General features: G+C 50.2%; 1 protein-coding gene across 36 annotated transcripts; it reads left to right on the forward strand.

The window, feature by feature from the left end:
- The first annotated feature begins 2,238 nt into the window (after nucleotides 1-2,238).
- On the forward strand, nucleotides 2,239-106,741 carry SCRIB (scribble planar cell polarity protein). Of its 36 annotated transcripts, XM_057411159.1 has the most exons (46): nucleotides 2,239-2,528; nucleotides 16,582-16,699; nucleotides 16,921-16,999; nucleotides 18,520-18,609; nucleotides 19,377-19,433; nucleotides 22,671-22,734; nucleotides 23,914-23,988; nucleotides 24,077-24,221; nucleotides 24,747-24,865; nucleotides 25,790-25,989; nucleotides 26,759-26,925; nucleotides 27,501-27,625; nucleotides 28,803-28,928; nucleotides 29,994-30,221; nucleotides 31,027-31,344; nucleotides 33,227-33,289; nucleotides 47,460-47,549; nucleotides 48,150-48,227; nucleotides 51,266-51,580; nucleotides 52,009-52,089; nucleotides 57,805-58,068; nucleotides 58,744-58,854; nucleotides 59,374-59,550; nucleotides 59,981-60,097; nucleotides 64,467-64,655; nucleotides 65,347-65,466; nucleotides 65,650-65,706; nucleotides 70,099-70,155; nucleotides 70,871-70,954; nucleotides 74,787-75,161; nucleotides 77,594-77,662; nucleotides 82,411-82,461; nucleotides 82,995-83,036; nucleotides 83,888-84,013; nucleotides 85,598-85,705; nucleotides 90,148-90,195; nucleotides 90,361-90,526; nucleotides 92,035-92,203; nucleotides 93,742-93,831; nucleotides 94,141-94,329; nucleotides 98,901-99,065; nucleotides 99,726-99,865; nucleotides 100,258-100,295; nucleotides 101,132-101,206; nucleotides 103,025-103,076; nucleotides 105,991-106,741. In XM_057411159.1, exons 1-46 carry the CDS (start codon nucleotides 2,367-2,369, stop codon nucleotides 106,149-106,151), a joined length of 5,940 nt encoding a protein of 1,979 aa, XP_057267142.1. In that variant the 5' UTR covers nucleotides 2,239-2,366; the 3' UTR covers nucleotides 106,152-106,741. The 36 variants fall into 36 exon arrangements, with proteins under 36 accessions (XP_057267142.1, XP_057267105.1, XP_057267106.1 ...); XM_057411122.1 differs by lacking the exon at nucleotides 74,787-75,161; XM_057411123.1 differs by lacking the exon at nucleotides 74,787-75,161 and having other exon boundaries at nucleotides 85,601-85,705.
- Nucleotides 106,742-118,930: the final 12,189 nt, after the last annotated feature.

Consider the following 118,930-nt stretch of genomic DNA (forward strand, 5'->3'; position numbering starts at 1 on the left):
CTTTCAGACAGGGTGACCAGGTAATGGTGTCCTTGAGTTTCTTCATCTCTTCCTGTTGACGGAATCACAGCATCAGCTGTGTTGGAAAAGACCTTTAAGCTCATCCAGTCCAGCCATTGCCCAGCACTGCCAAGGCCATCACTAACCTGAAGTGCCAAGGCGGCACTGAGGGCCTCGGCTATGTGGGTTTTGAGTTCTCTCCAAGCCAGGGCCTTTCAGACTCACTTTGGATCCACCACATGGCAGAGGAAGTTCCCAGCTGCGGGCTTTGCACCCGGCCCTTCAGGAGCTCTGCCCTTGGTGGGGCAATGATGTGGGAAATGTTACAGAAGTTACCTCAGCACCTGGACACCACAGAGCTCCGTCCTGGAAGTGTCCCAGGCCAGGCTGGAGAGGGCTTGCAGCAAGCTGCTCTAGTGGAAGGTGTCCCTGCCCGCGGGTCTCTTCCCACCATTCCATGAGCAGGCACTGAGCCGCAGCCGCCAGTGCCAGTGTGTGTGTATCCGTTATCCAGGAGCCCCCCTGCAGCTCTCCCGGTCTGTGCCACTGCGTGATTCTGCTCAGGAGCTGCCTCCCGCGGGAGCTGCAGGGGTTTCGGCACCGTCAGCTCCGCTCCCGAGGCTGCTCCAGCTGCTTTCCTGCCTCAGTGGCTCCCGGTGTCCTGTCCCAGTGTCCCTGTATCCCAGTGTTCCTGCTGTCGTAATGTCTTGGTGTCCCTGTATCCCACTGTCTTGCTGTTCCTGTGCCCCTGAATCCTGGTATCCCTGCATCCTGCTGTCTTGCTGTCCCCATGTCCCTGTATCCTGGTGTCCCCATGTTCCTCTGTCCCGGTGTCCCTGTATCCTGCTGTCCCCATGTCCCTGTATCCTGGTGTCCTGCTCTCCCTCTATCCCGCTGTCCCCGTGTCCCTCTATCCCGCTGTCCCTGTATCCCTGTATCCCGCTGTCCCTCTATCCCACTCTCCCTCTATCCCGCTGTCCCCGTGTCCCTGTATCCCGCTGTGCCTCTATCCCGCTGTGCCTCTATCCCGCTGTCCCTGTATCCCTGTATCCCGCTGTTCCTGTATCCTGCTGTGCCTCTATCCCGCTCTCCCTGTATCCCTGTATCCCGCTGTGCCTCTATCCCGCTGTCCCCGCTCTCCCTGTATCCCGCTGTGCCTCTATCCCGCTGTCCCTGTATCCCGCTGTTCCCTGTATCCCTGTATCCCGCTGTCCCTGTATCCCTGTATCCCTCTGTCCCTGTATCCCGCTGTCCCTGTATCCCTCTATCCCGCTGTCCCTGTATCCCTCTATCCCGCTGTCCCTGTATCCCGCTGTGCCTCTATCCCGCTGTCCCTGTATCCCTCTATCCCGCTGTCCCTGTATCTCTGTATCCCGCTGTCCCTGTATCCCGCTGTCCCTGTATCCCTGTATCCCGCTGTCCCTGTATCCCTCTATCCCGCTGTCCCTGTATCCCTCTATCCCGCTGTCGCTGTATCCCGCTGTCCCTGTATCCCTCTATCCCGCTGTCCCTGTACCCCTCTATCCCGCTCTCCCTGTATCCCTGTATCCCGCTGTTCCCTGTATCCGTGTATCCCGCTGTCCCTGTATCCCGCTGTGCCTCTATCCCGCTCTCCCTGTATCCCGCTGTCCCTGTATCCCTGTATCCCGCTGTCCCTGTATCCCTGTATCCCGCTGTCCCTGTATCCCTCTATCCCGCTGTCCCTGTATCCCTCTATCCCGCTGTCCCTGTATCTCTGTATCCCGCTGTCCCTGTATCCCGCTGTTCCCTGTACCCTGTATCCCGCTGTCCCTGTATCCCTCTATCCCTGTATCCCTCTATCCCGCTGTCCCTGTATCTCTGTATCCCGCTGTCCCTGTATCCCGCTGTTCCCTGTACCCTGTATCCCGCTGTCCCTGTATCCCTGTATCCCGCTGTCCCTGTATCCCTCTATCCCGCTGTCCCTGTATCTCTGTATCCCGCTGTCCCTGTATCCCGCTGTCCCTGTATCCCTCTATCCCGCTGTCCCTGTATCCCTCTATCCCGCTGTCCCTGTATCCCTCTATCCCGCTGTCCCTGTATCCCTCTATCCCGCTGTCCCTGTATCTCTGTATCCCGCTGTCCCTGTATCCCGCTGTTCCCTGTACCCTGTATCCCGCTGTAGCTGTATCCCGCTGTCGCTGTATCCCGCTGTTCCCGGTGCTCCGGCGCGGGGCAGGCCGGGAGCGGACTCGTTTTCCCAGCGACGCTCGCGGGGGGCGGTGCGGCTGCCGGAGCCGACCTGGGCCGGGCGGGAGCGGCGGGGCCGGATCGCGGCCGGAGCCAGGGCCGAGGCGCGGCCGGAGGCCCCCGCGCGCTCCCGGTTGGCCGGGCCCGCTCCCGGCGCAATGCTGCGCTGCATGCCGCCGCTCTGGCGCTGCAACCGGCACGTGGAGGCGCTGGACCGGCGGCACTGCTCGCTGCAGGCCGTGCCGGAGGAGATCTACCGGTACAGCCGCTCGCTGGAGGAGCTGCTGCTGGACGCCAACCAGCTCCGGGAGCTGCCCAAGGTGAGGCGCGGACCGGGCCCGGTGCAGGCCGCGGGGAGGGCCCGGCGTGGCCCGAGGCCGCCGCTGCCGCCTTCCTCCGGCCCGGGAGCGGCCTCCCCCGCCTCGTTCCTCCGTGGCCTCGGCGGGGAGCGCGGCTCCGCCCGGCCGGACCCAGTGCCGAGTCCCGGAGCCGAGCTCCGGAGCCGTTGCGGTTTGGAGCGAGGGGGGTTCCTTGTCCTGCCCGCGGTGTGTGAGCCGGACCCGTGCGGAGCAGGGCGAAGCTGGAGCCTCAGTGCCCGGCGTTAATCTGTAAAATACAAAGGAGTCTGAGTAAGTTTATTGGTGGTGATAGAAACGCCTTGTACTTGTGTGGAGCAGCACCTGTGGCTTCGTGCAGAGCTAGAGGATGGATCGGGCTGCAAAGGAGCTTAAAGCTTCTCCAGCTCCAACCCCTGCCACGGGCAGGGACCCCTTCCCCTGGAGCAGGGTGATCTGAGCCCCTGTGTCCAACCTGGCCTTGAACACTGCCAGGGATGGGGCAGCCACAGGTTCTCTGGGCACCCTGTGCCAGCGCCTCAGCACCCTCCCAGGGAAGAGCTTCTGCCTCAGAGCTCATTTCAATCTCCCCTTTGGCAGGTTAAAACCATTCCCCTTGGCCTGTCCCTACATCCCTTGTCCAAAGCCCCTCTCCAGGTTTCTGGTAACCCCTTTAGCCACTGGGAGCTGCTCTGAGGTCTTCCTGGAGCCTTCTACAGTTCCATTCAGCCACAGAGCTCTGCACTGGTGACACTGGTAATGCTTTTGGAGGCTTTAAGGCGTTGCTGGGCTGTGGGATGTTCTGGAGGAAGTTTACACATCCCTGTGGAAACTACTGGTTTATGAAGTTAGTGAAGTACAACTTGTGCCAGGGAGAGAACGTGACTGTAGTGCTGCCTGCATGTGTTTGGATCGCTGCTCCTCAGTGAACATGGACCAAGTCACCTCTGCAGTGAAAAACTTGAGAAACAGTTGATTATTTTGTGTTTTGAAGCTGCCTGTTGAGTTATTGACACGTCAGGAATTGTGCCGTGAAATCTGGGAACAGCCACCCGAAACCTTGGCTGAGGTTCAGGCCAAAGTTCTGTTTGGTCCAACCAGGCAGTTTGTGCATCTCTGCCTCAGTGGAGTCTCTCCTGCAGGAACAGCAGATTCCTGCTCTCTCATGTTTTGGGTTCCCTCTTCCCTGTGGATTGCTGCGAGCTGCTGCTGGTGGGGTTCAGTTGTGAGGGTGCGGAGGTGCTCGTGTGCTCCTTCATCAGCTCTGTTCCATCGCGTCACTCGGGGTCTCACTATACTTTAGTTCCCAAGCTATGGAAGGCGTGTTACAGCCGGTTGGGATTTAGGAATGAGGCTCTTTTCTGCAGAGGAGGCTCGAGGTGACACATCTGAACCTGCTGATCCTGGTGCTGTGGTTACACTGGACCTGTTGGGTTGGGTCTTGGGTGGCTTTTGAAGAGCATCTTTTGGATCACATTTTATTTACCTGTGATCAGATCCATATAATCCTGTGAAAGAAAACCCCACCTGAAAACCTGCCCTCAGCACCATGTCTCCTTCCTGCCCTCACCCAGAGCCTGTGCTTGGGAGAGTTCAGCTGGGGAGCAGCAGAGCTGCTGTGAGGGTCTGTCCCGGGCTCCTCCCTGCTTTTTGGGTTCCCCCAAATGTTCAGGGTTTTCTGGCAAAGAATAGTTAGAAAACCCTGAGAGAAGCATCCCTCACATGTCTCCCAAATGTCCTCTTTCAGCCTCGAAGGAGGTGTAAGGAGGCCAGAGGAGATACCGGGTATGGGGAGCAGGAAGCAACATGCAACAGCTTCTGCGCCAGGAAAAGGAACATGTAGGGGATGTCTCCAGTCATGGAACCTATGGTGCAGGGTGGGGTTCTCCATGGGGTGACGGGGCTGGAGCATCACAAGTGGCCTGGAGGGAGAGGACAGGGAGCGACTGGCCACGGTTCTCCTTGCTTTGGAGGGAGTCAAGTGACGCTACAAAGGGCTCAGTTCAGGACAAACGAAATAATTTTCCATGCGGATGGCGTTGCGCTGAAGGGAGGAGGTACCTGCCAGGAGGAGCGAGGGGTGCTCAGATCTGTCATGAGCTCAGACGGCACCAGTTCACGGGGGAGGAAGCAACCAAGAATGAGCATCTACAGAAGGACCGCTTTGTGCTGCCTGTCCCAGGAGGAGTTGGAGGGAGTGTGGGTTTGGACTCGCTGTGCTCACACTGTTCCTCACCCAGCACTGTCTGTAGCTGCTGTGGGTGGCTCCAGCCGTGGTGGTGTCAGCCCTACCCAAAACTCTCGCAAGCAAGGGGAACATCAGACCCGTGTGGCTGGGAGCAGCCTTTCCCGTTTCTAGCCCCTTGCAGGTTTCTTCCAGCTGGTGCCATGCATGATCTGGGGCTGTTGCAGAATTACAGTGTGCTGGGATGAGGATGCAGGGTTAGACCTACCTGAGGTGTGACCCAGCATGTGTCTTAATGTGCTGCTAGAAGATACTTGAGCAGTGAAGAGGTCTGCTCTGTAGTCCCAGGCACACACGTTGTGTGCAGGATGTTACTGCTGGGGTCGTGTGGGAAGGGACAGATCATGGAATCATGGAATAGTTTGTGTTGGAAAGGAGCTTAAAGCTCGTCCAGCTCCAACCCCTGCCATGGGCAGAGACACCTTCCGCTAGAGCAGGGTACTTCAAGCCCCTGTGTCCAACCTGGCCTTGAGCCACAGGACTGCCAGGGATGGGGCAGCCACAGCTTCCCTGGGCACCCTGTGCCAGCGCCTCAGCACCCTCCCAGGGAAGAGCTTCTGCCTAAGAGCGCATCTCAGTCTCCCCCAGATACTCAATGTAGGAGTAAGAATCTGCACATTACACAAGGTGGAGATGGGATGAGAGCTGCAGGTGAATTCACCAGCTCTTCCACCAGGGAAGGAGAAGACAGCAGCCTCGATTTGGGCACATATCTTCTCTGAAGGAGGGCAATGGGATGGGGAGATGCTTCCCACTTGAGGAGCACTTCATGGAAATGTGTCTGTTGTGTGAGAAGGGACTGGGAGAGGATCTGTGTGTCCCACGAGGGGAGGTTGGGAAGTGTGCTGGATTCCCAGGACAGGGCTGTGTGTGCCCATCCCTCTGGAGAGCAGTTCCAGGGACTGCTGAGATGTGCAGGAGGGGCTGGGAGAGGAGTTCAGCGTGTGGAGATCACTTCAAAAATGTGAATGAGAGTTATGGCCTTTGGTAGCAAGTTTGACCGGAGCAAGTTCGGGTTTAAGGGCTGCAGCAGGGTTGTTGGGGAAGGCTTCCATGTGGAGGGGAGTTTTGGAGAGGTGTTTTTAGAGTCACAGAATCACAGAATGGTCATTCCTGTTCTATGTCAGCAGAGAACTTCCTTTGGGAAGGGCTGGGTTTACCTGACCCAGCCCATGACCCGGCTGCCTCTCCTGACCTACTCCTGTTTGTCCTCATTCCACTTGTCCCAGAGTCCAGAGCCATTGGAAATCTCTTTCCTTTTCCCATGGCACCATTTCCTTCCATACCAGAACTTCCATGTCCCCTTCCTTCTCTTTGATCTTGGTCAGATGGGCCTGATGCCTCCTGGCATTTCTGGAGGACACCAACAGGCCTCTCATTCCCAAATTGTGGAAGTGAACACTTGTTATCCTGCTGTGCCTAATGCTCTGCCTTCTCTTGCTTGTGTTCTATTTGTCCTGGGTGGAATCTTGTCTGCTCTAATGGAAAATGATAAATTCCATTGGATCAGTTCTCTGAGTTCCTCACGAGGGTGTATGAATTCTGGAGATCCCGAGCTCTCTTCTGGGTCCTGCTCTACCTGCCTTGCATCGAGTGATCTGTGGAGGGCCTGGAGCTCCCGCAGCGGGATAAGGAGCAGGTCCTTCAGCTGAGAATACAGCCTGGTAAACCAGGACATCAGAGCTACGAACCCACCTGACTCATTCCCTCCACTCTACTAGCACTTCAGAGGTGCAGGTCTCACCAGAAAGGAATGAACACAGCCTGGAATTCTGCAGGGAATTCGGAGGTGGCAGATGGAGCCAGTCACAGACCAGGAGCTGCTCAACAGGCATCCATCCAGAGGCTCTTGGTGTGCTCTGAGTGCTCAGGTTAGGACTAGGGGAAGGCAACGGGGAGAGGTTGGAAGAGACCTGGGTGTGGAGTAGAGCTTGTAGGACCTGGTGGAGTAGGAGAGGGAGGAGCTGGAAATCATGAACAAGCTCCCCATTACCCAGCATGTGTCTGCAGCAGAACCTTCTGTGCACTGGGCTGCATCCCCACAGTGTGAGCAGCAGCTCAGGGAGGGGATTCTGCCCCTCTGATGCAGGAAGGGAAGACCTGAGAGCAGCTTCAGTGCCTAAAAGGACTACAGTAAACCTGGAGAGGGGCTTGGGACAAGGGATGTACGGACAGGCCAAGGAGAAAGGCTTTAGCCTGCCTGAGGGGAGACTGAGCTGAGCTCTTAGGCAGAAGCTCTTCCCTGGGAGGGTGCTGAGGCGCTGGTACAGGGTGCCCAGAGAAGCTGTGGCTGCCCCATCCCTGGCAGTGTTCAAGGCCAGGTTGGACACAGGGGCTTGGAGCACCCTGCTCCAGTGGAAGGGGTCCCTGCCGTGGCAGGGGTTGGAGCTGGATGAAGCTCTAAGGTCCCTTCCAACTCAAACCAGTCTGGGATTCCATGATTCTGTCAAGTTGACTTGAAGAAGGAAGGAGACCTCTTCTGTGTCAAAGCCAGCTCCTCGGGTTCCACCTTTTCCCCTCTCTGCAGTAGGTGGCTTGGGCACACAGTCTGGGAGTGGGGATGGTGCTGAAGGGGCAAAACCTGGGGGTGTCTAATGCAGTTTCTGCTTTGCTTTTCTGTTCTAAAGCTCCCATGACAAGTTGGACACTCCAGAGACCCTGTTTTCCTACTGCCTAGCAAGCTGTTGTTACCTTGTCCTGGAAGTTATGGGAGATGGACACCAGGGAGAGGAGGCCTGTGGGTCGAGTGCAGGTTCTTTCCTGTTCTGGCTCGCTGCTATTTGCATCTTGGCGAGGCCATTTCTAGCTGGCCGGAGCAGTCGGAGTCTCAGCCCAGGTCTCAGGCCAGGTTTCAGTGATCCCTTGGTGGCCCTGGGCTCAAGCACTGTGTCCTCCATCTGGAGTTGGATCCAGAGGAGGGTGAAGCCCCAGTGCCGTGTTTGTCACTTTCCCAGGACAAGGTGGGGCCTTGTAAAGCTCATTAACAGCAGCTTTGAATTTCCTGGCATCTGGGGCCTGCACAGAGGACCTTGGGCTTTATTTACTGCCAGGCAGGAGTCAGGCTGCTCCTTTCATCTCTCTATGCTGACAGCCCTTCCTGGAGTGAGCCAGGAGTCACCAGTGCCAGGCTTGTGCTCCCCAAGCTCCCATGTGCAATGGGCACCTTCTGCTGTGCTGCATGTGAACTCTGTCAGAGCTGCATCTGTTTAACAAAACCAGTCCAGAAACTGGTTCCACTTGATTGTTGTGAGACCTCTGCTCAGAGCTGGCATCTCTCCTCATTCCTTCCGGGACTTCAGGAGCCGTCCCACTTCATCTGCGTGTGTTGGGTTTGTGTCTCCCGGGGCAGGGTCTCCTGGACATGCTGCCGCCCAGAAGCTGAGATTAGTGGAGGCCGTTTCACCCTCATCCTTTGCTTTCTGTGCTCTCACTGTCTGATGAACCCTGGGCGGTGAGCAGGCGGGTTGAGGGGTTGTGCTGGAGTGGTAGCAGCTGAGTATAGGCTCAGTTGTGGAAAGAAGAGCACATGCAACTCTTGGTCATTCAATGCTTGGACATGCATAGAACCCCAGGCTGGTTTGTATTGGAAGGGACCTTAGAGCTCATCCAGTTTCAACCCCCTGCTGTGGCAGGGATGCCTTCCACTGGAGCAGGTTGCTCCAAGCCCCTGTGTCCAACCTGGCCTTGAACACTGCCAGGGATGGGGCAGCCACAGCTTCTCTGGGCACCCTGTGCCAGCGCCTCAGCACCCTCACAGGGAAGAGCTTGTGCCTAAGAGCTCAGCTCAGTGTCCTCTGATCCAGACAAGGGAGCAGGAAGGAGGAGCATGGAAGTGATTTCATGCTCAGGTCCACAAGTAAAAATTAACAGTTAATATTCGCTTCCGTGTGAGCTCCAAGGTGTGCAGGCAGTTTTGCTCGGACACCGGGTGGACATGCTGCTCTGTGTGGGTCTCAGAAGACGCTCAGGTCTCGGAGCAGGCTCAAGTGAGTGTGCCAGGGAGGTAAAAGGCATTCTGGGCTGCAGAGAAGTTCAGCAGGGCAAAGAGTTCAGGAGGGTTTAGGGGACTCTGGCCGGCATGGTGCTGCCTCTCGCCACATCTTCCGCTGACCTGGCCTTGGTCCGTGCCGGGAGGTCACCAGCGGAGGCCCCGCTCAGTCTTTCCCCCGAGTTCAGCTGACTCGGATCCTGTAAACCTCCCGACGTCTCTGTCCTCCTGTGGTTAATAACATCTTCCATGTCTCTGGGGGCGTTGGCTGCTTGGAATGTTTGTATCTTTGGGATTCCTCCTGATCCTTGGTGACAGTTCTTGGTGCAGGTTCACCTTCCCTTGCCCACCTTCCAGAACGCTGTCGCTAAAGCATAATTGCGGTATCACTGTGGCCATACAGACTCTTTGCTCATCCCCTGATCTGCTCATGCCTCTAAGATCTTTTCTTATTCCCTTTGTCTGTTGCCTGAACATCTGCCAGAAATTACTGAGGTAGTGTTCATTGATGGTTCGAGGTGAAGGCAGGACCAGGGTAACGTTGTCAGGTCTCCTCTGACCTGTTCTGTCCCCGAACATTCCTGGGCTTCACAACCTTGTTTCACCATCTCCCTGATAGAGGTGGGCTGGGGCAGGGAGCGGTGGTGGGAGTGTGGTGGGACTGGGCAGAGGCAGGAGGCACCTGCAGAGCTGCTGCATGGAGAAGTTCTCTGTGGATCCTGACTCCTTGCTTCCCATCTCTAGTTCAGGGTGTTTAATGGTGTGTGTCTGAACTGTTCCTTGTGAAGCTGCTTTGGCTCCTTCCTCTTCTTCCTGCTCTTCAGGTATTGTAAGGCTGTTGTAAGGCTGTTAAATGCCTGTTGGTGCTCCACATCTGCCACAGGGAGTGCCGATGTGTCAGTGGCCCTCAGTGCCCTCTGGAGAGCTTCCATCCCACCACACAGGGCTGAGCTGGAGCTTTCTTGTGCTGTGGTTACTCTGTTGGGTTCTGTACTTGTAGCTGCTGCTTTTGTGTTCCATGTGCAGTCGGAGACCCTGACCTGCTCCATCACTAGTCCCCCCGAACCCTTGGCAGCAGAGGGGTGTTCACTGCGGTGTCCTGATCCAATTCTGGCTGGAGATGCCCTCTCTGGGGCCCTGCTTTGGTTTGTCATTTCACTGGGAGCAGAGATTCCCCTGCTTCTGCCCATCCTGCTGTCTGCAGGGGAACAGTTGCTGCCTCCGCCCCGGAGGGGGCTGCATTCCTTAGTCCCTGCCTAAAGGCCTGGGAAGGAGCAGCTGGAGAGCTTTTGGCTTGGAGACAACTTGCTTTGTCGTAGCTGGAATGCGTTCCTGATGCTTAAGTGCTTTTAGATGTTGGAAGCACATTCCTCAGGGCCTGATCCATGGGGTTAAATAGTCGGAAATCCGGGCAGTGCATGAGGGAGGGCTGCGTCCCACAGGAGCAGCCCGTGTGCCTGTCATGGAATCATGGGATAGTTGGGTTTGGAAGGGACCTTAAAGCTCTTCCAGTTCCAACTCCCTCCCACGGGCAGGGACCCCTTCCACTGGAGCAGGGTGCTCCAAGCGCCTGTGTCCAACCTGGCCCTGAGCACTGCCAGGGATGGGGCAGCCACAGCTTCTCTGGGCACCCTGTGCCAGTGTCTCATCTCGCTCGTTGTACAAAGTTTCCTCCTCACGTCCAGCCTGAATCTCCCCTTTTTTAGTTTAACCCCATCAACCCTTGTCCTGTCCTTGCCTCCCTTGTCCAAACCTCTCCAGGTTTCCTGAGGCCCCTTTAGGCACTGGAGCTGCCCTAAGGTCTCCCCTTCAGGAGCCTTCTCTTCTCCAGGCTGAATCAGCCCAGCTCTCTCATCCTGGCTCCAGAGCAGAGCTGCTGCAGCCCTCTCAGCAGCTCTGTGGCCTCCTGTGTACCCTCTCCAACAGGTCCATGTCTTTCCTGTACTGAGAACTCCAGAGCTGGAATTGGAGCTCTAGGTGGGATCTCGCCAGTGTTGGGTCAGTCTCCTTCAGCTTCAAGCTCAGTGTGCGTGTGGCACGTTCAGTGGGCTCAGCACCATCCTCACCCATGGGTGGGCAGGGGAGGAGCATCCCCATCTCATATGGTGGGGGGAGGTCACAGGGCTTACAGACCCACCCCTGGATCCCTGTGGAATGATGTGCAGGGCTGGCTGCACACTGAGCATTGCGCTGCTCCAGGGCACCGGCTGCTTCTCTCTGGGATGCCCTGGAGCTGAGCCTTGCAGCTTGTTGTGTGTTGGTGGCCAGGAAGGGCTGAAGCACTTGGGTACCTGTGGCAAGTGCTGCGAGGTGTGGAGAGTGGAATGCCTTTGTCATTGGGGTCAGATCTTTGGGAAGGTTCCTTCTTTGGGATAGCACATGGTCTGTGTCCACTGTACCCACTGCCCGGGATCTGGTCCAGCATGCCAACAGCGGGTGAAGCACTGCACCCCAAGCACTATGCAGAGTTCTCTCCCCCTTTCTCCTCTACTTTACCCTTCATCTTGCCCTACCGTACTCAGGTGGGTCAGAGCCACCTCTGGGTACCTGGCACAAGGCTCTGAGGGACCAGAGGTGTGGGGATCTACCTGGATAATGGTGGTGGGACCTTCGCCATGGCCCCTGGGTTGCCCCATGGGGCTGAGGTGCTGGAGCTCCAAACTGATACTCTCATTTCCCACCTTAGTGGTCACTTTTCTGACCTCTGCTACCATTAATTCTGTTATCCACACTAGATTTCAGATGGAATGATGATTCCTCTAGGATCTCACTGTTCTGGGAGCGTACGGTGCTTGTGTTGTTTCATAGAACCCCAGACTAGTTTGTGTTGGAAGGGACCTTAAAGCTGCTCCAGCTCCAAACCCTGCCACCGGCAGGGACCCCTTCCACTGGAGCAGGGTGCTCCAAGCCCCTGTGTCCAGCCTGGCTGGAGAAGCTTTGAGGTCTCTTTCAACCCAAACCAGTCTGTGATGTGGAGGATGAGGCCAAGGCTCATTCCTAAACCAGGTGGGTTTTCCTGAGTTCATTCTGCTTGCCCGTGGAAGAGCTCAGCACTGACTAAAGCTGAAGCTGTGGCTTAACCTGGCCTGTAAACTAAGCACAGGCAAAACACTTCCCATGTGCTGAGCTCGGTGGGATCAGGGACTTTGTGCTTTTGTGTCTCAGTGGATGAGAGGCTCTGCAGAGCAGGGTGTTAGGCATCCCTGTGTTAGCAGTGAGAAACGTGTCCTGCCCTCATGGGCTCAGGGCTGTACACGGGTGTTTCGGTTCCTCAGCAGAAGCTGAAGCTCCCAAACCCAGCCTGAGCTTGTGCTACCTGTGTTTCCTGTTCTCACAAACTGGCTAAACTCGTTGCTGGTTCTGTGGATGACCTCAGATGGAACCACACTGTCTGGAAATATTCCTTGGGTAGGACTCGCCCACCACTGGGCATGGATGTGTTTGGTTAGATTGGCTCTGCTTGGCTGGTTGAAACATCTCAATGTGAAGCTGCCATCTCTTTCCCTTTGCAGTGGTGATAGTTCTGAATGTCTTTGCAGTGATTCTGCTCTATTGTATCTGATTTTTCTCTTTTACAAAGGTGGCTCCAAAGGCCATATTCTGATCAAGAGTTTCATTAATAATTGCCCTGGGTTCAAGCCTTTCCCACTTCTGCCCATATTGTCCTATTTCAGTGCTGAAGTAGATCTTCTACAGTTGCTGAAGCCTCACTCGTAGGTAAGACAGAAGTCAAGTCTTTACAGTTCCCTTGGGGTTCTTTTGGCCTTGCTGCAAGGGGGTGTTTACTCCAGCAAGGGGTAGAACCAAGAGCTCCGAGGAATCCACTGGCTTATGGGGAGTTTCTTGGGAAGCCAGCCCGCTCACAGCAGATACCTGTGTGACTTTCAGGGGCTGCTGTGGTTAAACTGGGAAACGTTTGTCACAGGTGGGGCTCTCCCAAAGGTTCCATGGTTCATGTCCCTTCTTTGGCATGGTTCTGCACTTTAGTGTTTGTCTGGCACCAGCAAAAACTGACATTTGAGAGGTTTCATTTGGTTATGTTGTGAGTGTGACTTCATGTCGGGTGTGATGAGGACCGGCTGAGGGAGCTGGGGGGTTCAGTCTGGGGAAGAGAAGGCTCAGGGGGGACCTGATGGCTCCCTCCAAGTGCCTGCCAGGAGGATGGAGCCAGGAGGGGCTGGGCTCTGCTCCCAAGGAACAAGGGATGGGACAAGAGGAACCAGCCTCAAGCTGCACCAGGGCAGGTTTAGATGGAGCTGAGGAGCAATTCCTGCCCCAGAGGGTGCTCAGGCATTGGAAGAGGCTGCCTGGGGCAGGGCTGGGGTCACCATCCCTGCAAGTGTTCACACCCTGTGGAGACGAGGCCTCAGTGCCATGGGGCAGGGGGGGGGAAGTGGTGGGACTGGATGATCTCGAAGGGCTTTTCCAACTGTTGCCAGGATTTGATGATTCTTAGCTCTTTTCACTGTGAGGTTCATTAATTGTTGAACCCAGGGGCCCAGAGTGTTTGGATCCTCCAGCACTGGAGGGTTTCAAAGACTTCACAAAGGCTTGAGCATCTGGCTCTGAATTCCCACCCAAACCATTCCATGATTGCATGGCGCAAAGTAAATGGGATGGGGAGAATTGTGGGATTGTCACGAGTCTCATGCTGAGGTGTGGTGTGACCCCGCTCTCAGGCTGTGTGGAGGTTCTGGTGTGTGGAGGTTCTTGGTGTGACCCTGCTCTCAGGCTGTGTGGAGGTTCTGGTGTGTGGAGGTTCTTGGTGTGACCCCGCTCACAGGCTGTGTGGAGGTTCTGGTGTGTGGAGGTTCTTGGTGTGACCCCGCTCACAGGCTCCGTGGAGGTTCTGGTGTGTGGAGGTTCTTGGTGTGACTCCGCTCACAGGCTCCGTGGAGGTTCTGGTGTGAGGAGGTTCTTGGTGTGACCCCGCTCTCAGGCTGTGTGGAGGTTCTGGTGTGTGGAGGTTCTTGGTGTGACCCCGCTCACAGGCTGTGTGGAGGTTCTTGGTGTGACCCCGCTCACAGGCTGTGTGGAGGTTCTGGTGTGTGGAGGTTCTTGGTGTGACCCCGCTCACAGGCTGTGTGGAGGTTCTGGTGTGTGGAGGTTCTTGGTGTGACCCCGCTCACAGGCTGTGTGGAGGTTCTGGTGTGTGGAGGTTCTTGGTGTGACCCCGCTCTCAGGCTGTGTGGAGGTTCTGGTGTGTGGAGGTTCTTGGTGTGACCCCGCTCACAGGCTGTGTGGAGGTTCTGGTGTGTGGAGGTTCGTGGTGTGACCCCGCTCACAGGCTGTGTGGAGGTTCTGGTGTGTGGAGGTTCTTGGTGTGACCCCGCTCACAGGCTGTGTGGAGGTTCTGGTGTGTGGAGGTTCTTGGGTGACCCCGCTCTCTGGTGTGTGTGTGTGGCTCACAGGCTGTGTGGAGGTTCTGGTGTGTGGAGGTTCTTGGTGTGACCCCGCTCTCAGGCTGTGTGGAGGTTCTGGTGTGTGGAGGTTCTTGGTGTGACCCCGCTCTCAGGCTGTGTGGAGGTTCTGGTGTGTGGAGGTTCTTGGTGTGACCCCGCTCTCAGGCTGTGTGGAGGTTCTGGTTATCTGCAGCGAGGTTGTTACGAGTAAAAGGCCTTATGTGTAAAAAGCTTTGAGTAAAAGCTCTGAGTAAAAAGACTGTTCCCATGAGCACGGCAGTTCCTTCAGTTGCATCAGACAACATGGGTACAGCTGGGCCAAGGAGCTCTCTTGTGGTGACCTTGGTGGTCCAGCTGTGGAAGTGCAACCCAAGCGCAGGCAGAGCTGAATCATGGTCACAGTCGCCTCTAAACCTCTGCTGTGTCAGGAAGTGCTCCCCGTGTTTGTTGCAGTGAACATGCAGCGTGCTCCTGGCCTGGTTCGTTGTGCTCTCTTTCTCAATGCCCCCATACCCTGAGCCTGCCTCAGCTGTGCACGAGTGCCCACACTGGGGCTGTGGATGCTCCCGCTGTTATTCCCCAGCAGCTCACACAATGTCGTGCCTGGAATTTCCTTGTGTTCTAAAATTAGGAGAAGGCTCAAGGAAACAATAGTGGGTCCGGGCTCTGAACCTCCTGCCCTGGCGTGAACCTTTGTTGTCAGTTGGACTTTCACCTACTTCCTTTCTTGGTGAACTGATTTGTGTAGATAAATGGGGTAGAATTCTGCTGTGCAGCGGCAGGAGGAGCGGTTTTCTTCTGGTCTTACTTCTAATGGTCTGTATCGCTTCAGGACATGAGGAGCATGAATTTCATGTCACTGCTGTTCATCCCCGAGCACTTCTCCCTTTTCCCTTTGGGAAGGATGTGGAATACTGGCACCTCTGTGCAGCAAAGGCCCTGAAGGCGCAGCAGCACTTCCCGAGTGAGGCTGCTCCATGAGAGCCAGCAGTGATTCTGATCTCAGGCACAAGCTCTTCCCTGTGAGGGTGCTGAGGCGCTGGCACAGGGTGCCCAGAGAAGCTGTGGCTGCCCCATCCCTGGCAGTGCTCAAGGCCAGGTTGGACACGGGGGCTTGGAGCACCTTGCTCTAGTGGAAGGGGTCCCTGTCTGTGGCAGGGGTTGGAGCTGGAGGAGCTTTAAGGTCCCTTCCAACACAAACCATTCCATGATTTATTCTATGATTCATGGTTGGTGTACATCACTTTTTCATTCCTTATCCCTCCCTTGTCTGGTCTGCAGTATTGTTCTTTGCAATGTTATGAGTGACAGTTGTGGGTGTCCCATCACCCAAACCTGAACAAATCTCAATACCCCCAACTCTGGGAAGGTCTGTTTCCTCCTGTACATCCTATAGAGATGGATTACTGGAGAGGCTGCTGAGAACAACGGTTCAGACCTCACATTCTTGTTTGATCCTTCTTGGTGTGGTCTGTGTGAGCAGCCCAGGGCAGTTCTGGAGTCTCCATCCCTGGAAGTGTTCTCACACCATGTAGACAAGGCCCTCAGTGCCATGGGTTAGTGGTGGCCTTGGCAGTGCGGCGTGATCTTGAAGGTTTTATGATTCTATGATTGATGACCGTTTCCAGCTCCTGTAGTTGGCTTCTGAGACCCAGGAGGTGTGAAGACGTTGGCTGTTGTTAGAATGGGAGACCTCTAGAGGTCGCTTCCCATTAACTTTCCCATGACTGGGGGAGTAGGAATTTCTTCTGTAATTCTTTGTCACTTGTGACCTGCAGATTTCCTGCTCCTTCCCTTTTCCAGTACAAGTGGGACAAACACTTTCCCTGTTGGTGCAGGCACCTATCACTGATGGGTGAGCAACCTGGTCAGGTGGAAGGTGTCCCTGCTCATTGCAGGGGCATTGAACCCTTCAACCCAAACCATTCTATGATGTCCTGACAAGAAGTCCTGCACCAAGATGTGTGTGGCAGCAGGGTCAGGACCTCAGTCTGGAAGTCACCTCATATGTCTCCTCTTGACCAGGCTCATAAGCTCTGTGGTGTCTGCTGGCAAGCCTGCTGCACAGTGACTTCCTCTTGGTGCTAGTATTTAACTGCCTAAGATGAAGGGTTGTCTTAGAAAACGAGGAACATCCACTTTGATCCAACAAGGGAGAGAAGAGCAGTGTGATGATAGAGATAGTAAATGAATCATCAAGCTAAACCCATGAAATGCCGTTCTGCTTCACTTGTCTCCTGGAGACCTCATGGGGGTGCTCATCTGTGCAGCCACTGTGCTCTGAGGACCTCCCCAGGACAGAAGCTCTTGTCTGCAGGGGGAGATGCTCAGGTTTGCCTTGAGGTGAGCAGACAGGTTCCCCCAGAGCTGCTGCTGACCCCTTTGTTTTCTCTCCTGTCACAGCCTTTCTTCAGGCTCCTGAACCTGCGCAAGCTGGGTCTGAGTGACAATGAGATCCAGAGGCTTCCCCCCGAGGTGGCCAACTTCATGCAGCTGGTGGAACTGGACATCTCACGCAATGGTAAGGTCAAAGCTGAATGGGGAGGGGTGCCCCACAGCCATGCCTTGGGCACCCACCTTTGGAGTACCCTCCACAGTCCCACAGAGTGATCTCTTGGAGTCCTGAGCTATAGAATATGGGTGTCCTGCTGTATCTCAGGCTGTCACCAGGACCTGGTGTCCCATTTTCCACATGTTGGCCTCTTCTCAAGCCTCATTTTTTCTTTCACGTGTTTCTTCCAGACATTCCAGAAATTCCTGAAAGCATCAAATTCTGCAAGTCCTTGGAAATCGCAGACTTCAGCGGGAATCCTCTCTCCAGGTAGGAAGGCAGATGCAACCCTTTATGAAGCAGAGAATGAGAGCTGAAGCTCCTCATTCTCCTGAGCTTTCTCTGGTCTTCATCTTGTCATTGTCCTCGCATGAAGTCAGGACCTTGGGTCACATACAGTTTGGCTGCCAGGACCTGCAGGTGCCTGTTCACTTGGCATAGGGAAGAGCTGGTGTGTCCTCCTCTACTGCGGGGCCTGTGGCTTGGATTGAGGAGCCTCTAGTCTAGCTGTTGCCACTGGTGTGAAGGCTTTTGTCCTCCTGCAGTGTGTTAGTCAATCCTCAGCCCTTCACCCTGGTGCACACACCAGAACAGATGTGGACTTGTATTGCTCTGCTCTCCATCAGTCCCTTTTGCTCTGTGTGTTACTTATATCCAGGAGCTGTCCTTTGAGCTCTGTGGTCCTTCCCCTGATCCCTCAGTGCCCAGAGCTGTGTCCAGAAACTGAGCTCTCTGCCCAGCATCTTTGTGTTCTTTCTCTTATTCCATGTTTTGGGAATTCAGGTGTGGCTCCTCTGCCTTGGTGAGCCATGCCCCAGGCACTGGTGTCTCCATGCATTGTCTGCAGGGTCTGACTCCAGATGTCTGCTGCCAAAGCTGCTCTTCACACAGGACTTCCCTCCTGTGGTGCCCGGCACTGCCAGAATGGAACACGCTTTTCCACTGGTGGGAATCATAGAATCCCTGATTGGTTTATGTTGGAAGAGACCTTACGCTCATCCAGCTCCAGCCCCTGTCACAGGCAGGGACCCCTTCCACTAGAGCAGCGTGCTCCAAGCCCCTGTGTCCAACCTGGCCTTGAACACTGCCAGGGATGGGGCAGCCACAGCTTCTCTGGGCACCCTCACAGGGAAGAGCTTCTGCCTAATATCAAACCAGAACCTCCCCTGTTTCAGTTTGAACCCATCACCCCTTGTCCTGTCACTGCAGTCCCTGATGAAGAGTCCCTCTCCAGCATCCCTGTAGCCCCTTCAGACACTAGAAGCTGCTCTGAGTTCTCCACACAGCTTCTCTTCTCCAGGCTGAATAGCCCCAGCTTTGTACCATGGGAAGGACCAGCACTTCTGCACTGGAAATTCTCTATTAGAGTCTTTTTGTGGCACAGAGCTGCAGGATGTGTGTCCTGAGCTGTGGAACCGGCGAGCTCTGGGAACTGCCTGTGAACAGAAAAAGGGTTTCTCCTTTTCTGTGTTAATCTCTCCTTTTGGTAGCTCCAGGCCAGGTTGGACAGGGCTTGGAGCAACCTGCTCTAGTGGAGGGTGTCCCTGCCTGTGGCAGGGGTTGGAACTGGATAAACTTTGAGGTCTCTTCCAGCCCAAACCATTCTATGATTCTATGGAAATGAGGTGTGTTTTGGATCAGGAGCCAGGGTCAGAGTTGGTTCCTGCTCTTCTCCTTTCCACATGTTGGTACCAACTGGGATAAGACTGGCTTTGGAGGGATTTAAGTGAGGGATTGAAGGCTTGTGTTGTGCCCAGCTAATGGTGTGTTGTCCTCTCATGCTTTCACAGGCTTCCAGAGGGCTTCACGCAGCTTCGCAGCCTGGGCCACTTGGCCTTGAATGATGTGTCCCTGCAGAGCCTCCCCAATGACATTGGGAAGTGAGTATTCCCCTGTCCTCCTAACAGGGAGGAGGGCTGGGGTGGGGGTGTCATCGGGGTGACACACACATAGGGGTGACACTCCAGTAGTGTCACTGCTCTTGGGATGATGACATCAGCAGGACTTGGAGGGCAAGAGCCTACCACCGCAGTTAGAGGTTGCCACCCTGCCACACGTGCTGTGTGAGCTCCTCTGAGCATGCCTTTTGCTCCAAGACAACCTTCTTTAGAAGGTTTTGCCCTGGTCTCAGCTGCTGCTGCTCTGCTGTGGTGCATGGCACAGGCAGGAATGCACCCAGGCTTCCCAAGCTCCTGTCTCCCCTTGTTTTATGGATTTGCCCCTTTGCAAACAGGAATGGTCTGTCCAGTGATGCTGAAATGATTTATGCTGCTCACAAATGGCCAAGGCAAAGCCCATGTGGGGTTGTCTGTGAGGTGCAGTCCCTTTCCATGGGATCTGGCTCCTACACATGAAGGGGTTTACCTTTGTGGGCACAGTCCTGTGTGACACCACGTTTCCTTGTCCTGAGTCTGGGCAGTGTTGTGTCCCCATGGTGTTGCAGTAAACTGTCACCTTCATCAGAAGCCATTTAAGATCCTCCTTGGTTTTTGGTTTCCCCTGCCAGCCCCATCCATGTCTACACACTCATGTACATGAATATGTGCAGGCCAGGAGGGGTGCTCCCAAGGGAAGGGATATGAGCATCTCCATGTATCCCTGAAGCCTGTTCAGGGAATCTGGCTTCTCATTCCCTTTTCTCTTGCAGTTTGGCAAACCTGGTGACTCTGGAGCTGCGTGAGAACCTGCTAAAGACTCTCCCCACGTGAGTGTCTGTTTGGTGGCTTCAGGAGTCTGCTGCCTGATCCTTCTTACTGATTTCTCAGGGATTTGCTGGCTCCAGGACTTTGCCTGGGAGGGCTCAAGGCTTTGCATAAATCAGCTGCATCTTTTGGACTGGTGTAAACTGGGGAGAGGAGGGGGAGATGGCGCAGGGCTTAGAGCAGGGCAGGATGTTCAGAGTCTGTACTCAGCTCTGTGTCAGGATTGATTTGGAATAGAGGTGGTTCCACAAGAAAGCTGCTGGCAAGGGTGAGAACCATTTTTCCTAGAGAGGTGGAGCAGATGATGAATTCTTTTGGAAAAAGAGAGCATGACGTGGGCACAGGAGGACCTCTGTGCGCAGTGAAGTTCATTTGAAGAGCAGCAGAATGTGGCTGAAGATAGATCTTTCCAGCGTCTCTGTTTTCCTGGTTATCCCATCTGACTGTTCTGGGTGTGCAGAGTGTGGAAATGGTTGGGATAACAGGCTTCCTGCACCAGGCAAAAGCTAAGGCAGCAAGGGAGAAGAGGTAAGTGGTGTTGAATATTCCTGAGAGTTAGGGACAGAGGTGGATTCCTGGAGAGGGTCTGGTTGGTAGCACTGATGCCATCAGGTGGACAGGGTGTGGAGAACTAAAGATTCTGTATGTTCATTCATCTTGTTTGGAGCCCATGAGAGCTGTTTGTTGAGTTTTCTACCTACCTTAGCTCTGTCAGCTTGTTTCTGCCTTCTTATCCATCCAACTGATGACTCCCCAAGTCTTCTGGGAAGATATGCTGAAAGGGATCTACCTGGCTTCTGTCTGAGCCAGCAGTGTGGGTTTGGGCACACATGGGTTACATCTGCTTGAGGAGTTCTGTATCAGCTTTGACCCGGAGGAGAAGATGCTTCCAGAAAGGAGCTGAAAGAGCCTGCACTGGGCAGCTCCCAGACACCACAGCTGGTGGTTACTCCATGGAGAGGCTTAGTTCAAATTAACAGTGTCATCTTGCCTCTGATGCCAAAGTCACTGGATCTTCTCTGCACGGAAGTTGTCAGCATTTACACCCTGTCACAGACCAGCTGAGACGGCCCCTCATGGAATATAGCCACAGGGAGGACATGAGAGCCAAAGCTCCTTTTGGCAGATGAAACAAGCAGGAGAAGCTTGGGTCCTGGTGCTAGGACCCACTGCTGTCTGCTGCACGTATTTTTTGTGTTCCAACAGGCACCACCACTGTGATACTGTCTATATGAGGAGGTGCAATAGCTACATCCAAAGTTGGGCTTTCAGACGGCAGTGAAGAAGGTCCCAAGGACTTTCCACCATCTAAGAACCAGCAGGAATCCAGAGTTTGAGAATTCAGTCTGTGAGCAGCTCCATAAGGTTTCTGGGGAGCATTCTCATGCCCAGTGCTCCCTTGTGAATGCCCTCAGCAAGATGCTAGCAGCATGACAGGAGTTTTTCTCTGAGATAAGTCCAGGCATGACACTCCCCCTGCAGTGCAGTTCCAGCTTCTTCTCATCTTTCCCCAGTTCCCCTTCTGGGTGATTTTTGAAAGTAGAAGGAAGATCTTGAAGGTCAAGGCAATTTTCATCAGATTTGTCAATCAAATACAAGACTGAAATCAGTGGCCAAAGAGATCTCAATGGTGCTCTCAGATCTACCCAGGGCTGAAGCTCTTGTGCTTAGTCTGGGTGCAAATTGTGCCCAAGAATGGCTTTGAGCAAGTCCAGGTGATGTCTTACAGAGATGGTGATACTTTCAGTTTTCAGGGTTGCTGAGCTAGGAGGGAGATGGGCTTTAGTACTGTGAATGTGTGAGTGCAGATGCACCTTTTGGTTGTTTTTGTTGTTGAGCTCCTTAAAAGATTCAGCTTGCAATGACCTTTATGGGTCAAAACTTGATTTAATTGGTGGATCTTCTGCTCTCAGTTGAGTTTTCACACAGTTCCTCTCGTCCAGCTGATCAGCACTCCTCCATGTCCCATGCAGAGCATGCGATGTGTTCCCATGAGACAGTGGAGGGGGATCTCAGCTGAGGCATGTTGCAAGACCTTGTACATTGACATGGATTCCACAGCTCACTTGTCCCTCTTTTTGAGAACTCAAACTGGGAAGGGACCATCAAAGCTGCTTCACCCTTCAGAGAAGTCAAAAGAGCAGACGGACAGTCATGATGGGAGACTGCTGCACTGCTTTTGGTGATGCTTTTGAGAAGCCTTTGCTTGAGTTAATACAATAGCTAAAAATCCACCAGTTCTAAAGTAAGAACTTGCTTTTCCTGCATAACCCAAATGTTTTCACACTTGGCCAGGCAGGACAGATCTCTTCCTGCTTTCTCACAGTGTGGAGATACGCAGCTCAATTCCAGAGGAATACAGAGATTTCTGCATTAGGAGAGTTCCTTCTGAAGAGAATAAAGAGCTGCAGACCCTCCCTGATGGGTCAGAGCTGAGGTGGCAGCTCTGCCCTGGTGTGAAAGGAGAGACAGACCCCCCTTTTTGGGACATGACAGTTGGTGGGTAGTTCTGAGAGCTGAGGTCGGGTGAACCTGGGCCATGTCAGAAGTGAATCCTGGCTTTGTGGGGCTGCTGATTGCAGCTCTTCGTATCACCGGGTCATAATGTGTTTGGATGCTCAGGGCACATGCAGGACCACCAGTGCTGATGGGCTTTGGCTCCTCTGCAGGCTTCTCACAGCATCTTGCCTAGTGAGCTGCTTCTCTGCACATCCTGACCTCTTCTGAGACATCACCGTAGACATCATCATCATGTCAGCCTTGTGTTTCCCTTCAGCAGCATCAGCATCCCACTGGGGGAAACTGAGCCTGTTGGATTTGTCGTTCCTGCTTCTCCCTGCAGCTGTGCTCCCCTGCCTCCCCAAATACTGTCATCTGCTGATTCCTGTTACCTGTTAGTCGGTGCCCAGGACCCCACCCTTGCTACAGAAAGAGGCAGCAGGGTTAAGGTCTCTTGTCATCTGTCATGGATTTGCACAGAGTATTTTGTGGTGGGAAGGGGAGAAGGTTAATTGGTGACAGAAACTGATGGTATTGGGACTGCTGGTGCTGCTCAGCGCAGTGCATGGTCTGGCTTGGGAAGGGTGCAGCTCCCCTGAACTGCATGGCTCAGAGGGACAAGCTCAGGATTGTCCCTGGTTTAGGAGTTATTGCGCTTGATGTAATGTGTGAGATGTGTATCCCAGATGCTAACCATTCGTTCCTTCTCTCCTCCTCTCTCTGCTCCCTGTGTCTTGCAGGTCTCTCTCCTTCCTTGTCAAGTTAGAACAGTTGGATCTTGGTGGCAATGACCTGGAAGTACTGGTAGGTAAGGGATGGTGGGGAGGGAATGTGGATGGTTGGCTGGGGCAGAACCCTGCACTGCAAGTGGGTTTTCATCTGCAGTGCAAAGAAACAGACCCACAGTGTGTTTGGAATGATCCTGATCTTCCCACTGTGGCCTTGTCATCGTTCTCAGCATAATATTCTCTTTACATTGGCCCTTGTGCCTGTTTTCATGCACAGCTCTCTCTGCTCTTCCCAAATACTTTTGCTCTGGGATGTCAGTCCTCGCTGTGTAGCTGCCAAAGGCTCTTCTCTTTCCAGTGGGAATCCCTGGTTCTTCCCTGCTCTTCAGTGTTGTGCTGTCCCCAGCTGTTTCTCACCTCTACTTGGCCAACTTTGCACCTTTCTCCTCTTTGATTTGGTTTCCCTGCTGCACAGTGCAGGACCACTCGTAGTGTTCCTGGCTGCAGCGAGTGAGGGTGCGTGTCCTCTAGGCTGGGCTCTCCATGGAGGGCTCTGAGCCCCAGTGTGCTGAGAGCCAGTGCCCAGCCTCGACATGCAGCTTGTCTTGACATCCAGGGGCAGCCAGTGGTGTTTAATTCTACAGCCATGGATTAAGCTGTCACTGGATCCTGCTCTTAACCGTCTGGAATGCTTTCTGGCAGAAACCCATCTAATTGGGAGGTAAAGGAGCTTGTGCAGCCTGCTTGGGAGAGCAGTTGTCTGACACTTGAACCAAGCTCCAGTGGTGCCTTGACTCCAAACCCAAATGCTCATCAATGTGTGGTGTTTGTGGAGTGATGCTGTGAGCATACATCCACATTGATGATGGTGCTGCTGGGTCATGTGGAGTTGGCCAGTGTCACCCAAATGTTTGTTTTCATGCCTGAGAGGAGGAAGAGGAGAAAGATTCATCTGCTCACTAAGACCAGAACTTCCAAACCCTGTTTAGTCTTGCCTGCTACCAGACAGTCCCTGCTGTTGCTTCCTTGTTTCCTCTTGGAACCTCCTTCAACCAGGATGCTGTCCCAGGCACACGTGCTGCTGTGTTGTGGCACACCAACATGTTGGCTCCATAGACCATCTGGGAAATGGTTCTAGGAGGTGTGAGCGCAGGAACAGTTGGCTTTCCAGAGGTGTGGGGTGGTTTGGTGCATCCCAGAGCAGCTTCTCCCCTATGGAAAGGACTCATGCCATCTCTGTCCTGCTCTCTTACAGCCAGATACCCTGGGAGCTCTACCCAACCTGCGTGAGCTCTGGCTGGACCGAAACCAGCTCTCAGCCCTGCCTCCAGTGAGTACCAGTTCAGGCCCTTGAACCTCCTCTCTGCTCCCTTCTCCAGTTGCCCCCTCGAGCCTTGGTGTCTCCTTTCTGCCGGCAGGAGCTGGGCAATCTCCGCCGCTTGGTCTGTCTGGATGTGTCAGAGAACAAGCTGGAGCAGTTGCCCAATGAGGTCAGTGGGCTGGTTGCCCTGACAGACTTGCTCCTGTCCCAGAACCTGCTGGAATGTATTCCAGATGGGATCGGTGAGTACTGCAGGATGGGAGCAGCGCAGGACTTCACTGCCCAGCACGGGGGCTTCAGGCAAGAGTGTGTGTAACATGGTGTTAGGGTGTGATGGACACAGTCACAATAGATGGGTGCAGAAGCAGTAAGTGAGACACTGGCACAGGGTGCCCAGAGCAGCTGTGGCTGCCCCATCCCTCGTAGTGTCCAAGGCTGGGTTGGACGGGCTTGGAGCAACGTGCTGTAGTGAAAGGTGTCCCTGCCCATGATGGGGGGGTTGGGACTAGGTGATCTTAAGGTCCCTTCCAACCTAAACCATTCCATGGTTCTGTGATGTGCTGAGCGGAACTCTACAGGATGAGTTCAGGTTCTTGATCTGAAACCATACGTAGGTGAACCTGTGAACAAGCCTGGTGGGGAGGAGAGATTGTGCCTGTGTTGTTAGGTTGGGTAACCCCAGATGTGAGGCATTTTGGCCACATGGACATAGAACAGCATCCTTGTGTCTGTGGCGTAGTTCACACCCAGCTTGTTGCCCTGGCCAGGTCAGCTGAAGCAGCTCTCCATCCTCAAGGTGGACCAGAATCGGCTGACAGAGGTGACAGAGTCAATTGGGGACTGTGAAAACTTGTCAGAACTCATCTTGACAGAGAACATGCTGACTGTAAGTACCCCAGCAGCACCCTGCATCCCCTGGGCTGCTCAGGGTAGCCACATGCCAGGGATCTTCCATCTTCTGAGCTGAATTCCTGAGATGCTCCAGCTTCTCTGCTGCAGAGCTCCACCAGGCTCACAGGCCCTGAGAAGATCCTGGTGGAAACGACTTTCTCCCACTGTTTTCCTGAAAACCTCTCCAGGATAGCTGGGCTGCTGCTCTAGGATGAGCAGTCCTGAGGCCCGTCTGATCTGATGAAGCAGGACTACATCCAAAGCTGCATTTGGCAGTGGAATAGTGCAATTTAAAATGGTCTTGCCCCAAAATGCTCATGGGCTGACAGTTAAAACGCAAGTGCAGGGAATGGGCAGATGAACATCCTTTTAGTGGAAGGTGTCCCTGCCCATGGCAGGGGTTGAAATTGGATGATCTTAAGGTCCTTTAGAATCCTTTTGAGTCCTTTCCTACCCAAATGATTCATGACTCATTCTATGATTCTAATAGGAGAAAAGTCCTGACCAGTGGAGTTCTGGGTGTGCTGTGTGAGGTGAGGAGTTGGCGTTTCACAGTCTGAGAACCTGAGGGAGAATTTGCCCCACACTGTAGTGAGAACTTGTATTGAAAATGTGTTTGTTAGGACAGGAGGCAGCTTTTTTCCTCAGGTAGAGGGTTCTATGCCTTTCTGACAGTGCTGAGGCACTGCACAGGGTGCCCAGAGAAGCTGTGGCTGCCCCATCCCTGGCAGTGTTCAAGGCCAGGTTGGACACAGGGGCTTGGAGCCACCTGCTCTAGTGGAAGGGGTCCCTGCCTGTGGCAGGGGTTGGAGCTGGAGGAGCTTTAAGGTCCCTTCCAGCCCACATTCCATGAGTAATTCTGTGATACCTTTATTCTGATGCTCCTCCCTTTTGCAACCACCAATCCTCTCCTCCCCAGGCCCTACCGAAGTCCCTGGGCAAGCTGGCCAAGCTGACAAACCTGAATGTGGACCGGAACCGGCTGATGTCCCTTCCATCTGAGATTGGAGGTTGTGCCAACCTGAACGTGCTGTCCTTACGGGACAACCGCCTCGCCCTCCTGCCCCCAGAGCTTGCCAACACCACCGAGCTTCACGTCCTGGACGTGGCTGGGAACAGGTCAGCAGCAGGAAGGGTGCAGCAGGCTTGCGGGCATCTTCCTAAGGAGGCCGCTGTGAAGGAGCAGCGTGGGCTGGGCCCTGGTGTGTTTTGGGATCTGCTGCCCTCAGGATCTGTGGTTTGGAGAAGCCCAGCCTGGCTGTTGGATCTTGGAAAGAGGGCATCTGACTCTGAAGCTTTGCATCTTAAGCCCTTCTCCACCTTACTTGAACACAGGGCAGGACTGATGCAGAAGTGTGGAGACATTTTGCCACATGTGAAATAAAGAACAGGGGAAATCCCTGGTCCAGTGTGTTGCTTCCTGCAGATACTGCAGTTTCATGTCATCAAGTCCTCAGGTGATTGATGCCAAAGCCTGTTCATGATGCACACCACCAAGGAGTGCAGATACCTGTGATCTGTTCTGCAGGATGCTCAGGTTTTAGCTGTGGTTCTGTTAGCTGAGGCTGGCGATGTTTGTAGCAGAGCTTCTGTGTGGAACACTGTGTCCAGGTCCCTGAGACCATTATTTTTATTGTCTTCAAACCCCTCTCCAAAGTTCAGTTTTCACTCTGTTGATGGGAGTTGTCCTCTGTTAAACACTGCTGAGGGTGGGCTGCTGGACCCAGTTTCTGGCTGTGACAGAGCCAATGCAGCACGAGCTGCTTTGGTGTCTGTAACAGTGAGGGACCTTGCAGTGGCCTGGCTCCTGCAGTGCAGATGGGGCAGCCTGGAGCTAAGCTGAAGTTCAGCTGAAGTTTAACCAGCAAGTTCCTCCTTCCTGTTGCAGGCTGCAGAACCTCCCGTTTGCGCTGACAAATCTCAACCTGAAAGCCCTGTGGTTGGCAGAGAACCAGTCCCAGCCCATGCTGAAATTCCAGACGGAGGATGATGAGAAGACAGGAGAAAAGGTCCTCACATGTTACCTGCTTCCCCAGCAGCCCTCTCCCAGCCTAGGTAAGAGAGCACGTCATGAAGGGTGTCTGCAGGTTTGTGTACTTGGGCGGTGCTGTAGGGAGGAGGCCACGAACTGTCCTCTCTGTGCTCCATTCCTGTGATACCTCTAGCAGACTTAAGCTCCTGAGTGGCTGGTGGCCACTTTCCAAGGCAGAGGTAGTTAAGTGAGAAATTGCTTCTCTGCCGGGTGATAAAGAAGCTGCAGCCTCAGCTTAAAGTCTTCTGCTTTGATCTATTGACCAAGTACTTGCTTTTCTGTAAGGTTTGCTTGCTGTTGTGATGATATTCTTGTGTCAATACTTCTGGTTCATGCCTTAATCCTACCTGTTTCCTTAGTTCTTGGGTAAGGAGCGCTAGAGCTGAACCATCTGGGTCCTTCTGTAGAGGCCGCTGTAGATCTGGTGGGAGATGTGCAGGAGGTGGCGAGATCTGGAGGCTACATCCTTTTTCCTCAAGGCCTCTGTGCTTTGATGCACGGGTTGATATAACAGGATGGGTTGAGGACTGTCATTCACCCAAGCTCCCAGCCCTGCTCATTCAGAAGGTAGCTCCCACTGTGTTATCTTTCTCCCCAGAGAATCTTTTGCAGAATAGTGTGGACGAGAGCTGGACGGACACGAACTTAAACAGAGTCAGTGTGATTCAGTTCCTGGATGAACCCAAAGGAGATGATGAAGAGGAGTCAGGAGCTGAGAGAAGGGTAAGAAGAGTTTCTGGAGGCTTGTTTGCTCCCTGTGGAAGCACAGGCACAAGCTAAAGAAGTGCCTGAGAAGTGGAGGCATTGTGGTGTCTGTGTTTCACTCTTCAGAGATGTGCTGTAGTTTTGCAGGGCAAAGCGCATTTGGTACCCTGAGGAGTTATGCGGGTATAAAAGACAATTCCCTGAGAGCCACTTTGGTGCTGTCCCATGGGAGCTGAGCTGTGACTCTGACCCTACCCATGGAGCATTTGGGTAGTCCAGAGATCCTGAGAGTCAGAGCACTGTCAGGACTGGATTTTACTTGACCTGCTCATGGGGAAAAGATGCCCAGCCAAACTTGAGCCAGGTGATCCAAGTGTGGAGCTGGATGCCAGCCCGTGCTGTGGGATATCCCATCACTAAAGTAGTTAAAACTGTGGACAGCCTCAAAAACCGAGGCAGATCTTTTTGCAGTAATTGCAGATGTAAAGGACAGGGTGAAAGTTCCAGTTTCCAGCAAGAGCTCTCCTGGGTTCAGTTTCCTGCAGGATTTTTTCTCCTTTTCATCTTGCAGAGAGAGATTCTTGTTGAGTTCTTGTTGAGTTCTCTCTTGCAGAGAGAGATTCTCTTGTTGAGAGATTCTAATAAATGACATTTGAATCCGTCCTTGCAGCATCTGGCCTTGAGCTGGTGTTGGGAGGGTTTGTGAGTGGCTTTGATTGGTTTATTAATTTTAGAATACCATTTTTCTGGACTCTCAGCTGGGATGGAACCAGCATCACAAATTCCAGAGCAGGAGAATCATAGACTCATTATTGGAGAGGACCTTAAAGCTCCTCCAGTTCCAACCTCTGCCATGGGCAGGGACACCTTCCACTTGAGCAGGTTGCTCCAAGCCCCTGTGTCCAACCTGGCCTTGAACACTGCCAGAGATGGGGCAGCCACAGCTTCTCTGGGCACCCTGTGCCAGCACCTCAGCACCCTCACAGGGAAGAGCCTCTGCTTAATGTTGTAACACCCAAGAGCAAGCTCCGAGCACTGTTCCCTGCCTCCATGCCTTTCCTCTCCCCGGCTGTAGCAGTGGAGAGCCCGAATCAGATCCTGCGGTGTGACATTCAGGTCCTGTCCATCTAAGGTGTGGTTTGACGTGGCTCAGCCCTGAGCCCTCTCTGAGCCTCCATGGTGCTTCCCTTGGCAGGGCCTGCAGCGCCGAGCAACCCCTCACCCCAGTGAGCTGAAGGTCATGAAGAAGGTGATGGAGGTGCGGCGCAGCGAGGTGTGTGCTGCCAGGCCCGATGCCAACAGGAATTCCCCCAGCTCCGAGGTGAGGCCTGTTCCCTGACTGGAGAGCATGGAGTGGGCTGGGAGCATGCGTGAGCTGGGCTGAAAGAACCTACCTTGGGTAGGTGAGCATGGCTTTCCTGGAGCCCAGGGGTTGGGAATCTGCCTTGTGTCAGCTGGGGTCACTGGGACAGAGCAAGAGATGAAACCAGAGAGCAGCATGAGGGGAGCTGTGAGCATTGCTGCCTCTTCTGTCATAGCCCAGGGAGAGTGTCGTGGTTTAAACCCAGTCAGGTAACTCAGTCACTCACTCCCCCCCTTCTTTCCCTCCCCCTACTCCCGGAGGGACGGAGAGGAGAATCAAAAAAGAATGCAACTCCCACAGGTTGAGATAAGAACAGTTTAGTAACTAAGGTATAACACAAATCACTACTGCTACCACCAATGATAATAATGATAAAGGAAATAACAAGGGAAGAGAATAGAACACCTCAGCACCAGCCGACAGATAACTTGCCGCCCTCAGCCCGACCAAGCTCTGACCGATACCTCCTTCAACCCTGCAGTCTCCCAGCCCTTCCGGCTAACTCCCAGTTACATCCTGGGCATGACGTGCTGTGGTATGGAATACCTCTTTGGTCAGTTTGGGTCAGGTGTCCTGTCTCTGCTTCCTCCTGGCTTCCCCTCCTCCCTGGCAGAGCATGAGGCTCACAAAGTCCTTGGCCAAACCAAAACATCCTTGTTATCAGCTCTGTTCCCGAGCTGAAAGCCAAAACACAGCACTGCACCAGCTACCAAGAAGGAGAAAAATGACTGCTACTGCTGAACCCAGGACAGAGAGGAAAAGATTATCCCAGTAAAGAATGGTGGGAACGGGGTGCGTGGAGGGGGCATCTTGCTGCTCAGGTGCGATACTGAGAACAAATGCCTACACTGATGGTGGGACAGGGGTGGACCTGGGTGAGGTGCTTGGCAGGGAAAGCAGTGGGCAGCCTGAAGGAGAAGCTGGTTCTGTTGGTGCTGGATCATTCCCCACCTTGCGCCAGCCACATGACAGTGCTCCATCTGCTGCTTTGGTTTTCATCTTGACCTTTACAACTCTTCCCAGGAGAAGAGGCTGAGTGCCCTGTCAAACCGCAGCGAGGATTCCCACCTTTCCAACAGCACCGCCTCTGCTGACTGCAGGGGAGAGGAGTTGGGAGAGGACAGGGAAAGGAGCTGGCCAAATGGGCAGGATGTGAGGGACCTGGAGAGGGAGAAGAAGCCCAGGGCTGAAGAGGAGCGTAAGGAAGCTGCTGACCAAGAGGAGGAAGATGTGGAAGTGGAATACAATGAGGTAGGAGCCTAGGAATTCCAGCAGGTTCATGGTAAAAAATGGAAAGACTTGAAGCCTCTCAGGGGGACCTTATCATTCTCTGCCTGACAGGAGGATGGAGCCAGGAAGGGGGCTGGGCTCTGCTCCCAAGGAACAAGGGATGGGACAAGAGGAACCGGCCTCAAGCTGCACCTGGGGAGGTTTAGATGGAGCTGAGGAACAATTCCTTCCCCAAAGAGTGCTCAGGCATTGGAACAGGCTGCCCAGGGTAGTGCTGGAGTCACCATCCCTGCAAGTGTTCACACACTGGGAAGACAAGGCCCTCGGTGCCATGGGTTAGTGGTGGCCTTGGCAATGCTGGGCAATGGTTGGACTTGATCTTGAAGGTCTTTTCCAACTTGGTTGATTCCATGATTCAGTGATTCTATGAAAGTTTCAGATAAAGTGGTGCATGGATGTACAGGTCTAGGCATTACTGAAGGCAAATAGTGGCTATGAAAACCAAGTGCAGGTAGATCCAGGCAGCCTTTGGGAGCTAAGTCTATGGGAAAGTAGGAGGGACAGTGTGGCAGCCAGACAGGGAATATGGGAAAATCAGGGGTTTGGGTTTGAGTGCCCTCAGTCCCTGGAGCTGACAGAAGATGTGTCTGGGTGAAGGAGACAGGAAAAAGGAGACTATGGGGAAATGCCATTCTGTGTGTCCTGCAGGACAGGAGCAGCAGTGCTGGCTTCTCTGTGTTGGTGAGGGGGACAGCAGGTTCCGCTCTGCCGCCAGGTATGTCCATTGCTTGAGGTTCACAACCTTTCTGGGACTTTGCCATTGTAGCCCACTGTACACTTTGCTGAGGACACACTGATACGGAGTGAGGATGAGGATGAAGATGAAGAGCGACCATTCCCAGTGGAGAAACAGAGGCTCATCCGCAAGGACACACCCCATTATAAGAAACACTTTAAGATCACTAAATTGCCCAAGCCAGAGGCAGTGGTGGCACTGCTCCAGGGGCTGAGCACTGATGGAGTCCCCAAAGAGGAAGAGGAGTTGGGAGGCTGCAATAACAACACGGAGCCCAAGGATCCAGGGGAAGTCTGGGATGAGGATGACAGGAAGAACGGAGTTTTATCTGCTCAGCCACCGGTGAAGGTAAGGCCTTGTGGGGAGGGGCTAGCTCAGAGGGGTGCCAGACCTTCCTTCTATTTTGAACTACCAACCAGGTTGATGTGGTACCATTGAAAACATTGTCAGGAGGCTCCAGCCCTTCAGGGCACACATGCAGAGAGATCGGGGGCTCAGTGGTTGTCCAAGAGCTGTGCCATGTTGCTCCTGCCTGACTCCTTGCACTGTACCCAAATTCTTGCACCCTTCCAATTATCTGTGGTGTGTTCTGTGCTGCAAGATCAGTTCCTATGTCCCATCCCTGACAGGTCCTTTCATTCCTTTCAGTCTCCTCCTCACTTGCTGGTTGTTGTACCTCATCTGCAGCAGGATGAGCTTTATTCCTGGTGGGTCTAATCTCAAGCTGATGTTGAGGCTGCTTACACTTGTGCTGAGAGGAGCAGGTTGGGAGGGCAGACAGGGGAGAGCTGGCTCCAGATGCAGCCTGATGAAGGGTGTGCTGGGTTATGGGGAACTTGTGCTCTGGAGTTTTGATATTACCGTGGACCACTGTGGGCCTCTCTGGTTATGCTGAGGGCTGATGAGATGGGAAGCCCTTGGTTCTACTCAGCTGAATCACCACATTTGGTCAAGGGGACACAGAGATTCTTACCTGAGGAGGATCCTCACAGTGGAACAGGAATATTCTGCTGAGGGACCCTGCATGAGGTTAGAGCAGTGCTGACTGAAGGCGGGGTGATGGTTCTGGGGGGTGTGTTTGGCAGGCAGGGATTAGATGTGGCTGAATCTCCATCAGTCTGACACCAGCAAATCTCATGGGTGAGATGTGGGTCTCTGAACTGGTGAAAGGGTCTGGAGTGGAATCTGTTACTCTGTTATTGCGTGCTGCAGGCTCTGGGGTCCTTTCCACCCCACGCTGGAGTTCAGGTTGCTCAGGGGAAGGTTCTTGCGCTCACGTTTGCTTTGGAGCCTTTCTCTCAGTTGCCCTGTTGTATCCGAGCTGATACAGCTCATGCCGTGCTCCCTGGGGATGAGGCTTTAGTCTCCTTACTGGCTGTGAAGTTCTTCAGAAAAAAAGGAGTTGCTGCTGCTTGTAAGACTGTGTGAGGCCATCCCAAGCCCCTCCATTCCAGACCTGCCATGCTTTGAAATGCCCTCACCCAAAAAGCTTCTTCCAGTCAGGGCCTCCAAGCTGCGGATGCGCTGACTGACCCGCTGGCAAAGCCTGCACCGAGTTCTTTGTTATCAGCCAAGCCTTCTGCCTGGAAAGCACAGTTCTCCTCGTGGGGCTGGGTCGCTGCCTGCTCCATAAAGGATTTATTAGCCTGCCTCTTGAGCCATCCTCCGGGAGTGGGAATGTGGGGAGCAGTGTCCCTGTGCAATGGAGTTTGAAGAGGTGCTGCGTGCATGGAAGGAGGAAGTAGGACAGGGTGCGCAGGAGGCTGAATCCTTAAACCAGAGGGTGTTTTGCAAAGACAATGGCTTTTCCAGAGAAGTTCCAAGGTTTGTGCGTTTGGGGGCACTGGCAGGATGCACTGTTCCACCAGCGAGGCTCTTGCCTTTGCAGGAGGGACCGCGCAGTTTCATTTGGGATTGCTTCATTCCTGTGCAGCAGCTGGATGGCACCAGAGGGCCCTCTGTGCTTTCTCCCATGGTTAATCCTTCCTCTTTCACTGAATGACTTGGTCCTCATGGGTTAAGATCAGCTTGTGAGGTGGTGGCCACAGCCTCAGAGGGTGGCACCCTGTGAGCCCGGCAGCCCCCACTGACACTTGCTGGGACAGGAGCGGTGTGAGTGGGGTGCTCTGGTGCTGCGTGGTGTGTCTGTTGGGTGGTGGTGGTCATGGTGGAGGGTTTGGTTTATGCTCCACTAATCCGCATGCCTCTTTGCTGGTTCCTATCCTAACAGGGGGTGTCGTTTGATCAAGCCAATAATCTGCTGATTGAACCTGCTCGCATTGAGGAGGAAGAGGTCTGTACCACTCCCACTGTTCTCTCTGCCAGAAATCACCCCGTCTGCTTGATTTGCTTCCCAGGCTCACCCGTTGTTGTAGGGGGACTCTGATCTCTCTGGGTCAAGTGGCTTCTGGACCTGGCTGATCACAAACACACAATGATTGTTTCCTCCCCTGCTTTCACCTCCTTTCCCTACTTTTCCATACCTGAGGTGAGAATGGCTGCTGCAGATCAGGAGTGAGAGGGAAGACATGTAAAAACAAACCCAAAGGGGCCAAGGTGGAAGGTTCAGTCCCTACTTGCTGTGCACTGAGGAGAGAAAGGTGGAAGAGAATAAACATACTTCTGGGAGTGGTGGGTAACCCTGAAGCTGAGAGGCCTCAGGAGTCTGCCAAGTGCTCTGTGTGTTCTTTTGGGAGAGGGAGGAGGATCTGACTCAGGACACTGCCATTGGCTGGAGCTAAGGATATGTGCACCTCATGTGGAGTTCCCTGTTGAATCCCCTCCAGTCCTCACATGCAGCACTTTGGGATGTCAGAAAGGGGCAGGTGGCACTGAAGGTCCATAAAGCTCCTGGCACATGGTGATCTGTGCCAGCATCAGGTTCTATGTCTCAGTTCATCCTGACTGTGATCAACTCCCTGAGGTTGTTTCCAAGTGGGTTTGCCTGGTCGTTTGGGCCAGGCTTTCTGCAGGCAGCATTCCAAGGAGCTCTGGTGGCACCAGACCCATATCTTACTTGAGTGCTGGCTGGTTGTCTGTGAACCTGGCTCTTGGCTACTCCCTTAGGTGTAAGATGGAGACTTTCAGTTTTGGAGCAAGGCTTTCCAGGAGGGAGATGAGAAATCCCCTCTCCTCCAGGTGAACACGGGCTGGCTGAAATGTGCTCCAGTGTCAGTGTGTCCTGAGGATTTGTCCATCTTGGCTCTCGATCACTTGAAAACATATTAATACTTGTAGTGTTTCTCTTGTGTGTTGCTGTCCTGTCACTCAGAGGTAACACTGAGTGTAGGCAGGTGCTTCCTGATCCCACATCTGGAAAAATCAACACTCTTGGTCCTTCTTCCCAGCTGTCAGATGTCATGTTCCAGTTGCAGTTTTCTTGCTTCTCGAGGCGCTGGGTCCAGCAAACCTCAGTCTTGTACCAGGAAACAGCCTCCCTGGCCCTGCCTTGCTCCTACCTGTGCGCTGACTGCATCTGATGGAAGTGCTGGAACTTTTCTGGGTGGCTGTGAGAGGCCCCATGGTTGCTCTGCGGTCCCTCCAGTGCAGTCTCCTTTGTGCAGGTCTGTTCCCTCACTGTAAGGAGCAGCTCCCAGGGACAGGCATGGCAGAGACCCCCTACATGGGAGGTGGTGGCTGAAGTCACCCCAGAGCTCAGCTCAGTGCATGGGTCCAGTCAGGGACAATTTATCAGCAAAGCAGAAGAGGAACGTGGAGCTGCTGGAGTGAGGCCAGAGGAGGCCATGGAGCTGCTGCAGGGGCTGGAGCAGCTCTGCTCTGGAGCCAGGCTGGGAGAGCTGGGCTGGGTCAGTCTGGAGAAGAGAAGGCTCCTGAAGGGGAGAGCTGAGAGCAGCTCCGGTGCCTGAAGGGGCTGCAGGGAACCTGGAGAGGGCCTTGGGACAAGGGCCTGTAGGGACAGGCCAAGGGGAATGGCTTTAACCTGCCCGAGGGGAGACTGAGCTGAGCTCTTAGGCAGAAGCTCTTCCCTGTGAGGGTGCTGAGGCGCTGGCACAGGGTGCCCAGAGAAGCTGTGGCTGCCCCATCCCTGGCAGTGCTCAGGGCCAGGTTGGACACGGGGGCTTGGAGCACCCTGCTCTAGTGGAAGGGGTCCCTGCCCGTGGCAGGGGTAAGAGCTGGATGAGTTTTAAGATCCCTCCCAACCCAAACCAGTCTGGGATTCTCTGATTTTAGTGGGATCATGGTGGGATCTTCCAGGACTACTGCTCATGTGGAAGATAAATTCTCCAGAGCTATCAGTGAAAGCAAACTGTGGGACTCGGGCCAAGGGTGCACTGTGCGGTTGGGACACCTCAGTCACAGGCAGAGAGGTTCCCTTGTTGTCTTCCTTGGCATGTTGGTTGTGAAAGGCACGTCCCTGTCAGTGAATGGATGGAGGACAACAGTTGAAATATTCAGGGCCTTAAAGACTATTCGGCATCTGAGTAGAGAATTAGCTTGGGAAGTGACTGATCCCAGAAACAGCATCTCCCTGCTGCTTCTGGAGATGAGTTCATGGCCTTGAGAAGAAATCAACAGGCTCATGAAACTGAGCAAGACCAATGCAGAGTGGAGACCCTGGTATCCCTTGAGCAGCAGTTTAGGTTCATGATGCTGCTGTCACATTCCTTGTGTTAACAGGAAATTCTTTCCTGTTAGGGTGGTGAGGCACTGGAATGGGTTGCCCAGGGAGGTTGTGAACGCTCCATCTCTGGCAGTGTTCAAGACCAGGTTGGACAAGGCCTTGGGTGATATGATTTAGCGTGAGGTGTCCCTGCCCATGGCAGGGGGGCTGGAACTAGATGATCTTAAGGTCCTTTCCAACCCTAACTATTCTATGATTCTATGTAATTTTATACAGCTCTTAGAGAGAAGGAACTACTGGTGGTGTGTTCTCTAAGCCTAAACCATCATCCTGAGCCAAAGACTATGAATGTTACCAGAGTAGAGCTGGAGACATCTGCCCAACTTGTGTCAGCACCTCAGCATCAGGGTATAGGGAGCCTGGTGCTGTGGATGCAGCTGGTGCTTCCAGAGCTCTGGTAGCTGCTGGTGCCAGTGAGGCTCGACCACAGTGGAAGAAATGATTTTGTTAAAGCACACGATGCTTTACATGCTGCAGATATCTCATAGAAGGTACCTGGAGTCCACTGCTGACTGGCCCCAGGGGTTCGTCAGTCTCCATCTGTGCTGCAGAAAAGGCTGTGTCTAGGCTGTAGGGAGGCTGTTGGAGGAGGGGAGAAGCTGCTCTCTGAAGGCACGAGGCTGCACCTCAAGTCTCCTGTTTTCAGACAAGTTTTGAAGAAATAGTCCAGAACGAGCTGCTCTGCGGCTGGAAGATGAGAATGGAAAGAGCATCCCGAGTTCTGTTTGAGGGATGAATGCTCCTTTGTCTGCAGCAATGGCTCATGTGTTTGCCCAGGTTAACCTGCAGAGCAGCTGAAAACAGGAGTCTTGAAGGGCTCTGCCCTGGCAAAGCTTGTGCTCACCAAGGAGCTTTGTAGGATTTTCTTGTCCTGTGATTCTTTCTCCCAGGAGCACAAGGCTGTCCAGAATGGACATGCTGCTGCTTTTCCTGCCTAGGAGAAAGCCAGGCTGGCCATAGATGTTCCAAGTCCCTTCTCCTCCTTGCAAGGGGCTCAGCTTTGGAAGGTTGGGGCTGCCCTGCCATCATGAGCAGTCCTGTCATAGCAGTGATGCTGGAGCAATGTGGTTGTGTTGTGTACTGGGTGAGAGCACGAGCTCTTCAGGACATTGTCAGGGTCAGAAGTCTTAGGAAGTGACCTGTAGGTTTTAAGCCCTGGAAAGGTCAATAAACCTCTCTCAAGCTCACGTCGCCTGTATCTGCTCAGCTGGCTTAACTGAAATATACCTCCTAGCAGAGCAGAGTCCTTGCAAGGTCAAGGAAGGGTAAAACACTCTCCTTGCTCTCATTTACTTTCTTAAATGAATGAAATTCCCATTGAGCAAGGAAAACTCAGCCTTATTTTCTGTTTGAATTTGTCTGGCTTTTAACTTATGGCTGTAGGAATGGGTTTGTGCCCTTTTCCTACTGGCTTGAAGGGCCCTAGTATTATTCTTTCTGATGTTGTGATCCTCCAACTTTGGAGGTGGGGATTGTAATCTCTTCTTGCAGATGTCCAACTTCACATTCATGGCTGTTAAGGCACAATTTGAATACGATTCACCTGCAACATGAGAGAGCTACTTGTATGGTTGCTGTTTATTCATCAGCATCTATCACTCTGGGGCAGCTTCAAGTTTTATCTCATCTGGAGCTTTAAGGACAAAGTGGCAAACTGTGGAATGGTTTCTCATACAAATAAAGAGCTGTCTGCAGAGTTTCCTTTTCCCCTGCTTTGCTCTCTCAAATAGAGCAGAAAACAATAGAGGAGTGTTCTAAACAGAGAGAGAAGATGCTGTGTTTAAACACAAACCTCCACCATGACTCTGATGTTTGCTTTCGAAATAGCAACAGGCAAAGCATGTAACAGGTATGGGTCTTGTAGAATCCTTGTCCTAAGCAGCAAAATAAATAGACATTAAAATAACCCCTGCAGAAATTAATGGGGCTTGAGCTTTGTCTGCCTTGAAAAACTGGTCATAGAATGGTTTAAGTTGGAAGGGAGCTTGAAGATCATCTCGTTCCAACTGCCCGGTTTTGAACCCAGTTTGCAAGCTTAGTTGGTCCCAGTTTGCAAGCTGACCAGTATTTTCTGGCTGTGTCCATAGAGGAGATAGATAAACTCCTAGAATGGTTTGAAGACCTTGTACTGGATGACAATCCCCATCTTGGAGCTGGGCCTGAAACAAGGCAATGCTGGGATGGGACGGTTCCCATTTCTGGAAGATGTGCTAATTCGGGAGCAATGGGCTGAATGTACAGTGAAGACAACAGGGATTATTTGGATAAATCCCAAAGTGAAGCCTCCTTCCACCATTAGCAGCAGCCTCAGGATCTCATGAGTCAGTCAAACTGCTGAGCATAGATTGTTTCTCCTTTTACTGTCGTGTATGCAGATGCTCAGCCTCCTCCTACTGGAGAACCCAAAGACTTCTCCAAGTTTCTACCCCACTTGCTTTCAGGCTGAACTTGGCTTTGTTAATTCATTGGTTTCATTATATTTTATCTTGAAAACTCTCCTGCTGTCTGACCCTTTTTTGTCCTTGGTGCATTTTCATGGACATAAATCGGAGTCCTTCGAGCCTTCATCTTGCTAGTTCAGAACTATTTTGTGGTCGGAATGATGCAAAGCAAATGAGACTGTATCAGTGCTTTTACCCCACAGAAAGAATCAGTGAGAACAGGAGTAAGAATTCTTCATTGCTGAAGAGAGGAAGTAACACAGCGTGTTTCAGTGTTGCCCATTCCAGCTGAATCCACAGGACTGCTAAGGCACATGAAAAACAACAAGGTGCTTGGTGACACCCAGCATGGCTTACTGAGGGGAAATCCTGCCTGACCAATTGTGGCCTTCTATGATGGGGCTACAGAACTGATGGACAGGGGTAGAGCAGTTGATGTCATCTACCTGGACTTGTGTAAAGTGTTCGACACTGTCCCACACGACATCCTTGTCTCTGAATTGGAGAGACATCAATTTGATGGATGGACCGCTCGCTGGATAAAGAACTGGCTGGATGGCCGCACGCAAAGTGTTGTGGTCAATGGCTCAGTGTCCAGCTGGAGACCAGTAATGAGTGGTGTCCCTCAGGGTTGGAAAGGACCTTAAGATCACCTGGTTTCACCCCCCCTGCCATGAGCAGGGATACCTGGCTCTAAACCATGACTCTTCATTAGGGACTGTAGTGGTAGGACAAGCAGTAACGGATTAAAATTTAAATAGGGGAAGTTTAGATTGGATATAAGGAAGAAGTTCTGTACTGTAAGGGTGATGAGGCACTGGAATGGGTTGCCCAAGGAAGTTGTGAATGCTCCATCTCTGGCAGTGTTCAAGGCCAGGTTGGACAGAGCCTTGGGTGACATTGTTTAGTGTGAGGTGTCCCTGCCCATGGCAGGGGGGTTGGAACTAGATGATCTTAAGGTCCTTTCCAACCCAGCTGTTCTATGATTCTATGACTTCCATGTGCAGGCTTTTGTCCTGTTTCCAGTTCTGGGAATGGTTCAAGGCTTGGTAGCTACATCCAGGACTCGTTTCTCTTTAGCAAGTTGAATATTTTCATTTCCAGAGGGACTCCGTCCTGTTACATTCCATAGTGTAGCCAACCCAGTTGCTTTCAGGATCCCTTCTTTCGCTGTTGGCGTTACCATGCCTATGGCAAACCTGGGTGCCCGTCATGATGAGAAGAAAGACTAGCTTCTTCAGTCCCTCTTTCTGGAATTCATTGATGAAAGAACTACTCACAGAATCATAAAACAGCTCAGGTTGGAAGGGACCTTGCAAGATCCAGCCTTTTGTGTCAGAGAGAACCTAAGTGAGATGATCTAGTGCCCAAACCAATGCCATCTTGAACCCCCAATGACGGGGACTCCACCACGTCACTGGGGACTTAGTTCCAGTGAGCAATTGTTCTCAGTGTAAACGCTTTTTCCTTATATCAAGAATAAATCATATCTCTATAGGCACACACATTTGTAGATATAAATATTTGTATATACCATGATACAGGATTCATAGGTAGATCATCATAGAATCACAGGTTTGCTTGGGTTGAAAGGGACCTTAAAGCTCATCCAGTACCAACCCCTGCCACGGGCAGGGACCCATTCCACTAGAGCAGGGTGCTCCAAGCCCCTGTGTCCAACCTGGCCTTGAGCACTGCCAGGGATGGGGCAGCCACAGCTTCTCTGGGCACCCTGTGCCAGCACCTCAGCACCCTCACAGGGAAAAACTTCTGCCTAAGAGCTCATCTCAGTCTCTCTTCTGGCAGGTTCAAGCCATTCCCCTTGGCCTGTCCCTACAGGCCCTTGTCCCAAGCCCCTCTCCGGGTTTCTTAGAATCATAGGATCGTTAGGGTTGGAAAGGACCTTAAGATCATCTAGTTCCAACCCCCCTGCCGTGGGCAGGGACACCTTGCGCTAAATCATATCACCCAAGGTCTCGTCCAACCTGGCCTTGAACACTGCCAGAGATGGAGCATTCACAACCTCCCTGGGCAACCTATTCCAGTGCCTCATCACCCTAACAGGAAAGAAATTCCTCCTTATATCCAACCTAAACTTCCCCTGTTTAAGTTTTAACCCGTTACCCCTTGTCCTGTCACTACAGTCTATAATGAAGAGTCTGTCCCCAGCATCCCTATAGGCCCCCTTCAGATACTGGAAGCTGCTCTGAGGTCTCCACGCAGCCTTCTCTTCTCCAGGCTGAACAGCTCCAACTTCCTCAGCCTGTCTTCATACGGGAGGTGCTCCAGTCCCCTGATCATCCTCGTGGCCTCCTCTTGACTTCTTCCAACAGTTCCATGTCCTTTTTATGTTGAGGACACCAGAACCACACACAATACTCCAAGTGAGGTCTCACGAGAGCAGAGCAGAGGGGCAGGATCACCTCCTTGGACCTGCTGGTCACGCTCCTTCTGATGCAGCCCAGGATACGGTTGGTTTCTGGGCTGCAAGCACACACTGAAGCGGGCTCATGTTCATTTTCTCATCAACCAACACCCCCAAGTCCTTCTCTGCAGGGCTGCTCTGATTCTGTTCTTTGCCCAACCTGTAGCTGTGCCTGGGATTGCTCCTACCCAGGTGTAGGACTTTGCACTTGTCATGGTTAAACCTTATGAGGTTGGCATCAGCCCACCTCACAAGCGTGTCAGGGTCCCTCTGAATGGCATTCCTTCCCTCCAGGGTATCAACCAAACCACACAGCTTGGTGTCATCGGCAAACTTGCTGAGGGCGCACTCAATCCCACTGTCCATGTCAGCAACAAAGATGTTGAACAAGACCGGTCCCAACACCGATCCCTGAGGGACACCACTCATTACTGGTCTCCAGCCGGACACTGAGCCATTGACCACAACACTTTGCGTGCGGCCATCCAGCCAGTTCTTTATCCACTGAGTGGTCCATCCATCAAATTGATGTCTCTCCAATTCAGAGACAAGGATGTCGTGTGGGACAGTGTCGAACGCTTTACACAAGTCCAGGTAGATGACATCAACTGCTCTACCCCTGTCCATCAGTTCTGTAGCCCCATCAGAGAAGGCCACCAAATTGGTCAGGCAGGATTTCCCCTTAGTGAAGCCATGCTGGCTGTCACCAAGCACCTTGTTGATTTTCATGTGCCTTAGCATGCCTGCCAGGAGAATCTGCTCCAAGATTTTGCCAGGCACAGAGGTGAGACTGACTGGTTTGTAATTCCCCGGGTCATCCATTTTCCCCTTCTTGAAAATGGGGGTTATATTTTCCTCTTTCCAGTCATGGGAACTTCTCCTGACTGCCACGATTTTTCAAATACGATGGCCAGCAGCTTTGCAACTTCATTTGCCAGCTCCTTCAGGACCCGCGGGTGGATCTCATCAGGACCCATGGACTTGTGCACGTTCAGATTTTTAAGATGGTCTCGGACCAGTTCCTCTCCTACAGTGGGCGCAAGGTCTTCATTCTCACAGTCCCTGCATCTGCCTTCCAAGACTTGAGTGGTGCAGTCAGAGCCTTTGGCAGTGAAGACTGAAGCAAAGAAGTCATTCAGAACCTCAGCCTTCTCCAAATCCTGTGTAGCCAGTTCTCCTGAGAGCTTTCTGAGGGGGCCTACATTCTCCCTAGTCTGTTTTTTATTTGCTATGTACCTGTAGAATCCCTTCCTGTTATCTTTAATACCTCTAGCTAAGTTTAATTCTAACTGAGCCTTAGCTTTCCTAACCTGGTCCCTAGCTTCTCGGACAACATCCCTGTACTCTTCCCATGCCGCCTGTCCTTGCTTCCACCTATTATAAGCCTCTTTTTTCAATCGAATTTTCCTCAGGAGCTCCTTATCCATCCAAGGAGGTCTCCTGGCCCTCCTGCTGCACTTCCTTCTGGTTGGGATGCAACACTCCTGAGCTTGCAGCAGGTGATCCTTGAATATCGACCAAGAGTCTTGGGCCCCTCTGCCCTCTAGGGCTGTATCCCATGGAACCTTCCGAAGCAGGTTCCTGAAGAGGCCAAAGTCTGCTCTTTTGAAGCCCAGGGCAGTGAGCTTGCTGCACGCTCTTCTCACTGTCCTGAGGATCTCAAATTTGAGCATCTCATGATCGGTGCATCCAAGGCTGCCCTGGAGCGTCACATTTCCAACGAGCCCTTCCCTGTTGGTGAGCACGAGGTCAAGCATGGTTCCTCTCCTTGTCGGCTCCTCTATTACTTGCAGAAGGAAGTTGTCTTCTACACAATCGAGGAACTTCCTGGATTGCTTGTACCGGGCCGTACTGTCCTTCCAACAGATGTCAGGGTGGTTGAAGTCACCCATGAGAACAAGGGTCTGCGAGCGTGAGGCTTTTCCTATCTGCCTATAGAGTGCTTCATCCGCAGGTTCTCCTTGATCAGGCGGTCTGTAACAGATCCCCACAGTAATGTCTCCCATAGCTATATTCCCTTTAACCCTCACCCACCAACTCTCTGTGGACTGCTCACCTGTCCCCAGACAGAGTTCCATACTCTCCAGCCTATCCCTAACATAAAGGGCAACTCCCCCTCCCCGCCTGCCAGGCCTGTCCTTCCTAAAGAGCCTGTAACCTTCCATTCCAACACTCCAGTCGTAGGAGCCATCCCACTACGTTTCTGTGATGCCTATTATATCATACCCCCGTAGACGTGCCCACATCTCTAATTCCTCTTGTTTGTTCCCTCTTGTAGTCCCTTTAGGCACTGGAGCTGCTCTGAGGTCTCCCCGGAATCTTCTCTTCTCTGATGTTAGCTGCATGTTCATATCTGTATATATTCACATCAAGATTAATTGTATCTGTATGAACCTATTTTTCATTTATGGTTCAAAAGTCTTCATACTTGATGTTCAAAAAATGCATCCTTCCTTCATCCTCAGTGAGTGAAATGTTGGACTCTCCTTGGGGAATGGGATCTGCAGGAGGACATCAGAGCAGGTAGCGTTGAGGTTGCTTGGCCCACCTGCTCTCAGTGTGCTGTTAGTCACTGATACCATCAAGCTGCTCTTACTTGCCACTCTGTGATGAACACTAAACTGGGTGCCGAGGAGTTCAGTGAGTAAGTGCTTCACTGACCTGATCCCTGCCACCTCTGCCTTGTCAGTGGCCATTCCCTTGTGTGCTAAACCCCATCTGAACAGAAGAAGAGATCACATCAGAGGCAGGTGTCCTGCTCCTGACCTGCCGCAGCTCCTCTGCCAGGGCAGGATCTTCTTCCGCAGTTAGTTTTAGCTGCCCACCGCTCCCGCAGTGATGTCCCACCTTCCATCCCGTCAGTGCCATTTCCAGCCCATCCCTTGTCCTCAGAAGCTGCTGCTGACGGAAGCAGGACAGATTTAGCTCTTCTCATCTTTCCTGGTGAGTCAGCCCTGGCCCCACGGCTCCTGGGGCTCGGGGCTCTGAGCTGGGTAAGAACCTTCTTTTGTTAAAGTGGTCCAGGAAAGGGGAACGTGGTGTCTGTATGAAGACATCTCCAGTGGGGACTGTGAGGGGATTCCTGCAGGGATGAGGAAGCACAGACCTGAGCAGGACTTGGGGACCCTTTCACTGGTGTTTCCCAGCTCCTTGCAACCTGTAGTTTGGGATTTCTGGACTGTTGTACTGGGCTCAGTGGAGCTGCTATCTATGAAGCTCTCTGACCTCTCCAATCCCTTTTATACATTTCAGTTCCATGGTATTTAGAGAAAATGAATGATTAAATTTATTGCGCTTTATGTTAAAAAGCATTTTTTTAACCTGCTGCTGAGGTTCCCCCGGGTATCCAGAATTCCTTTGTTGTTACAGACATGGAATAATCGTTTCATGGAAGGTTATTAATGGCATGAAAAGATGAAATTCCTTCCTCTCCCGTGTTGGAAGGCTCCTGCCTCCCCTCATATGGAACAGATAAGACTTCTGCCGTCACTGATTTGGAGTAAGCTGAAGCTGAACCCAGCTCCTTGGTTTGTCTCCCATGACTGGAACTGGACCTCTGCTAATTCTTAGCTTGTATCATACACACCTAAACCCAGCACCATGTCATGTCCTGTGAGCCCAAGTTTCATGGGTTACAATATTCTCATATTAAATCCTTGGTTTTACTTCACCAGTCAGGTTAGGATTCTTGTCAGAGGAGGGAATTGGCTGCTCCTTGGCTGCTCCTGACAAATAACCCATCCATGTGTGCAGCATTTCTAGTGACTCCAGAATGGTGTGCACTTCATGGAATCATAGCATCCCAGGTTGGAAGGGACCTCAAGGATCATCTGGTCCAACCTTTCTCGGCAAAGCATAGCCTAGAAAGCCAGCTCTTGACAGTGTCTAATGTTGGGGAGTCACCACTTCTCCTGGGTGGGTTATTCCAATGGCTGATAGTTCTCACTGGGAAAAAAATTCCCATTGTGTTTAACAGGAATCTCCCCAGGAATAACTTGTGTCCTTTACCCCTTGTCTTTTCCTTGTGACTCCTCATAAAAAGGGAGTCTCCATCCTCTTTGTAGCCACCCTTTGGTTAGTGGAACACTTAACTACAAGTTGGAAAATCTCACAGGATCAGGTAAATCTGTTAAAAGATGGCTGTATTAAGAAATGTATGAAAAATAGGTTGAGATGGAATCAGTTCTTGTTGGAGTGTGTTCCCTGGAGACAGGTGGCACTGAGAGGGATGGAGGAGAGGGGAGGGCCATAAAGGGGAAGGAGATACAACTGCTTTGTGGCTTGTGCTTTGGTGCCATCAATGATGAATGGGTCCCCCCTAGTCTCCAGTGGCAGTTCAGGTTGATGAGGGGCAGCTTTTCTCCTTCCCCAGTAACACTTTGCTGTGGAGGGCATGGACGCTGCTCTGCCTGGAGGCACTGGGAAAAAACATTGCCCGCTTAATGCAGGTTTTGCCCTTGCTACAAAAGGAGCCGGAATCAGTTAAGCAGCATATTTGTTAAGTGGGATCAGAGATGAGCGATGGCTGAGCTGAGCTGCTGCTGCTGCTGGTGGGTGGAGCCCTGCTCCTAGGGGAAAGGATGCAAGAAGAGAGAAATACCCAGGGAAGCCGCTGGCCAGAGGGGTTGCAGGGACGGGTGGGAGCACTGCAGTGTGTGCCGGCAGGGTGGTGCTTGCTGTGGTTCCAGAGCATCGGCTGCACATCGTGGAAGGCAAGGGTTAGCCAGGCAGCACCTGGCCTGAAATGTGGAGCTGGATCAGCTCTAAGGCCATTACAGGCTGCTGGATCCACTTCCTTCTTGCTCAGGTCCATATTCATGTCCATGATTCTTTTCAGACTTCAAACATACATTTGCCAGTTCAGGTTCTTACCTGGTTTTATGGGAGAATTAATTTGCTTTGGGAGTTTGAAATCTTCTTTCCAGCCTAAATGTATTTATGTCTAATTCAAGCCCATTTGCTGTTCTCTTAAGTTGAATTAGGGTCTGGTTCCTCCTGGGTGTTCGGCATTTTCAGTGTATGCTGATAGACAGGAAGTTCTTAACCCTCAGCCATTTTCCTGGCAAATTTACCCATATTTTTGGTCTGGTTTCCATGAATTTGGGAAATCCATGGGGTTTGTTGTTGATCTCGCAGTTAGTTTGCCCAGTCAACTTGGTGTGCAACAAAAAACGACTTTCTGTAACCAGTGACATTATATATTCACTGTCAAAACCAGCAATCCTGTCCTGTTGATTCAGGCACTGAGCAAATCCATCAGCTATCCTACTTGGAAATACTTGGATCCTGTTATTGGAACACCCTCCAGTCCTTGGAAACCTAGTTTTCCATCATTTTTAGAAGTTCTCATGTTGAATACGGACATACGTCTTAAGAACATTGCTAGGATCCAGCAAGACTGGAAAGATAAAAGTGGTATTTGTAAGTAGATTCTAACAGACTTCTTCCCACAAGAATCCCAGACTGGTTTGGGTTGGAAGGGACCTTAAGGCTGATCCAGTTCCAATCCCCTGCCACGGGCAGGGACACCTTACACTAGAGCAGGTTGCTCCAAGCCCCGTCCAACGCTGCCAGGAATGGGGCATTGGAAGTGTTAGTCTAATCTATAACTGGGTTAACATGTGCTGTCAGTGGCATACAATCCTATCTTAATGGATATCACATTTCTCTGTCTCACCTGAATTATCCTTGTCTTTCAATACATGGATTTTACTCACCCTCTTGGTCTTGCACCAGGGAGGATGTACTCGTGGTCTGTCTAGAATCAGGGATTTCCTTGTGAAGATCCTAGCAGCTTTCTGCTGCTTGTTGACTGGGCAGCAAAGGAAATGGCAAGAGCCTTGTAGTTCTGCACTCACTGTGTTGGTGGTGGTTCGGGTTTGGTTTAAGCTTAGCAGAACATGAAGCCCACAGGCTGTTGCTTCCATCACTGTAGGAAATGCAGGATTTGAAGGGAGGTTAAGGAAAGCAAATCTCCTGCTGCTTGTGCTGCCCCCTCTGTGGCCAGCCCAGGCCAAGCGACCTGATGCTGAAAGTAGACAACTCTGCAGCAGCCGCTCTCTGCTCTGGACGTTGTTTCCAGAGAAGGGACATCCGGAGGGCAGCAAATTTGGTTCTCTCCAGGAGTTTTATGTACATTTCTGTCACTCCCCTCACCAGCTCCTTGGCCCTTGGCCCTGACAGATCCCTGAGAGAGTCCTCTCCACGCCATCTCTTTCCCTGTGTCCTACCACACGCTCCCTGTCTTTGTCTCATGAATGGGCAACATGAACAGTTGGTGTCCTGAATATAAGCAATTTTAGTTCAAGGTTGACCAAAAGTTTTGCTGTTGTAAATGGGCATAATTTGGTTTGTTGAGGGGGGAGATAGGGAGTAGAGGAGATTTCTGGACTGCATAGGTACAATTCTGAGCCTGCCTGTGCCGAGGGGAGAAGAGGAAGGAACTACCAAGACAAAGCAGATGGCTTTTCTGGGATCACATTGATTTCCATTGGTAGAGCAAAGCTGAGTGTCTGACCAGGGTATTCTGGAAGAGGCACCACTCTTGTTACTGTACACTGCATTGGGGTGACCCTCAATCTCGCAGCAGTTGTATGGAATCATGCCCCAAAGGGAGCCGTGTGGTAGAGCTGGGCTGTGATGTGACCATCCCTGTTTCTCTATCCAGCCCCATCCAACTGCTGCTCAGTTTACTTTGTGGTGGACATCTTGTTCAGAGTGTTCATTACGGGCAAACTGACTCCTGGTCTTGAGATACGGACTCAACTGAAGAAGAATCTTTGTTAATGTGTTGTGAGTTGGGTGCCTTCGGGGTGTGGACACCACGGCTCACACAAGTGTGCATGCACATGAAGTTGATTCTCTTGTGCTTGTTCTTTAAGTTATCCCTTGCTCTTTAAGATGTTCTGGGTGTTCTCCTGGCCTGATCTGTCCTCTGTGTCCCTTCTGCTTCCAGTTGACACTGACGATCGTGCGGCAGACAGGGGGGCTGGGCATCAGCATCGCGGGGGGCAAGGGCTCCACCCCCTATAAGGGTGACGATGAGGTAAGACCCTGGACTCACTGAGGTACCCACTTTCAGGCACTAGTTCTCTGTAGCTGGAGGTTGGGTGTCCGTAGGTATCAGCTCCGTGGCTGGTTTGGGCTTCCAGAACAAGGTGGGAGCAGCCCTCTGTCCACCCTGAAAGCAAGAGGCTGGAAGGGCTGAGCCAGCTTGTGCCTCTGGAGCACAACTTGAACCTTCCTGCCGTGACCACCAAAAGCAGCAGTGAGAAAGCTGCTGCTTTCCTATGGGTGTCCTGTGATACAGGACTCACAAGGCAAAGAAAATGGGGTTGTCATCCACACACATGGTGGCATCAACTGCGTCATATTCTCGTCCCACTGGAAAGGATTGAAGGGTCATCATTCTCTTCTCCCCTTTGTCACATGTAGGGTAGCCCTGCAGTGGGACTTCTTTCCCTTTTCAACCGGCTCATGAATGGGGTGATGTGGTTGTTCTGTCCCCACATCCCAGGGTACGGGAGTGGTGAGGCCCTTAAACTGGCCAGGGTGGAATGGTCTCTTAGGTGGACCTGGGTGGAGGGGTCTCTTAGGGGGTTGAGGGATGGGCTCCAGCCCTTCTAACTGGTACTGTTCTTTCCAGGGCATCTTTATTTCCCGCGTGTCAGAGGAGGGTCCTGCAGCTCGTGCAGGGGTTCGTGTTGGGGACAAGCTTCTGGAGGTAAGGACATAGCTACTGTGGAGAAGGAAATCCTTCTGATGAATGGAGGGAGAAGTGTGGGTTGGGATTTCTTGGCCTCTCACTAGTTTGAGGCCAAATTAAACATCAGAAGCTGTGCAAGAACAGATTTTGAGAGATGAATGATTATTCCCTTTTGCTACAGTTAAGTTCATGGCACCCAATTATTTTGTGTAAAGTGGATCCCTCTTCAGTTACAGCTTTGGAAAAGGCTCTTTTTTTTTCCCACTCCTGATTCACTTCCCATGGTGCCCATTCACCTGTGCCTCCTGCAGGTGGCTGGACCCTCACAGCACAGCTCAGAGTTGTGGTGTTCCTTCCAACCGATGTGACTGAGGCACATCAGGCCTGGGTTCCATTCTCTTGGCTAGGAATTGTGAGGAATAACTCTACCTGAGAGCAGGGATGTTGCTCAGTAATGGAGGCCATGATGGGAAGAAACCAAAAGTGCCATGAAGTGGAGGAAATAGATTTGAACAGGGTTTCAGGCTGAGAGGCAGGCAATGTCTCCTGAGGGCGTGCATTAGTACAGAATGAGGTAGCTGCTGGGAAGAGCTTCATGGGCCCCACTTTGCATTTCCTCAGTCTTCTGATGTGGTAGGACTTCTTTCTGAAATCATGGAAGCAACAGTGGGGGCAATCATGTCACTTCCCTGAGAGCTGCAGAATCTGGTGTCCTCCCTGCAAGTAAGTTGCTAGTTTTGCATGGAGAAGGAGGAAATAATAGAATCATGGAATTGTTCTGGTTGGAAAAAATCTTTGAGATCATCAAGTCCAATCATAAATCTCACCCTGCCAAGGCCATCACTAAATCATGTCCCTCCGTACCACAACTGCATGTCTTTTAAATACCTCCAGGGACAGTGACTCCACCACTGCCCTGGGCAGCCTGTTCCAGTGCTTCATAAACCCTCCCAGTGAAGAAGTTATTCCTAATCTCCATGTAACCCTCCCCGGTGCAGCTTGAGGCCAGTTCCTCTTGTCCCATCCCTTGTTCCTTGGGAGCAGAGCCCAGCCCCTCCTGGCTCCATCCTCCTGGCAGGCACTTGGAGGGAGCCATCAGGTCCCCCCTGAGCCTTCTCCAGACTGACCCCCCCAGGTCCTTCAGCCCTTCCCCATCACCCCTGTGCTCCAGGCCCTGCTCCAGCTCCATTCCCTTCTCTGGCCCTGCTCCAGCACCTCAAGGTCTCTCTTGCAGCGAGGGGCCCAGAGCTGAACACAGGATCCGAGGTGCAACCTCACCAGTGCCCAGTGCAGGGACACAATCCTTGCCCTGGTCCTGCTGCCACACTGGTGCTGATACATCAGTGTATCATGTGTGTGTGGGTGCCGTTGGCTTCTCAGCTGCCTGGGCACAAACTGCTCATGTTTGGCTCTGTCAATCAGTACCCCCAGGTCCCTTTCCATGAGCAGCTTTCCAGCCACTCTTACCCAAGCCTGGAGCATTGCATGAGGTTGTTGTGGCCCAAGTACAGGAACAGGCACTGAGCCTTGTTGAACCTCATCCCCATGGATCCAGCCTGTCCAGATCCCTCTGAAGAGCCTCCTGCCCTCCAGCAGATCAGCACTCCCACCCAGACTGGTGGTGTCTGCAAACTTACTGAGGGTGACCCTGATCCCCTTATCCAGATCATTGATAGAAAGATTAAACAGAACTGGCCCCAGTCCTCAGCCCAGGGGACCACTGCTTGTGGCTGGTGCCAACTGGATTGAACTCCATTCACCACCACTCTCTGGGCTTGGCCGTCCAGCCAGTTCTTTACCCAGTGAACAGTTAATGAGTTTACCCATTCAAGCTATGAGCATCCATTTTCTCCAGGAGAAGGCTGTGGGAAAAGGTGTCAAAGGCTTTACTAACGTCTGGATAGAAAATATGCACAGTTCTTGCCTCATCCACTAAGTGGGTCACCTTGTCATAGAAGATCGGGTTGGTCAAGCAGGACCTGCCTCTCATAAACCCATGCTGGCTGGGCCTGATCGCCTGCTTGTCCTGCACGTGCCATGTGATGGCACTCCAGATGATGTGTTCCATGGCCTTCCCCAGCACCAAGTCAGTCTGACAGGCATGGCTGTGTCGGGGTCTGAGGAGGTAGATGTCCTTATTGAAGGTGAACAGGAAGTTGCACTGACATTTCTTAGAGGAGGCAGTTCTGGGTGAGTAGTTATCTGGGAGTTTCAGAGAATCCCAGCCTGGTTTGTGTTGGAGGGGACCTTAAAGCTCCTCCAGCTCCAACCTCCTGCCACAGGCAGGGACCCCTTCCACTAAAGCAGCTTGCTGCAAGCACCTGTGTCCAACCTGGCCTTGAGCACTGCCAGGGATGGGGCAGCCACAGCTTCTCTGGGCACCCTGTGCCAGCGCCTCAGCACCCTCACAGGGAAGAGCTTCTGCCTAAGAGCGCATCTCAGTCTCCCCTCGGGCAGGTTCAAGCCATTCCCCTTGGCCTGTCCCTACAGGCCCTTGTCCCAAGGCTCTCTCCAGGTTTCCTGGAGCCCCTTCAGGCTCTGGAGCTGCTCTCAGCTCTCCCTTTCCCAAGGCAGAGGGGCAGGATCCCCTCCCTGAGCTGCTGCTCACGCTCTGGGCTGGACCCAGCACACGGGGGTGTTCTGGGCTCAAGCGCTCACTGAAGCTGGGTCCTGGGGAGCTTCTCCTCACGCAACACCCCAAGTCCTGCTCCTTGAGGCTGAGTTACGTTCCTGCAGGGGTGATACAGGTGATGGGGAAGTTGGAGCTCCCTGTGGGGGGACATTTCCTCTCAAAGTTCCTTTACAGTGCTTGGCAGGGGCTGCCTTGGGCTGGGACAGGCACCTCATGTCATTGGAGCCTCATGTGCTGTGTGAGTGCAGGGAAATTCCCTCAAGGGCAGCACATGAGGTCTGGGTGTCCCTGTAGGAACAAGGTCTGAGCGTCTCTGTGGGAAAAAGGTCTGGTTATCCTTGTGGGAGCAAGGTGTTGACTCAGCTCTGCAGGGAGATGTGCTTCCAAGATCTCCCCACGGAGGTGAGGTTGTGTCCATCCCCAGGTGAACGGTGTGTCCCTGCACTGTGCGGAGCATCACGTGGCTGTGGAAGCTCTGCGTGGATCGGGAAGCTCCGTGTCCATGACGGTTCTGCGGGAGCGGATGGTGGAGCCGGAGAACGCCATCACCGTCACAGCGCTGCGCCCCGAGGATGACTACAGCCCTCGGGAGAGGAGGGGTGGCCTTCGCTTCCCGGAGCGGCTGGAGGGAGCAGCTCCCACCGAGAGATATTCCACCTGCCTCGTGCGCAACGAGAAGGGCCTGGGCTTCAGCATTGCTGGTGGCAAAGGCTCCACTCCCTACCGCGCTGGTGACACGGTCAGTAGTGACCCCATGGCAGGGAAGGTGCTTGATCCCAAGTCTTGGCGCTGCTGGAGCAGTGCAGGGTCTTCCTCACCCCTTGGGTGCGGAGCATGGCCGTGCAATCCGAGAGCTCTTAGGTCAGGGAAGGAGAGAAGTTCAGGAGGAGGTGGGGCTGGGGCTCACAGTCCCTGCCAGTGACATTTAATCCTCCCACTGTCCTCCTGACATATGTTCTGGGCTCTCGGCCACGTGGAGGCTTTGCTGCAGCTGGAGGTTTTGCAGAAGCCGAAGAGGGTTTGTGTGGAGTGAGAAGCAGATGGGAAGTGCCAGGACAGGGGAGGGGAAAGGGCTGGGATGTTGCTGCTGTCCTGGAGTGATTGTGGGCAGCCAGGCCGTGGTGACGGGCAGCTCGGGCTGCTCTGACCCTTGTGACTGTGTTTCAGGGGATCTTTATCTCACGGATTGCGGAGGGCGGCGCAGCCCATCGGGACGGGATCCTGCACGTAGGAGATCGGGTCATCTCGGTGAGTGGAGGCATCTCACTCAGCTCCCTGCCCTCCCTCACACTTTTCCTGCCATTACAGCTGGATTTTGAGGGTCCTTTTTTCAGCTCCTGAGCCTTCTGAGGGAACAGTTCATCTTGGTGGTCCTGCCCCTGCCTGGTGGGTGCAGTTAATGCGTCCCTTTTCCCCACACTCTCTGTGTGAGTGCTTCACCATTGAAAGCTGTGTCCTGGTGCCTCTCCAGAGCTGGTAGGACAGCCTGAGAGGGCTCTGGGCAGCACGGTGTGTGTGGTGGGAGCCCTTTGGGAGCAACTGACTGTCTCCCTGTGGGAAGCAGTGTGGCAGGGGCAGCGGAGGGAGGCTCCATGGGGTGGTGTGGAGCTGGCAGAGCATCCCATGGTGCTTTCCTATGCTTCCATGTGAAACTCCAGCCCCAGTTTCCCTTCCTGTCTGTGCTGGTGGTTTGGATCTCGCCGCTGCCTCTAACCTTGAGTCTCTGCCTCACATGTCACTTGCTCCCATCCTGCGGGAATGTCTGCTGAGCCTCCTGACCCTCTTCCCAAGTTGCATGCTGCCTCCGAGGGAAGGCTCCTGCATCCTGCTGCTGGTGGTGGGTTTCTGGTCCAGCTCTTGTGGTAAGAGCATGTGTTACCACAGAGCTGGCGTGAGTAAACACTGATACAGCCTTGTCAGTGCTGGCTTCTGTCTGCTCTATCCCTAGGCTGGGGGCTGTGTTATATTTGCTCTGGCACATAATTTCAGTGGAGCTCTGGCCCAGGTGTGGCACTGGTGTCATGGCAGAGACTTGGACTTGTGCAGCATCTCTCCCCACATCTAGTGCTCCCCTCTTCTCCCCAGATCAAGCCTTGACTTTAATGGTTGTCAGCCTAAATGTTTTGATCATTGTGTGATGCTCCGCTGGTACAGAGACATGACTGAGAGGCATAATTGCAGACACAGAGCCTATCACGTGGCACTGATTTGCTCTACCTGTGGCTGGAAGAAAACAAAGGACCACAGAGCAGAGTCAAAAGTCAAACCTTTCCACCCCCCATTAGCAGCTCTATTTATATCTGGGGGGAGCTTCGTAGGAAAAGCTGATGCAATTCCCTAGTTAGAGCTTGCAGTGTCTTCAGACTGCAGTGTCTGGGCTCAGGGCTCACACAGCTCAGGGCCTTTGCTAGATGTGGATGAAGCATTGGTGGCTTTAGTCCTCTCTCAGCCCCCGCAACAGTGATGAGTTCTGGCATAGCTAGAAATATGCCCATGCTGGAGAACACAGTCCTTTGCTCTCAAGGGCGTTACCTGTGCTGAAGTGTGTGTAGTCGTTCAGAGTTTGGAGCTGAGCATTAGCTGCAGCTCAAACTTGTGCTCAGTTATGATGGGAGCAGGAGCAAACCAATTATCCTCCAGGAGAACACTTCCCTGCTCTGGACTATTCACACAACTTGCATGCCTTCCAGCAAGTGTTTGGCTGTTGCTCCTCCAGCAGCTGTGTCTCTGGGCAGCAGTTGCCTTAACGCCTTTTCTGCTGGTGGGGTTCCCTGCTAAGGGTGATACCAATCATTTAGTGTTACATCCTGAGGCCTCTCGTATCTTCAGTGACATTTGTCCTCCAGAGTTATCTACTCTCTGTAAGATGAGTGTGAGCAGCTCTCTGAGTTCTGCTGTCTCTGGTGAAACCTGGTGCTAGGTTGGAGCTGTGGAGCTGTGCTGGCCCAGTGATGTTGAGTGTTCTCTTCAGAGCAGTGCCCTTATAGCGTCATGGGAATCCCCTGTTTACCACAACTCTTTTGAGGCAGTGGTTGCCCATTTATATTGGAAAGCTTTTCAGGATGTGATGATTCCTGGGATGTGCAGTGCAGGTTGCGTGTGTTCCCCTGGGTCTGCATGGGGAGAGCAGGAGGGGCTTTGTTAGCATCATGTAATTATAGAATGGTTTTGGTTAAAGGGACCTTAAAGCTCCTCCAGTTCCACTCCCTGCCACGGGCAGGGACCCCTTCCACTAGAGCAGCTTGCTGCAAGCCCCTGTGTCCAACCTGACCTTGAGCACTGCCAGGGATGGGGCAGCCACAGCTTCTCTGGGCACCCTGTGCCAGCGCCTCAGCACCCTCACAGGGAAGAGCTTCTGCCTCAGAGCTCAGCTCAGTCTCCCCTCTGGCAGGTTCAAGCCATTCCCCTTGGCCTGTCCCTACAGGCCCTTGTCCCAAGGCCCTCTCCAGGTTTCCTGGAGCCCCTTTAGGCACTGGAGCTGCTCTAAGGTCTCCCCTTAAGGAGCCTTTTCTTCAGGCTGAACCAGCCTGGCTCTCTCAGCGTGGCTCCAGAGCAGAGCTGCTGCAGGACAGGATACAGGTGGTTTCATAGGTTCTGCAGGCAGAAGCCCATTTCCAAAGCCATACTCTCCTAGTCATGCCTCAGTTCTCACTTTTCCAAAGGGTTATTGTTTTCTTAGGAAAAGCAGTACAGCACAGCCTCATACTCTTCCCCTGTGCTCTAAATCATCCTGGACTTCTCTGCAGGGGAAGGACTGGGATAGCTCCTTTTACTTTCTTAAGGGAGCTTTGAGTACATGGATTGAAGAGCCCAGCCTGGATCTCCCTTCAGAGTTAACACCCACAGAACTCACCAGTGACTGACTACTAACTCCCCACCTTTCTAAGTATTATATTGCAGTGTGTCTTGAGAGTCATCATGAGAATCTTGAGGTTCATTTGGGTAGTGGAAGACTTGGTCAGGAAGCTGCAAGGGGGAAATGTTGAAGAGTTTCTATTGTGGAATGGGAATCCAGCAGGGAAAGTGCAGAACTGGGAGCAGTGCCTAAGGGCAGCTGGTTTTTGGGAATAGGACTGGAAGCAGACTGAAGTAAACTGATTCTGGGGGATTTGGGGCAGCAGTAGCACCAGGCAGCACATGGGATCCCAGTGAGAGCTGTCTGATTGCTGAGGAATTTGGCAGAGTAATATAACTCCTTGGCACATGGAAAAACGTGTGGAGCAGGGAAGGACAGACGAAAGTCCCCCTTTCTCTGGGGACTTAGGTAGCTGAACTGCACTGGTTGGCCTTATTTTCTTGCAAAGCAGAGACTTAGCAATAAAGACCCCTGCAAACCACCTGTCCAGAAGCTGGGAAGGCATCATGATTGCCAGGTGATGGAGAAGTTAGTGAGAGGGGCTGTTACATATGCTATTCCTCTGACTCAGGATGTTGTGTGTCCCTGTTCACTAGCCTGGGGAAGTATCACTGGATACTTTTGCTCTGACCAAGTCTGACCATTCTCATCTTCTTGTCAATGGCAGAAAATGACAGTGGGGATGTGTAAGGTCAGGAGCAGAAGCTGCTGCGGCAAGTCTGTCTGGGGAGTATTTGGACCTTGGTCTGGTGATGAAAACCTGGGACCAACCCTTTTCTGCTTGTCATCTTGGTTAAAAATCAGTGTATCAGGTAGACAGGAGGACGCAAGGGATCCCCCTTCCCAGTTCACTGGACACAAGGCTGCCACTATTCCCTGTTCCCAGGTCCAGCCATCAGGAAGGCTATATGCAGATTCCAGAGATGAAACATCCTGCAGCCATGGCTGGCCAGATTCACACAGACAAGAATGGGGACAGCACCTTCACAGACACCCACATAAGCACAAGCACAAGCAGATCCTTACAGGGCATGAACAACACAGACAACCCTGTTCCTGTCCTCTGGCTTATCATAGAATCATGGAATGGTTTGGGTTGAAAGAGACCTTAAAGCTCCTCCAGTTCCAGCCCCTACCACGGGCAGGGACCCTTTCCACTGGAGCAGGGTGCTCCAAGCCCCTGTGTCCAGCCTGGCCTTGAACACTGCCAGGGATGGGGCAGCCACAGCTTCTCTGGGCACCCTGTGCCCATGTCTCAGCACCCTCGTGTACCACTGGAGTGATTCCATTAATGGTCCATCTGTGAGTGTCTCGAGTCTTTTGTCCCCACATCTGTGTCTCGCTGAGCTCTCTGCACTCGTGTGTTAATTTATTATCTCTCCTGCTTATTGCCTTGTCTCTTGTGCTCAGCAGCCATTACCCAGGTACCTTCACATCCTTCCCCTTCCTGCGTGCCTGGGCAGGCTGGAATTGCCTCCACATCCTTATGCTCCTCCTCTATGGCTGGTGCCAAAGGTGTCATGTTTGGGACATCCTTTGTGTAGAGGAGGTGCTGTGGGGCTGAGAGTTCCATGTCTGTGTCCACATAGTGTGGGGTGTCTTTGTCTGTCTTCTTCCATGTCATGAGCAGGTTGGGTGAAGGGGTGGTGATGGAGGTTCTGGACAAAGCCTTGTAGGCTGTTTGCAGTCAGCGTTGTCCAGAAGCTGTTCCTGGGAGAAGCTGGGGAGTAACTGCAGTATTTCTGGGAATCAGGCTACTTGCTGTGCCTCTTACAAAGTCACATTATTATTTCATCAGCTGATCAGACTCCATCTCAACAGCTGTATTTTCATGCCCTCAGAGTTCATTTTGGGAAGCTTTTCCAGAACCTGAGGACTAGAAACCTTGTAATTTTCAGCTTCAACTTTGTCATGGCAAGTTCCATCCTTCGGCAGTGTTTTAGCTCAGCTCTCCTCTCAGCATTCTGGCCCTCAGACATTGATGGAGAGCAGCCCCATCCTTTCTGGTGCTTTGGGTTCCCAGGCAGGCTAGTTTAGATGTTAATGTAGAAAGGCTGTTCCCTGCCTCTCGCAGCAGCTTTTCTCTGTGCATCCTGTGAACTTACATTAGATCATTCTTGTGCGTGTGAAGGATGAGAATCGAACACAGGTTCAGCTGAGTTCTCTTCAGTGTTTGGTCTGAATGTCTTTGGCTTCCCTGTCTGTTCTGGAAGTGCCTCTTTGTCTTTCACTGATATCACAGGTTGTATTCTTGAAATTATTTAGCAGAGTATATTGGCTAATGGGTTCTTGTCCAAAAGAATTCCAGTTTTCCCTGTGTGTCCACACTTGGTCACTGTGGATCAGCAGTCTCTTTCTCAGCCCTTCCAAGTGTTTTCAAACCTGGGCTCCACTTTTTATGGCTTAAAACTGACATTTTTCCCCAGCCCACCATGACCTTGCCCAGCACTGGCAGCCCAGTGACAAGTCCTGGCACATCAGCTCATGCTCTCCAGTGCCTGTGTCTGGGCTTTTGGAGTGATTGATGAGCTCAAATGGCTGAGTGCAAAGGCAGCTGATGCTATGGCACATTAGTGTGCAGTGGCATCATTGTGGGAATCGTTTTGTCTTCTTCCCATGTTGAGATCTCTGGAGCCATTCCTTTAATGTACTCTCTTGGGCTTCTTTTGCCGTGACCAAGTAGGAAAGCTGGAATGCAAAGCCTGGAAGGAGTGGCAGCGACTCCTGGTAGTGCTGAGCCACAGCATAGTCAGGGTAATAGCCAGGTTTGTGGTGCTCCAGGAGGTACAAGGGGCAGTGTACTTGGTCTTCATGATCCCCTGGAGCATCACTGATGCCTTTAGGGTTTGAAGGTGTACAGGGAAGGTGAAAAAGGGGCTAGTAAGCTGCCTAGAAAGGGACTGTGGTCAGGTGGAATCAGCAGACGCCTCTTCCGTTTGCAGTTAGGAAGGAGTGGGGTAAGTTACAAGGTGCTCTGGGGAGCGGGCTCTTGAGAAGGGGCAGTTCCAGCAAGACACAAAAATACACCCTTGGGGTGCTTGGCTACGTGTTAAATGGCAGGGTGTACTCGGGCCACGGTCTGACGCTGAGTTTGCGGGTTGTTCTAGATCAATGGGGTAGACATGACAGAAGCCAGGCATGATCAGGCAGTAGCGCTGCTTACCGCATCCTCCCCCACCATCGCGCTGCTGGTAGAGAGACAGGGTGTGGAGCAGCTCAGCGACGGAGATGCGCCCGGCGCGGCACGGGCACGGATGCACTCACCACCACCGCCCCCCGGCCCTGGCCCCGGGGACAGCCCACACGAGGATGCACCAGTGCCGCTGAAGAACCACCTCTCCAAAGGGATGGAGGATCAGTATCCCATCGAGGTGAGGGTCTGCTGGAATCACAGAACCGTGGAATGGTTTGGGTGGAAGGAACCTGGAAGCTCAACAATTTCCAACCCCCTGCCATGGGCAGGGACCCCTTCCACTGGAGCAGGGTGCTCCAAGCCCCATCCAACCTGGCCTTGAGCACTGACAGGGATGGGGCAGCCACAGCTTCTCTGGGCACCCTGTGCCAGCGCCTCAGCACCCTCACAGGGAAGAGCTTCTGCCTAAGAGCTCAGCTCAGTCTCCCCTCTGGCAGGTTCAAGCCATTCCCCTTGGCCTGTCCCTACAGGCCCTTGTCCCAAGGCCCTCTCCAGGTTTCCTGTAGCCCCTTTAGGCACTGGAGCTGCTCTCAGGTCTCCCCTTCAGGAGCCTTCTCTTCTCCAGGCTGTAGCAGCCCAGCTCTCTCAGCCTGGCTCCAGAGCAGAGCTGCTCCAGCCCCCTGGAATATGGGATAGTATAATCTTGAATAATTTTTATTTGAAATATCAGTACTCTGATGAGGCCTGGCAGCTGTGTTACTGGGGTGTGGAGAATTAAAAGGGAACCCTCTTGTTCTATGGGTACTTACCTTGTGCTCACACCTGCAAAACATCCCTGACTCCGTGTTTTTCAGTGTTTGTGCTCCTTACAGTATCCCTTATTACCTTTGACTCTGCTGCTTGTTCCCTCCAGGAAATTCATCTTGTGAAGGCAGGTGGTCCCCTGGGACTCAGCATTGTCGGAGGCAGTGACCATTCAAGCCATCCATTTGGGATTCATGAACCTGGTGTCTTCATTTCAAAGGTAGAGTCTGAGCTCTTTAGTTATTGGGTTAAGATGAAGGATTTTGATGCAAGAGTCTGAGAAGTACAGCATAGGCTGAAAACGTGGGGTGTGGGAAGGATGTGTACACACGTGAAATGCTTATACCAGACATGCTGCTTCTGTTGTAGGAGTCTAAATGGCATGTAGAAGCCTCTGAAGGTGAGCTGTTTGGGGAGAGTTAGCTTTTGAACTTGCTGAGCTTGTGTTAGCTTTTCATGAATGCTGGAAAGCTGCAGGTACACAAAGCCAGTGGTCACGCAGCGAGTGTTCATGGGGTTCAGGTGAAAATGGTAATATGATAATAAGACTATATTGAATTAAAGCAAATCTTCCTTCATTCTTTGCCAGTGTTCACAAATTGGGGAGCTTGGGTTGCAGAGAGAGAAATCAAAACAGGCCTCAGAGGATGTTGAAGAACAGCCATGGGACACAATCAGTGTCTCTCCAAGGACAGATGGACTTCCCTTCTGTGGTTGTAATATCAATGCCTCTTTGTAGGTGATTCCCCGTGGACTGGCATCTCGCAGTGGGCTCCGGGTAGGGGACAGGATCCTGGAGGTAAATAGCATTGACCTGCGCCATGCTACCCACCAGGAAGCAGTCAATGCCCTGCTCTCCAACACCCAGGAGCTGACCATGCTAGTGAGGCGAGATCCACCACCACCGGGTATGCAGGTAGGTTCTGAGTAGAACTGGGGAGCGTCACACTCCTCTTTATAGAAGGAACACTTTTGAAGACAGTTTCTGATCTAGCTGGAAGTCTGGGACTAGGATACAATCAAACTTCCAGTTGAAATTGCCTCATCTCTTGGCAGAACCCAGTCTCTAGTAAGTATTTGTCTAGTTGAGGACTGTGGAAGGTCTCTTGCCATGCCTATGTGATGCTGTGATCAGAAAGTGATCAGATTTCATGAAGACCAGACTTGAAGAGGAGACAGAAAAGAGCAGAGCCTCATCACAAAAATAAACTGTGCCCGATGAGTGCAAGGTCAAATTCAGGTCCTTTTCAGGGTGTTTAGAATATGACCAGCTACTAGGAGTGTTTCGTCTACAATTTCAGTCATGTCTTGATCCAGAAACAAGGAGACCTGTTCTGTGTTCACAGGAAATATGCATTGAAAAGGCTCCAGGAGAAAAGCTGGGCATCAGCATCCGGGGTGGAGCAAAAGGTCACGCTGGAAACCCGTTTGATCCCACTGATGAAGGCATCTTCATTTCTAAGGTAAGGTACCAGACACTAACTCTGCACTTGGCTGCATGTAAGGACTGCTAGGGAAAAGGGAATGCCTATGGATTTGATGTGCTCTCTCCACTTTTCACTGGGTACATCAGTTCTCCTGGAGTATTCTAAATCCACTGAAGGAGATCATCTCTTTGCCTTTATTTTGCCTCGTGTTTCTTCTCTTGACTTTATTTGTTTTCTGTCACATGAATCCACATATCTTTCCTTTTCCCCTCCATTCTTGTTGCTTTCCCAAGTGCTTATGGCCTTCCTGCTCACTAAAACCATCATGGTCTCCTTTCCTTACAATCAAAATATTATGAATTGCTCACCTTTCTCCTGTGCAACACACTGTGTGATTCTGTTCCATTTCCTTTGTGAATGACAGCCTGTGTGCATGCTAATTTGGCATGTCCCTTTTCCCCAAGAAATACCACATATTTTCTTTTCAACAATATCCTATATAAGCTTATGATCCTCCTGACCTTTACCAAAAAATATTGCCTCTTCTTTCCTGCTAGCACAGAGCATAGTGATAAATGGTGTCATTTTTGGTCTTGCTGCTGGCCAAAAGGGGACTCTGGATGTTCACATTAATGTCACTGGTTCCCTCTTTAACTCATATAGTAAGGTAGAAATTGTGCTCTAGCTCTAGAAGTCTTAATAGTCACAGAATCACAGAGTGGTTTGGGGTTGGAAGGGACCTTAAAGCTCATTCATGCCATTGGCAGGGATGCCTTCCACTAGAGCAGGTTGTTCCAAGCCCCATGCAACCTGGCCTTGAGCACTGACAGGGATGGGGCAGCCACAGCTTCTCCGGGCACCCTGTGCCAGTGCCTCAGCACCCTCACAGGGAAGAGCTTCTGCTAAGAGCTCAGCTCAGTCTCCCCTCTGGCAGGTTCAAGCCATTCCCCTTGGCCTGTACCTACAGGCCCTCGTCGCAAGCCCCTCTCCAGGTTTCCTGCAGCCCCTTTAGGCACTGGAGCTGGAGCTGCTCTCAGGTCTCCCCTTCAGGAGCCTTCTCTTCTCCAGGCTGCCCCAGCCCAGCTCTCAGCCTGGCTCCAGAGCAGAACTTCCCCAGCCCTCGCAACAGCTCCGTGGCCTCCTCTGGACTCACTCCAACAGCTCCACATCCCTCTTGTGCTGGGGTCCTGTCGTGGTTTAAGCCCAGCTGGCAACCCAGAACCACGCAGCCGCTTGCTCACTCCCCCTCCTTCACTCCCAGAGGGATGGGGAGCAGAATCAAAAGAACGTTACTCCCACGGGTTGAGATAAGAACAAACCAGTAACTAAGGTATAACACAAACCACTACTGCTACCACCAGTAATAATAATGATAAAGGAAATAACAAGGGAAGAGAATACAACCGCTCACCACCTGCCAACTGATACCCAGCCCGACCAAGCAGTGATCTAGCTCTTCCGAGTAACTCCCCCCAGTTTCTATACTGGCCATGACGTGCTGTGGTATGGAATACCTCTTTGGTAGCTTGGGTCAGGTGTCCTGTTTCTGCTTCTGCTTCCTCCCGGCTTCCCCTCCTCCCTGGCAGAGCATGAAACTCAGAAAGTCCTTGGTCAGAGTCAACATTACTGAGCAGCAACTAAAACCATCAGTGTTATCAGTGCTGTTCCCAGGCTGAAAGTCAAAAACACAGCACTGCACCAGCTACTAAGAAGCAGAAAAATGGCTGCTACTGCTGAACCCAGAACAGGTCCTGATTCCTCGCTGAATGGTGGACACTCAGAGTTGCCAGTTAACCCTTTCTAATAATTGGCTGCCTTCACAGAAATACTCATCATTTGTTATTACTTGGGTATAGTTTCTTTAGCTGAGTTTTAAAAGAGGAAATTCACTCTATCAAAGCAATAGTTGCACACTGAGCTGCAATATTTGTAATAGCAGTAAAAGAAAACTTGAGTTTATTGTAACTTACAGTTATTTTTAATGATTAGAATCATAGAATAGTTAGGGTTGGAAAGGACCTTCAGATTATCTAGTTCCAGCCCCCTGCCATGGGCAGGGACACCTTCCACTAAACGATGTCACCCAAAGGTATCATTAGGTGTCATTAGCTTTGGGTTTATTTCCTTCAGGGGGTTGGGGAGGTTTGCATGTTAGCTCCATTGCAGGGTTAGTTTACACCCCCCACTTTTTATTCTCACTAGTGGTTGTTTTGGCCTGTGGAGCAGCAAAGCTCTGAGCTCTTCTGCTCTCCCTTATCTGTGTCACATCAGCTTGATCTCTCCTATCTGTCCTAACCCTGGTGATTTCCTGCTTCTCCCATTTAGGCTGTATATTTCCAGTAACTGAGAGACAAGGTAGTGCTTTTGCTTCCCCCTCCCCTGTGATGTCTTGATTTCCACTTTCTGTCTCCTGAGTTTTCCTTAATTTGTATTTCCATTGAGTCCCTTAATTGTCATTTTTTCTTAAAGTTACAATGAGGTTTTTCCTTGGTAAAGCTTCTCAGTAAAGTGTTAGGAGTTGAAGACTATGAGTGGTATAAATTAGATCTACAGGTTGAAATCCATGGTGTGTCTCAGTGGGGATCGCTCAGTGTCCCTCAGGGATGTATCAATAGTACAGATGGCAGTTGGCTTTAAGGACATTTTTCCTACATTAACTTCACCTCCTCCCATTATTTCTGGGTGTTTTACTCTCACACTATGCACTTGCTGTCCCTGGAAAAGAAACTGTGAGTACTTGGTCTTGTTCTGTTCAGCTGCATGTGACCATTTCTGTGCATGTACACACACTCACTTCCATGTTTTCCTTCACAGCCCTGAGGAATCATGTGCAGTGTGCATGGCTGCTTCCCCTCGCCCCAGTCCTTAAAGCAAGAAGTGGTGCAGCATGTTTTCTCTCTTTTTATAGGCACTTTATTAAACATGTATCCGTTGGGTTTTCTCCAAAGCAGCTCTCATCAATCCCATACACCCTCATGCCTTTGCTTTGGTTTGGGGGTTTTTGCCTCTCTGGGTCCAGCAATACATGGTGTGCAGTATCCTTCCTTCCTTTCTTTCCTTCCTCTGATGTTACCTGTGCCTCCACCCCACACTGACAACCAGCCGCATAGGTCCTTGCATTTCCTACCCCCAGCCACCAACTGCGTGTGCCCTTGTGCTCTCCTTAGCCTCTTGTTGTAGCCCCACAGACTTGCTTGAGATCCCTGGCGCAGACACACTCTTTCTGCGAAGCCCTGGTGTAGCACTGCCCATCACTCTCCTTGGAAAGCTTGGTCACGTTGTCCTTCGGCTTTGAGGCTGGGCCTTTGAACTGAAGCTGTTCGTTTGCCTTTGCTGTTCCTGGTGAGGTCTGTTGAGATGCCAGATGTACCCACATCTCCATTTCCAGCCTGACTCTGTACATGCCATTTTGTTCCAGGCTCTTTGCTTTCCCATTAGAAAAAGCAATGCCTGATGGTGATTCTCTTCCTTTCCCTAAGGCACTTGAAGTTGTATCTGGTATTTCTGTTAGTTCCTGGTAGCAGCTTCTCCTGTCAGCACTGTTCAGTTTTTTCTCACTTCCCCAGCTCACATCTTTCTCCAGAGCCTTGGTTTGCTTGTGTTTGGGGGTTTGTTTTTTTTCTTTCACTCTATGCCCACAGCTAGTCCTGTTTTCCTGTTACAAAAGGAAAACGAAGACTAAAACTCCTTGACTTTCCTGTCTTTGTCTTGGTGCCAGAGTTTGCACTTGCATTTCATTCTCTCCTCAAACATACCTGGATGCTTGCACTCTTTCAGACAAGCTGTGACTTTCATGTTCCTTATCAATGTACTGCATGTAGTTGCTTTCCCTATGACTGCTTGTGTATGTGAGGTAAGTGGGAGTTCCTGTCACTTGCTGAGGAAGGAAAACAGGAGTTAGACAAAATTTCCCTGAAAGAGAGGCTGGAAATCAGACGGGCATCATTATTGGTTGCTCCTGTCTCTGCCTCAGTTATCTTTATCCATGAAAGTTATCCCTGTCCCATTTTCTGCCTCTCTCTCAATAAGAAATTCCTCCACTTTCCTTTCTGTGAAGATGACTTGGGAGCAAGAGCTTGCTTCCTCACCCACTGCACTGACAAAACAAAAGCAGTTTCTTTCCTTGGAACAACACATTCCAAATAAAAATTCTTTTCATCTCCCAGAATAAATTCCTTCCAGACCTCTTTCCTTTACCAAACTGTTCACGTTCTTCCTTTTCTGCTCTTTCTGTAACTAGATGTAAGTACTTTCAGATGCTTTCCCTGACATGTAGCTGCAGCCTTTCCCCCTGTCTCCTTTGGATCCCGTCCTCTTTCATCCCTTCTTCCCAGTGGTTCCCAAGCTCTCTGATCCTCTCTTAACCTCCTTTGGTGACATCTCGATTCCCCGCATTGTGTTCCAGGTGAGCTCCTCTGGGGCTGCAGCCCGGGATGGCCGTCTGAAGGTGGGAATGCGGATCCTGGAGGTGAACCATCAGAGTTTGCTGGGGATGACACACACGGAAGCTGTGCAGATCCTCCGAAGTGTGGGTGACGCGCTCCTCGTGCTGGTGTGTGATGGCTTCGATCCCAAGGCTGCAGCTGCCATTGAGGTGAGGACTGAAGTGCAGGGTGCCCTTGCAGTGACCAGTGCCACAGGGATCCTATCTCTTTCTTCAGAGAAGATTCCTGGATTTTTCCAGCTGTTTGCTGTAGGTTATTTTTGGTTGATTGGGTTTTGGTTTTGAGGTCCCAGTCTCACCGTCTGGTCTCCTGCGCTATGAACTGGAGGTGATTGCCAGTTCATAAAAGCAACAGTATCAAGAGACTGTCTTTCGTGCTGCTTATAGAACTGTTCACAATGTCCCTGCACTGGTTGGAAGGGGAGTGTTCACACTAGTTTTCTCCAGGCTATTTATGCCTGCTTTTTCTTGTGCCAATGTACATTGCAAGCAAATTGTCTGTTTATTGGTGCCTTTCCCCCCAGGGAAGCACTTTCCCATAGCAGCCCTGTGCTTTCACAGCTTACTTTTTTCAGGGTTTAGCAAGTAAGCATTTTTATTCTCCACTGGAATATATACCCAGTCACTGGTCACCTTATTCCCTGGCTGTACCTGGTTCTACTTAAATTCATCTTTAGAGCTCAGGTTCCTTGAGGAATTGACAGGTTTCAAGCTGTGGAAAGCTCTGACTTCCCTAGGATTGATTGTTTTGGTACTCTCTGTCTGGGAGCCCAGGATATAGAGCTTGTTGTATGGCATGCTGTGGGCTTCCACCATATTTGACTGTCCTTTTGCTTTCTAGATGTCTCCAGGAATTATTGCAAACCCTTTTGCTGCTGGTATTGGGCGCAAGAATAGCCTGGAAAGTATCTCTTCTATTGATAGGGATTTAAGCCCTGAAGAACTGGAGATCCTACAGAAGGTGGGTGTTCTGGCTACAGCTGGGAGGAGGATGGGTAGTGGACTTCCTTCTTATGGGATCAGGAGTTCCCAGCACTTTTGTCAGGAATGCGCTAGGATGGGACTCAGAAGTCTTCATGAGCTTACAGATGCTCCAGGGGGAGAGAGCACTCAGTGAAGTGGCTCTAACTTTGGTCTCTCCTAGGAGATGGAAATGGTGAGAGAAGCAACTCAGTGGGAGAGAGAAGAAATGGAGAAAGTGGTGAGAGACTTTTTGTGTAGCAGAGTCTGTTCTTGGCAGCAGTTCTGCCAAGCCTGTGAGGCCCAAAGAAAATGCCACAGCTCATCTCTACCCAGTCATTCATGCTGTGGGGGCTTTGGGCCTTCCCTCCTCGTAGGGCACTGCTCACTCAGCTGCTTCTTGGCTTTGCCATCCCTCCCTTTGCACCTCTCTGGTGGAACTCTCCTGTTATTTACAGCGTTCATCTTTGTTGCCTGCTGGTACCTCCTGGCTAAGCTGCAACTTGGAGACCAATGGTCTGTTAGCTGGGAAGTGCCACATTCAGTCGGTTCTCTCTGTACAGCCCTTCATGACCTGGCAGAGCTTTTTTGAGCAAAGATGAGAACACAGAGCTCAGAGCTGCCCTGAAGTGAAGTTGTGACGCTGTGAGTCGCGCACACACTTGTGCTCCTCAGTTTACATGATCATTTTTGTGGTTCATTATGAGAGTTCTGTGTTCCAGCGTTTCAGTCTTTCACAGGGAGATGAGCAGGGCCAAGCCCTGAGAGGACTTGGGATTTCCAGTTATCTCTCTTAAAACTGTAATTTATGCAGTCAGATTCTCTTGGAAGATGAAGAGAAATGGAATTCTTCAGTGTTCTCAATTAGGAATCTGCTTCCCTGGCTCTGTTTTGCAGGTGTTTCTTCAGGTTTCCAATTCAGACAATCCTGATGTTTCTCTAGGTTCTTCCTGTAGTTATAATCACTCAGCTTGTTTCACATTTGCTGCCCCACAAGAGTGTGGTTATGTTGGAAATTCTGGATGGGGGTGATCTTTGAATTTAGTTAATATTTGAGATTTTACTTGATTTGAAAAAAATGGTCAAGGTTTTGAATAGATGATGGCACAGGCTGTAAGAGGAGACAGCAAAGAACAAGGCTAGATTAAATATGCATGTATATATTTCATATCTCTATAAGCCTGCTCTGCCTTCTGTCAGTGACTGCAGTGGGCTGTGCAGGATGTGACTTTATGGATAATTGGGGTAGAGAGACAAAAGACATTCAGTGTGTGGCAGAATCCCTTTGGAAGCTTTGCATTATCCTTGCTGGCCTACAGATTAAGCTGATGTGGGCACATGCCGGAATAAAACATGGGATTTCTGTCCTTAAGATCTGTAAGGTGTCCTGATGTTGTTTGTGATGTGTACTTAGATAGGAGATCTTCCAGTGGAATGATCTTATAGAATAATCTTAGAATCATAGAATCCCAGACTGGTTTCTATTGGAAGGGACCTTAAGATCATCCAATCCCAACCCTCTGCCATGGGCAGGGACCCCTTCCACTAGAGCAGGTTGCTTCAAGCCCCTGTGTCCAACCTGGCCTTGAGCACTGCCAGGGATTGGGCTGCCACAGCTTCTCTGGGCACCCTGTGCCAGCGCCTCAGCACCCTCACAGGGAAGAGCTTCTGCCTAATACCTGACCTGAACTTCCCCTTTCCGTTTGAACCCATCACCCCTTGTCCTGATGAAGAGTCCCTCTCCAGCATGTAGTTGAAGATGTCTCTCTTATTGCAGGGGGGGGTGGATTAAATGACCTTTAAAGGTCCCTTCCAAGCCAAACTACTCTGTGATTCTGTGAATCATTTGAGAAGGAAGGAACCGTCACAGGTCACTTGGTTCAGCTCAGAGCAGAGCCAGTTTAGATCAGATTTGGGTTTTTTTTTAATGAAATGTCTGGTTCCTTCCAGAGGAAGGAACTGAGAGTGGTTTGTTGTGGTTTCAGAAAGCCTTGTTTTGTAGTGTTACTGTTACACCAAAGGGTTTTCCTACCAGGTTTAGGTTGGCAGCATTTGGGTTTGAACACTCTCCAGGAGTCTTCAGGTACTGTGTGTCGTTACCAGCATTTCTAACACCACTAGGTGAAACAAGAGCAAGTCTGGCCCAAAACATCTGTCTGAGCAGGCTGAATGAGTTCAGTCTTAGGTGGATAAAGGCTCTTCCAAAATTTACGCTGATATAAAAATACCCCAGAGACTGTCAAAAACCAAACCAGAAAAACCTTCCCTATTGGTGATATGGCCTTGGTCATATCTCATTTCAAAAGTGCTCGTGTTACTACAATAGCTTCTGATGGAAAACTTGCACTTGACACTTTATTGCAAGGGTTAATGAAAAAGAAACCAGCTCGGCAATGACGAACCATTCAGCCATATCAGCCATAGTCAGCAATGTTTCAAAACACTGGTGGGCCTCTTCTAACAAATATCCAGTATCTCTCCTGGAGGCGGAGCAGCACCCACTCGCTGTGCTTCATCCTTCTGGGCTGTTCTGCTTTTGAAATATTGTAAAGCAATATTCTGAGATCGCAGTGACACATACTTAAGGAGCTCTGAGGTCTGTATTTCCATACACTGCCTTTTCTCCCACTGCAGCAGGGCTCAGTGTAATGAGTGTAGTATGTCCAACCTCTGCAATATGTCTGTAGGTGGTGATTACCAGAGGCCAAGACCCCCTCCAGAATCATTTGTGCCTTGAAAAGATTTCACATTTTCTGCTTCCCCTTCCATTGGGGTACAAGGAGGAGGTGGCAGCAGATGTTTCAGGCTCCTCTGACATCTTGGGATCCATGGTCAGAGACCCAAGAGCAAAGATATTTTTCTGCTGCTGCCTTTTAGCATGGCCTTGAAACCAGGATTCTGTCTCTGTTACTGGATTTGATGATTAAGTTTATAGCAGTGAAGGAGCCAGCACTGTATGGTTGCCATTGTAATAGTGGAGGAAGTTCCCACCTCAGTACGAGATGCTCAGTAAATCTGTTTGTGTCACCATTTCTGTGCCTTTTCTCTAATACCTTCAGCATTTCATGTTCAATCTTGAACAAGAGCAATAGAGATCAAATGTGTCTCCTTGTAGTGAGGTTGGGAACTGGAGAAATGGGAAGAATTTTGGCTTTGCTACACTCGTCTGTAGAGGTTTTCAGACACCGCTGTTGCACTCACTGCATCCATCTCTCAAGTTCAAGTTCAGTTCTTTTATAATTCAGTTTCTAATAGAAATACCACTAATTTGGACTCTCCACAATGCACTTCTCTATCCTAGCTCTGTAGCTGTAGTTATTTTTCTAGTCTTAATCCAGAGCTTCCCCAGATGACAAACTCTAGAGCTGAACTTCGAACATTCCACAGCTCCATCTAGCCTGGCTTGTGCTCTTGTCTCTCTTCACCTTAGGACCTCAGGGGAGGGTCACACATACAAGATCACTATCAGCATGAACACTTGGCCAGAAATAACACTTGGCCAAAATAAGCATAACCAGATTTGGGGTAGACTTTAGCTTAAGTAACCCTGAATATCCCTTTGGCTCTTGTGATCTTCCAGAGCATTAGTGTCTTCTCATGTTGCTCATTACTGTCTGGAGATCAAGGTGATGTGGGACACTGGTTTTGGCAAAGCTGAGATGCTTTTGAAGAGACGGGCCCTATCAGAATTTTTACTTAGCTCCTCTGTATTTCTCAGCTACCTTCCACCTCCCTTCCCTCCAGCCTGGAGATTTCTGGACATGGGGTTGCGGCAGTCAGGAGGGCTGCAATAAGCAACAGAACAGCAGAATGATGCTGATTTTGTCCACAGCCCTCGCCCAGCAGCACAGGGGCCAGGCAAACAGGCACAGAAGTATAAATGCACAGAAATCTTTCTTCAAGACAAGGAATGTTATGACCTTCCTCTTGCAGCTTGGAAGCAAGCCCGCAGCTGGGGCCTGTGGAATTGTTCCCTGGTCGCTCCTGTGCTCTGCTGGTGGCTGAGAGCTGACCAGCTCATTTTAGCCTGCCTTATGCTTAGACAGTTCCTGTCTCTAAGTAGAGCCTTTTGGCTGTGATGCTATTAATAAGCATGTGATTGTTTTTAGGTCTTTTTCCTTAGTTCCATAGTAACATCTAGGCCTGTGCTCTGTAGAGCTGTTTTCCCATTTCCTTCCAGCCTTTCCAGTCTGTGCTCTGTCAGGATGTCTGTTCTAGCAATAAGCAACCTTCTTCTTTCCCTCAGTGATGCTGTAGCTTGTGCTTGGGGGGAAGGGGGTGGGGGGGGGCTTTGGGGCTTTAGCTCCCTTCAAAGTTCCCCAGGAGTGACCCTGCTGAAGATCTTGGGGACATCTGCACTCTAGCCTTCAGCTGGTGACACCCTGGCTGGTGTTGTATGGGGTGTCTGTTCCCATCTGTTTTGCTGGTGATAACTCCTGCAGAATTCCAGCTCCTGTTTCCCCAGGCCCAGCATATGTGCTGGGTTTCTGCTCATCCTTTCCCTGTCCCAGCACTGCTCATGCTCCTCTATCCCCTCTCTGGAGTTCCTGCCCAGCATGGTGATGACCTCTTTCCATCTTTCTTTGCCTGTGCTGCTTGGATGCTGCTCTGACTCTGTCCTGTCTCATAGAAGGAGTGGATGCGTAGGGAGCGGGAGGCAGCCACCCAGCAGCTTGAGGAGGAGGCAGAGGTGAGGAGCACGGTGGGAGGGTTGGAGAGTCACAGAAAAGGGACACAACTGGCCTTGAAGGCCATGGAAGTCTCTAAAAGTGCTTGTTCCACATAACTTCTATTCTCCGTTTTCTGTATCCCCCCAACAGACTTGACTTTGGGGTATAAGGAAAGATACCAGAAATGAGGAAATCTGTAATGGGGTTCAGGAAGGAATGTTGAAAAACAATGGTTTGAAGTAGAAAGGCAAATGGGAAACAAAATTCAATGAAATTACACACGAAGTGTGAGTTCAGGCTGATAAAAGATACAGTAGAGGAACTGTAGATTTGCAGTCTCATGTACCTCCACATCCAGGCTGGGAGCCTTTCTGGGTGCTGTTCGGAGAAGACGGGTACGTATGCCACGTTCTCCTCTTCCCCGTGAGGGATGGACATGTACATGTGAGGCAGGAGGAATGGGGGGATCTGTGCACTGATGGGTGACCATGGGCCAGGGTATCCTGTTCTCTGCAGGATTTCTCAAGCCTGGCCCCTCTCCTGGGTGCTCATGGTTGTGTTTTTAACAATTCCAGGTTTATTTCCAGGCAGTGGGAACTTCCTGCAGAGTTTGGAGACAAGGCCTTGGTTGTAGACAAGGGTAGTTTCCTTTTAACTGCTCTTTCTGGCTGATGTAGTTGACTTCAGGCCTGATCTCTTCCTGGTGGTTGTGTTTTTGTGCTCCCCCCTCTGCAGAACATCAGCAGTGAACCTTTGAGGCTGGACTACCGGACCCTGGCCGCTTTGCCCAGCACTGGCCTACAGAGAATCAATCGCACTGTAAGTGGGGCCTGTGGGTCCGTGGGGCGGGCTGTGGTTGTTCTGTTGCCCTGTGTCCTGGGTGAGAGGTGACATCTCCACAGAGGAGAGCCAGGAAGCAGAACTGTGGTGAACTTGGATGCTGTCTGAGGCAGGAAGCGGCCACAAAACATTAGAACAAGGAAATGAGCAGAGCAGAGAGCCAGGTTGTGTTCAAATGGCCTGTGTCATTGCTGAGATGCCAAAGGAAGTGTCTCGGACCAGGCAGGGAGAACAGCCCAGCAGCAGAGGGCAAATGAATGGGAGAGGGCAGGGGGCATATCATGGAAGGAGGCAGCTACTGCAAGTTGCAGAGGAGGGAGGGGGACATTCTTCCTGACTCAGAAGATGACAGTGTTGTGTGCATGGCTTAGCTGTAAATTCATTGTGAGGTGATACTCAGAAAGGAGGAGGGATGCTGGGTGCTGATACCAGAGGTATTAAAAGAACATGAAGACCCACCTGGGACTGTGGAAGGTGAAGTGGCAGTGACTGCATGTTATGGCTTAGCCCTGACACAGCCTTGACTACGCCTCCTCTGGACCCTGCATTTTAGCCCCTGGTTTGTGGTGGCAGCTCAGCCGAGAGAAAATCTGTATTTCACAGACTTCACAGGTTACAAAGTCATCTCTCTCCGCTGTGTTGTTTAAAATCCCACCCCTCCATCCTTGCTTCCTTTGGTCATGTTTTATCTTCATCATACCTATTGCAATAGGTTTCTGTCTGCTTCTTCACATACGTTCTGTCTTCACCTCCGTTCCTTTCCTCTTTTTGCAGCAAGACCACCCTTTGCTGTCACCATCAGACTGTGTATTCCTGGCTGTTCACACAGCAAAGGAAAAGGTTTAATGTATTTTTAGCATCTCTTGGTGTAAGTCAGCAGCTGGAAACAAGGCAAAAGCCAACCCCATGCAGGCAGCTGCCTCTGCTGCTCAGCCCTGGTGTCATCCAGAGCAGTGCAGAGCAGCATTTGTGTGCAGAGCAGTCCATGTCAACCAGGAATGCTGGGTGCTGGAATGTGGGACCAAACACGCTGGAATGCCGGGCTGTATGGGCGGCATCTATAAATGTCCCATTTCAGGGGAAGAGCCGATTGGTGCCCACGCTGATCTTGTTCCAGCTGTCATTTGCTCAGCCCTGTCTTTGCTCTGATCCTGAGTGCAGGGAGATGTGGGCTGCAAGGACAGGGAGGTTCTGGCATTCCTTCAGGAGCTGCCCCTGCCCGTTGTGGTGACTGCCTGTGAGGAAGACTAGGGCACGGATCAGTGTCGTGTCCGGCCAGCAGAAAAGCACACGGTTCATTTAGCAGGTGTCAGACAGGGTGACTCAGTTATGTGACTGATGCTATTGCCTGGTTCCCATCGTGCTTTTTCTGTCTGCATATCCTTTGGTGCTGCCCAGCTCCCTGAAAAGGAGTCTCAGGCCCTGCTGTTCTCACACTGCTGAGCAGGAGCTGCAAATGGGTTGTCATGGATTGTGGGTGGAATTTGTCCTGAGGTTTCCCGAGCATGGCCCTTGCAGAAGGGGCAGATGGTGTCTGTCTTGGGTTAATCTTTATTGCTGTGTATTGAGCCTTTTGTGAGCCAGAAGAACAAGGGCTGGCTGAGCTGCAAGCCTGCTTTGTTTGTAAACCTCTAAAACCCCAATACAAAACTCCAGTTGAAAGCTGCATGGAAATGCTGATCTGGGCAATGCCCTCAGGCTGTGCCAGCTTCTCAGTCACTTGATGTCTGCAGAATTTCAGATGGCTGGGTACTGCCATCAGCTAATAAAAGAGCTATTGTAGCCTCTGTCTTCTCCATAGTACAGGCTTGAAAGCTGCAACCATGAATGACTGCTGCTAGGCACAGCAAAACATTTAGAATCATCACTGTAGGAAATGGAGAAGACTTACATCTCTCAGCAGTGTCCCCCCATGGTCAGTTCATTAACAATCTGCACTTTCTGGCCTGAATCTGTTTCTCTTCAGCTTCTTGCCATTGATTCTTTCTCTGCACTTGTCAAAGAGATTTCAAATTAGATTTGTTTCGGTGGCTGGGGCAGTGATGGATCAGAAGTGCAAATGCATTTCTTCTGCCTTTGCCTTGGCAGACGCAAGGTAAAATGTGATGGTCCTGCCTGAATGACAGAGGCAAGGCTGGGAAAAGCACATGGCATTGCCCAAATCTTTGCTTACCCCAAATGGAAACTGCTGCTTGTCTGATAAAAATAGCTCCTGTGAAGCAGGGGGAGCAAAGCCTCCTGCACTGGCACACGCTGCAGCAGCGCTGGAGGTGAAAGCGAGGGGTAGTTGGAGCTTGGTTCCCATCATTCCCATGAAGAAAACAGGGGTTGAGGCTCCCCGTCAGACTTCATGCAGGCTGGATGAGGGGTCCATCTCCACGGTGCCCTAAAGACATTGTTTGCTTTTTCGCTCTGTGCAAAGCAGTCAGCTGTGGGCCGGTGGTGTTCTCCTAGAGCCTGGCTGTGCAGTGTTGGTGCTCTTCTGCCTGCAAGGGACAGCGGTAGTGGGGCCTGCCCGGAGCCCTGGCAGACCCAGTGTGTGATGGTGGGTGCCTGGGACTGCTGCCACTGCAGCATCCCCAGTGAGCAAATAACGTTCCTGAAAGTGCTTTTTGCCTGGTGTAACTTAATTTGCACTGGACCCCTCACTGGTGTAGTTTGTGGCTGGTGTAGTTTTCTCTGGGAAAAGAAAATTGGAATTGGGAGGATTTTATTTGGGTTTTTTTGGTAGGTGTTTTTACATTGGAAAGTCACATAGCTACAAGAGCAAAATATCTAAGGGTCACACAGGCTTCATGGTCTGAGGAAACAGGATATGAGCCAGGGCCCTGCCAACGACTGCCTTAGGTTGGGCTGGGGGCTTGGGGAGGGCCCCAGACATTCCTGAGCCTCTCAGCTGCCATTGTAGTCACCACCCAGCCCTTGAGAGCTATTTTTGTGAGCTGCCATGACAGAGGAGCTGGAGAATGTGCTTTGAGCAGAAGAGCTCTTTCTGCTCCCTGGCAGGCGCTTGGGTAGAAGATTTGATCATTGCTTTCTGATTATCTCTGCTTCCCTGAAGAAGGCTTTGGCTGGGGTAACAAACTCTCTTTTATGGTATTCAAAGAAGAAAGGTCAGTGCTTCATCTTGGATGGGTACAGCTGGGCCTAGGCAGAACTGGAGCTCTGTTTTAGTCCTGCATTCAGGAAGAATGCTCAAAGGGATCTGTGCTCTGTTGGTTATTTAGCTCTCTGTTAGTTGTTGAGGTGTATTTTGATGAAGTGGAGCCATAAAAGCTTGTTTGCCTGTGCAGGTGTGATGCAAATGGGTGGCATGATGCTCTGGTGATAACTGTGTGGATAACTGTATGGAGGTGCACTGGAGGGAGGCAAGGGGTGTTCCTCTGTGTGGAACTGCTTGAAAGTATGAGGGGTGAGACAACTGAGGTTTGGCCGTGTGATGATAGAGTTGAACTGAGGATGTGCTGCAGTGAGATGGCGAGGTTGTGGTTGCACAGGTTTTGGCAGTCAGTTGCTGGAGAGCAGCGGTATGAGCTGCTGGAGTGTGGATGAGAGCTGGAAAAGTGCAGGGAGTGTGCTTGTGCCTGTCACTACTTGGTGTGTGTGTTGCATGCTGACTGTGATTCTTGGAAGGAGCATTGGGGATCACAAGAGTGGTGGTAGAGTAGAAGTGAGGAAAGGGATGGTCGTGTGGGCATTAGTACTGGAGTTCTTCTCTGCCCTGTCCTTCAGCATCAGCTCTATATTTTCTTCCTCCTCTCCTTTACTCTGTTCTCCTTATTTCTTTCTGATCCTTTTGTTTTCCTCTCAGCGTGCTCAGTATAATCAGGCCAGCTCCAGAATGGAGGGTGACTGCACTGTGCTGTCCATGCCAGTGGCACAGGACAGCCGCGATTCGTGCCCAGATCCGGCCATCGGAAGCGTGGCTGCCCTTCCTCGGGACTCAGCATCGCCCAGCGCATGCACGAGTGGGGCAGAAAAGCCCCTGCTAGACAAGCAGGACCCCGCAGGTGGCCCCGTGTCCCAGGAGCAGATGCCGGAGCAGGAATGCCTGATCGACTCCCAGCCCATCCTCTTCAGCCAGAACCCCTTCGTGGTGGCGAACCGCAGGGGCAAGGCCGGGCTGGGCGGCCCGCCGCTGGGCTATGGCAGGGGGGGAGTGCTGCAGACCAGCCTGTACTCCAAGGCAAGCTCCAGCATGGTGTGTGGCATGCAATCACGCAGGCAGGGCCGCTGGCGCTCAACTAAACCCCTCTGCATGCTCCAGTCCCGCCTAACACGAGTACTTGTGAGCGTGGCCTGCAGGGGCTGTCGGGCACTGATGGTCACTGAGATGTCTTCCAACCACTAATGAACCGGTTCCTGCCGTGTGCACTGCTGAGCCCCCTCTGAGGGGAGGCAGCCACATCGGGCAACTTCAGCAATGCCAGTCATGAGTCCAGTTCTGGTGTCCCCAGCATAAGGACATGGAGAGGTTGGAACAAGTCCATAGGAGGACTTGAGGATGATTAGGGGGCCAGAGCACCTCTGCTCTGGAGACAGGCTGAGAGCTGGGTTTGTTCAGCCTGGAGAAGAGAAGCTGCATGAAGACCTCATAGCAGCCTTCCAGTATCTGAAGGGGGCTAAAGGATCCCAGGAGACTCTTCATCAGGGACTGTAGTGATAGGACAAGGAGGAATGGCTTTAACCTGCCAGAGGGGAGACTGAGATGAGCTCTTAGGCAGAAGCTCTTCCCTGTGAGGGTGCTGAGGCGCTGGCACAGGGTGCCCACAGAAGCTGTGGCTGCCCCATCCCTGGCAGTGCTCAAGGCCAGGTTGGACACAGAGGCTTGGAAGTGGAAGGTGTCCCTGCCCATGGCAGGTCCCTCCAACCAAGACCAGTCTGGTATTCTGGGATTCTATGACTTCCCCTGTGTCAGTCTGGGTGGGCAGGAAGCAGGCTCGTAGCTGTGGTGTTCCCCGTCTGCTGGGTTGTGAGTGGGGCTTGTAGGACAATGGTGGTGGTGTCACATGTGGGTATCTGGGTCTGAACAAACACAGCCATTTTTAGACTTGTGAAAGCTAAGAGGCAGTGCAGCTGACATGGTTTATATGCAGCCCAGGAGCACACTGTTCCTTGAGGAGACCTTTTAGTGTATCCAGACTTTCCAGTTTCAGGGGAGAACTTTCTGCTCTGTGTTTAACTTCCTCATTGTTGCACAGGAAACTGTGCCAGAGCAAGGACTAGACCCAAAGATGCTATATTCCAGGTTAGCACTGGCACAGGATGCCCAGAGAAGCTGTGGCTGCCCCGTCCCTGGCAGTGTTCAAGGCCAGGCTGGACACAGGGGCTTGGAGCACCCTGCTCCAGTGGAAGGGGTCCCTGCCCATGGCAGGGGGTTAGAACTGGATGAGCTTTAAGATCCCTTCCAACACAAACCATTCTATGAAGGAAAGCAGTGCCCACAAAGCACTTTTTGAAGGTAGACTTTATGTCAGATCAGCCGTCATCAGACCGGAGGTGGGTGTCACAGGTGGCTGGAGCTAATCTGATTCCATGTAGCTGTCAAAAGGGATCGTTTCCCACTGCCTGCATGTTCGGTGTGCTGGCACCAGCACTAGAGCAGTCATGTCAGGTGGATTAGGGAGCTCGAGTCCCTGAAAGCAGTATCATAGAGCAGCTCCTGCCTTGGGGATTGGCAAGCTGATGTGCTGGCACATGGTAGGACTTGGACAGCAGTAGCCAGAAGCAGGGTGAGCAAGAGCACTCTTCGCAGTGGAGGCATGGGAGCATATCAGTTGATCCTGCTGTGTTCCTTGTCATTACAGTGCTAAGGAGGATCAGATGTTTTCTCTGCTCCAGTATAAGCTTCAGATCATGTCTCCTGGCTTGGTCAGTAGAAATACCATTAGCTAAGGCTGACTCAAATCAAATTGGCATTACTCACTCCTGCATGGGTATGGTATTAATGACTGTGGAACCCTAGATTTGCTCAGAGTTCTCTACAACCCAAATGACCTGTTCCCAACTTTAGGCATCTAAAATACTGTTTAAATCATTCTCCTGAATCCTGTGGATAGACTGTAGGGAATGACTGGGACTCTGCTTTCTTGTTCTAGTTGTTAGGGTTCGCTGTAGGCTGGTTCAGCCTGGGCACTGGTGACCATGGGGTGAAAGCCCTGTCCTTCCCATGCTTTGGACTACTTGGAAAGGGCTTGCCAGGAGGCCTACAGCAGTGGACGTGGCTGGAGATGAATCTTGTCTCCTCTCAGTCGGGAGTGGGTTTCATGCTCCATGTCTCTACAATGGGTGGATTGCCTGCACTAAGCCCAGTCTGTTGAGGGCCCAGTTGGGGGAGCGATGTCTTACAAGGCAGAAGGCTTTAGCCTGATTCAGTTGGTCTTGATGATCTCCATTCCAATGTTTAATTCCTTTGCTGTTTCCAGCACTTTTCACAAGTTTCTGCAGTGTGCCAGCTGCTAGTGGCCCCTGCTGAGTGTTCTGTCATGGTGAGGTGGTCCATAGCTGGCCTCGGCTGGATATCCATGGTCTCCCTTGTCTCCCGGTCTCAGGGCTAAGGGAGAGGCATGGAAGTTGCTGCTGTATAGTAACTATCCAGCTTTGTCTTCTCTCTTTCAGGCTCCTGTGGGCGAGTTGGGGACGGGAAATGCCAGGCGTGAACCCCCCTATTCTCCTTGTAACCAGCAGGTGAGAGTGTCCCAGGGGAGGCAATGTGGGAAGAGGCAGGGAGCATGCTTCCAGGGCAGGGTGGTACTGGGGCACAGGGAGCTCAGAATCATTTCCGTCCTTGAGGTGAAGGAGTGTCGATCACAGGAGGAACTAGAGAACTGGGGGAAGAGCTCTGCTCTCTCAGAATGTCTCAGAGACTCAGCAGTATAATTAACTAGTCACAAAAGTGGAAAATTATTGCTCTGAGGGGTAAAGAGCAGGGCAGTGCCTAGAGTGACTGCAGAACAGGAGTTGTGTCTTTTGAGAAGTGGCCTCAGCAATGCCTTTTCCAGAGACTATTTAATTTTGGCAATAGCAGAAGAAATTGAGAAGTCAGGATATGGAGAATCAGGCCAGGTCTGTAAACCAGGAGAACCATCCCAGGCCTGTAAACCAGAACCATCCCAGGTCTGTAAACCAGAACCATCCCAGGTCTGTAATCCAGGAGAACCATCCCAGGTCTGTAAACCAGAACCATCCCAGGTCTGCAAGCCAGGAGAGCCATCCCAGGTCTGTAAACCAGAACCATCCCAGGTCTGTAAACCAGGAGAACCATCCCAGGTCTGTAAACCAGAACCATCCCAGGTCTGTAAACCAGGAGAACCATCCCAGGTCTGTAAACCAGGAGAACCATCCCAGGTCTGTAAACCAGAACCATCCCAAGTCTGTAAACCAGAACCATCCCAAGTCTGTAAACCAGAACCATCCCAGGTCTGTAAACCAGGAGAACCATCCCAGGTCTGTAAACCAGAACCATCCCAGGTCTGTAAACCAGAACCATCCCAGGTCTGTAAACCAGGAGAACCATCCCAGGTCTGTAAACCAGGAGAACCATCCCAGGTCTGTAAACCAGGAGAACCATCCCAGGTCTGTAAACCAGGAGAACCATCCCAGGTCTGTAAACCAGAACCATCCCAGGTCTGTAAACCAGAATCATCCCAAGTCTGTAAACCAGAACCATCCCAAGTCTGTAAACCAGGAGAACCATCCCAGGTCTGTAAACCAGGAGAACCATCCCAGGTCTGTAAACCAGGAGAACCATCCCAGGTCTGTAAACCAGGAGAACCATCCCAGGTCTGTAAACCAGAACCATCCCAGGTCTGTAAACCAGGAGAACCATCCCAGGTCTGTAAACCAGAACCATCCCAGGTCTGTAAACCAGAACCATCCCAGGTCTGTAAACCAGGAGAATCATCCCAGGTCTGTAAACCAGAACCATCCCAGGTCTGTAAACCAGGAGAACCATCCCAGGTCTGTAAACCAGAACCATCCCAGGTCTGTAAACCAGAACCATCCCAGGTCTGTAAACCAGAACCATCCCAAGTCTGTAAACCAGAACCATCCCAGGTCTGTAAACCAGGAGAACCATCCCAGGTCTGTAAACCAGGAGAACCATCCTAGGTCTGTAAACCAGAACCATCCCAGGTCTGTAAACCAGAACCATCCCAGGTCTGTAAACCAGGAGAACCATCCCAGGTCTGTAAACCAGAACCATCCCAGGTCTGTAAACCAGAACCATCCCAGGTCTGTAAACCAGAACCATCCCAGGTCTGTAAACCAGAACCATCCCAGGTCTGTAAACCAGAACCATCCCAGGTCTGTAAACCAGAACCATCCCAGGTCTGTAAACCAGGAGAACCATCCCAGGTCTGTAAACCAGAACCATCCCAGGTCTGTAAACCAGGAGAACCATCCCAGGTCTGTAAACCAGGAGAACCATCCCAGGTCTGTAAACCAGGAGAACCATCCCAGGTCTGTAAACCAGAACCATCCCAGGTCTGTAAACCAGAAGAACCATCCCAGGTCTGTAAACCAGAACCATCCCAGGTCTGTAAACCAGAAGAACCATCCCAGGTCTGTAAACCAGAACCATCTCAGGTCTGTAAACCAGGAGAACCATCCCAGGTCTGTAAACCAGGAGAACCATCCCAGGTCTGTAAACCAGGAGAACCATCCCAGGTCTGTAAACCAGAACCATCCCAGGTCTGTAAACCAGGAGAACCATCCCAGGTCTGTAAACCAGGAGAACCATCCCAGGTCTGTAAAATAGTGCTGCTCAGTCTCCCAGAGGCCCCTGGTTCTTTTGGTGGTGCTGCCAGCTCCCCACATCAGATGTTGGGAAGAAAATGGAAGGATCCTGCAGCAGACAGTCACACTTGAACCTCCCCTTAGGGAGTATTTTCTAGCACTCTTTGGTACGAGGCCAGCTTTCACTCTGAAATGGGAAGTTTCTGTAGTCCTGGTAATTTGGATTTTATGGTGAGTTTGGTAAGCATTACCTGTTCTCACAAGCCATTCTTGGTTCTCGTTTCAACTCTGTTCTCTTCTTTTAAATTGTCCCAAGTCTCTGCTTTCACTTCTCATCCTGGGGCAGGAGGTTCCACTGGTCACTTCAGCCTTTGGAAGGTCAATATTCATAGAATTTTTTACATTTTCCCTTCAAAGTCAATATGTGTTCCTGTTTTTTCTGCTGGGGGCTTTGTCCTCCCTCCTTAGTTATCCTGTGTCTGTGGCATTCCTGGGGAATGCAGCTGCTCTCCAGCTGTGGTCCCACTGGCTCTGGCACTTCCCCTGGATTTTTCTGTCTAGAAGGAACCGAGTGGGGATCATTCTCCTCATTCTACAATAAAAAGAGATCTAGATATTAATTTGCTGCTGGAGCGGGGCCCGAGAAGGGCAATGGAGTCTGTGCAGGGCCTGGAGTGCGAGTGTGATGGGGAATGGCTGGGCGACCTGGGGAGTTTAGTCTGGAGAAGGCTCAGGGGGACCTTATCACTCCCTACAACTGCCTGACAGGAGCATGAAGGCAGGAGGCGGCTGGGCTCTGCTCCCAAGAAACAAGGGATGGGACAAGAGAAAACAGCCTCAAGCTGCGCCAGGGGAGCTTTAAACTGGAGATTAGGGACAATTTCTTCACCAAAAGGATTACCAAGCACTGGAACAGGCTGCCCAGGGCAGTGCTGCAGTCACTGCCCCTGGAAGTGTTTAAAAGATGTGTAGATGCGGAACTTAGGGACATGGTTTAGTGGTAGCTTTGGCCGTGCAAGGTTAATGGTTGAACTCAATGATCTTAAAGGTCTTTTCCAGCCTGAGTCTGTGATTAAAGATCTTCAGCTCTCACATGAAAATGAGGCCCAAATCCCAGAGGGTGGCCGTGCAGCTGCTCATAGAACAATCTATGGAGGATGGTCTGGTCTAAAAGCACAGGCTGAGCAGGTCCAATTAGATGAGGTTACTCAAGGCGATGAGCAGTTCAGTTTTGAACACCTCTGGAGATGGGAGTTCTGCATCTTTCCGAGTGCCAGCTCCATTGTGATTTTTTTAACTTGTGTTTGGCTGGAAAGTTCATTGTTCCAGTTTGTTGTAGGCAGCCCTCCTAGTACCCTGATGCTTCTGTTTATCAGTGTTTTTACATTGGAAGCTCAGTGCCAGTGTCCTTGCCCCTAGCAACCATCTAATGCCATCTGTTCTTCTAAGCCATGATGGGCTTGCTCAGTGATAAATTGTCTTTAAAGCCCAGTGGCTTGTCATTATCCCATTCCTGTGGCAGCAGCGACAGCTTTGTCTCTCGCAGAAGTCTGCTCTGACAGTGGAAACTTCCCAGGTTCCCTCTGTCCTCCATGGCTCTTGAGAAGAATCAGCAAGGCCTCGCTGATGCATTCTATGGAGTTAAGAGCACCCAGGACCGTTTTTTTGTGGGTGCAGGCATTTCCTCTCCAATTTTAGGCTGGACGTCTCAAGCTCCTGTTATGTAGCACTTGCTGTACTTTGTTCCATCACTTCAGGGGTTTTGTAGCATGAATTCTCTATGGCTTGAGCAAAGAATTTAATGATCTAATAGCCAGTTTCATGACTTTGTCCTTTGTTTTAGCCCTCTGAAGCCTTCAGCAGGTTTGCTCCCTGCTGCCATTCCTGAGTCTGTGTCTCACTTCCAGAGCCTTTTTCCTTGGTCTATGTCTGTTGTGAATTAGTGCCGCTGGCAGTTGTTCCTGAAGAAGCCTTGGTGTCCAGTGCTGAGCCCTTTAGTCATGCCAGTGGCATTCTCAGCCCCACACTTTCTACATCAGCTTTCTGTCACATTTACATGATTTAGTATTTTCTGGATCAAAGCCTTGCGCAGCAGCCTCCTGTGTGTCAGGTAAAGCTGCATCTGGTGGATTTAGTTCTCCCTGGACAATGAATGTTACACAAAATGGAACAGGTCCAACAGATGACACTGAAGGACACAGGGCACTCGCCAGCCTTGGGGCTTGTACATTTGGTAGGGATTCAGGAGACTTGCGCTTCACGCTTGCTCTGGAGTAGACGTTCCAAGGAATTGCATCTCTCATTCTCTGCCGCCATCCATTTTTAATGTAAACTCTTTGTTTTTGACATCCTGTCCTCCAGCCAGAACTTACAGGCATAGTTCCGAGATCTGTGGGGTCCTGCGGGAAGCGGGCTTACTGAGGGAAGCTGGTGTCATGACGGCCTTGCCTGGCCTTGAGTTCTGGCAGCTTCCTGGGGGGGAGCAGCAGGCGAGGGGAGGAAGGGGGTGTCTGGCGGGTCTGTGTGTGCAAGCCGAGGAGGGGCTTTCTCCACGGCAGGGAGCTGCGTGGGGCGCTGCCAGCTCCGGGAACGCGGTTCTGTGCGGGGAAGGGCGCCGGTCTCACGCGGAAATCCCGGTCTCTTCATTTTCTCTCCCGGTCTCCCCCCCGACGATCTTCCCTGGCATTGCCCCTCTCCAGACGCCTGCAGCCCCTCGGCCTGCTCACCTGGCAGGCAGGGAGACCCGCTTTGTAAGTGCTGCTGGTGTGCAGTGTGCGCTGCTGCTCCGTGCTGCTCCCACCCGGCACCGCTCCCCGCGGCCCTTCCCGGCGCTGCGTTCCCCGCTGCCGGGCTTGGTGCTCGCTGCAGGGAGCAGCACCCGGGCGGCCGCTGGGGCCCGAGGAGCTGTTCCCTGCTGGCCACGGCTGAGATGGCATCTCCGAACGCTTCCTGGTGGCTTTGCTCAAGCTCAGTAGCAAGTGCAGAGGGCAGGGGATGCAAACAAGAGCTGGAGCAGGGAAGGGGAAGGTGGGGTCAGTGCTTGAAGATGTGCAGAGAGCTGTTGTGCCTGCTCACATAGCAGATGAAGTTCTTGTGGGTGGGCTCTGGACTGCTCCCTACTTGAAGAAGGAGGTATAGTGGGGGTTAGTGTGAAGCTTGGGGGCTTTTCCCTCTATGGGGCAGGGAGGGGGTTGGAGTTTTGTATTTCTGCTTGTATGGAGCAGGGTAAACTAAAAGGTTTCCTGTTTGGACTCCAAATTTACACCAGTATTTCTGTTTCCAGGCTTCCATTAACTTCATTACATCGCAGGATGACAGTAAATCTGTAAGTACATCTACCATGAGACCTTCTTATAGTGTCCCTGTGCATCGTTCAGCGCATCAAGCTTGCCTCTTCCTTCCCTGTGTGCTCAATTCCAGCCCTGCAAGTCTTCACTGTTGGCTCCTATTCTGTCTTCTTCAGTTCTCTGCTGTACCTCAAGTTTGCACAAATGCACCACATCTTAAATACCATAAACTTGAAAACTTGATGCGACTGTTTTTGCAGCTTTTATTCCTGTTTACCCTTGCAGCTTTCACTCATGTTTTTTCCTGGCTTAGTCAATTCCTGCTTTTATTCTCTTTAGTACTGGATGTTTTCCTCACTTCCACACGGCATCCAACAGTGATGACATCTACGTCAAAGCTCAGACTCTTGTCTCTGCTGTTACGTCTGCGTTTCCAACCGCAGCCCTAGATGGGCCTCAGTTCATTTTCCTTCCCAGTTTTTGCCAATACCCATTCCTGGCTGATGTTTCCCTACTGCATCTTCCATTCGTGACACTTAGATTCTGCAACCTTTGACATACTTATGTAAAACCCTTCTGACCCTTGTAGCTGCTACTTGTATGGCACATTCTTCCTTGTGTCCTGGCCTTCTCTATGACCCACTGGTCCTGTTCTGACCCTGACTTGTCCGAACTTCTTTGCCTGTCCGGAGTACTTACACCAGAGTCATTGGTTGGTGTTTGCTTCAGTAGCTCTCTTGAGCTGAGGTGCATGGGTTTGTCTTATTCACTTGCATGGCAGAGACATCTTGCTGCCCTAACTGCTCATTTCTCTCTCCCCCATCCTCTCCCTCTCTCTCCTGCCCACCTCCTCTGGCTCTGCCGCGCTGTGGGGCACTGACACGAGCAGACCAAGCCAGGCGTCATTCAGCCTCTTTCCCGAGTGCGACAAAATGCTGCCTTGCATAATTCGGAGGACGGGGACAGCCCCAATCCCTTCCAGCAACCTGAGCTGTGCTTCAGTATCCAGAACTCTGTAAGTGGCCTGAGTTCCTCCTTGCTGAGCGGTGTCTGTCTGCCCCCGATTGCTAAAGTGCCACTTCTCTTGGCGGGTAGGTGACTTGGTCATTTAAAGATGACATGCCTTAGCTAAGGCTGGTCCTGTTTATCCATCACTCTGGATGCCCTCGGTAAGAACTTGTCACAAGTAGAATGTCGTGGCTGCCCCATCCCTGGCAGTGTTGAAGGATGGGGCTTTCAGCAACCTGGTCTCTAGTGGAAGGTGGCCCTGCCCCTGGCAGGGGTTGGAACTGGGTGACCTTTAAGTTCATTTCCAACCCAAACCATTCCATGGTCCTATGATTCTGTGATTTTTCTAAAAAGGATGTCACCGGTCTGTGTCTTCACTTACCTGTTCAAGGAGTTAGCAAACTGTAGCAAAGAACTTGAAACTGTATCGTGGCTGAAATCCCCAGAGCAGATACAGATTTAGATCATTATTTATGAGGTGCTGCCTTCTGCTGAGGCATAAATCTTTCAGGACCTTTGTCTATCATGTCTTGCATCTCAGAGCAGGAGCTGAGACCAGCTTGCTGATAGTAAGTTTTATGAGTTGCAAAATGATTGGTTTTGAAAGATTCATGTTCCCTGGGCTGTATGTTGATGGGTAAGAGTTTCAGGTTTTTTGGTCTTTGTCATGACAGAAGACTGTATACCTGCACTACAGCCCTTCTCTTCTCATATAAGCTTGTATGACATGAGACCAAATCAAAGACCTGATTTGCAGACAAACAGCTATATACACCCATGTAATGGGCCAGGATTCACATATTTACAATCTCTTCTGATCTTGATGTGCTGTTCTTTAGCCTATGCAGAATGGAACATCATCAAACAACGTAATTTTGCCTGAGTCCAGGACACAGAAAAATCACAAACACCTGAAACTGAGTTAGTGCAGCCAAAGGGATTGAAGAAATGAAGCAACTAAAGGGGGTTTCCTTTCTGGTAGAAAGGAAGGTGGTAGTGTCATTTACTCCCTACTCCCATTCATCTTTGTGGTGCTTTGAGCAGGTCATCCAACTCTTCCTCCCTGAATGTGATAGGAGAGATCACAGGGAAGATAAGAGAGGAAAAGCCCAGTAAAGACAAGCAACAGGAGGGTCCTCTTGGACGATATTAGATGTTTCTGAGTAAGTGGAATTCTGTGAAGGTAAAATTTGAGATCAAAAGTAGATCTTCTCCAGATTAGAGATCCTTGAGTGAGCTGCCACTGATTCCACCAGGTACATGCTAGTTAAATTGGGTGGAAATCCTCAAGGACTGTGATAACAGTGTGGTCCCTTGACAAAGAGATCAGTCACAACATTCTGGTCAGGTCAGTGAGGATCTGTACCACCAGAAGTATCATTCCTCCACCACCCAAGAAGTAAATGAGGGCTGTGATTCATGTGCTGCTGCACATAGCATGTATACAATATGCTGCTCATGTTTCTGCAGGAGCTGTCTCTTACATACTCCACTCTTCAGGCTTTGCAGGCCGAGAGTTGTGCTGTGTTTCCCCTGTTTCTTTCTTTATAATACATGTGGTTATCCTCACCTTATGTCTTTGTCCTTGTAGCAGAAACCACCTTCACCACCCTCTCCAGACGAGATCCCCTTCAATGTCAAGCAAGCATACAAGACCTTTGCAGCAGTGCCCTTGTCACACCCTCTGCTCGAGGCACAGGTAATTAGTGCTGGCTGGGGCTGTTTGTACGCCAGCAGCGGTACGAACTGTTTGTACGGTGTTTGTACACCAGCAGTGGTACAAACTGTTTGTACGGTGTTTGTACACCAGCAGTGGTACGAACTGTTTGTACACCAGCAATGGTACAAACTGTTTGTACGGTGTTTGTACACCAGCAGTGGTATGAACTGTTTGTACACCAGCAATGGTACAAACTGTTTGTATGGTGTTTGTACACCAGCAATGGTACAAACTGTTTGTACGGTGTTTGTACACCAGCAGTGGTACAAACTGTTTGTACACCAGCAGCGGTACAAACTGTTTGTACGGTGTTTGTACACCAGCAGTGGTACGAACTGTTTGTACGGTGTTTGTACACCAGCAGTGGTACAAACTGTTTGTACGGTGTTTGTACACCAGCAGTGGTACAAACTGTACTGCAGCAGCGGTACAAACTGTACGGTGTTTGTACACCAGCAGTGGTACAAACTGCACGGTGTTTGTACACCAGCAGTGGTACGAACTGTTTGTACACCAGCAGCGGTACGAACTGTTTGTACGGTGTTTGTACACCAGCAGTGGTACAAACTGTTTGTACACCAGCAGTGGTACGAACTGTTTGTATGGTGTTTGTACACCAGCAGCGGTACAAAAACGTGCATGAGCACTGCAGGTAAGCAAGGGAGGTGTGAGAACAGGAAGGAGGTCATGATCCGGTTCCTCTCATGAAGGAGGGACATGTGGAGGGCCTCATCATAGAATTGTAGAATTGTAGAATCGTTAGGGTTGGAAAGGACCTTAAGATCATCTAGTTCCAACCCCCCTGCCGTGGGCAGGGACACCTTACGTTAAATCATATCACCCAAGGCCTCGTCCAGCCTGGTCTTGAACACTGCCAGAGATGGAGCGTTCACAACCCTCCTGGGCAACCCATTCCAGTGCCTCACCACCCTAACAGGAAAGAACTTTCTTCTTGTATCCAACCTAAACTTCCCCTGTTTAAGTTTTAACCCGTTACCCCTTGTCCTGTCACTACAGTCTATAATGAAGAGTCTGTCCCCAGCATTCCTATAGGCCCCCTTCAGATACTGGAAGGCTCCTATGAGGTCTCCACGCAGCCTTCTCTTCTCCAGGCTGAACACCCCCAACTTCCTCAGCCTGTCTTCATACGGGAGGTGCTCCAGTCCCCTGATCATCCTCATGGCCTCCTCTTGACTTCTTCCAACAGCTCCATGTCCTTTTTATGTTGAGGACACCAGAACCGCACACAATACTCCAAGTGAGGTCTCACGAGAGCAGAGCAGAGGGGCAGGATCACCTCCTTGGACCTGCTGGTCACGCTGCTTTGGATGCAGCCCAGGATACGGTTGCTTTCTGAGCTGCAAGCGTACACTGAAGCTGGCTCATGTTCATTTTCTCATCGACCAGCACCCCCAAGTCCTTCTCTGCAGGGCTGCTCTGATTCTGTTCTTTGCCCAACCTGTAGCTGTGCGTGGGATTGCTCCTACCCAGGTGTGTAGGACCTTGCACTTGTCATGGTTAAACTCCATGAGCTTGGCATCAGCCCCCCTTACAAGCATGTCGAGGTCCCTCTGGATGGCATTCCTTCCCTCCAGGGTATCAACCAAACCACACAGCTTGGTGTCATCGGCAAACTTGCTGAGGGCGCACTCAATCCCACTGTCCATGTCAGCAACAAAGATGTTGAACAAGACCGGTCCCAACACCGATCCCTGAGGGACACCACTCGTTACTGGTCTCCAGCTGGACACTGAGCCATTGACCACAACACTTTGCGTGCGGCCATCCAGCCAGTTCTTTATCCACTGAGTGGTCCATCCATCAAATCGATGTCGCTCAGATTTAGAGACAAGGATGTCGTGTGGGACAGTGTCGAACGCTTTACACAAGTCCAGGTAGATGACATCAACCGCTCTACCCCTGTCCATCAGTTCTGTAGCCCCATCATAGAAAGCCACCAGATTGGTCAGGCAGGATTTCCCCTTAGTGAAGCCATGCTGGCTGTCACCAAGCACCTTGTTGATTTTCATGTGCCTTAGCATGCCTGCCAGGAGAATCTGCTCCAAGATTTTGCCAGGCACAGAGGTGAGACTGACTGGTTTGTAATTCCCCGGGTCATCCATTTTCCCCTTCTTGAAAATGGGGGTTATATTTCCCTTTTTCCAGTCATGGGAACTTCTCCTGACTGCCACGATTTTTCAAATACGATGGCCAGCAGCTTTGCAACTTCATTTGCCAGCTCCTTCAGGACCCGCGGGTGGATCTCATCAGGACCCATGGACTTGTGCACGTTCAGATTTTTAAGATGGTCTCGGACCAGTTCCTCTCCTACAGTGGGCGCAAGGTCTTCATTCTCACAGTCCCTGCATCTGCCTTCCAAGACTTGAGTGGTGCAGTCAGAGCCTTTGGCAGTGAAGACTGAAGCAAAGAAGTCATTCAGAACCTCAGCCTTCTCCAAATCCTGTGTAGCCAGTTCTCCTGAGAGCTTTCTGAGGGGGCCTACATTCTCCCTAGTCTGTTTTTTATTTGCTATGTACCTGTAGAATCCCTTCCTGTTATCTTTAATACCTCTAGCTAAGTTTAATTCTAACTGAGCCTTAGCTTTCCTAACCTGGTCCCTAGCTTCTCGGACAACATCCCTGTACTCTTCCCATGCCGCCTGTCCTTGCTTCCACCTATTATAAGCCTCTTTTTTCAATCGAATTTTCCTCAGGAGCTCCTTATCCATCCAAGGAGGTCTCCTGGCCCTCCTGCTGCACTTCCTTCTGGTTGGGATGCAACACTCCTGAGCTTGCAGCAGGTGATCCTTGAATATCGACCAAGAGTCTTGGGCCCCTCTGCCCTCTAGGGCTGTATCCCATGGAACCTTCCGAAGCAGGTTCCTGAAGAGGCCAAAGTCTGCTCTTTTGAAGCCCAGGGCAGTGAGCTTGCTGCACGCTCTTCTCACTGTCCTGAGGATCTCAAATTTGAGCATCTCATGATCGGTGCATCCAAGGCTGCCCTGGAGCGTCACATTTCCAACGAGCCCTTCCCTGTTGGTGAGCACGAGGTCAAGCATGGTTCCTCTCCTTGTCAGCTCCTCTATTACTTGCAGAAGGAAGTTGTCTTCTACACAATCAAGGAACCTCCTGGATTGCTTGTGCTGGGCTGTACTGTCCTTCCAACAGATGTCAGGTGGTTGAAGTCACCCATGAGAACAAGGGCCTGTTCCTCTTGTCTTGTTCCTCTTGTGGATGGTCACCCTGCAGAGTCCTGTCCATAAACGTATCAAGTCCTGAAAGCTCACTGAACTTTCTGTTGCTGTTATTCTCCCTGGACACTGGGATGCTGTAGAGTAATTGGGCTGTTGTGAGAAAAAGAAACTCCCTGAACTTCCAGAGTCCAGGGCCAGGCTAAACCTATTCTTAGGAATTTTTCCTTAGATTTTATTTTAATTGGAGCTATTCCTTCTTCCCTTTATGTATTTGAATCATGGAATCATTCAGAATAGACAAGGCATCTGGAGGTCATCTGCTTTGTCCCCTGTGCAAAACAGGGCAAAAGGCCCAGTCCGCTGGAGCCTTGAATTTCCAAGAATGGAGATTCTGAGGCCGCTGTGGACAGCCTCTTCCAGTGTGTGACCATCTCTGCTGTGATGAGGGTTCTTTCTATGTTTTATCAGAATTTCTTTTACCCCAATCTGTGTCTCTCCTCCTTTTCCTGGGCATCTCTGAGGGTTCTTGTCCCCATTCAGTGGAGTGGGAGGTACCATTTCTTCTGGTAAATACTGATTTTTTTTCTTACCTGAAGATGTTTTCACTTCTTAGAAGTAAATTTTTGATAGTTGCATCTTTGATTTAAAGTCTAAGTGTCCTCCATCTCAAGCTGAGCTCTCTGCTCCCGTTCTTCTCCTGTTCCTCCAGGTTTTTAATTTTTTGCTCTTTTAAAAGTTGTTGCCGCTTGTTTCACAGAATCCCAGACTGGTTTGTGTTGAAGGGACCTTAAAATCATCCAGTTCCAATCCCTGCCACAGGCAGGGACACCTTCCACTAGAGCAGGTGGCTCCAAGCCCCATCCAACCTGGCCTTGAACACTGCAGGGATGGGGCAGCCACAGCTTCTCTGGGCACCCTGTGCCAGCGCCTCAGCACCCTCACAGGGGAAAACTTCTGCCTAAGAGCTCATCTCTATCTTTCCTCCATTAGTTTAAAACCATTCTGTTTAAACCCATTTAAAACCACTCTGTTTAGCCTTTTATTTAATGTAAATCGTTATAACTCAAAATTGGCCATCTCTTATGTTAATTCTGGGGCTGTTTTGTGAAGCAGTCCATCATGTCCAGACTGCTCCTGTTCATGTGGCATTGGTGACACTTGGCTGGAGGGCAGGAGTGGTGGTAGGGAACTTTCTGTTTAGAACATGCTCTTTTCTCTGTGTCCTTAGGAACTGCCTGGTCAGACCAGCTCAGAGAATCCCAAAGCTGCCCTGGAGGTGAGTTCTGGTGGCTGGAGCTGGCGGGAGGATGGGGACTTGCAGAGGATTCAGGGGAGGAAGAAGAGGAGGCTGTGGAGGACATGGCAAGGGCCGGACACACGCTAGGGGTGGTGGGGGTGGTTTGGCTCAGTCACTGTGGCAGTGCTGGTGTGGCTCTCGTAGGTGACCACGCAGAGCCCCAGCGGCCTGCCCAGCCCTGAGCAGAGGTCCTTCCGCGAGAGGCAGAAGTACTTCGAAATTGAGGTGAAGCAGCAGCAGCTGGACAAACCTCCTAAGCGTGTCTCCTTGGTGGGAGAGGATGACCTGAAGAAAATGAAAGAAGAGGAAGGTATGTTGGAACGTGCAAGGACATTTGGCCTGTTCAGTGAATCCTTTCTACATGGAAGACATGAGAGTGCACCCACACCAGAAATCCAGCACTTCCAAAAACTGGATATAAAGCTGTTATTCATAAGGCCTGGTACTAGCTTGAAATAAGTGGATGTGAAGGAGTTTTTGGAGGCTGCACTGTTGCTGTGAGAACTGGTGCAAGTGCTGTGGTGTCAGAGCTTCCTCTCCTTAGTAAAAACCTCAATAACATTTTTAAAAGCTACTAAAAATGATGATGATTCTTTGTAAGCTGCTGGAGCTGATGTGCAGCAACAGGGGCTGCCCATGGCACCCTTCCATAGTATCTGACAGCAGAGCTTTTCTTGCTCAGTGTGCTGCTCTGATTTTGCACAGGGCTTGCAACAGGAGGGAAAATTACTGCTATAGTTTTTGGTGTACTTTCATCCTGCTTGAGAGTTGTTTTAAAAGGTGATGAGGAACCATGTTAAGTGAGGAAAAAAGGGTTTTGCTGAAATCCTGGTATGTTCAATAGGAAAATGCAGGTGGAACTGGACTCCTGGGTTTGAGACTTCTGACTCTGTTGCTTGCAAACATTATTGTAGAATTTCTTTTGTAAATTGTTGGGTTCTCTGTTGTCGTCCTCTGGGCACATTCAAGAACCTTCACATCTTTTGTAAATGGTGGGGCCCAGAATTGCACCCACTGTTCCTGGTGAGGCTGCACCAAACTGAATACATCAGGACAAGCCTATGTTTTGACCATGTGTCTCTGCTGTGATGGATGCACCCCAGGATGTGTTTTGCCCTCTTGGTGCCAGGGCACACTGCTGGCTCTGCTGACCCTGCTGCCAACCAGCAGCCCAGGTCCCTTCCTGCAGGGCTGCTCTCCAGCCACTTCTCTCCCTGTTTAGACTTGAGCCTGGCATTACTCTGTCCCAGGTGTGGAACCCAGCACTTGCGCTTATTAAATTTCATATTGTTGATGATGGCCCAATGTTTCAGTCTATCTAGATCACTCCACAAGGCCTCACGTCCCTTGAGAGAGTCAGCAGCACCTCCCAGTTTAATATCTTCAGCAAACTTGCTAATGGTGCATTCAATTCCTGCATCCAGATCTTTGATAAAAATACTGAACAGATCTGCCCCCAGAATTGAGCCCTGAGGAACACCACTAGGGACTGGTTACCTGCTGCAGAGAGCACACGACTTCCAGTCAGGATACATGCAGTCAGCATGATGAACTGCTGAAATCTGTTCTGTAGAGCATCCAGGAATGGAAGTTTAGTGAATAAGGAAGGAGTGACTGAGGGAATGGTGTAGAGTTTGTTGCATCTGAAGCATTAGTGGAGTGGAGGAGAAACAAAGGCATCCAAGGAGAGGGTATGAACTTAAAACATCACAGACTTGGATGGATGATGAGTGTAAGGACCTGCCCAAAAGGTTGCATGCTTGTGGGGGGCTCAGGGAGTGCTTTGTGGTACAAGATGAGTCTGTCTTATTTTGGCAGTTCGAAAACTGCAGCAGAAACGTACCCTTCTGTTGGAGGAAGAAGCAGAAGAGGACGAGGTGGTGAAACAGGTGCCTAAGATGAGCATGCAGTCCAGTGTCATCATTGAAGGAGTTGAGTACAAGATTGAGAAACTAAATGGAAGGAACATCCAGGCTCCAGCAGCTCGGTAAGACACAATTGGTAGCTCAGAACCACCCTCATGTGTCAGGGGTGTCCCAGTAGTAGTGATACTCAGGGAAGAGGGCTGGGCACAGAAACAGGCAGCCTTTTCAAGCTCGTGCTTTCCAGCAAAAGAGCTTCCTCAGCTGTGCACTGGAGTATGCAGAGACACGGATTTTCAGAGGTAGCTCATTTAAGGTAAGCCCTGATTCTGAACCTGGGTTTGGGAGTTTTTAGGCTTTTGTTTCCCAGTTTTCCTGGACTTGCCCTCCAGGTTGCCTTGATCTGTGTTTTTCTAATTCTTGGGCATAGAACTGGGGAATGAGAAAAGGCTTCTTGTAAGACTTCAGACAGAAATAAGGGTGCACTAGGGTAAAGCTGAAGCTGTCTTTTTCTGACTCTCCCTTCTGACTCTTTGCTACAGACATTCTTCTCTTCACTAACACTTCTACTGCCGGTCTTACAGTGGCTGGCATTTTGAATCTTATTTCTTTCTATTGTTTCTGTCCAGTCTGTGTTGAGGAACTTCTCACATGAGGAGTGCTCTGAGACCTTCCGTGTCCTGTGCTGACATGGAAGGACAGCAGCCAAATGCAAACCAGCTTCTTGATTTGATGTGAAGGCGTACTTACCCCTACTGTTTTCACAGTGAAGTGTGGGAAGTTAGAGGACAGTAAGGCCAGATCTATTAGGTCACTTCTCATTGTTTCTTATCTCTGCTTGAGCGAAGGGCAGGCAGTAAATTGACTGAATGTCTTGAAATCTTTTTTTTTCTTTTTTGTCATGCCCGAGCAAAAACTGAAATTTAACCAAAATTAACTCGAACAGTAAAAATAAGGGCTCAGAGTCATGGTGAACTTTCTCATTGCCAAGTGAGCCACAGTAACTGTAGGCATGTTCCTAACCTGTGGAAAACGGGCTTGGGTGACCTCTTTCATTACAGACCAGACTGAGGAGTGTCTGCATGTGCATAACCTAAGAATGCAGATGGCAGCTCTAGCTCAGCTGGTCCGAAGCTTGCAGGAATTTGGTTATGAGCACAATGCCTCAGTGTGTGAAGCAGTTGTATAGAGTGGCTACACAGAGAATCCCTGTTCTGAGATCACTCAGGATTCATCCCTAGCTCAGATGTGCATTCACTTACAGCCCAGGAGGGATGTCCTTTGTTAGCATTCAGGCATCCTGACACCAGCAAAGAGCTGGAAGCAGCCAGAGTGCCCATCACAAATGACACCTGGAAAGAGCCAGGCTAGAGCTGTGCAAGAACTTGCCAGCAAACACTATTGATGCATTACATTGAAGAGTGTGTGTGTTAGTGGGTGGTTGGCCTCCAGATGAAGAAAAGGAGTTCTCATGATAACTTAGTGTCAACATTGATGAAATCAACAAGGAAACGCTTGCAGCAATGGGGCAGGAGCTGTTGAACAAAATCATTAAGAGTTACATCTTCAAAATGAACTGGCTTTCCGGGGCTTGGGTCTGTTCCAAACCTTTCTTCGGTCTTAGCCTGTGGTACTGTGAGTTGACTTGCTTGTTTTGCTCTAGGCCCTCTGAGGTCAATGAGAACAACAGTTCACAGAGGAATTCACTGGAAGAGGGAATCAAGCCTGAACAGAGAACCAACTCTATGTCTGGGTAAGTGGATCATCAACATCCTTTGCCAAGGAGCTGCCAAATAATGGAGCAGATGGCTTCTCCTTTTAGCAGACCCACGGTATAGAAGGAAGGATTTTGTGGAGAAAAGGAAACTGTGATCAGAACCAGCTTGTTACAAGAGACTTACCTCTGCTGTATGTACTTCCGTCTCCCATGGTGATGTCCTAGGATGTGGTACTAAACAGTTGCTTGGGAGTGTCAGTCATCACCTTTTATCTTGAAAACAGGCAGATTAGAGCTGTGGTGGCCCAGGCCAGCCTACCTCTCACTGTTTCTCTCTCTGCCTAGGTTGAGTCCATTACACCTTGGAGCAGGGGATCCAGTGGCACCGGTGAGGACAGCCAAAGCCGAGCGGCGGCACCAGGAACGGTTGCGAATGCAGAGTCCTGAGCTTCTGAGTGGTCAAGAGAAGGAGCTTTCTCCAGCAGAACGTCGTGCTCTGGAGGCAGAGAAACGAGCCATGTGGAGAGCAGCACGGTGAGACAGAACTTCGCTGTTCTCTTCACTGCACTACATCAGGGAAAGGGGACCTGCTGCGTGTCTTTTGGATTACATTATATTAAACCAGGGACTAAGCAAGCATCCCTAAGGCAAGTGTTAGGGGAGGTTATACAGGATCTGGTCAAACAGCATGAAGCATCCACTGCTTGGCTGAGCTGCTTCTGACAGCTATGTGGGTGAGATGCCTCTTAGAGCTTGCACAATCGTGAAGACAGTGGAGTGTTATAAAAAACATAAACACCTTCATGTGATGGTGGCTGTGTTCCTTCCCTCTCAGCACACAACTTCTCATTTCCTTTGTAACATGTAAAAGATGGTATTTATTGAAGCTGCAAGGTGACATACACAAAATGGGAAATGAAAAGAGCATTTCACATATCCAGTGCTGCTAGACTGGAAGACTTGCTGAAGCCAAGAAATTAGCAAGTGAGGGCATTCTTATCCACACAAACTGTTTCATCAGCTGTGAAAGAGTGATTAAAAGTTGTTTTGGAAGAAAGAGAACTTCCTAGCTCAGAACTTAAGACTTGAAGCTAGTCCAAGCACTTACTATGTCATGTAATTCCTCTCAAAAATTAGTCAAGCTGCTCCTATAACTAATTGCAGTTTTCTTCCCATAATGTTCCTGTAGGAGACATTCCAGAGACAATCTAAAACAGTCTTTTAGGGTTTGAGTGTGAGCTTTTAGATGAACAGGGCTGTTAGTGGCCCATCCTTGCCAGCCTCATAGATAAGACACTGGAGGGATTACAGTGAGTTGTGATACCACTTGGCATTTCCAGTGCTTGTGCTTAGACATGGATGATAATGGTGTTGTCATCTTCTGGGAAAGCTCTGAGGATGTAGAAATATCTAGTGGAGTCCTTAATGAGAGCTTGCTGATTATCTAGGCTTTGATGGTACAGAGCTTCCCCTTGTTACTTGATCATGTAACAGATCTGTTTATGGTTTATTTAGAGTTGGACTAATGTCCCTTGTACCAGGGCTTTTGCCCTTCAAGCAAAACTTCCTTGGTATGTCCAGCTTTTTGCCTTGGATGAGTCTGTCTCAGCTGAAAGTTTGTTTGTGAAACACAGCCTTAGTTTCATTGCACTGCCCTGTAATACCAGAGAGCTGAACAGGTCATTGGAAAGCCTTTTTGTTCTATGGAACTTTGTTTTGGAAGAGATTGGTTTCTGTCATCTTGTAGCATGTTTGTTAGACCTTTGAAGCTGGCCCTGCTTCGAGCAGCTTCTGGTTCAGATGACCTCCAGAGGTCCCTTCCAACCTGATTTACTCTGTGAGTCTATAGTTAGTAATCTCTCCTTCCCTGCTCCCACTGACGGGGATGCCTGCAGATGAGTCAGGATGTCAGCAGTGTGCTCTGCCAGGATTGTTTCCACCCTGTGCTATTGTTTCATGCTCCAAACTGTGGGACTCTTGTCTGCTGCTCTGATTCACTCAGCGTTCTGCTGTAGTTGGCATCTCACGCCTGTTCTGGTTGACGCTGTTTCTGTGGTTTCTGTGTCACAACTTCTCCGGCAGCATCATTTGCAAATGGAAGCTTTCTATTGTCACATTAAGCCAGGAAGCCATTTACAAAAATACAAGTGGAAGAGAATTTGCAAACAATGCCTTCCAGGACAGACCCAATGCCCTTGTATTACAGGGCTAGAAGCTGCACAGGGGCTGTAGAGCCAAAGTGTACTAAGAAACCGTAGCCCAGAAGAGACTGGATGGGACCGAGATGACCCAAATTCATGCTTAACTGTCCTTCTGTATCCCTACATCCTAACACAATGCAGGTGCAAGGAGAGGAGTGTACTGGCACTTCTCTGCCTCACAGGAAGGCTCTAAGCATTGCATACATCAAAAACTGACTGTCAGTATGATGCTGTGTGAGCACCACAGTGCTGTCAGGAGTAGACGTCTTGCAGTTGCTGCTCAGTCTTTCACCTAAGAAAGAAAAAGCTCCACTGTTGTATTTGATCCAACAGAGCAGAAGCTGTCTGTTGGGCTCTTCCTCCTGAAAACCAACACTACTGCTGGGAGAGGTAGTACAGACTGATTTGTCACCCCTGCCCAATTAGACACATGGGGGTTTCTTTCCCTCATGCCTCCACTTTTCATGTGTATTTCCTCTGTGATGGGGCAGGCTTCATGAGGTAGTGTCAGCTCTGATTCCTCCTGCCTAAGGATTAACATATCCAAGGCACACTTTTTTGTTTCAGATGGGTGTAGAAAGGAGAAACATGACATCGCCTGCACAAACCTTGAAAGCAAGGCCATGCTGAGGACGTGACTCCTGTCACAGGATGTGCACCACTTGCCTCAGGACTCTGTTCTTCCATGAACTTGCTGCTGTTGCCAGCAGATAAATCTGACATTTAAATGTGGGGGAGGGGACAGGATTTTTAGGTGATCCTGGAGCATTACTGAACATCTGAGTGTGGGTTAGCTGCGGTCTCGCTGACATTGCTTAGGGCACAGTAAGCATTCTGCATTACACCCGTAGAAGCGTTAGTAAATGTTGAGCACAGTGGGTTTGTCCATTGTGAGCAGGAGAGAGATCCCTGCATTCCAAACCTCCAGTCTCTTATCTTCTAAGCATGTTTTATTGACGGCAAATGAGCTTGTGAAGGAAGAGCCTTTTAGAGGTAAGAGAAGATGACAAGGGGAAGTTACTTGCAGCCATCTTGCTTGTCAGTTACCAGAACCAGTGTTACTGGTTTTAAGTTCTGCAGACCAGGTCCTCAGCTGCACTTCGCTTCTGATACCAAGGTGTAGCTTTTTATTCTTTATTAATATTTAGGGGTTGGAACTGGATGATCTTTAAGGTCCCTTCCAGCCCAAACCATTCTATGGTTCTGTGATTCGGTTGTTGGAGAAGTGCCTGGCTGACTCCTTGGGTAGGGATAAGGCTTGGCTTATTTTGGCATTGGCAGGAATAAGTCAGTCACCATAATGTGCTTCTTTTTGTAAGACAAGGATGGACTGTCCCCTGCTACCACACATCTCCCAGGGTGATCTGCTGGTCTTAGGATCCCTCTTCTGTAACCATAACACAGTGATGTGATGGCAGCCAGGGCTCAGGTCTTATTTCCAGAGGCCCCCAAGCAGCACATGTGTGCTGTGGGAGGGAGGACTGTACTGCCCTGCACATGATGCTGCAGCCTCACTAACCTGAATGTTCTTTAAGTGCATGCCACTGATTTTATTACTTTCTTTCTAATCTTCTATCTTCTGCTTCTTTCCAGTTCTCTGGTCTGTGTGCTGTCACTCGTGACCCCATCAGTTTGCACCTTCTTGGGCTTTCCTTTTTCTCCCTGTGTCATCAGTGCTCTGCCAGGACATGTGTTCCCCCACCCCAGCACATCCCCCTGTGCTCTGCTGGGACAAACACACTGGGACCCCACCTACATGAGTGTTCTGGGCACACACAGCTGCTGACATACGTGCCATAGGAAGAGTGTGATTGAGAAGGTACAGGCACATATACAGAAACCACCCGTGTGCTGGGCTGCATCATCACATTGTGAGCAGCAGGCCAGGGAGGGGTTTCTCCCCACCCTGCTGCGTAAAGGGGAGACCTTAGAGCAGCTCCAGTGCCTAAAAGGGCTACAGGAAACCTGGAGAGGGGCTTTGGACAAGGGCCTGTAGGGACAGGACAAGGGGAATAGTTTTAACCTGCCAGAGGGGAGATGGAGATGAGGTCTTAGGCAGAAGCTCTTCCCTGTGAGGGTGCTGAGGCGCTGGCAGAGAGAAGCTGTGGCTGCCCCATCCATGGCAGTGCTCAAGGCCAGGTTGGACACAGGGGCTTGGAGAGCACCCTTCTCTAGTGGAAGGTGTCCCTGCCTGTGGCAGGGGGTTGGAACTGGATGAGCTGTAAGGTCCTTTCCAACCCAGACCTGCCTGTGAATCTATGATTCTATGATACTGAGGGGGACAGGTGTCCAGCAAAGGCTGTCTGCATCTTGGCAGTTTTCCCACCATACATACACAGTGTCACAGACACACTCACCTTTTGCCTGTGTTCCAGGACCTGTGGCAGAAAGACCTTTTGTAATGTGCTTGTTTGTTTTGCTTCCCCTTTTCTCGTGCTCAAAGGTGCACACTAACATGTGGTCAGATGTATGTATGCAGACGTACATTAACAGACTGTCATCAGCTGTGTGCATGCACACCCACTTGTGCTGTGTACTCCCTCAGTCTGCTTCACATGATACACACACCTTTGTAACTACATCCTGGGCCATTTTCATTGGTCTGCTGGGGGTTTCCAGTCCTCTCCTGCTAGCCATGAGGAAGGCAGTCTCTAAACGCTGAGGCTCTCAAGGCACATCATCCCAGATTGCCCTTTGGAGTTTCCTGCTTCTTCTGCAGCAGTTGGTGTTGGACAGGGTCCTGTTTTAATCAAGGCTACCCCTATATCAGACCCATATTTCTCCTTGCCAGGGTATGTTCCTGTATCTGTTTCTTTCTTTCCCTGCACTTGTCTGCTGCAATGTTCATCACCATCATCTCCTCTTCCTCCTTTTCCTCCTCCTTTTCCTCCTCCTCCTCCTCAGATCCTCAGCTTTTGAAGACAGTATTAAACAGTACGAGCAGGATCTGGCCAGGAAGCTGTACCAGTCCCGACAGTGGGCTCCTGCTCCTGGGGCCAGGCCAGCTCAGATGTCTAGTGCAATGCAGAATCACGCCTCAAGAACCCCTGGGTCAGGAAGCCAATCCAGGTGTGCACAGCCCCTTCCCTGCCGGCTGCATGTCTGTATCCCTACGTCCCAATGCAGTGCTCCCAGCTGTGGCCTGCCAGGGGTAGGGAGGAAACATTAGTGGTTGCTGGTTTTCATTCCCTGAGGTCCCACAGACTACTGGCAGTTGTCTTAGGATGAAGGGGGAAGCTGGGTCTCTTTGACTGGGAGACGGCAGCAGACATTGCTGAGGGCTGAGCCCACTTTTTCTTAGCGCTCTCTTAATGTCCTGATGGCTGAAGAGGGTTAAGATGCAACATACTGAGAGCACAGAGGAGAACAAAGCCCTGAGAACTGATCTTCCTCATTTGAACCCTTGCAGTTCCTTTCCCAGCTTGGGCTGCTCTCCCATTGTGTATGGCACCTCTGGGAAGGCCTGCAGCTTCTCAGTGTGTTGATGCTTAGCTCTAGGCTCTGTTCAGCACATGCAGTGGCATGTGTGTTTCAGGGTGACAGCAAACCAAGCTGTTCTCTCCTGCTTTGAAAGTCTGTCTGCCTCAGGGAACCATGGGTGCTTGGTTTCACCTTTCTGCACTCAGCCTGTTGACTGTGGTCTGGCTGCTGGGTGCAGAAGGTGGCATTGTGTCTTAGCAGGAAGGCAATGCCTGATGTCTTTTTCTCCCTCCCTCATTTCTGAGACAGGATGAAATCACTTGAACAGGATGCTCTGAAAGCCCAGATGGTTATTGCCAAGTCCAAGGAGGGGAAAAAGCGCAGCACACTGGAGCAGCTGGCAGAATCACCTTCACCTGTCCCCACCCCATCACCAACACCACTGGAAGGTACTGTACAGCCGTCCCTTCCCTGAGGCAAGAAGTTAAGGCTTCTCTAGCTTTTAACTCTCTTGAGAGCAGACCTGCCGACAGCAAGTGCCTCCTTCAGCCTGGATTGCAAGGTCCTTTTGGGGCATATGAGATCTCTCAGCACAGGGGATGGGCCTGATCTATAGAAAACATGAGGGGGCACCCTAAGGTTCAGGGGAACCAGAGCAGAAATAAAACCAGAATTATGACTGTTCGAAGAAGAGGAACGAGGTGTTCGTTCTGAGCAGGCAGCATCTTCCTTGAGCAGAGTCTTTCCTCACACCCAAGCTGCAAAATGGATGGGGCAGGTCTGGGGAGCTGTGGCACAAATACAGGCCTTCACTAAAGTGCTTTTCTGTTATCTTTTGCAGATTGCAGTCCCAGAACCATCACTTCACCAGGAAGGCTGGTATGAAATCCTGCTTGCTTTTGGTATCTGGCCTATCATCCTGGGATTTCTCAGTCACTTGGCTTGGGTGTGGGCTGTGCATGTGGGCCATGAGATCCCGACTTAAATAATGCATGATAGGTGAAGAGAGAGCACCGTGGCTGGAGCTCTGCCATATCCATTGCTAGAGGGATCCCTACTCTGTTGCAACTATGATGTAACAGCTGGTTTCTGTTTCCATGTTTTTATTATTTCATCCTTTTCTTGATTCTTCATCTGCATGGTCAGAAAGCCATTCACTTCAGAGACTTTGCCCCTTGGTTCCTCAACAGCATAAAACTGAGAACAGCAGCTGAAATCAGCGTTTTCCTTTTTCTAAGCATATCTGTAAGAGCCTGTATAAACACACCAGGTCATGGCTGCAGAGAACTGTCAGCATTAGTGAAGAAATTGGAAGAGTGGAGCAGCTGCCCAGAAAGGAGACCTGGTTTTGCCCAAGGCTGTGCAAGCAGCCCACTTTGGATTAAACCCTGGCTGTGCCACAGCTGTCGGGAACCTTGCCATGAATCTTCCCATGAAAATGGCTTTCTGCCTAACCTGGTGTGCAAGTGCATTTTACTGCAGCACATAATGTTTCCTCTGCAATTTGGGAGCCCTGCCCTGACACCAGAGCAGTGTCCCAGAGATGCCTGTTTCAGAGGCTGTATCCTGGCACTCCTGGCAGTAACTGAGAATGATGCTCTGCTTCTGGTTTCATCTCTGCATAGAGTGACTGCTCAGCTTGCTGCTGGTTTTCCATCCATTTCTCTCCCCTTACTCTCTCTTCTCTGTTTCTTCTCTTTTGCTGTCCCTTCTAGTCCATGTCTGAAAAGAAGTTTGACTACCGGGAATTTGCTGCTATTCCTTCCTCCAAACCTGTTTACGAAATCCAGGTATAAACTGCATGCTGATCTGTCTGCCACATGGGTCAAGGCTTGCACATGAAGCAGTGACCTTCAGAGCAGAGTTTGAATGATCTGAGCATGTCCTTTTCAAAGGCCCTGCCTGTGTGGAGGCAGTGAGAGCCTGACGTGCTGTATAACTGAGAGTTTACTGTTGACTTCAGTCAGGTGGAATTGGGAAAAAGTTGGTCCAGGCAGTTTTATAATGAAAGACAAGAGCTTTTCAAATAGAAAGCAGCTACATGACCTGGTTTAGTGCGAGGTGTCCCTGCCCATGGCAGGGGGAGTGGAATTAGAAGATCATAAGGTCCTTTCCAACCCTAACTATTCTATGATTCTATGATACATCCTCACCTCAGTTGATCCTGAAATGGTTTTAAGTGAAAGATGAGAACTAAAAAGAAAAAGCCATAGAAATGATGGCAAACAAATTGTAAGTTGGTGTAAATGTTAACCTCACATATCCATACACATCATATACATACATATTTACATATATATATATAAATATACAGCATCCTGCCCAAGCAGCGTATGTGATGCCAATTCTCATACACTGTAACTGTGCTGTAGCTGAACTGTGAAGTTATCATGTGGTAACAAAAGACCAAGTTTCGAGGGTGAGCACCATGGCAGGGTGGTTCTCCTTCCTGAAAGAACCTCGTTTCATTTAAGCTGCTTTGTCACAGAATCAGAGAACACTTGGGGTTGGAAGGGACCTCTGGAGGTCACCTTGTCTGGCCCCCCTGCTCAAGCAGGGCCGCCTAGAGCCAGTTGCCCAGGACTGTGAACTGCCTTTCTCTTGTCATTTGGGTTGGTCATTAGCTGATTGGCATTTGTCACATCTGAGCAGATAATCTATGGTTATCATTGTTTTTTTTAGTTTCCTGTAACAATGAAGCAATATGTGCAGTTACCTTCGTGCTGTGTGTGGAGAGCTAGCAAGTACTCACATATTGGGCTTTAACTTGCTGTCATGACACAGAGATCCCAGGTCCAAGGTGTCATCCCCAAAACCAGGCTGACTTTGACTTTAGCAGAGCTGCAGCTTGAGGATTCTTGGGCAGTTAGCCATTATAAGTTGTCCAGCTGGAGACCAGTAATGAGTGGTGTCCCTCAGGGATCGGTGTTGGGACCGGTCTTGTTCAACATCTTTGTCGCTGACATGGACAGTGGGATTGAGTGCACCATGAGCAAAGTTGTTTTCTTATGCTGGTGTCGCTCTGATTTGATGAGCTACAGGCAACTCTGGTGGTTGGAGACTTCGTTTTGTGAAGGCTTTAAAATCAGCAGGAGGTGGTGGTGGTTTCATGATTATCCTTTAGCTGTTTCTCTGCCATGTGTTGGATGTAACTGCTCCCTATCCCACATCATTCTCTACACACACCTGAATAGAAAAAAAGGAAGTTGATTCTGTGTAAGCAGCTGGGGCTGGGAACAGAGCAAGGGCAGAATTAGGGACTCTCCAGGAAAAGCAGCTCATCCTTGCTGTCCTCCCATGTTTCTACTCATTTTCTACAGTCTTTATGCTTTCTGCCTTTCATGTCACTTCCAATTCTCTCCTTCCTACACATGCACAGAGAAGGGAGAGCTCTGATGGGCAGGCACACAGCTCATCCTGCAGTTCAGGCAAGGGGCTGCTTGACTTCAGCACAGAGGAGTAATGTTGTAATCATGTAGTAATTCACTGAGTTACCAGCACTTTTGAGGGCTAAAGGTTCTCTGGAGTGTGTTTGAATGCTGGAGGTGGGAAATTACCTGGCACTGGTGTTACAGAGGAGGAGGCTCATGTCTTCTGTTCTCTTCCAGTCACCTGATGCAGCTGATGACCTCAGATACGTAGATGACAGAAATAACTCAGGTAAGGTCATGGCCAAAGGAGTCATCTCTGTACTATTTGCTTCCCACCATGGTTCTAGAGGGTTCCCCTTTGCCTCCTTATGGAATCAACCCTGAGGACTTCAACTTCTTGCTGCTTGAAGCAATGTCTTATTTTTATCCATTCTAGAATGAAACCTCCAAACTCGCCACGTTCTGTTTTGGGTAGGATATTTGCATTGTGCTCTAGGGATGGCTAATGATGAATGGTGTGTAACAAGCATGCCTGGTTTTCTTCTGGGTTTGTGTTCTGGATTAAAGAGGGTAGAACATAGGTGGGAAGTTTTGGCCTCTGTTACCTGCTGGAAGTGGGTGACATTCATTGGGCAGGGTCTGCCCCTTTTGTTAGATCAAAGAATCCTACAGCCTGCAGCAGGCAGCTGCAGATAAATTCATCCTGGTTTAAGAGTTGAGAGATTCGGTGCTTGAGTACCCAGGCGGGTCTCCAGGCCTGTGCTTGTGGATCTATGTGTGCATTCCCCTAACTCAACAGGAACTGAAGCTTTGCCTGCTGTATCTCATCAGGCTCTCCTAGCTATGGTGTGTCCTTCTGTCCACAGCTAGAATAGACAGGCTCAGACTATCTCCCACTTCAGTCTGGGTGGCTGCAGTAGCAGTATGGAGCTCTGCAGGACCTCCCTGCTCCTTAGGAGTACTTCTGCTGGCATTTTACTTAATTCTGTTTCTTGATCATTTCCTTGGCTATTCTGGGGTGCAGTGAATAACTGCGTCCTATTCCTTCTTTCTGTACCTTTCATACAGGCAAGTATCCTATCAGTTACCTTTTTTCTAGGCTCAACAATCCTATTCTTTATTTATGGGAGTTGTTCCCATGTCCCTTCGGACCTTTTTTATTTCATCTGTGCTATTTTTAAGGTAGAGAAGGGCTGCAAGCAATACTGCAAACATAGGTATGTGATGAGGTGATGGAGTGGCAGAAGGCATTCTGTATGTTCTCACATCTTTTCCAATATCTAATCCTGAAATGAAATGGTCTTGCTGAGAAGTGCCAACGTTTTCAGAAAGCTCCCCCTAATGACAACAGAATCATAAGTTCGTTTTAAGGGTGTTGCTTTCTATGTGCAGTCGGGGTTATGTTACTTTTACTGAGCTTAAGCATTATCCAATAGCATGAAAATAAACCCCCTGAGACAGCACGAGGTTCTGCCTGCTCCAGTATTGTGACTGATGCAAACTACTGGGAATGCCAAGAAAAGAACATAAAAGAAGAAAAGTATAAAGTTACTCCTTTGAGAATACTACTCTGGGTTACAACAATGTCTGTTTTAGCACTTCCTAAGCCAGAGGCCTTTAATTGTAGAGCTATTTATTTCTTCCCTGAATCTCTTCACATTTGCAGTAAATTTCACCTTCCACATCACTGCCCGTTCAACTCTGTAAAATCCTAATGCTCTTCTGTGGAGTTGAGTTTCATTTGACTACCCTGATACACAGCTTGGTACCACCAGCAGTTTCTCTTAATATAGCCTTTATCACTTCTGCTCCTCATTACTTACCAAATACTAATACAGATTGCTGCTCTGTGTTGTGATAGCAGGTAACATCTCCTTGCAGGTTTTCTGTGTTTTAACCCTAAGGGACGTGCTGCCTTATCCCATGGCAGCTTGTTTTCATTAAGAGCTTTGGCTGAGGAGCAGTTAGCAGGTTGTAAAAGTTTTGTTTGCTGTGTTGAGATCACTGAACTTGCATGTTTGATGTCTCTTTTGGCAAATTCTACTCAAAGAGGTTTTAAAAGGAATGAGTTCCCTCCAAGCCACACTGATTTCCTTCCCCCCCTCAATATGGATTTTTACCTTCATGTGTCCATGCCATTCATTTGTACCTGTCTGCCTTATCTGGAAGTCAGTCATCTGCTTTCCAAGCCCAGAGTCCTGCCAAGATGTCAGGTTTGTCACTCAGGTTTGTCACCTACGTTTGGTTCTGAGGCCTTTTCAAACAACAGGTTCATGCTACAGTTAATACTTCCAGAAGGATTCTGAATTACATCAGATACTCTTACTTGGGTACTGTGACAATGGGGATGTTGCATCTTGGAGTCTGGCTCCAGAGCAGAGGATGGGCCACTGGGTAGAGTTTGGTAGACTGCAGCGTTGATCTGGTAGATCTTCATAGATAATCTGCCTTGTTCAAAGACTTCAGAGGCTTCCCAGGAGCCAGTTTGCATTTGAAGGGAAAAAATGGGTTTGTGGAACTTTTCCCTTTTTACTCAAGTGTCTCACAGTAGTTGTTCAAGCCAAATTATCCCAAAGGGCAGATGTCAAAGTGCATCAGATACAAGCTCCTTCCAGGAGGGTGAGGATCCACTGTAAAAGCAGTGTACTGTACATGCAGAACACATCCTAAAAGGCCTGAGATCAAGTTAACTGATGGTCTGGCCCTGCCCCAGTGTATCTTTCCTGGTGAGTTCCTTTGGTGAGGGACACAAGTCACAGTTTAAATTTACAAAAAGGACTTAAGTTGTGTAATTTCACCATTAAGCAAGGCCACAACTCTCACCTCTAGCTACGGCAACTATAGCTGGTAGTTTACACACTGCTCTTTGGTGCACACCACTACTGAAACTAGTGACGTGCTGGGGACACCAGCAGACACCCAAGTCCTTTCAGCAGAGTTGATTTTTCCTATGGCACTTCCAGTAATTTTCAGGGTTGGGGCACGTCTCTTCTCATGCGTGTGACTTCCCAGAACCCACAGAGGTCAGAACGTGAGCTACACATCACCTAAAATCTCTGGGCATGGGATTACTGGAGATCACTAACACTTCAGTGCAGTCTCAATTTCAGCACCTCAGCATACCCTTATGTCTACGTTAGCTGCATCAGCTCTATGCTTAACCTGGCACTTCTCTTAAAGCCTTACCTTTCTTGTCCTCACAGCTCCCCAGGAGGAGGATGGGCAGCCAGAGGAAGAGGAAATGTTAGTGACACGTGATTCATCAACACCTGCTTCATCAGCACTGGAAGAAATGGCCCTGTACAGCAGCAAACGCAAACTCCGACACAGCCGGCGCAGCTTGGAGGCTGCTGTCCCTACGTAGATCTGATGGACCTGGGCAATGGAATAGCCCAGCACAGGCCTCTTGAGCTTCCTGTGCTCCAGGGACAGCACTGGGCTGCCCACACTGCTGCCTCCTGGACTCTGGATGGGAACTGAGCACCCCAGGGAGCACTGTGGTCAACTAACTTCCTTTAAGGCTGTGAACCGCCCTCTTTTCTCACCCAACCATGCACTGGGGCATGTCCTGAACAAAATGGGACAACACTATACTTACTGGTGGCAAATTGAGAGGAGGTGTGGGTAGGACAGTGGGCAGCTGCAGCTTGTTAGCCTGTAAATAGTGTGTGTGGGGAAAGGGTAGGACAGGGAGAATATGAGTGTGAGAGTGTGTTGGGTTCCAGCTGTTATTTCCTCAACCTGGATTTTTTAGTGGTTTACTGTGGGAGCTTCCCCTCTGGCATGAGTTAGAAGGAAGGTCCAGCCTGCCTTTGCTCCTACTTAATTTCCAGTCTTTTGCCAAAAAGCATCTCCTCCCACCTCTCCCCCCCGTGTCACCTCACTTGCTTTTGGGAGCGTGTGGAAATGGGTGGCTTGGAGGCAAAAAGAAGAAAAAACAAAAAACAAACAAAAAAAAAACAAACAAAAGGAATTCCAGTGAAATGCCTGCCTCTGACCTTGATACCTGTGTGTGTGCTCAAGCAAAGACAACTGACTGAGCAGGAGCCTGTGCCACTTGCCTCTGTGAGCACAGCAACCTGTCCTGCATAGGAAACTGCTCCTGACAGCATTCTGTGCTCTCCTGGGGGACAAGTACTACCTGGCTGTACACATAAGGTGTGTATCTCATGCGTGCAGTGTGAACCCTTCAGCAAGCACATTGACTGTCAGAGGAGGCCAGGTAGCCAGCTTCTGTCAGCACCGGGACTCACCTGGGATAGAAATGAGAGAGGAGCTGAGCAGCTGTAGCAGAGTGTAGAAGTGTGCATGTGTGACAGCAGTAGAGAGCAGGGTAGTTGAGGATTAGGATATGGTGGCAGAGGTAGGAGGTGTAAACAGCAGATAAGATAGTGGGTTAGGATTCAGGAAACAGGGAAGGGTAGGAAGTGGCGTTGCTGGGGTCAGGTTAGGAGTGAAGGGGTCTTACAGGTAAGAGGATACTGGTGGGTGACTTACCTGCTAGCTGTGAAGTGAAATGTGACGTTACAAGGTGCCCAGCTTGGAGCTCTCGAGGAGCAGAGTGAAGTACAATGGGTCTGGCCTATGCCTTGCAATAACTACACAGTTCTACTGTTTGCCAACTTGTTGGCTTCAGACCCCTTCCATGTAGCACAGGGAGGATACATGCTTGCCCAGGCAGGAGGGAGAAGATGAAAATGAAAAGGAGGAGGGTGTGATTCCCAGTTTCCATCCGTGGAAGAAGGGCTGTGAACAGATTCTGTATCAAGTGAGCTCTGCGGATATGGAGGAGACAGATGCTGCTGATAGCGCTGAAATCGGTCTCTGCTGCCCAATGCTGAAATAAAACATCCCCCTTTTTTTGTTTTCTGGTTTTTTAATGCCTCTAACAGGGAGAAAGGTGCCCGAGCTTGGCAGGGACCCAGCCTGTCCAACCTGATACATTGGTGCTCCCTGCTGAACCCCTCCAGCAGTAAGACCAGAGTTGGACCTTAAGCCTTGCAGTGGCTTGGGAGCAACAGGTACTTCTGCTTGTGTATGTGCTGAATGAAAGAAATGAATGCAGTTTTTCATTTAGTTGATACTCTCCCTTCATGCCAAAATCCAGTGGATCATTTTAACTGATTTCGTATGTTTTGATTTTACAGAGCTTTGAAGGGGGGACTCTGATAATCTCAAACTGCAGCTGTGGCTGCTTCCATCATCAGCAATTTGAGCTTTTCCTTTTTAAATCTAATTTTAGCATTTGCTTTTTAACAACAGCAATTTTGGAAACAATCCTGGATTGGGTTTGGTGACTAACTTGTGATTCTCTTTTTCTTTCCGTTTGCGGTACCTGGTGCCAGGCTCTGGGTTCTCTCCCATTCTCTCCTGAGAGACTCTGAGGGAAAATTAGCGCATCAAGACTGTAACTAGTGAAATTTGTACAACCAAAGAAATCTATTTTGTTGTTTAAGGATAATAAAGTTTACTTTACATTTTAGAACCTTTAGTTAACGTAGTTTGCCCTGTGTGAAGTCTGCATTTCCTATATCAACATGTCAGTTTTTATTCTTAGCCACTTTATAATCTAGCAAGCATACCAGTGATTTTCCTGGTTCTGTGTGCAGAAATTAATGATCACCTAAATCAATGCCAACTGCAGGAATAGCAAAGTGAGCATGTGCTACTTGTGAATTTGATAGAAAACTGGCATCTGTGCTGAAAGGGGAGGCAGACAGATATAACTCAAAGCAGGAACTCTTACTTCCACCTTTATGCAGTTTAAAAGGGACTCCTTGTTTTGGAAGTAGATTTACTCTTGGTGAGGAGCGAGGGGAACAGCGGTTTCTGCTCCAGAGAAACTGTAGTAGTGGGAAGGGAAATTGGGACTTGATGCATGTAGAACACAGCAGTTCAGTTACCACATTCAGCACTGGCATGGATTTAAAACCCAGCATCCTGCTTAATGGCATACAAGAGAGGGAGGTAAATCCAGGAATTAGAACAAACGCTAGAATGTGCTGTTCGGTGTTACAAACTTTAAGGCAAATACCCATGCCAACTGCAGAGAGACTCTAATTCCATCCATAGGAAGGGCTGGAGGCAGGGAATATGCCCATGGTCTTGACAGGGTATCCCAGCAGCCTGCCCAGCTGAATCTTACAAGTATCTGATGCTGGGGAATCCCCCACTCCCCTGGGAAGATTATTCCAGTGGTTGATTGTTCTCCCTGAGTAAACTTTTTCTCCTGTGTCCAACTGGAGTCTCCTTGGGAGTAACTTATCCCATCACCCCTGTCTTTTACATGGGAGTCCTTGTAAAAAGGGAGTCTCCAGCTTCTTTATAACCACCCTCTAAATACTGGAACATGGGAGAAGGTCATGGGTCAGCCTTCTTTTCTGCAGGCTGAACAGTCCCGTCTCTCTCAGCCTCTTCTCATAGGCTACCCAGTCCATGGATCATCTCTGGGGCCCTTCTCTGGACTCTCTCCAGCCTGTCCATATTTTTTTTGTAGAGCAGGGACCAAAACTGAACCCACTATTCCAGGGGTGGCCTAACAAGCACCAAGTAGAGCATTTTAGTATTATAATGAAGACAGTTCAGGTAAGGACTCTAGGATCTTGTAGTGTCTCGCCAAGTTAGCAAAGTATTTGAAACATCATGGCTGTACATCCTTGAGTTCAACCTTTCCAGGATACATGCTTGAGTAAAGAATGTCAAATGTTCCATCCCAGTTAAAGGGTCCTTAGTCTGACAAACTTTAACATAAATGACTTGTTAACAAGTTATCATGTCCTTGAAAATGTACATCAATTCTATGGACATCAACAGGAAAATTGCAGCTTGGCCACACAGCTACTGATCCATGACCAACTGCATGTGGACAAAAAGCAGATACTGTCTTGCTAAGAAAAAAAACTACCTACCCAGCTAAACCAGAACTAGAGTTTCCTGTACCAAAGGTTGTAACTGGCCCCAAACAATCTTCCTGACTGACAGCCAGCATCACAAAGACGCAGCCCTTCCTGGGAGGAGCAGGTAACTGTCCTCAGCTCTGCCATAAAGGGCCAATACCTCACTCTCTGCAGTCAGACACCTGCCCCACCCCAAGCTCATTCCCCTTCTTTGAGTTTTCCCCTACTTTTTATGCTGCATGTACAAAGTACAGACTCATTTTGCACCTTGTATCAAAGCCAAGCAAGGGCCTACTACGGGTATAATGAGAGCATTAGTTTAAATTAACTTACTTCACTTTGAACTAAAAGCAGTCTATAAATGTGCATTCATATAGTATGTACCTGCATAATTACTACCTGTATCTTATCTGAGATAGATAGCACTAGCAAAATATCAGCAGTATTACCATACTGCTGTAAGAGGGAGCCCCTACAACCACCTGTAGCTGGTTCACACATGAACATGTAATCTTACCTCAAATTTCATACATGTAAGAAATCAGTACTAGAACAATTACTTTTATAAATCTTACAGCTTTTCCCCCACCTCTGCTACTATGGTACACAAGAAGCCTTCCTTATCAGGAAGGTAGGCTGTCAGGTTTGGGGTTTGGGTTTGGTTTTGTCCATCCCAGAAGTCTCTTTCTGTATTAGTACTGATACCACTGCTTGATGCAAGTTTGACAGGACTTCTCACCATATACGAATAGAAGTGACTTCAAACTTACTGTCCACTCAAAGGGATTTTGTCTCAGCATCTTCAGTAGTGCATCATCTATCTCCTGGTTCCATCGTTCCTTGCAGAAACTAGAATGCTGAACTGTGACCCACCACCACACTGCACTCCTGCTCAGGAGTTTTCAAACCAAGCAAGCATGGCTATCAGAATTAAAAAGCAAACCCCAAATCTCTTACAGCCAGGTTTAATGAGGAATGAGTAAGTGCTGATCAAAAGGCTGCAGATTCTTTTCTAGGCAGGGGAAAGAGGTATCAGAGACTATGCATAGCAACATGTTTTCAGAACAGAGGATACACAGCTCTTAGAAACATGTCATCAAATGCTTTTCCTCCTCTGGAGAAGCAAGCTCCTGAATCTGAGGTCGTAAAAAACCCCACAACATTTTAATGTCACGTGGTAATTTATGTGGCGACTTCAAATGTGAACCCGTCAGGAAACCTGGGGGTGCTGAAAGATGTAACCCTACTCATGCTACCTGGTCACTAGTGTTGAGATGATGAGGCATGAGTAACATGCCGTTATTACAGAATACTGGTTAGTGAGCTGCTCTAGTCACACAGATAATCCAGCACTTACCACGCCGCTGATGCTCAGTAGAGCAGCCAACCAGCTCCCCTCTGTGATTTGCCTTTGAACACTGAAGTTGTGCTTACCACCAACTGCTGCCTCAGTTTAGAACCACTCCAGAGTGCTAGTTTCAAAATCCTTTATTTATGACAAATACATTAGTTGAAAGAAATGACAAATCAAATCAGTAGTGTGTGAATTCTTGAAAAGCTGCAACATGCCTTGAAAAAACATTCCTGCTTCATAAGAGGAATATTTCTGAGACATAAGTAGCAGCAAGTCAGTGACTGATTCTTGGAAGGCCCTATGGAAGGACTATACTCATGACTTTTAAAGGTTTGAGAAATGAGAGGATGATGTAAATGTTGCACAAAATACTGAGTTTGATGAAAGAGGTATTCAAGAATTTACAGAACTGAATGAAGAAGAGTTACAGGAAAATTAGTTAGAACAAACTGCAAATACAGAGACTGAAAAGCATCAATAATGGAAACATGGACATAAGTATGTAGAGCAGCGGTAGGAAGTTCAGTGAAGGAAGCTGGAAAACATACCCCCTTTCCATTCTAACAGTTTAATTGATGTGAATTTACAAACTGGCTTAACACATTTGTCAGTTGTAAAGGGGGGCTACTGTAGTGACATATTAATGAGAAGGGATAAATGAACATGAATGGAAATATTCAGGAGGTTTTTCTCTCCTGATTTGTGCTCACAATGGCAAATCTTTCAACAACATTGAACAATGTACATCAGAAACATACGGCTCAGAATAACCTCTGCTGACAAAAAGCTGAACTGCCATGTACAGTTCCATGGATGGAATTCAGCAGAGGCTGAATTAAGCAAACCTACACAGCTTTTTCCACATTTAAAAACAGAGTATCACCTACCTTGGCCAAGGCCTGCTCCAGCTGTCAAGAGAAATACAGTTTGGACAGATAACACAGTTTAGTCCAAACATCTTCAGATGGACGGCTATATATATATATATATATATATATATATATATATATATATATGTATAAACTTCCATTACTAGGAAAAAAATTCTTTAAGAGAGAATCTTCTTGTCATGAACACTGAAAAAAAAGCAACAAACCACCTGAGAAAAAGCACACAGAAACAGAAAGAGGTGAGTTGTTTAATTTATTGGGTGCCTTAAAACGTATTGGAGAAAAACTGTTGGATTAGTATCACACCAAATCAGAACAAAAATAAAACCTGCTTGGCAGAAGACATGGAAGAACTCACCAAAGCCTCTGTATAGCCAAGTAAAATGCTGGCTATTACTCATTAGCATCATCAGGAGGCAGGACATTAATAACTGCTATAAAGCAATAATGAAAATACACAAAATAGTCTTACAAAAACAAAAGCAAAAGAAAACCTAAATCTAAAAATTAGGAGCAGGTTGCTCTGCAGGGAGCTCGCTCAGCCTTTCCTCATAGGTGAGGTGCTCCACTCCATCATCCTTGTGGTGCTTCACTGATCTTTCCAGCATGCCCATGTCTTTCTCATAGTGAGGGGCCATGAACTGGACCCAGCACTCCAAGTGTGGCCTCCACAGTGCAGAGCAGAGGGGGAGGATCCCTTCCCTCAACTGCCAGCAACACTCCCCCTAATGCAGCCCAGGATAAGGACACCATTCACCTTTGCAGCAAGGCCCCATTGCTGCCTCATGTCTACCAGCAGTCCTAAGTCCTTTTCTGCAAAGCTGCTTTCCAACTGGTTGTTCTCCAGCATTTGCCAGTGAATAGTTATTCCTTTCTAGGTGCAGGACTTCATAGTTTCCCTTTTCAGTTTGGTGTTGTCGTAGTTTAAACCCAGTCAGGTAACTCGTTCACTCACTTCCCCCCTTCTTTCCCTCCCCCTACTCCCAGAGGGATGGAGAGGAGAATCGAAAAGAATGCAACTCCCACAGGTTGAGATAAGAACAGTTTAGTAACTAAGGTATAACAGAGATCACTACTGCTACCACCAATAATAACAATGATAAAGGAAATAACAAGGGAAGAGAATACAACACCTCACCACCAGCCGACAGATAACTTGCCCCCCCAGCCCGACCAAGCTCCGACCAATACCTCCTCCAACCCTGCAGTCTCCCAGCCCTTCCGGCTAACTCCCAGTTACATCCTGGGCATGACGTGCTGGGGTATGGAATACCTCTTTGGTCAGTTTGGGTCAGGTGTCCTGTCTCTGCTTCCTCCTGGCTTCCCCTTCTCCCTGGCAGAGCATGAGGCTCACAAAGTCCTTGGCCAAACCAAAACATCATTGTTATCAGCTCTGTTCCCAGGCCGAAAGTCAAAACAGTGCACTGCACCAGCTACCAAGAAGGAGAAACATGACGGCTACTGCTGAACCCAGGACAGGTGTTGTCTTCAAGCCTGTAGATTATTAACGAAGAAGTTGAACAGCACTGGCCCCAGTATCTACCCATGGGGTACACCACTAGTTAATGGCCTCCAAAAGGGCTTTGTTCTGCTGATCACTACCCTCTGGGCCAGCTCTTTTCAAGCCACCTCATTCTGTGTTCATCCAGATATACCTCGTCAGGTTTACTATGAGGATCTTATGGGAGACCATGTCAAAGGCCTCACTGGAGTCCAGGTAGAAAATATAGCACAAATGTCCCAAGACAGTTCATTAAATCATTGTATTTATTAAAGCAAATGGCTAAAGAAAAGCAAAACTAGAGAGCAAGTGTGCTAGGCCCTATTCATAGAAGTAACAGAGCCCAAGCATGATTCAGTTAAGTATTACAACACTGAAAATTGATCTCAAATTCACTACTTATAAATTGCTCCAGACTATAGCAGGAGACACCCATCTCACACGGTGACACCTGAATTTGTGTGCCTTAAGCTGAAACCCTTTACGCACCTTACAGCTCAAGAAAAAGCAAGCTGCCAATTCCAAACGGCACGCAGTGCATTACCAAGAGTCAGCAGGCACTGAACACCCAAGCACAGGGACAGGCCCAGTGCTTCTGTCAGAAGCAATTTCTTGAGCTTTAACAACAAAGTGGTCTCTACAGTGGTAATCTAAAGAGATTAGATACACAACCTCCTTTGATGTTGTAGCCAAGTCTTTCCCATTGAGGTGTCTCAGAGCAATGGTGTAATAGTTCATTTAATAAGACAACTTGGTAACAAATCCCCTCCTTAGCACACACACATATTACAGCAACAGTCCTGAAACATAAAGACTCTCAGCTGCTTTACCCCCTTTGGTTTTGCTTTATGAGAATTCTTGCACTCAATGATACCCAGCTGAGAATGATTTGTCAGTCTAGCAAAAGTGATTTTCAGAGCCCTTGCATGAGGCCAGCACAAACAAGTGTGGTCTGGCACAACTCTGCATTCTTTTTTCATATTAACCATATTTCCACTCTCTGAAAGGACAGGCAGGAGCAAGCAAACACGCCTCTGGCCATTTCCCAGCAAAGAAACAACATTTACAAGAGTCGAAGTTATTTAATTTCACTTGGTTTGGAAGGACAAAAACCCAACAACAACCACAAACATGAGTTTCAGGTGGTCTTCAGTGGATACCGCTGTTCCGAGGGCACAAGCAAGGTAAGCAGTAGACTTTCCTCCATAGATGTTTGCCTATATTGGCCTCCTCATCTGAGCAACTCAAATATTATCACAGCCCTGGGAAAGTAACACCTCATTAATTTGGGGAACCCGAAGTAAATGCCAGGGTAATTGTTATCTGGCTAAAGCAGTCTCAGAACTACAGAAGCTTCTTTTGGGAGAACTGAGGCAGGAGTGGATGATACTATTGCCCTTTCTCTGCTCCTTCCACTACCTCTCAGAGGGAGACTGTACAAGAGACTGTTCACAGAGACAGGGGTTAGGAAACTGCAGCAAGTTCTCATATAGAAATGAGGAAAGAAAGACAAAAAACAGGTAAAAGTAATGCTTTAAGGGTCATTAATGACATGCTTTCAGTCACATTTCTTCTAACACTTCACTTAATTAAACATGCCTCAACAAATGATCACATAAAGTGTCATGTTTTCTGCAAGACTTTATCTGGGTTAGAACCCCTCTGACTCAGCAAACTTTTCAACTTCCTAATGATGCTAAATCAGAAACCACAGCAATAAACAAAAAGAAACAGGATAGAAAGAGGCAGGGGAGGGGAGAACAGGAGATCTGCAACTAACCTTCAAGGGAAAAAAACCCAGTTTGCTCTCTCTGCTACAGCTACCATAGTCAAATAGGTATTAATTTTTGAATAAATATATTTTAAAAAAGTAACTATATGAGTATTTCTCAGGAAAGCTATTGGGAAATAAGAGAATTTGCAAGAAATGAGAAATAAACGGCTCAAAGCAAGCTATGCATACAGAAGGTCAATAAAAGTGAACACAAAATGCAAACTTCCCCCTACATCAAACTTTTATACATTGCAAAATGTAACTCAAGGAATTAATTCTTTGCCTCAGCTTTTCAAAGGGGAGGAGGAAAAAAGACAGCTAATGGGAATGAGCAACAGAAAATGGCATTACCTTGCTGGAGGTACAGAAAACTTCAAGAATCCCATTATCCCCAAGGAGATTCTGCAGAATGTCTACCCTAGAATTTGGAAGGGATGGCACACTAAATCCCAAATCCAAACATAAAAATACTTTAAGAAATCTTTCCAGTGTAGTTACAGCATAAGTTGTATCAAACTGCTTGCTCACACCTTGGCCTCTTCCAAATAACATGTTTTTTCCCCTTACAGTTCTGGACTTTTAGCACAGTACCTCTTGAATGGTGCAATAACCACTTTACCCCAGCCCCTGTTTAAGTTATATGGCCCCACTCTGGAAAACATACCTCTTTCCCAGAACCTTCCTGCTTTTCCTTCAAGCAACCCAGTAAATTCCTTCCTCCCCTTCACCATGTGGTTATCACCCCCCAGTATCTCACTACATTGAGCTGCTTAATACCATTCCCATCAGCTGCAAGAAAGAAAGAGGCACCAGAGTGGAAGCCAGGATCCCAGCTTTCACCACACTCCTTTGTGATTATCTCAGCATCTCTTTATCCAACAATGTTAACTGAAGCACCCACTGCAATATTTAGTTACTGCAGAATGCTGATCACATTTTACTCCCTTATTTCATCAAGCATTCAACGTCCAGTTAAAGTGAAGAAAAATAAAATACAGAAATTGAGATGAGCAGCCTCATCTCCAGCCTTTCCTCCTCTAACCAGGATGCCCAATGCTTGGTTTGCCAGTTAAACGAGCAGGTTTTCACTTGCCTGTTACTGCTTACAGGAAGGATGCTGAATGAGGCCATCTCACCTGGGTTGTAGAAAGCAACTGTGGTGCAGAAAACTGGCAAAACTTCCCAAAATAAGAACAGAGCTGCTAAATTTTCATATTATCGCCAGTAACTATTCTTCTTTCATTTACATTTATAAAGCCCTTTCTATTCTCCATCACATGCTGAACTTTATAAGCTAGAAAAAAAAAAAATAGAGCTTCTATTCAAAATACAATGTATGTTTCAGAAATTTTCCTAACACTTCAGCAGCCTCCTGGCACAACCAGAAATGTCAGTTTTCAGACATGACCACCTCCAAACTGAAAAAGTTATCAGCCTAGAAGTCTGATAGTATTTGAGGATTTCTATTCTATGCCTGACACATTTTGCCCCTCATATAACAGCCCAAGTCACACTTGTGTTCCCACAGATTCCAAAGTCTATGATAAGTGAAAATGTCTTGCACTCTCTGTCTCACTTCACCTTGTTAACTGTACTTGCAACTAAATGACCTGAAGCTTTTGCATTCCCCAGATACACTACCACCAGATGCCTCAAGCAGGGAACACACCCATGTGTTGTCAAAAGAAGAAAATTCATTAGGTGAAATATATTCCCAGAATCCCAGGGAGAAAGCCGTGCTCCAGCCCAGAGAGGAAAGCAAAAAACTGCCAAGGTCCCCACTCTCAACAAAAACTCTCAAGTCCCAAATCCAGTGATTAGTATAAGAGTGAGCATTTTAGCAAAAGGATAAAATGGCTTCCAAGCCCCGCTTCAGAGTTGTATGCTCATGTATGACCAACCCTTGAGGTATGGAAATGCAAGAGAAGAACAACCCATGGCAGTATCTATTTCATCATGCATCAGGGTAAAATTTTCTAAGTAAATAACTTGAATACACCAGGTAAGAATTCATAGCTTTCATCTACCTGGTACAGCACCTGAGCAGAGAAACAAGGCCTAGGAAAAACCCGCCTGCCCCTTCCCACTGTAGCTGGGACACTGAGCAGGGAGCCAGAGGGATAAGGGACAACAGGTTGCAGTGCAAACTGCTGAGTTGGATGAAAACAGACAGCAAACATTTAATCATATTCATACAGATTTACCAAGCAAGGCTTCAGACAAATCCCTTCTCACCAGCAAGTTTTCTGGGATGTGAAAAAACCTCCTTTTTTTTAAAGAGATGTTGTGGGAGAATTCTATTACAAACTGTTCAGCTATGCTGCTAATGCTGCCCTGCAAAATCCACTGACAATCCTGGCTGCACAATCATAGTCAATTCCCGTTTGCCTTCACAGAAAAGCTGCAAAATCTGGTTCGTGTGTCCTACCAGTACACTGATGTTTTCAAGTACTTTTTCTGCCATTACCTCACTAAACAGTACAAAAGGATTCAGTACTTCTCTGATGCTTAGTACATCTTAGCTCATTCTGCATATCAAGAGAAGGCTCGGGAGGACCTGATCGCTCCCTACAGCTGCCTGCCAGCAAGATGGAACCAGGAGGGGCTGGGCTCTGCTCCCAAGGAACAAGGGATGGGACAAGAGGAACCGGCCTCAAGCTGCACCAGGGCAGGTTTAGATGGAGCTGAGGAACAATTCCTGCCCCAGAGGGTGCTCAGGCATTGGAACAGGCTGCCCAGGGCAGGGCTGCAGGCACCATCCCTGCGTGTTCACACACCGTGGAGACGAGGCCTCAGTGCCACCGGTTAGTGGTGGCCTTGGCAGTGCTGGGCAATGGTTGGACTGGATGATCTCGAAGGGCTTTTCCACCCAGCTGATTCCATGATTTCGCGATTAATCCGCCTGCACGCAGAGACCATCCTCACGGCTACCGCCGAGGGGGGGGGAGGCTCCGGGGCGCTCTCGTGTTGCCAGAAGCGCAGGCAGCCGCGCCACCGGCCCGACCGGGTAGCCGCCACGGGGCACCGGCTCCACAAGCAGCCGGAGCCCTGAAGCTGTTACGGGTAACGGCTCCGGCCCGACACCGCCACGTGACGCACGGTGAAGCGGCAGCGCCGTCTACGCCGGCAGCGGACGCGTCTCGGCCGCGCTGACCTGACCGCTCGCGGAGCCGTAATGTCAGAGGCCTCGCCGCGCACGGACCGGGTCCCGGGACTCTCGCCGAGCACGGACCGGGTCCCGGGGCTCTCGCCGAGCACGGACCGGGTCCCGGGGCTCTCGCCGAGCACGGACCGGGTCCCGGGGCTCTCGCCGCGCAGGGGGCGCTGTTCGCTTTCCTCGAATTTCCTAGTGGCTACGGGCAGTTCTGAGGCAGTTCCGAGCAAAGCCGAAGGAGGAGGGAGCAAGGAGCGGGCAGGGCTGAAGGCTGCGAGCGCGGCGCGATGTGTTTTTCTTCATCACATCCCAGTGGATGTCCAGCTACCCGGTTTGCACTGGGGATTTCCCAGTCTAGTCACAGGTTAAGGCTGAGTTACCTGATCACAGGAGCCTTAGGTCAGTTCCCACACTCTTCCCGGGAAGGAAAGGATGGCAGCGGGAGCTGATCACTCTGGTGAGAAACGAGCAAACAGCAGCAACAAAACCAGTACAAACACACCACACCCGCCCCCACGTGCTGGTACCCAAAAAGTGCTACTATACAAAAGATCTTGACAATAGTGATTCTTCC

This window comes from Pezoporus wallicus, unplaced genomic scaffold, assembly GCF_028554395.1.
Source record: "Pezoporus wallicus isolate ANWC-B61680 ecotype Strahan unplaced genomic scaffold, APGP_CSIRO_Pwel_v1 contig_10120, whole genome shotgun sequence".
In the NCBI taxonomy this organism is placed as follows: domain Eukaryota; kingdom Metazoa; phylum Chordata; class Aves; order Psittaciformes; family Psittacidae; genus Pezoporus; species Pezoporus wallicus.

Excerpts from the sequence above, each read along its gene's own strand:
- SCRIB (XM_057411159.1), top strand. The coding sequence starts at position 2,367 with ATGCTGCGCTGCATGCCGCCGCTCTGGCGCTGCAACCGGCACGTGGAG. Across the intron at positions 26,926-27,500 it reads GCAGCCCTCTCCCAGCCTAG|AGAATCTTTTGCAGAATAGT; the intron begins GTAAGAGAGCAC and ends CTTTCTCCCCAG. Across the intron at positions 101,207-103,024 it reads AACCTGTTTACGAAATCCAG|TCACCTGATGCAGCTGATGA; the intron begins GTATAAACTGCA and ends GTTCTCTTCCAG.